We start from the raw sequence: 144,179 nt of genomic DNA, 5'->3' as shown, positions 1-144,179 counted from the left end.
TAACTAATACTAATTTTTGAAAGAGAACCGCAAACTTCACACCAAAGGTCAAATGTTTTCGGGAAAAACCAAAAATTTGTCTGCTTACTTGGCGTGATATTAACCTCACTTTTACAAATATTCGTACAACCTAGTTAAACAAAAGGGTCTTTCCAACAATGTCTACCAGTTCGTAATAAACAGTTATAGATGGTTTTTAAAGTGATCGATTAATTAGTGTTGTTCATTGGTTTAAAATCAGCTGCAGTTTTTGAAAATTCTTCATAGCTTTTAAACGTCTACAAATTGTTTAAACGTAACTCATAAGTCAACAAACATAATACTAGAATTGTAAATTTTTCAATTAAATCTTAGTAATATAAATTCAATATATTAACAGTTTTGGTGTGCAATGGTACATGGTTTTTTCTTAAATTCTAATGGATGCTAGGTACCAATTTCCGCCAAAATAATATTGACCGTTTTCGACGCAGCACTTTTTCACCAAACACGAAGAAGGTACGATTAACCATTCCGCCGAAAAAAGTTTGAAAACCTCTGATTTCAATTTTTAAGCAATATATGTAGTGGTATAACATAATATAGTAATGTAAGTAATGTAACATTGTAACACGTAATAACAATGACATTTTGTAAACGATTGCGAAGGCCAAAGACCATAGGTACAACAATATATACAGTGATAATCGTCGACAATAAAGTATGGTAAGTATGACTATTATATTTCGGAAAATTATATTAATGAAAATTCAAAATTTCTAGCAATAACAATCACTACAGAACGGACTTTAATGTAATAAAAAAATCATATGTACATTGTATATATATACATACGTAATTATTTTTGTCAAAATATGTAAAAAAATATTAATAATATGTAAATATCGAAAAATGCATTTAATTTAGCATTAAAAATTACAAAAAAAATATTTTATAAATAAAAGTAATACTAATAATGTAGGCTTGTAAAACTATGAGTATTATTCCAGAACAAAGCAATGAGAAACAACATATTGTTGAAGGTTTCAAATGCAAAATGACTACCTAACCTTTTAAATTGATATTTTGCATCAGTGAATTTGCTTTTTCAATAGCTACTGGCTGATTCAGTATCGAAATTTGAAATAACATTTTTTTTGTCACAGTGATCGCAATAGTATTAGACGGCTTCAAGTAAGCCACACACCCCATCTTGCTATAACAGGTTCAGGAGGTGAATTAAGATCTGTATACATTTCTTTAAATTTTGAAACACGGCTTGTCGGTTTTAAAAATATTTTTTTAATGGTCGCTATTAATTGATCAACTTCGGAATAATTATATCTTATTGTTTCTAAAACACGATGAAAGCCATGCATTAAACATGTCAAATGAACCAGTTTAGGAAAAAATACTGTCAAAATACTATCGGTATACATAATGTTAGTCGTCGAAAATCAATGAAAAAATGAAAAATTACTGAAATATGTAAAAATATTTATTTATACCAAAATATGTAAAAATATATAAATTTATTTCAATTAGAATGATCTAAATCGTACACATTTTTTATTAGACTTAAAATATCTTATTCCAATAAAAATATATATTTCTTATAAAATCCGTTCCCTAGTAATAACCAATAATAAATAATAATTTCTAATTTAAACGCCTATGACAGTATATACCTAGAAGTATCTTAAATTCCCATTTCCCGTAAAGAGGAAGCTATACACGGACATTTGTTGTTTCCTTTTTTCGAGTGCGTAACATAGAAACATTTTACGCTCAGTAGATCACGTTTACATTAGTTTAAAAATAAGGGTAAATTGACCTCTGATGAAATTTAAATGTAAAATTATTATCTAGGTCCTAGATTCCGGGGCATCTCGCATACTATTTTTGTATTAAATTTTAATTTTAAAACGATTTATGAATATTTTAAAATGTACAAATAATTTATAAATTTAAAATATTTATTTATTTACTCATATTATATATATATGTATGAGGAATATACATTTTCCACCCCTCCACTTATTTTGTACCCATGACTGTTTAAGCTGTATATAATGAGAACTATATGAATTATGAAAGGCATCCCTCCACTTATTTTGAGCCACTTCGGCCGCTGCTTACGACCTTAATATATTGTGAAAATTGAATAGGAACTTAAGTTCAAGGCGACGTATGGCAGGAATTATTAGATTTTAGATTCTTCAGTGACTACTCTAATTTGATAGAAATTACCACAGTTATTAAACCTGAAATAGGTACAACAGTGGTTACTAAAAATTCAGATGTAATAATTTATATACCTAATTGATAGGAAAAGAAAACCAATTTTAAATGGCATTTCTATTTTATAAACTGAATTACTTCTATTTAGATGTACTATTAATACTTGATACTTGAATAGACAAATTGTTTCTAAAACAAATACCTGCAGGCCGTAAAGCCACAGGTGGTGTACTTGCATACCCCGCACCACCTGAGCACGCGTCTATGCCGTGGTTTCGACAGACGACAGTCAATTGGGGCTGTACATAAGTTTTCATCAGTAAGTCTTGAAATTGTATAGGTATTTGTATAATATTTATAATTTTAATTGCATGGACATAAAATCAAATCGAGGAACAAAATGACAATTAAATACAAATTGACTAGATCTGCCGTGCGTATCGGGTGTGCGTCCTCCCTCGCGGACGGGGATAGTACCATGAAGCAAACGGTGGTTAATAAGTAATTAATAACCACTGCCCGATGGTTATGTTATCCGATTGCGTACGGCACGACGCAGAAAAGATCTTCTATCGCAAGTACGAGAACCACTGACATCTGAACACTATGACATTTACGTCACTGCGCATTGTGACGCACTTTTACATAATATATTATCATCTCGGTCTTATCACCGTGAGCGAATCGTGTTATCATTGTATCACTGTTTCTGAATAACCTTACGTCGCGGGCATTATTAAATAATGGCAATATCATTATCATTTATCACGAAAGCTTACTAAAAAAAAAAATCAACGAGCCCAACCGACTAAAAAACACCATTGTAGCATATTGCGGTTCGCCGGGAGGCCCGGGAATGGGTAGACTATTTTGCGTTCTAAGAATGTTTTTATTGCTCTTCATGTCGTCGTTCCCTGATAATGACGATTGTTCCGAGTCCACCGAACGTGCGCTTCGATTATTATTATAACGACCAATAATTACACCGACGTCCAATTACGCGTAGATTGCCTCACAGTGCTATGGAATATTAATATCCTCTTTATCTAATAATAATAACATATTATTATTGTAATATTATTTATCTGTGATAAAAATCTGGCCGCAGCTGATTTCTCAATAAATTTTGAATGTACCAAATAGTTGATAGTAATATTTGTTACTTGAGTAGTGCTGTAGTGGGTCCTACGCCTACCTACCTACCGGGGAGACGTTGCGAAACCATGGACAAGACTCAAAATAGTAAGTTGAACTTCCGTCATTGAACAATCTGTCGAATCGGAAACCCCGCTTCGAATGACACAACAGCCTGACAGGTGTCGGCTGGACGACAAGAGCACGAGTAAGGTCTGCATCATTGATTACTGAGATTTATCACAATATTATAAGTGTATGTTAAGAATACTATCTTTACTCTTTAGATTTATTGATGTTCAATGACCAACGTCTACAGCATGGACGATGAAGCAGATCTTGGAGAGTCGTTGACTTCAAACCAAGATTGTTCGCCAAACAGCTCATCCAGTTTGTCCAAATCTGATGTGATGTCTGGGAATCAAATGATTGATAATTGGTGTAAGTTTTATTTGTTGATTTCCCAGCAAAAAGTAACTATTGTCGTAAGCTAATAGCTGTAAATAATATACCTAACTATGCTAAATTGTATTTGCTTACACTAATGAAATAGGTATTTATAGAACTTTGTTTAATCCAACATTTAAATAATATATATTTTCAGTAGGTCTAAGTGTACATTGCACAACTTCTATTGAAGATTTTTGTGATGGAGATTTGGAACCACCTGACACAGATCCATCACCATCAACATCTGGACTGTCATATGATTTAACAGCATTTCCAAAAACAACATCAGCAATGACTATGTTTTATCCACACTTAAATGGTTATGACATTCATCCATTGCTTTTGAACCAAAGGAGACGGAATCAAATGGAATCGTCATTTATAGATCCATTGAATTTACCGCCACATCCTCTTATGCCAGATGTTCCACGTCAAATGATTAATAAAAATAAGGCTAGTATTTGTAAAAGTTATCTTTAAATTTTAATAAATATGAAATATGAATAAATAAAACATTAAATTAATATAAGTCATAAATTACCTAAGTATGTAGTTTTAAAATAAGTGAATCAACTTAATATTTATTTTTTATTATAAAGTATATTTCTGATGGTTTTGCTTTTAGAATTCATACATTTTCTGACTGAACTTTAGAAACAACTTTCACATCATCTATGCCAAAATTACTCCAATTCGGTGATGGTTGGCGCAATATCAATTTTATTTTGTACAAATCTGACCAATCTATTTCACTTTCTGACGATTTAATGCATACACAGTCTTGCGCTTGAAATTCTGTATGAGCATTATCCATTAATTTCTAAAATTTGTGAAAATGAAATAGAATTTTTCTTTTTTATGATTGCTAAATATGTGCACAACCTTTTGTCTTATAGCTATGTACCATTTTTTTAATCTTTTCGAATCAGTATTTGATATTTTCATAACTAAAATTGAAATTATATATGTATAGTAATTTTTAAAGTATATTTCACCAATATCTTGTGGGGTAGAACCAAAGTCTAATATCATCGCAGTACATTTAGGATTATAATCTGGATTTTTCTGGTCATTAATGTTTAAATAAATTGGTATTACAGTAGCTCCAAATTCAATAGAATTATGATTATTCTCTGCTGATGAACTCACTATACTCAAATTGGAATTTAGTTCATAAAAATAATTTTCCATGTTTTTAAATGTTTATTTCTATAAACACTAGACTGTTGTTTATACATTATGCATAGCAATAAGTATTAAATAATAATATTTTATTACTAATAGTATGTACCAGCATAAAACAGATTAATGAATTATTTTCTATTTATTAGGTACGTCCAAAAGTATCTCATAGACGATCAGATTTTACAAATACCCAGTCATCAAATTTTGAACAACCTTTAATTGTTGATACAGAAAAATATCATCGCAAGTCGTTCTATTGTGTGGCATGTAGTAAAACGTTTAAATTCCAAACATCGTTGTTGCGACACAATAACAAAGTGCACATTAGTAAGTACCAGTGTCAATCATGCCATCGTGTATTTTCAAGGCAGGCATATCTTGACGTGCACACATCTAAACAGGGAAGTTCATGTTACCTGGGTAATGGATATGCCATTGCAAAGTCAAAAAAATAATTGTTTTCTTTGAGGAAAAAGTTATAAAGTTTAACCAAAAATAATATAATACTTATATATATATATTTTACATAATATACAATAGGTACTTATAGGGTAGAGTAAGTTCAAATCTTCACTTGTGAAGTGTGCCACAGAAATAAATGAAATATTTCTTATGAGCACTGTTTATTATTTGTTATATTTATTGTTTATAGTTTATATTTATTTAAAAATTACATAATAATCACGAAACATTTATTCTAGTCAGAGAACAGCCCATTCTAGTCTGTTCAGTAGTTCATCCATGCTAGCATTAAAACATTTGTAACCATTTGTTATTACTCTGGTAATGATTGTATGTCAAGAAAAATAATATTTAGTCTAATAATTATAACTTAAAACAAAGTGCATGTTTCAGTCACTTAACATATTTATATATTATATAAAAATATAAAATATTTATAATTCATTAAATTGTGCTCTGTACGGAAATTTCAAACATATTGTATTGCAATATTTGTAAGATTCTAACTATACTATAGGGAAGTTTAGACTGAATATTTTTGAATTTACAAAAAAAAAACAAAAATTATCCACCTGTGTAGTGTGGTAATATATTTATTAATTATTTTGCACTACATACCTTACTTTTATATGTATAAAAATGGTAATAAACCAAAATTGATAAATCATTCATTCCTTCATACCAAAATAAGCCATTATTGATACCAAAAAAACATTCATAGACGAGCTTACTATAATTTCCTAAGAAAGTTAAAATTTTTACACTGTCAAAATAAAAAATTTATTTTTCTACTTTTTAATTATTTTTATTACTGCATATTGTTAATTAGTCATTAAGTGTTAAATACTAATCATAACCTGTGATTTAAAAAGAAATGTTTGTTATTCACCAATTGTTGAAAAACTGTAATTTGTATAACTTATTTATAGTTATTATTGAATACTACGAAAAGACATAATCAATTAATTTTTATATAAATTTAATTTTATTGTAATAATTTACAAACAAAAATCAATTTTTATGTATCCTATACATATAAACCATTATATTATGTTTAAAACTATTTTATAGTTTATCTAGAAATAAATGAAAATGAAATGTTTGATTGTTTTTATTTTGTTATTGACTTGGGAAAATTTTAAGATTAATATTTTTTTTTTGTTACTTTTTAACATAATGTTATAATACATGTTATTGTATAACTATTATTGTTTTATTATTATTATTATTATTATTATTATTATTATTATTATGTTATTAAATATTTAAATATTTAAATTTACGTAATACTCTATTTATTATTGCCTACTTATGGTTGGTTATAGCAGGCTTTAATTTGCAATTTGTTCATCATATTTTAATTTTTTTTAAATAATCCAAGTAAACATTTTTGAAGATGTAGCAAACAAATAACATACTGCAAATTGAATGTGGGAACTAAAATCTAATGGCAATTAATAATTCTGTGACAAATATTATACACTAACTAACCATTATTTTTTATTTGTGTTTAAGACAATTTATTATTAATAAACCAATTGTAATAGTTATTTATAAAGTAATATTCTTCTACATTGTAGATCAGGGGTAGCCAACCCAAATGATCTTGCGGGCCACATACAAAATTATAAAAGTATTTTGCCCCAATACAAAAAAAATGGAGTAAACATTATAAACAAAATTAATTATTATAAAATAAGTTTTGGTGTATTAGTTATTTAAAATAAACAGAATGAATTATTATTGTTTTTACTATGACTCATAATTTATTAACATGGATAATATATATTACATATAATAATTTCAATTTATTGATTTTACTATTTAGTGAGATATTTGTTTTTCAACTCATTCACTAAGCTTTTTTAAATCAACAGAAATGCTTGTATTTGCACACCGTAATTGATGTTGCAGGTTTTCATCTGTTAGGTTTGAGCATGATTTGTCTTTGGCAAATTTCATTTTCGAAAAAAACGATTCACAAGTGTAAGTCGATCCAAAAGCACTCACAACTTTTTATGCCAGATTTCTCTAATTGGGAAATTTTTCTTTTGTTATATTAATATTATAAAAATCTTTTTTTGATTTTGATGTTTCAAATATGTGTTTTAATTCATTATTGCATTATTGTTAATGAGTTCCATTTAAAGATATTCTGGGGCATAAAAAGGAGATGAATATTTTCAAATATTGTCTTGTGTTTGTCTAAATTAGTGAAACGACTTTCGGCGCAAAAACATAATTTTTTTTTTGTAAATATTTGATAAATGTTGCGGGCCGCAAAACTTTCCAAGCCGGGCCGCGGGTCGGCCATCCCTGTTGTAGATGCTAAACTGTTCATTATAATTTCTAACTATTTTAAAACTGCATTTATGGGTAGCAAATATTTAATAGCTAAGTGAAATTTGAAAAAAAAATAAAAGTTCATTGTAACATTTGAATCCAAACTTTGACCTATTTAAAAGCTTTTTAAAAATACTACATTAATATTAAATTACAATTATATTTTTAATACTTAATCATAATATAAATTAAACACTATAGTCGTATACATAATTGCATGACTTCTGAAATATTAAAAACAATGGTCTTATAATATTAATATAGAATTATTTAACAAGAATATTATTTTTAAATTCTAGATGCTAGTTTGATAAATAATGTTGATAGGTACAGGCTAGGTTAATATGGTATAGTTAATATAAAAATAAAAATATGTTTAATTTTAAACATTTAATAATAATAACAAACAATATTTAACTCAGTTCTAATGCATTTTTGGATCATAAAATTATCCACTAATCTTATCAAACATAGTAGTTATTATTATTATTAGCCTGGTGTGGTGAAGTGATGTGCCGCATTCAAGCATTGTACATTGTCGCCGGAGTTCTTGCAACGAATCTTTGCGCCTCATAAAAATACGTATCTCAACCACTTCCCCCCTCCCCCCAATGAGGCTTGGTTTACCAAAAAAAAAAACTATTAGTATTTCTGGTATACAATTTTTTACTTATCTCATATCTGATATTATAATATATTGACATGTGCATATTATAATAAACAAATTTGTTAATCAAGTTGGTTTACAGTTGTTCAATTGTAATGTAGTTAATTGGCGAAGAAAAACATAATGAAATGTACTAATTCTTAGTAGGTATCAAAGTGACTTAAAAATTATATATTGTTTCAATAAGCTGGTTGTTTTTTCATTCTTTTAAGTATACCAAAATAACCGAATATGTTTGCTAACAAACAAAATGTAAGTAATATCATTATGTCAAAATATAAATCACTGCTTACAAAACCGTATTTATTTAAAACTGCTTTTCCGTTGTCCAAACAATTAGCAGCATCAGTGCATGCTATAAAAATTAAAAATAAATTAAATATTTAAATAGCCTGATTTTAGTTTTCTACAGTGGCATATTTACATGAAAATTGGTAAATTCACATAGCCCCCCCCCCTCTTAATTATTGTAAAAGTTTATTAATGTTCCTACATCTAAAACTTTACAATTTTATTTAAAATAAAAATTGTTATCAAGATTAACTTAATAATGTTGAATAAAATGCTAAGCCTCGTAAGGCCTTTAAAGCCATAAAATACGCCACTAGATCTCTAATTTTATTAACAATTAAATATGCTTACGTAATGTTTTAATTCTCTCCCAAAACAGAGAAGAGACTGTTTCACAACCAAGGAAAAATAATGACAGATATCTTAGTGAGTATAACACTTTTGGTAATGACCTGATAACATACAAAGATATTTAGTAAAATAGTAACACTTTCAATAAAATATACCAGGGGCTGCTCCAGGAGTGCCTAGGGGCCACCCCCAAGTTTGTATTTCTAAAGAATTGTATATTGTTAAAAATAAAATCACAAAAAAAACATATAAGTATAGACGGTATAGTATCAAGTTTTCTGAAAATTATGTCTTAGAATCCCCCGCCCCCACCACCACCACAAACCAAGTATCTGGAGCAGCCCCTGAACTATGCTTTAACACAACTTACCTGAATGACAGATAAGCACCACTAAGAGGCAATGCTAAGTACTCATAAACTGTTGAAAATACAACAGCTTCTTCAACGCGGCTAAAGTATGCTGACAACAGACTTCCTGAAATAATAATAATATTGCTATTAATGTGTACACCTTACTTAATGTTAAATAATGATGGAATTATTAATTTAATTTAATTACCATATGAAACCGATGCAAATGTCACTATCATAAATACAAATAATTGCATATAAACCCAATTGACACCAACAATCCAAAACACAACAATGCAGAAGAGTATTGTCTTTATAAATACCCAAACATACTATAAAATAAACACAATTGTATCACTATTTAATGCAAGATATAAATTATTCATATTGCATACTAATATAATTAATTCAGACACAAAGTATGCACTCAAGGAGTATACTTTATTGCTTACTTCTCGGTGTACAACTGAAAACTTTATTTGATGTGTGGCGATGGCCGAATAACTGAATTGGAACACAGTGTTAATGACTAAGCATAACCAAAATCCTTGCCAATTTTGAACAGCTTTTGTATCGAATTGTAAGTTTGCATACGGACTAGAAGTAATAACACCTAAAAACTATAATGTAAACATCAATTGGTTTACATATTCTGTATTTATATAAGTAAGCAGTATACTATTAAATGTTAGTATTTAAATTTCACCATTAACGTTCCAAATTCCAATAACTTTTCCTTGTAATTTCTTATGAAACAAGTGATAGATCTATACAGCAGAAGCAATACTTGAATTATCCAGCTAAGCTTTTCTCTAAAATCCAAAAAAAAAACCTCAAAAACTTTCACTAAAATTTCAAAACAGAGACTTACGCTTGTAAATGATGTCCATATTCTGACTGAACCTAAAGTTGCAATTTCTATTATGAATTAAGTTTAATACCAAGGCTCAAAAGTTGATGAGACAAAAACATTGAATAATGTCCTAAAAAAACGTTCTTTACATATTATAGAACACACAAATATCCTTAAGTGGACGTTATACCAGCATGTGTTGTCTCCGTCTAACCTATCCATATTTTAAGCTCAGATGATCACGTTTAGCTTTGTCATTTTAAAAATTAGAATGCATTGATCTCTTATTTAAACTAAAGGCAGGATTATAATGGAGGGCACTTTGTGGGCTTTTTGTTATATTTTAATTTTATGTTATGAGTATTTTAAATTTGTAAATTGTTTGTGCATCTTAAAATACTCATAACTCGTTAAAAAATATTAAAATATAATAAAAAGTCCATGAGATGCCCTTCTGAACGTAAGATTTGATGTTACGCTCTTGTAAGATATAGACGATACATGCGGTTGTAACGTCCTCTTAAGGTTTGGGATACCGAAGTACCTACACATGAGTAAAGTTAGTATATAAGACTAAACATGTTTACTTATAGTTTTTCGAAGTATTGCATTTAATGAGTGATTTATAAATTCCTGATTTTTTTCTCAATAAGTGGAAAATAGATTAAAATTATCCGAAAATGCAAAAATTACCAAAAATACCTTAAAAATTACAAAACAATATAGTGAAATTTGCTATTCAGTGTTACAAGTTATTGAAAAAGATTTTTAGAAATTGTTTTGAACTAATAGATGTTCTAAAAGACAATAATTAATGTCATCAACTTCTGAGCTGTTTATTACAAATAACTAATCTAACATACATCCTTATTGAATGAATTAAACTTAATGTCCATTTGCGCCACATTTGAAGATAGTTCACACATTTTGTTGACATTGCTTCTGTCCAACACACTATCTGAATTCAAAACTGATACAATAAAATCAGCTTTGTTATAGGTGGCAGGGCAAATGTAACCATACCTAATAATTATTTAAAATAATTAATTCATCTAAAACTGATTGAATAAAAATTATATTAAGGTTATACTTCTGAAAAAAATTATTGACCAAAGATACTGATCCTTGATAAGCTAATTGACCATTTGTTAAAAGTATGACCTCTTGAAACTGATCAAACAAACCAGATGCAGGTTGGTGTATTGTGCAAATGACAATTTTTCCGCTATGTGCTACTCTTCTTAATGTGTTTACTATGTGTGCAGCAGAGTAACTATCTAATCCTGTAGTTATTTCATCACAAAATAGGATTGGTGGATCATTTATAAGTTGAACAGCTAGAGCTACTTTTTTTCGTTCCCCGCCAGATAGAAAACACAAGCGTGAGTTTAGAATTTTATTCAAACCTAAATGACCTGCAAGATAATCTATGCGGTCTTTGATTACTTTGTTAGATGTGGTCCGATCCATTTTTAATCTAGCCTGTGAAAATATATTACTTCAATAATGTATCTTATTGCATTTATTATTATTATTATAAGTTTGATAAGTACATAAAAATACCCACCATCAACTTAAGTTGTTCCAAAACAGTTAGTTGAACGAAACTTATATCTTCCTGAGCAACAAACCCAGATATTTTTATCATGACATCTTCAGATACTGGACGCCCATTCAATAAAAGTTCTCCATCAAAGTTTCCTTTAATAATAATATTTGCAATAGATGTTGTTTGTATAAATAACCAAGCTATTAGTGGCTTACATGTAAATGACTTATACTATACCATTACAATAATTGATTTTCAACATTTGAATTAAAAATATTATTTGATTAAAACCATCAAGTATTTTATGATAAAAAATAGTCTTTATTCTTTTGAAAGTATTTAATAGTTATTAGTTTATAAACAAACATTTGCATTCAGTGTAAAACATATTATTGGTAATTGGAAATACAATATATTAAAAAAAAATGAAATAATGTAAATATGTAACCTAACCTATATATAATAAAAAATCAGGCAAGTGGGTACCCATGTGCCGAACAGTAGGTGTTGAGTGTGTCACCATCATGTATGTGTTAAATTAGAATTCAATGATATATCTATCATTTTCTGAGAAAAATGATTCTGAATGGAGATGGTCTGTCAGCCTATGTCAAGCATATTTCATACCTTCGTGGCTTAGTGGTATGTATTTTGATATTGCCATTAAAGTGAATTTCAAAAGAGAACACTTCTCTACTGTTCTTATTCAACTATAAATTATACAGTAGATCATTTTTCTGACATTTTTTAAGAACCAAATCCAACATTTGAAGAGTAGTTTTTGAGTTATTTAACTTTGAGTTCTAAGGATAATATTTAAATAGTAATGAAGGTATAAGATATGAGGGGGGCTATGGTAATTTAAAAATTGTAGTCATTAATATTAATAATTTGTAAAAATTGCCCAAGTATAATAAATACTATAGATCCAATTTTATATCTATTTTATATTTATGTAAAACCAGTTTTAAGGACTATTATCCTTAATAACCGAAGAGAAAAGATACAATTTAGTTGAGAATTAAAGCATTATTTTGACTATGTATTGTGTAGACCATTATTTTGGAATTCTGGTTACAATTTACATTTTTGTGAACAATATCTACTCCACGGATTTTTAATTAATTCTTATTTTTCTCTTATGTGGACTACCAGTTAACCTTTTGTTCGATGACTTATTGTAGCCATTAGTGTAGTCTTTCCTGAACCGCTAGATTAAATAGAATAAAATAAAAACCCATGTTAATACAAGCTTAATGTTTAAAATTATTATTTATAATTACCAACCTTGGACCCATAATTCCTAAAAGAGTTCCACATTCGACATTACCTCTAACTGAAAATATGAATATTTCATTAATTATTAATATCATAAAATACTGAATAAGTAACCATGTTAAAATATTAACTGTAATATTTTAAAAATATACCTTTCAGAAATAAAGTATTTAAAATATGTTTGTTTACTCATGGATTAGATAATTGAACTGGTTTGAATATTATGTCAACCATTTAATTTTTAACTTTAATTATTTTAATTAGTAATATTGTAGTTGCTTAATTCAAATGGATTATTTATTGTGTTTTCTAGCAAGGCTGGGTAAGTTAACTATTTTTTTTAACTCATTGAGTTAAGTTAATATAGATTACAGAAAAATATTAGTTAAGTTAGTAAAGAGTTACTTTTATTTTTTTATAAACTTGTTAAAGTTACAAACTACCTAGAAAAGTTAAAACTCGGTTACTTTTTTTTCAAATACAATTAAAGGCTGTACCTTTTTGAAAGCTAAAAAATAACATGGTAATTTAATAGAGGACTTACAGTTGTAAGTAAATTTATATTAAAATTAATCAAAAACTTAAGTAAAATTATTTGTAAGTATTTGTTAACCGAATCCTAATGGTCCATAATAATAAGTAATAGCTATTAATTATATAGATTAATAAGTGTACAAAAGTGTATGTGATGCTGAGCAAATAGTTATATTTTTCTTTTCTCAATGACATAATTATCTATATCACTTCTTTGTTATAATATATTCTGTGAATATTCAATATTTTAACCATTATTATAAATTTGTATTTATGACATTTTATATTAATAAATAATGTTTGATATTTCTGATTATTATTTTTTTTTTATAAAATTAATTTTTACAAAATAAAATATACTTTAAATATATGATTTTAGGAAAAAAATTTACTTGACTTTTTAATACGTTAATGCCTAGTCTTTTGTTTTAGTATTAAATTATGCATTAAATTGCTTTGTTTTTATTATATTACAGGCTGATAACTAGTTTATTTGAATATTTTATCTATTAATAAATAATAATCATGAGGCAGTACCAAGTAGTTAGTATGAGAGTTAAAAGTTTAAGACTTTCCACAAACATTAAGGACAGGATAATAAAATCATCAAAAAAAAACTTGAATTGAATTTAAGGTTATTTTGAAGTTTTATTGTATGAATGAAGTTTTATCGATTACCAAAATCGCAATTATTATACAATAGACAATAATAATACATTTTTTTAAAGTTTTATTTCCTGGTCTTTTTTATTTAAAGATTTTTCATTAAAAAACAGAGGTCGGTAGTACTGTGCCTTCAGAAGATAAAAAGGTTTTACAATAGATTTAAATTTAACATTCATATAAATAGTTATATTTTTATCAGTAAATTTATGTCTGTAAAAAACAAAAATACAATTATGTTTGGTTAAGAATTCAACATAAACAATATTGTTGAATGTATGGCTAACTTACCATTATTCAAAATTTGTTTAGTTACCACCTCACTACTACCCAACAGTTTAGGAATTTTCCTCACAACTGTAACATTCAATTGTTTCCATGACAGTACCAAATCCCGTTTAAACAATGGTGAAGAATAATCATCCTCTTCTTCAGCTGTGTTATTCCAAGCCTTCCACATTTCATTGTACCTCAAATCCAATACTTTTTTCTATGAATGAGAAGATCACAAAAGTTTATTGAAGATAATAAATTAAAATGTACAATTAAAAATTAGCTACTCACAGTCGCCATGGTAAAGCAAATAGCATATACTAAACGCTATAAATTATAACATACTACAAGCACATTATGTTTATACTTTTAGGTATATCACTAAAAATTATCAGTCTGATGACCTCAGATTTGTATAGTGATCTATGGGCTCGTGGAGATAAACATTTCAAATTTTGAACTATTTTCATCTGCCCATAACTGCTTTAATAGAACTGTCTGTGTTAACAGCTCAACTTTTTTTTGAAAATGTATTAACCCAGATAGGTTTAACTTATTTAAGTCTTAAAAGTATAATCATACTTCTAGATTAAATAATACACTTCCTAACAAAGTACACACTCTACATCCGTTATGAACACAGTTGTACATAATGGAATTAGTAACTAAAGAATAACCTTTCACCTACAAAGATAACTCAGTATTTTGTACTAGTAATACATTATAATTAGTTATTTTATTATCACAGGCTTATATAGACATTAAACATTATATTATATTAATTATTAAAATGAACAGTTATACAAAACTCATAATATAAATAATTATAATGAAAACTCATAAACTTTAAGGTTTATACAACAGAAAATATGTAGTTACATAATAATTAATCAGTTATCAACAAGTTCACAGCCACGAGCCACGTGCCAACTATAGTCGACACGGGGACATTCGGTTCTCTTTAGATAAATCCAAGTCAAGTATAGTCACAGATTTCTATATTATGGGATGAAAATTATAAAATAGGTATAAGTATAAGTTTGTGAGTATAGTTGAAATGCCGGGGTCCGTTCAATTAGTATTGTTTTAACTGGTTTATTTTAACAATTATTATTATACTATGACAACAAGGTTTCAATGAACATGTCCTAAAGCTTGGTGTACTTGGTTTAAATTTGGCCACCAGATGGCGATAAATGTATTTTTAATTTTATTACGTGGTTTTTTTGATGGGTAAGTACCATACGGTGGCCGTGAACCATAGACCTATGAGCTAGGTAGTTCAAATACCCTAGTTTACCTATTTACAATATCAACAAATGTACAAAAATCAATAAACAATGTAAAAATTAGATACTAGGTGTCTAGAATAAACAGAACATGTTATAAATGTGCATATAAACAATGTAAAACGTTTCTATACTTTCTAGACTCTTGTATAGTAGATTAAATTTAATTTACCATATGAAAATTCATGAATAAATTATTATATATTATCCCTTAAAATAATTCACCTATACTACGTTGTTTTATTTGAAACCATATTAGTAGGTGATAGTTTTGAAGTTTGTTCTGTATCTCCAATTGATATAACTACAGAGTCTCTTCTTTCAGATTGAATGTTATCCGTTCTTGGTGTATCTTTAGTTGTATCAACTAATCGACTATTGAGAGCCTTTAAGGCTAACAATCTAAAATAAAACAAAGTATCAGTTATAAAATGATAAGCTAAAATTATTAAGTATACTACTAAAACAATTTAAGTACGAGAATCATTTATAAATCATAATATTACATCAGGTATACCATAATCAGGCCTTTCAGAACTTGGTGCATTATTATCATATTATGAGTCGATATTAATTCTAAGCAGCATATTTAAAATCTGGTTTGACACAAATTTTTCTTAAGAATATATTCATCTCAAATTCAAATATTTATTGTTGTTTATTCTTCCATATTTAACCAACATTTTAATGATTGAGTATATTAAGGGGACTGCTGTAACCTACACATAGGGGTATTTATTAGGGAGACAGGGACGGACATATTATTTTTTCAATTTTTTTTATAATTCTGTGGATTTCGATATTACTGGATATTACTATTATTTAATACATAATCAATAATTTATTTATTACATTAAGATTATACTCATATTGGGGAAAACATTTTTTAATAAATTGTACCTATATTGTAATTGTATTTGTGGTGTAAAAAAATTGTTATGGTCCTCCCAGATCTTTGCTCTGGATCTGTTCCTGGTTGGAGATAAGTAATGTGTTGAGCAAGCAACTGATCAGTGAAATTGCACTTGTATTGTAGTAGGAAGCCATTCTTGTAAATTGAAAAAAGAACAGTTTAACACATTGACTGCCATGTGACCACACAATATGTATTAATGAAACCCCAAACATATTTTGTATAGTTAAAATATTTTACTTAAAAAGATAATATGTTCATTACATTAAATAAACTGTAATTATTCCCACTACCCCATTGCACTATACTTAGTACATTATTATACCTCCATAGAAAAATTGATAATTTAAAACTATATTCATTCGTTTTAATATAAAGAATTTATTGAAAATTATATTGATGATGGTATATTATTAGTTATTACTGTTTGAAATGTATTTTAATTGCACATTATTACTACCTTAAAGTTTATGGATTTTTATTTTCAATTAGGTATCGATCAGTTATGCAACAAAAAAATCACTTAAAAATCACACAGAAATTTAAAATATCTGAAAAGAGTTTAATTAATTTATAAATACCTATAAAAATAATTATTTAATTTAAATTTTATTCATATGGTTACTTATACTAAATATTTTCTTAGTTTTATTTTTAGTTAAATTTAATAAGGTACCTATAGAAATAAATAATAATTAAGATTCACTTACTTTCTTCTGTCCATATCGAGTGATCGAATGCCAGGCAATGCAACAGTAATACCAGTTGGTGCACTGGCAATATCAACTCTACGCACAGTCTTTCTGCATATACCAGCTTTTACAAAAACACTGTATACTGAATTTGACAATACTGAAATCGGTGGCTGAACAATAACTGGGAAAAAACTTTTAAAAAAAACAAGTTAAAAATGCACATATTTAGGTAATATTTAGGTATTTTACCTTGCAAAAGTAAAATTGTCAGCCATATCACCTCTTGTTCCGTTTGTATGTATCTGATAAAACCTCAAATACGTCCAACTCATCAACACTCCACTGATGACCATTGTCGGTTTCGTGCCATCAACAAAACCAATAAACCAGAGAAGGAGTGCAATAAATATTGTGAACAAAGGTACATTGCGGTTGGTGATACGACCAGCCGGCGTGTCAAGCACGGTGCTATCGGGCATGATTTGTTTTACAGCAACAGTGACGCCAGCTAGATATCCTGCCAAGCCACGCACGTGCACTGAGAACAATAGTTCCGGGTCCCAGGTGCACATGTAAAGGATATAATAGAACACAGCGCACGCCAATGCCACTCCTACATTGACGACGGCAAAGAACACGAGCACTTGTAGTTCACCCCACAGGGGTTCGATGAGCTTGCTGCACACGGCCACCATTGCGATGTCGAGCAGTACTTGCCACAGGTGCGTTTCGAAGAAACAGAATGTGAATGGTGTCCATAACCAGAACGAAGGCGGAAATAAGTAACCGGGAGTCACACCGAACACCGTCGAGCTCTTGGACCAAAACGAGAAGAAATAGCACACAGACAGCACGCACGATATGATTTTAATACACAGCCCGGTGTTGTTGAATAGCAGTTCGGTGTTTTGCTTGATGTGAGGTAAATTTTTACGTACTTTGTTGAAAACGGACATGGTAATATTGGCTGTGACACGCGAAAACTCCAAAAACAAATATCAATTCACACAAGCACGTACGTTCATCGTATATTCGAATTATATTAATCGTACTCGGCTTTCCACAATTGCACATAAATACATAATAACTATAATACTATTTTTTTTTTTATAAAAAGATATAAGTAATAACTATTAATTAATATCACAGAAGTCATCAAAAAGACAAAAAATAATAATTAAATTGATAACAATATGTTTTTTCTTAGGGCACTGATAATATTTTGGTATTCTGTGTGGTTGTTTTTTAAAATCCCTTTATCAGTTAACTATATTTTGATATGACCACAGACATAAACTACTATATACATAGCTGACTGTATATTACATTCCCACAGGAACATTGAAGTCGTGCGGCCATAATATTATTATGTCAACAGGGCAATGTTTACAAAATAACTCAGTAGATAAAATACCTATACATATTTATATGATATATATATATATATTATAAATACATGTATATTATCAATCATGCAATTTTGCCCTGTTGGCATATGGCTGCCGACTTCAATATTATCCTGTAGTCGGCTATCTAGTTGTTTTATGTGACTACAGTGGATATGACGAAAGAAATAACTTGTGTTCTAACCAATATTTTGAATTTTTTTTTCCATACAACTTTAGATTATTGCTTATTATTACACGTTACAATAATTACGTGAACAGAAAAAAAAATTCATTAAATATTAAAGTGTTTAAAATATAGTAAATAAAATTATTATATATGTAAAATAACTAAAATGATTTAATTATTATGACTACATAAATATAGTTGTTTGTTATGGTAATGTTAACTATATTCTATAGTTACTAGTTTTTAATGTTTAAATTAAGAGGACGCCATACCCGCATGCTTTGTCTCGTCATACAAACACAATATAACATAGCACATAGTACGTTCTGATGAATTAATTAACTCCGTTGCGTTTAATCTTAGAGTGAATCGATCTATAATCAAATTTAATAGTAAAAATATTATCCAGTCGATGACAGGTTTTTTTTAAACTTCAACTGTCAAGCGAGTTATCAGTATTTTAAAATTGTAAACTCTTTGTACAACTTAAAATACTCATAAATCGTTTTAAAATTAAAACATAACAAAAAACCTGTATAATGCCCTAGATAATAATCATACCTTTGAGTTATATACGAGGTCAGTTCACTATAATATTTAAGCTAACGGAGCTAAATGTGATCTGCTGAGTGTCAAATTTGCAATGGTCCGCACTTGTAAGACGGAGACAACAAATGTGGGTATTATGTCCCCTGCTACTTCATACTATTAATTATGAGGAACATATAAAGTTTTCTTCCGAATTAAGTCATATGAAAATAAATGAATTAGAAAATATTTTTTCTGTTCACCATAAAAGTATTTCTAATGGATATTTATAAAAATGTTATTACAATCATGTAATATCTATTAAACTTGTAATTACTAACTAAACATCTATATGCATTTTGGTATCATATTAATATATTGTTAATTTACAAAGAGTAGGTACCTATATTTTTTCTTTTGAAATGTAACCCATACTTAATGTTTTTAAATAGAACTTTTTAAAATAAAACTGTGTTATTTTAATATAAGTACTTATATGCACAATTATAATGTATAAAATGTAATTAAGTTATCAATAAAAAAATGTAATGTGTAATAAGCGGTTTTTTAATGTTATTTTTTAATATATCTCACTTGTTATCAATCCTTCGATTGATTTACAATTTATTTATGTTGTATATTATAATAGTTATATAAAGGTAAACAAAAACCCAAACCAATTGTATTTGAATACAATAAATTACCTACTGTAAATAATAGTAAAAAGAAATATTAATTAGGAATGAGAACTATAATTTAGTTATTTCAAATTGTAGTTGAGTCAACTGTTATTAATAGTTAACACTTATTTGTATTTAGGTATTGTCAGTATGCTTATAATGTAGATAAATATAAGTCTTAGTTAACTTAACAAATAAATTTTGCTCAAGCAAACTAAATTAAAAAGTATTTAGCACTAGAAAAATAGAGTAAAACCGACTGCATGATTCAGTTCGAATAACTATAGTAACTTGACTATAATATCCCTATCACTAGAGCAATTATAAAATACCGGCAATCCTACTATTTTATTATATAACCATTTTGTTATTTCCGTGTATTAGTATTTATTAATTGGATGAAAAAAAAATTAAAAATATTAATTAGAACTCAAGTTGAAGAGAGACAAATCTAAGATGCATTATTTTATATGAATTTCCTTGTTTTCTTAACAAATTTACGTTAGGATATGGTGAATCAGTTTGGTGAAGTAGTTATATATATATATATACATGGGTGGATAGGCTCATAGGGAAATCGGGATTTTTCTGTTTAGGCCCCCATATCTAAAAATCATTTTCTCTTACATCAACATTAATAAACATAATAAAGTATAAAGTAAGCAAGTACAATAATACAATTTACCTATTCTTACTCTATGCCCTATGGTATTATTTAATATTTTATCAAGTGTTATTATTTTTGTTTTACTTTTCCTATTGGTTATTGTGACTGTGGTAATTGTGACTTTTTGCTAATTGTGTTTTAATTTTTTAAATAATATATGTATGGTAATTATTAATTACTATGTCTAAACGAAATTTTGAAAGCGGGGCTTCAAGAAGAAAAAGAATGGATCAATATTTGTTAAGTAAATGTGCCAACGATACAACTCAAAAGGAGTTACATTTTTCTTATATACAATAGGTTATATGTGACTCTAATAAATATATCCCTGTAAAAAAAGTACCTAATATCCGCCTATATATAACCTAAAGATTTTCAAACAGGAAGCTGCGACCACGGTCAGATAAAATGTTTTTATGTGAAGAAAAACTTCGTACAACGTCCACAAAAGTAACAGGGGCATATTTAAAATGAACCATATCATTTAAAGTTTAGTCTTCCGGGATACCATCTCTATACTAGTTGTATTTTCACCGTCCAGAATAGCAGATATATTTTTACAACTTTGAACCCTTTATTTTTCATCAAAACATCGTTCAGTTTATTTGATATTGTTTCTCCGATTTCATTAGGAACAAAGTACAATGTAGTCTCAATTTGTTTTATTTTATTAATAGATTCTGCTAATAATATTCCAGAAGCCTCCACATTTTTTATTTCCGAAGGAATGAAACCTAAATTAGATTAGGCTTTAAACTTGATTTAGACATAAATTCTTTTGCTTCTTTTATAGTAGTCGAATCATCATGATTTAATTCAAGCAAAACTTTATTTACATAAGAAAAATTCTCACATTAGTAATTTACAGCATTTAGCCCCATGGCGTGATTACGGGTTCGGGTGGCCATGGAATTCCTGGAGCAAGAGTTTTAAACATTTGTGTACGATATGGTGATTTTCAAAATATTTTTTTTACGTAACTTATAAGTTTATTGACATCTTGAAAATTTGATCTTATTTCTTCTGCAACTCTATGAATTGCATGCGCCACACAGCCACACAGGTAACATGCACCATTTTTGAATACAGAGTGCAAGTGTCTCTTTCTGCTTTCACCATATATGATGGGCAGCATCAGATACAAAAATGAGGACATTATGTTGTTTTCTTCCTTCAGGCCATAATGTTAACATGACTTTATCGAACGCTTTTGTAATGGTTGAATGATTTGTTTCTTCCAAGATATCAGAATATAACAAAAATATTTTTCCTGAATTTTCTGCTTCCAGGGTAGGTACCAATAACGATATTTACTACATAATAGCCTTCAACATCTGTTGTTTCATCTACACTAACCCAAATTTTTTTATCGCCAACAGTGTCTAATATTTCGTATTGCATTTAAATAGCATTTTTTCAACATAATTTTTACGCAATGTTGACTCGTCTGGGATTTTAAATTTTATATTTTTTTCTAAAAAATGTCTAAAATGTGTGTTATTTAATTTAGAAAGTGGAATACTAGCTGCTAATAATGTTTCACAAAGCTCTGACTCTGAATTAAATTGATCAATATTATTTGTTAAATTATATAATAGTACTTGATTATTTTGTTTCATTTCATTCAGTTTTCGATGAATTCCACAAGCATGCTTATCTCGACTGATGTGTTGTTGAATTGTAAATTTCTTTTCGGAGGCAACTGCAACATTACAAACTTTACAAAAAAGCATCATACCGTCCAAAGAAAAAATATCAGCACCAAACTCGCTTACAAAACTACATAAACAACTTCCTACTGTTGACTTAATTTTTGGCATTTTGTACAGTTAAGATCGGTAGAACCACATAGGTACGCGTCAAATTCACTACTAAAGCTACTATTGTATACCTAAATAGTTATGGGTTCGTTCGATATTTAATCTTATCGAATAAATCAACAATTAATTATATTACTTTTTCAATATAAATGACTGGAGTAGGTAATTGCTTATAGGTACTAATTGGGATTACCTTTACAACACATATTAAAAAAGCTTAAAATAAACAAAAATTAGTTGAAATACACAAAATAAACCTAATATATTTAGTTTTCGGTTAAAATTGTATAACACTCCGAGAAAAAAAATGCAAAAGTCACCAAAATCCTAGCTCTGGTTACAAGGTAATACAAATATTCAAAACGAATAAAATATTAAACAGATAACTTAAATGCTTTGAAAATTTAATACATAATTCCTCTTAGGTTTTTTTATATTTAACAAAAAAAAAAAATTGCAGGAAAGTCAAATACTTTATTCGAACTTTTGAAGTTGACGTTTTAATAATTACCAAATTCTCATACAACGATTTTTTTATTTGTTTTTTTTTCAAAAACTGATGATTATAGGTATACATGAAATTTTCATTAAATGTTTATTTCATCATTTTTTATACATGATTAAATTTTCAAAATATTTCATAACATTTTGAAGTTATTTTAGACATTTGAAATTTGAAATTTGAAATATTTTTAGTTTTTTATTCTATCAATTATATTGTATTTGTTGGGTCGAAAAAATTGAAAATTGTATACAAGGCTAATGATATATGATATACTCCTGATGTGTGACAATATCAGTTGAAAAATAATAATAATACATATAGGCACGATTTTTTTTATTAGCATTCAAAGTTTAAATTTTGACAACATTTATAAAATTCAAAATTTACCAATTATTTTGTAGTTAAAAATGTATGAAACAATTTTTATAACTTAAAATTAGTTTTAATCTGCACTAGGAAATCTACATTCAATAAAATGATGTATTTAAATAAAAATCTGTACCCTTATTTTAATGCCGTATCTAAAGGAAGTTATTAATCAATTACAAAGAAAGCGTCCAAAAATGTATCAAGAGACGCTGCAGCAAATTCTTTAAACATCAATACTAGTAATAATATTGCAGAAGTTGGCAATGAAACCGCAGTGAGCATTAAAGATAAAATTACATCTCAAATCCCAAAAGCAACTGAAAAGGAAAAAATCAAAAATCCGGAAGTAAATTTAAAAAAAACACAATGGAGTTTGGGAATTACAAGTTTAATCCATTTTTTATTTGCAAATGTGGTCCTAAAACTGTTTAACGAGAGGTTGGGTACGATTAAAATGGTTTACGTGATATTTATTGTATTAGTTGTTCGATATTCAACTAGGACAATTGGAAAAATACAATAAACAGAGCAGTATAATACGTATACTGTCCGAGAAACTTAATCTCGTCCAGATTAAAGTTAACAATAAAAACGGAATAACGTGGATAGATTTATTACTATTTCGTTGTTCTGGCTATTAGCTCAAAAAAATTCAATTTAACGAACTAATTAAGTGTACCTATATGGAAATAAAAATATTTTTATTAATTTATTAAGGTATAGATAGATTTTAAATGTTATTGAATTAGTAGCTTTAAGTCTTAGAATAATTATTAGCTACATTAAAATTAAAATTATGTAATACGATACTGGTCCATAGTTCAAACAAATGGCTTATTTAACAACTTAATATGAACAGATGATAATATACTGCTATGGCCTATTATAGACGATAGACCTATTACATAGGGCGACCATTATTCATTAGTCATGTAAGTACTAAGTATGTAACTACATAATATATTGCATATATTATAGTAGTACCTAGTAGTATAAATAATAAACCTAGTCTCGAATATTAAATAAAACAATTAAAAATCAATATAATAGCAGTCATATACTCATGTCATATTAACAATAATAATACAACTTTATTCTGGGATATAAATATACAACTATTAACTTACAATATTTACTATCAATAAATCATATTTTCTTAAAATGTATGTCTTTAATGTTTAAACGTTATAACATTTTTTAATATTTTAAATAATTTAATAGCTATAAACTATATATAAATAGAACTTTTAATTTCAAATAGCTTCTTAGAATGATGGTTTGATTATAATTATATGGATAGAACCTACTATATAGGTATAAGTCTATATTACATGAGTATATGAAATGTTAGTAGTTACAGTGTATTTAGTACACTTAACCTAAATTTATAAAAAGTTCATAAAGTATAATTTGTATGCATAATATAATAACGTGGGTGTTATAATAATATAGTATCGATAATAGCATATAGTTTAATTTATATTTTGCTTTTGGCACATATTTGTTGACGGAATTGTATAGTGCTCTGTACAGACATATAGGTACCTAGTACAATAATAATATAATAAAACAATGTTTATTCAATGTAATTTCAACCATTATTTTGTTGAAGTATGTAATTTATGAAAATGTAAATTTAGGGAAATGATTTTAAAGACTTTATAATAAATAGTAATAATAAATAATTAAACAAATAAATAATGGTTTTTCCTTTGCTCCTGATCTCGTTATTCTCAAGTATTGAATACTGTTGAAGCATGTAGTCAAGTACCTTGTACCTACCTACTTAAATCTTCTTAAATCGAATTCATTTAAAATACCAAAATACTGCTGATAGAAATGGGAATAACAATATACAAATTTTAAAGCCTCCATAATATATTAACCGTAGGTATATCATATATATGTATTTATGAAAAAGTATGGACCTCTATTTATGTTTATAGGCATAACGGTGACAGTCGTGGTCCTTAAAGTCTGCAACAATCCGGTCAATTAGATCTCTGCCTGGAGAGTTGACCTTGACCCGAGTGTTGTACCAGCAGCACGAGTACATGTAACAACCTTAGGGGCATAAGTATAATATAACGATTTTTGTTCTGTATTTTATTTGCACAGTCGGATCATGCAGGCTGCTATAAATGGCGAGGCGGCTAGCTGCGGCATATTGTATACTTCCCATTGCGTACCTATATACGTATAATATGGATATTAAATATTTATGATTGTATAGTGTGTATGCTCTCCAGTCGCCCTCGTGACGTTAAAATATGTTGTACTCATTACCTACTATAATATTAATGTAGTTATATTATATTACTAACGCATTTGTGATACATACTATACATATTATATAACTACCTAATAATAATAACATACCTACGTATTGCAGGGTCATCCAAATCTTGATATTTTATAAACAAAATATTTGAGGATTTCGATATCGTTTTATGAAATTCTCACCTCATAATATACTATATAGTATCATATTCTACAAAATGTATTAATACTCCTATATCCTGTTTATAATTTATATGGACATTATCAGTTATTCAACTATCCCGAAAATATGAACTTCAGATAAATAATGAATCGAATGTATATTGCCTTTTAAAGGCAGGCAATTTATAGTTGTATTGTATTTTGTAGTGGACGTTCGATACTGTTCAGATGTAGGCACTTAAAAGTTATGTTAGGATATGGTATAAGTTTTTTTGTTTATTCTTATATAGCATAATAGAACGTTTAAATAACGAGGGGTTCCGGAACTTTTGTTTACATGGAAGATGCTGATCATAAAGATCATTGTACTGCAGAATCATGATTCTTTTAAGCAATACATCAAAAGGTAATTAATAATTAAATAGTGCTAAGTGCATGTTAAAAAATCGGCCATACCCGAAGGGGGGAGGCACGACAAAATCATTTAACCATCACTGAGTGGATGATGATCATCATACTTTTGCCGCAGCAAGTATATATCTGAGCAGTCAGTTGCCCTATCTGCCCCCCCCCCCCCGTCCTTCAGCACCAATGAGTAGACCTATATCTAACACTATTATATAACTTTAAGTTTTTACATTATTAGAGTTTCTTATATTTTTTTACAGATACCTAATCAATAAAATAATATGCATCACATTTAAAATGTGCGGACAAGCGAAATATAAATGGCATTGTGTATAGAATTCTTAGCTAAAGTAACGGTTCACCGACAACTAATCCAAGCTGATCCAAATTTCGAATGATTAAGTATTTGTTTGGTATCCACTATCCGTTAAGATTAATAGCTAGTGTTTAGAAAAGTGTAATTCTGCACCAGGAAATGAAATCGAAAAAAAAATGAACTTGCAGAAAACCCCCAAAAACACTATCGTTAGGATCAGATTTTTTTAAATTTGAAAAACACGTACATTTACTTGACACTAGGAATGTTGCATAAAAACAAGAACTATAACCATGGAAATTTGATATATGGTCATAAACGAACCTGTACCAGGTACAATATATACAATACGAGCGCAATAAAGGTATATAACAGCTGCATGATGGTTTTCGGTATAAAAATATTATTATACCGTACAGTGTACACCGTACTTGCAGTATTGACTATATTGTGACTCGCGGGCCGAGCTTTTTAATTATACCTACCGTAATTATAAAATATGTACAAAGCTGTAATAACAGTCGGGACAGTCGTGGTGGGTCCAGCGAGCGGCGGCGGCGGCGGCGGCGGCGGCCGTATAATATAAGTACGGTAACAGCGGCGGCGGGCATCAGCCGCCTTACGGGACGCGCGCGCGCGCCGCCGCCGCCGGCCAATTAGCGCCGCCAGAGGTCGGTCCCTGTGTGTCGGCGGCGGGTAGAAAAATCAATTGCGGTCGCATGCCAGGAGTGCACGAAAGAGAGTGCGTGAGAGAGATGGAGAGAAAAGCGGCAAGCCGGATGGCGATCGGGACGGACGGAGAAGGAATGACGGAGAAACGGGAATGAAAACGGCGAAATAACCGCTCGCTCGAGCCGTAGGTAGTGTACGCGCGCGTTCGCTTTGCTGCAGTTTTATGTGCGGCGCCGAGTCAGGCCGAACTACGAGCGACCAGGGTTACCGGGTCACAGTGACGATAACGTAACGATTAATGCATATACAATTATTTGTAACGTTATAAGTACCAGTCGCATTACCTGACGCAATGTGATCGAGATACCCATAATAACATATCACTGTGGGCCATGTAGGTTTCCGTCTTGGTAAGTATAATATTGTACCCAAACGCAATTGTTACCACCGGCTGTGTAGAACGCGTGTGAGACTTGAATATTTGACATACGCCGTCCGGGCTTCACGACCGTTTTGCATTTCGATTTCTCTGTTTACACAAAATGCAATAACTATTTGATATATACTTACCGACAATCAATATTATGTTATATTATGATATATAGTACACGAATACACGATCAATCGTGTCTCGACCGCACGCGTGATGAGAGCCGTCTGCCGCAGTTCTCTCATCTTATCTCAACGTCTCGAAAGTTCTGCAACGATATGATTTCGAACTCAAACGTACGACGTCTTCTAATTGTTCCCCTTACCAGTTTGAAGGTAAGACTTCACAGATTCATTTTAATATACACGTGGCATATCGAACACGTGACTATTATTAATATAAATATGCGTATATTGCGTCACCGTATGGCGTACATCATGTCTTCGAAACTATATTATAATCTCGTCTGAAACCTACGAAATAATAATAATACGCATCTTACCGGGTATTAGGCATATGTACTTGTGTACTTACTACTTTATAGTTATTAGGCGCTTGTGCACCTAATACCTATAAAAGGTTGTTTTACTAAGTGATCTACAGCCCCATACGTTATTAATATTTTAGTCATATTATAGGTATACAATTATAAAGATATGCAGCCTGCGAATTTGCCACAAATGCATTTTTTTTAATGTTTGAGGTGGGACATAGGGTTTTCAAGAGTAGGTATCTACGGTCCAATCAAAATGTATCTTGAAATATAATTTTAAAATTTAGCATACCTATTGATACATCAATAAAAATAAATATAATAATAAAAATAAAAATTGATATTTTGTAGTTTTTCTTACTATTTGTAATTTGTTCACCTTAATAAATACTTTTTAAACAGCATTTTATCATAGCAAGCCAATCACTGTTTTTTTTTAATTTTTTGTTTAGTAACTCTGTGTAAATATGCGAAAAACAAATTTTTCCTATTAGATATAATAATCAATAGACTTATTTTGATATATTATTAGTTATTACATTTAATTAGAAATTAATTCATTTTTCGTTCGGTAATGCAACATTGAATAAATCATTTTTCAATAATTTTTTGAATCGATTCATTTTAAAATGTATTAAATGTTTAGTTATGTATGTATTTACTATTTAATAATAAGTTGTACAATATTTCTGATATATTTTACGTAAGACAACTTTTTAAGTATAAAATATGAATTTTTTTTTTTTTACATTCTCGATGCATGTTTTTAAGTTTATATTACGTTATTTTTTATTTTGAATGCATTTTTTCACCACTCTATAATCTATATTATTTATATATCATTATACAAATTATTGATTTATATTTACTTCTACTCTATAGTAGCCGGTAGGTAGTTTGCAACCCTCAATAAATTATTAGGAATACCTTATTCGTAGTTATAAATTATAATATGTATTCTCAATGTCTTCTCTCTAAGTTCTCAATGTATTCCCCAAATAATAAATACTACGATTGTCCGATTCCATTACACGTACATACCTATCACTAATATTACTCATTACATTTTTTAGGACCATCGTCTAGTGTTATTGATAATAGACTAGTTCATTTTTAGTAGAAGTAAAATAACATACATTCGTGAAATATTACTTATATAATAAGTTATAACTTCTAAGTATAAAAATGAAATTTTAAAATGTACTGTAATTATGTATTATTCATACAAATAGGCCGATAATAATTGGTCACATCCTCGGGAGAACTTAAAATTTTTACGTTATCCATTATCGTTAACATACATTTTCAGACACTTCGACCTTTTAGCTCGTGGCTAAACTTACTTTATACTAGCTATAGGCACCAAATATGTGTAGGTAATAGGAACATAAATAATTGAACTATGATAGCTACAATTTTGTTTTTTAATGTTATAAAAATATTGATTTGTGCAAATATAGTTTCATTTCTATCAATATATTTAGGTATACTTTTTCATATGTATAAAATTGAGGTGTTATTGATATTAAATATATCAAACACTCAAGCGATTATTGAACTAGTTAAAATTTAAAATTAATTCACATATTACACATAATATCAATGAAATGTTACGTCATTGCACATATACAACACCGTTGTAGTATACTGTAGGTACATAGGTACATCGTATATTCGTATTAATAATAAGCGTAATGGTTTGCTTTTGGAAAATATTTTACAGTTTAAAGCCACCCACCCCCTCGATATCCGCCTATGAATTTTGTACTTAAATGTAAAAATTGAATAAATCTTAAAGATTTTTTTGAATCACACAAACGTATACCTAACATGATATATTAATTACTTGTAGGTACACTAATTTAGACTGAAAACAGTACTTACTATAATCTAACTTAAGTAAAACGTTTATAAAGCTACTAATAAGTCCGAGCATGAATATTTTCCAACTAATGGCCTGTGTCTATTAAAAAAACTGATACCCAAACCTACCACAACGGAAAGATTGATTAAAAAAAATGTTCTCTAATATTGAAAAGCGAGGTGAAACCAACAAGTAAAGAAATATACATATAAATGATCCATGATGATAATTCATAAGTTCAAACCATTATAATAATTAATAACTAATAAATAATATAATTGATTTCATTATAATATAGCAAAATATTATTATAAAGTCAAATAATACCCAGTAATAAACACAACAGAAGTAGTGCAGTAGGTACTTACTACATATTTTGCTTATAAAAATTGTGTTTACATTAATTACCAATAAATAAAAAAAAGAACAAAAAAATAATAATAAAACAGAATACCGTCTGTTTGGGACAAGGGAAATTTAAAACTGGAACTACATATTATATTAACATGAGAGTAAATAATAAACTCTCAAATTTAATTGATCAAAGTTATAGAAATATTATTTTTTTAAAAACGCAGATAGGTCATTTAGGAATGGAAATGAAATGTTTAATCTGGGTATAGGTACTACATAATATACATACACCTATATTTGGACAGACTGACTCCAAATACAATTTCTAAGTGGTCGTGCAATAAATATTTGTTCATATATAATATTATTCCTATTGTTATTACCTTAAGTTTCAAACTTAATAGCAAATCCATACGTAATTGCAATTTTAACTAACAATAATTAAAAGCAGATTTTTTTGAAACAGAAATTATTTTTAAAAAAAATGGTTTTTTGGATTAGATTTAAAATTTGAATATAACATTTTTGTCAGTATGAAAGGTTACCTCAATAGTATTCGTATTCCGACACATCAGAAATGAAAATGACGTTGGTAATCCATATTTTTATTGACTTGTTGAATACTATTTAATGCAATTAATTAACAGACCTACTGTCGTTATTATAATGCAGATGCGTGGACTGTTTGGTGGATTGGGGTTTAATTAATTGAATCAGCTATACTCTCTTGTACGATTGGGTATAAAATGACAAATTTACAAAACGTGGGAACCGAATGAATTAATAATTACGTCTCTTGGGCATAACCTAACTAAACTTAAGTGACGACTTTATGGTTTTTTAGATACTTGAGTGATGAAGGTCGAAAACAGCGATGTGCCCACAATATTCAATCCGCGGAAGCCAAGACTTTCACAAAGTAATGCCGTGCTGACGTCAGACCACAGGCCTTATGGTCCTTTCTCGCACGTGCTGTCCAGAAGCGAATCTCGTATGTGTCTGGTTGTGCAGCGTTGTTCTAACAACGGGTGGATTTGATGGCCGAGGCGTGCAGAGCATATAAATAATTAATATGTGAAGAATTCGATTAATCCGCAGTGGAGAATAATCTTATAATTTGACTTATCTACATTATTCGTGCACTTGCGAATATACCTACCTATGTGTTTAATCGTTTTGAAGGGAGATGGCAAACATTTATACAGTATACTATAAGCCTCATCTCCAGGATTGAACATTTCTGCACGCCTCGAACTAAATACATCCCGTCGTCTGACATTTATCCTTGTGTTGTGTGTGCGTGTGCATGTGTTATGCTTATGACTTAAATTCTCGTTTCGTTTTCTTTCTAGTGTGTCAGCCTGAAGATGTGGAACAAGTGGAACAGTGCCAGCGAAGGCAGTTGGGCGTGTTCAAGAGGCTGAAGAACAAATGCTGTTCGAAACATGCGAGGAAGGTTTGTATAGTGCGCGAATTGTTAATTTTTTTCCAAATCCAGATAGAACAAAAATATTATTAGTAGAATAGGTAGGGTTAAAAAATCCATTTCCTGGCTTGTAGAAAAAAACTTACTCAACACATACCAATTTTCTCTTTACTTAGGATATTATTGTGTTGTGAATGTCCACAGGTATACTACGGTTTGTGCGTCACTTTTTTCGTCACAGCGTCTTGGGTTGGTGCCACTCACGCTATCAAGTACCTGTATATGTACCATCCAACCAAATATCCGGTGCTCACAGGCAGCGGGTTTAATTTTTCGTCCATACACCAACAAACGGTACGTATAAAAAAATTAATGTACAAAAATATTATCGATTTTCAGAAATTGGATAAACGTGTGCCTCGCACACACAATTATTTACATTGCCATGTAGGTAAGCGCAGACGAGGTGTTTATGAATCGGATTATGCTTGGACTGTATTGTTTGTATACGAGGTCAGAATTATTGCTCGTTGACGGTAGAAGAATAAAACTCAAAAATTACCATTTTACACGCCATTATATTATATATTATAATGTATTTTAAACGGGCGTATTACACGAGCGGTCGAAAACGAGGCTTTGTAAAATAATTTAACAGCGGCGTGCGTGTACTGTTCAACACACTTTATCTGCAAGTTCATCATTATCATTAACATATTATATAGGTATAGGAACATATTATATTTTTTTATATAAATGATTAATACGGATTTTATACAATTCTTTTCTGAAACGAAATATTCAAAATATATTATTATACTGTTGTTTCTACGGTTATTTTTATAAATGGATACCGATCAAAATAACCTTTAGTGAAAATCGCAGCTCTTTTAATTCGATAATTCCTATTGGCTATTATTATGTTGATAAAGATTAATCGCTTTTTCTGCCGGAGAATTTCAAAGGAAAGAGAATACGAATTGAGTGTATAGTATATTATATTAATTTTAAATCAAACCATCAGTAGGCTATTCGAGTGCTCGGGCTATTATGACTCGATCGAAATCAACTAGGTAGTAGGTACCTACCTGCAAAATCATCGATGGCCTCATTCAGTCATATGAACACACGCACATATAAATACTATTAGAAAAATAATTATTGTTTTTAATTATAAATATCATACGCATATTACATAATGCCGTTGTACCGGGTGGACGCGTTGCAGCTGATGACTTACAACGCGCCGTTCTTCACCACGTGGTTTTGCACGAACTGGACCGTGCTGTTCTTCCCACTGTACTTCTTCTGTCAGCTGGGCAGCCCCAACTACCAGACACCCACCGACATACTCGGAGAGAGCGTCCGAAACTTTCGGGACCGAGGGTTCACCGCCGCACACTTCCTGACTCGGTGTTGCATGTTCTGCATGCTCTGGGTGTTCACCAACTACCTGTACATACATGCGCTCAGCATACTCGTGGCCACCGACGCTCTGGCCTTGTTCGCCATCAACGTGTGCTGCGTGTACCTGCTCTCTTGGGTCATACTCCACGATCAGTTCGTCGGCGTCCGGGTGAGTGTGTCGTGGCTCCCTTCTCGACCTCCCCTCCCCGCCACCATCATTCGCAAAACCGAAAACCTTCAAGGCACGTGTGTCTGGGGTGTTGGGCTTCGGCGGAGGCGGCGGGGTGGGAGACGATAAGAGATGTTTTTCTGAGGGGTTGTAGTAGGAACGACCGTTGTCGTTACTTTGAGTGGTCCAAGAGGTGTATTTGAGGGGGTGTAGAGATTCTAGCGACAGAAACAACTGTAAAAGATGAATAAATAAATAGGGAGATTGTATAAGTTCCTATATTTTCACAAGGAGGCGTGACAGGTAAAAACAACTCAAGTATGAATTCCTACACGGGATTAAAACATGTTGAGTCTTCCACACATATTTTACAAAATGTTTAATTTACAACGATCCGTCCAGACCTATTGTCATTGTGCATACATAATAAGGAAAAGAGATGAAGTAATATTAATTATTAACAACACAAAAAAACAAACAAATTTAAACTGCACGGCACACCAACTATACTCAAATACTCTATGGGTACATAATAATTTAGTTACCAATAATAATTCTAATAATAATAAGAATGGAAAAAATACATAGGAGCTTAATATTTACTACCTAATTACTTTAATTATAATAATATGCATAGTATGTATTTAATTGTTTTTTTACTAAAAACTAGGAGTAAAAAAGTTCATCGGAACTCACATATTAACTCATTTTAATTCTTATATGACTTACATAGTTTTCTGTTTACCTATTAGGTATGGTGTTAGAACTCGAACTTTTCAAAAGAAAAATTCAGGAATACTATAAGCGGAAAACTCATTAAATTCATTGCTATACGTTGTAGGTACCTGTTATGTAATTACGAGTACAAGTATATAATATGTTTGTTACCCAAGCCGAACACTCAAATATGAAACTGTTCTAGGTTTGTGTAGGTATATGATAAAAATATTATAATTCAGTCAGTGCTGGAATGGCAGGAGGGGGCGCAGGGCGGCAGAGCTCCTCTTCAATTATTATTTCGTTAAGTTGGGCCTATTCAATAAGATATTAAAATTAAATTAATTATGTTTTTTTTCAAGTCCCGGAGTCCCCTTTCTTTTACTTAACTAATTCGAACACTGCATATAGTATACTCTATTCATAGTATATACTGCATAATATATTATAAAAACATTTTGATATAGTTTATAGAGCCATTATAAATGTTTGATTTTAAAATATAAAATCAATGCACTTACACGAAAGGACGTATTATATCTAATATCTATATCTATACACTCTGCTATGAGAGGTTTAAACTCCACGGCCACGTTTCCCAATATTATTATTGAATAACAGGAAATCCTGGTGACATATTCATAGGGGGGGGGGGGGGGTTGTGACCCCTACGTCCGCAAAAAAGGTGTAGTTGCGCCACCACCCAGTGGCCAGTGGCATAAACAGGTAGTTAAATCAATGATAGATTAACGCATTATAATATGAAAAAATTCACCATTTGGGCTAAGTTACTTCTAAAAAAGTTATAACTTATTAGTTATTAGTCATTATCAGTGAAACAGATTTTGACCACTATGGTAATATTATTACTGCCCATGTCATGATGCAAAACGATAAAAATATAATTTTTGTTGATTTATAATAATTTACTGAACAATATTAATTTTTTATTATTATTTCAAGTAGCTATAATATGTTTACTGTAGATCATAATTTATGCCATACATAATATACTATATAGTGTATATTTTACACTATACATTGACGTATATACTGTATATTCTACACATATACATGTTTTATGTTGTGATCATGTTGTTATACAATTTTTTTAGTAATGCGTGCACACATCCGCATGATTTAGATTAAATAGATTTACAATCTTCATGGATTATGAAAGGGGGAATTTCTCCCTGTACTCCAATTTATTTGCACCTACATGGACTTACTCTGTACCTAAACTCTAAAGTGTACACTGTACAGTAAATACCTAATAATAGACGACTATGTATAAAAATACAATCGTCTACCTAATAAAAATATATCATTATGCATGCGATCAATTGCGATGACGTAGATATATTACAATGCTTTTATTGATTGGAACGCTATATTAAAATATGTAGTGTTTAAAAAGTTCGGGGATTTTAGTAAATCGTATTAAGCGACGCACGTTGCGGGACCACGTCGATATTGTGCGACCCGTGCCGTTTTTAGCAATGCTCGTTTGCAGATCGTGGCTGTCATCCTATGCAGCACAGGGGTGGCTTTACTCGCCTACATGGACGCCGGTATTACGAACAAAAAGAAGACCATGACCGGGGTTCTGTTAGCGGCTTTAGCCGCTGCTGGGTCAGCAGTATATAAAGTGAGTACATCTCTCTGGCACAAACACTGCTATTTGAATGAACAAAATATTTGTATAGATTTATTTAAATATTTTATGTCTGTATTGTGTCTTACACAAATAATTGTATACTCGTATTAAAATATATAAAAAAAATAATTGAATTCTAAAAGGTACTTTTTTTATTTATTTAAGCTTCGACAACTGAGGCCATTAGCTATAGGTTGTGGTACTGTAGGGTTTTGGAACTGTAGGGTTTTTGGAATAAAAGGTACTTACTAATATAAACAAGTTACAGTTTTATAGTGTAATAAATTATCAGGTAGGTAAATAACACTTAACTACACAAGTAATAAAATATACATTATATTTAACTCCGTTCATACCATTTAAGTACATTTTATAAAAGTAATTTGCCATCTTCCTTGATTTCTGTTGTGAAAAATAGAAATTGGTGAATATTATAAAATACCTAATAATTAATTGTTTATGTTTAATTAATAATGACATAATACCAAATACCTAGGTAATAGGTGACAAAATAATATGATAAATTGATAAGGAGCGCAATTTGAAAAACTGCATAAAATAAATATTATTATTTTAATTTTAAAAACATTATTATATAAATATTTAATTTAAATTTTTATGCTAAATAATTATATAGGTCAGTAGCCAGTAGGCAATGCACTTTTTTATTTCCTGTCTAATTCGGCTATGACACAGATATTATATTCTGTATGACTTATGGTTTCAAATTATATTATCTAGGTACTTATAAGTTATATATAGTTTATAGATTATTTTTTGTGGTGTATGAAATATTAGACTACCTACAGGAGAATGTTATATTTAAGAATACATGAAAAAATTCTAGTATCCGTAATATAGTTATAATAAAGTTATTATAGTAATACTATAAAATATAGCTATTATCTATAACTATAGTTATAATTATTTTCTGAATAAAACTGTTATGGATTAAACGTTTGTCATTTAAGTAATACGTTGACTGATGAGCAAACTCTCAAAAATAATGTCGAAACGATGAAAATAATTGAGAAACTAGAATTAATATATTATTAACTGTAATATTTTTAATATTTTATCGTACTTTACAGGTCATGTTCAAAAAAATGATCGGCGATGCTACTTACGGTCAAGTGTCACTATTTTTTTCGCTCATAGGCCTGTTGAACGCCGCGCTCCTCTGGCCAGTGTGTTTAGTTTTGTACTTTTCTGAAGTTGAAATACTTCATTGGGACCGTTTGCCTTGGATGATACTATTATCGGCCAGCACTCTGTCTTTGGGTACTAAACAAATATCTGTATCTGCGTAACACTGTCTTATTATTTCATATACATTTCCATTTTCAGTAGCGAACTTACTGGGAAATTTGAGTGTTGCGTTCACTTACGACATTTTCATTACGTTCGGATTAATCACCGCGGTTCCCGTGTCTGCAGGTAAATTTTTCCATCGGACTAAATCACGAAATACTTATATTATGTTTGTACGAGTAATTACACCAAGTTTGACGTGTTTCGTGTTTATGAAACATAAATTGTGTATTAAAAAACATTTTATTATACTCATGAAATACAATAGGTAGTTGTCGCGATTTACTTATAATATATATATATTATAAGTTTATCGAAATTATTTTTAGTAAAAAAAAGTATATAGCGACCATTTTTTTGTTCACACGGCCTTTTGTACTTGGACTATTTTACTGTTTCAGCCATTGACATAACCATACACGATGTACAGTTTTATGGTATGAAACTTGCTGGCATCATACTTATATCGATCGGTTTCTTATTGGTCATGTTTCCTAACAACTGGCCAGAATACATTTTTCGATTGCTCAGGTAAATTGCACATAAATATAAGATTCAATGCGAGCGGTTTAGGCATTTCTTACTACAGCGCTGGCAAATAAATCGGACGAAACACTCACCTATTATGTTTTTAACAATTATTTTCAGGAATATAATACTACTGAGTCATAGCGCTAGGTGAGTGTAGCGTGAACCAAAAAAAAAAGCATGAATTTTTTTGTGGAAATTGTTGAAAGAGTGGACCAATATATACATAATATAATATATAATAATATAATAATAATAATAATCTAATAATAAGATGAATTGTAGCTTGGGGAAGGCCTTGTGATAGATGCTGCAGTAGTAGGGTTAAAAAAAAAAAGAAAAGAAGCGGTTGGCGAACAGCGTAAAAAATAGACGATATTACGTGTATTATTATATGCATACTTGGCCGACCTTTATTTGATTATATGCCTAAATTACACTGCAGAGGTCGGTGCGTGTTTCGTGTGTGTATGCGTGTGCGTGTGTGATACTTTAATATAACGACAACAATAATTTATATATTTAATATTATAATACAATAACAATAATAATTAATGTAGTAAAATATATTATATAGTAAAAATAATATATATTATAGATGTGTAATGACGATAGTTTTAATTATAATAATAATATATAATCACGAAATCGCTTCTATCCTGTTACGCGCAACCTCTTCTTTTTGAACCCCGTGTGGGCGTTATATATATATATTATATTATATACACTTTGCATGGCGATTTAGAACGGTAATTGCATGCGGTTTTTGGTGATGTAAAAAATAAATGTAAAAAAAATAAAATATATACCAAAGATTGTTTAGATCACTGGTGCGAGTGCAAAAGATCGATTGAAAATGTAATTAGAACCCTTTCGATTGCGCCGCCGGGAGTGTAACGTGTATGTACGTTCTGTCTGTTATTGTACCCGCAGGTGGAGCCGGAAGAACCGGGGACTGCCACCCAACCCACCCAAAGTGGAAATCGACTACCGGACCGGCTACATCCGGTCGCATTTGCGATCTCCGTCCGGTCGGGTCAGGTGACCGACTACTGCCATTGCCGCTCACTCACCGCGGACGTCGACATCGTTATTGCTGGCGATCGATAAATCGGCCGACAAACGCTGTAATAATAATAATAATAATAACAATTGTCGTCGTCGTATGTGACTGCAACAGTACTTATTGTGAATGTTCTGATTTAATTTCTTAGCCGTTTTACTTCTATATTTTATTATATGTAAATAATATTCCTTAGAGGCAGTGCTTGAATTAATATTGGAGGGGGGGCCAACTGCCTCTTAATTTTTTTCATAAGTCAATGGTCAATACACGAACCTTATAATTTGATTATGTGATAATCAGAATTTTTGGAATCAGAGAAATTATGAATGTATATTATTTTATACCTAGACTCGGAGGCCCTCTGGTCCTCGTGGGCGTTTTTGCGTGAAAACCAAAAAAGTCTACTACAAGATTACTTTTTCCTGAATTGGGTGTTTTATGGTACTAACTACTAATTCCTGATTTGATTGTATCATCAATAACTAATAAGATCATGTATATAATATAAGATTATGTGTTTGGTTATTATTATGTAACTAATGTATTTGGCGTGAAGTAGATATATTTTTTTGGAACACCCATTATTTAGACTTCATATACAATCAATAGATAAGACCCCCTTCAATTTTATTATTTTTCCAATTCAAGCACACCTTAGAGGCATAACGTTAACACATATCCGTAAATAATACTACTAGCCTGCTAGTAATATTATACATTTTAATATTACATGTTGTTCGTGAACATTTTTGTAAAATACGTTCGTGTTTCGAGTATACTGTATAATATGTACTATATTATTATATACAATTGTTATTATTATCATTATTATTAGGTATGTAGATAATGTTCTTTAAACAGAATTGAACATACATTTACACATTTCTCTTGTTTCTTGTTTAATATAAAAAAAACCCGTAATAAACTCGCGTATTCGTATTATATAGGTACATAATATTATAATTGACATAAAATTACGTTAATCACTCGAATTGTAATTTGTAATGTATTTCAAAATGTATACTTATCCCACGATGGCGCGAATTTATAACAGATTGCAGGAAACATCTTGTGGATTATAAAGACGACAATATATCCGTCCACGAGCAATACCATTACATTATAATATGTGTTTTTATTGGCAATACCTCATCCTTCACAGTTTACTCTAATAACTCTTTAAGGAATTACTGCTATAATAATTTATAATAGTCCTATAATCCTGTACGAAACAACGAAATGTATGATACCTATCCTACATTTTAAACGATTATTTGTTGAAGGTAATTCAAATCTATCGTTGTTTCAAAAATACCATAAAACCATATGTAAGTAATAAGTATGTAACTGAATTGTATAAAGAATATAAAATGTGAATCATAAAAAAAGACAAATGTTTAGGTAACATTTGGATTACTTAATTAATTCGTTTTGTATAGGTACCAACATACCTAGTAAGTAAATTAAATAGACATTTTATATTATGTTCGCCTAACAAAGACAAAACTTAGTTACCTAAAAAGTTTGAACCATTTGAAGCATCTACTGTTACTTGTATTATAAATATTAATATATTATAATAAACTGTAAACTATATGTTTAAGATCCATATTTAAGTAATCATTATGATTTATGACTATAAACTTCAATATTCCAACAATTAAAAAAAAATCAGTTAATTTTTTACATTTTATTCTCTTTTTTCAAAACGATTTCAATTCAAGAACTCAATAAAAATAAGTTTACCTATTGATCACTAGAGAACTCTTAAATCGGTTTAGAATAACTAAATTACTCATTCATTTTTAAATCACTCTCCTGAAAAAAGTAGGTACTGTGTTGTTACAGTTGTTGAAATCTTATTATCTTAAACCAAATAGTCGAATAGATGTCTATAATAGATCTTGCGTTTTTGAGTTATCTCGAGGCGGTTTTTCTCTTTAATAAAAATAAACAGGTAAATAAATATTGGTAGCTTACAAGTTAGTTAAGGTCAAAAATATGGTTCCAAAACCAAAACTGAAAACACACTAGGTATTAGAATAATTTATTATATACTATATAAATGAAACTTTCAATATGGTATATAAATATGAGGTGGTTTTTGTGATGCACTGAATACTGATGCCATAATCTAAATGCACTAATAGCTAACCAAAATAATATATTTTCGGAATTTGTTTAAATAAATGTATTCTTAAAGGATATACAAATTACAATTATTAAGGATTTGATGTCTAACTAATAAGTTACCAGTATGTTACTATTCAACACAATTTAAAAATTTGTGATCACACATCATTAAGTTATTAAGTTTAACAAAAAATAGTGTACATTGCCCTTAGTGTAAGTTAACTAAACAAAAAAACAACAAGGCTGTATTATGTTGACTCACAATTAAAATAGAATAAACATATAGAATATTTAGTGATGTTAAAATAATTTTGTTTACATCTTCTGAAACCTTAGATCCATCTTGATAAGAAAAACTTATTTTGAAGAATTTAATTAGAAAAATAATATATATTTCACTAGTTCAATAATTTATCACTTATGATAGGTATTGAGAGCTTGGGATGTGCATATGATAACTAATCATTTAAGTAAATTAAGAATAACTATAAATAAAATAATTTATTACATTTATATTAAAGTTACCATAGCATTCAAGTTCTGATGCCATTTTTAGAGAATTAAATGCATTAAATTTTGATAAGTTAGGTATTTTTAATATATTTATTATTAGTTACATGTACTAAACAGAGAAACATTATCCCAATATGTATGCATAATTTCAATACTAGATTAAAAAAATAATGTAACTATAATGTTTAAATGTCATCAATCTTTTGGTTTCAAAAGTTCATTGAATACCGCTATTGGCGCTATTATAATAGGTACCTATATAAAGATGATTTGTTTGTAAAAAAAAAAGAGAATTGAGAAATTATGATTTTCTTATTGAATAGGTATGCCAATAAATCTTTTGGTCAGTCTTTTGTAAATTTTTTGGCACCAATATTTTTCAATGATATGCGCCTATTGAACTAAAAAAAAAAATTAAGGTGATACTATGAATGTTAAATGCATAATATATAAATATTTATTTATAGAATTGAAAAAGAGTGTCAGTTAATGTTTAAAATGTCTGTTTTGGTTATTTTTTAGATGTCAAGTTATATTAAGTATATGTTATGTTCATCTATTGCTAATATTTATCTAATTATTTTAATATTTAATATTTAGTAATAATAATAACTCCCCATCTCACAAGCTGCGAAGCTGAAATGAGATAAGTCAATCCAAATTGTAATTAATGAATATCTAATAAGTAAATACAATGTGTTGATTTTCTGAAGAAAAAAGAATTATATGATAAAGTAGATGATTATTTTAAGATTAGCTATAGAATAGCAGACACAGCATCCCCTAAATATCTAATACTCAATAGTCAGTTACCTACTTGGGCATTAACATTAAATTATTACTATAGTTTAGTTCGCAGTTTTTATCTTAAAAGCTTATCTTTAACTATATTATTGAATTTATTTAACTACCTACTTTTAATATATTAATTAATAACTATAAAGCATAGTAAATATGAGTATCATAGAAAAAAAATTACAAGCTAACCATTTTCATATAATCAGTAGTTAGAACAACTAAATCACTTGTTCAAATATTACCTATATATATTACTATTAACTATTGTCTATTGATTTATGACTAATGCAAATAATGTTATTTGTTTCACTATGAAGTATAATTTCAATGTTATATGTAGCTACTAGCTACTAGCTATTTTATTATTATTATTTTTTTTTTTAAAAGTCATCATAATGTAAATAGTGAATGGATACAATGATCAGTTTTTGGTATTTAAATATTTAATTTATGATGTTACACTTAACTTAAATTAAGTAGGTATCATTATCTGTTTGAAATGTTCATAGAGTATCGACAGTACAGATAGGTAGTATAATAGGTAATAAAGATAGTACTAGAATTTAATTTATCATACCCTGCAATAATTAATTACAGAGATAGTAAATAAGTTTAAATAGATTGACCTCTTTAATATTCTTTATTTTTTTTTTTTTTGTCTTAAGCTCGGCAACTTAGGCCATTAGCTGTTTGTAGGGGAGGGTGGTTACTTTGTATATGTGTTTGTGTATGTGGCACTGCGTTACACCAAGACTAAGCCACTAATATTATTATACTAGCTGAGTATTAACTTACATTAAGTTTTCTACAATTGGTTTTACATTTTTTTAAATTTTATTTTTAAACATACCTAGTACCTATAATGAGTATTATTTTCAGTTTCATTGTCTTAGTAACTAATATTGTATATACTATATTACTTTATGAATAGAAACTACTTTTTAATGGCAGGTTTATTATCAAATAGGTACCTAATCAAAAATATCAACAAATTCTTGTGAATCTTAAAAAAGTACTTATAATATAACCGTTACAATTATTGAATACGTTAAAAACTTAACCCGGGTAATTATAATATTTCACAACTGTCTTTTATTTCAGCTTACCTTGTATTATTATTATTTCTAAAATAAAACTAAAAAAAATTGAATTACCTATAGGTATGTTTATAAAAAGTAGGTACCAATAATACCAATACAAAAAACCCTACCTATATAACAAGTCCATTACAAAACAATGAAAAACTCATACAAACATTATTATAATATTTTAGACTTATGTCTTACAATATAATTGTCAATTTTTTCAGCAAAACTATACAATAGATTTATAGGTACCTACCTACCTACTTATATTGTTACCTATTCAATTATTCATGTACAGCAATAATATTATGATAAACTAAACTAATGGACTATATATAAAAAATATTACTACATATTACATAATATCTTCTAAAAGTACTAGCGGTTAGTGGACGATCGTTGACCGCTGCTGATGCCGCCGTCAATACCGTCTCTGCCGCCACCAATACCGCTGCTTTCGTCACCACTATCATTGCCGCCGCTATCAACACCACCGCCGGTACCACGACCGCCTCTGGCCACGACCGATGACTTCACGGCCACCGCTGCCACCACGACGAATGCTGCCAGCACGATGAATGCTGCGACCACCGAGAACAGCTGTGTCTAAGATCATCCATCCTGCGTATCTTTATGTACAAATGTTCAAAAGTGTGAAGATGGATATCGTACACGAACTTCGAGCAACAGAACACAACGTTGCAGGACTGGCAGTAGAACTTACAGTCCGTGTTTAAACATAAGCAGCAGTCGTTGGTTGTGTCCGTGGGTGCTCTATAATAGTTTCTGCAGAGAACGCACGCGTACTTAAGGGTTCCACGGCCGTTATCCAGGTAATCTATAAATAGCTTACGCATAAGTCCCGGCATCGCCGGTAAGTTTACATCACTTTTTGAAGACATGTAACGGAAGCTGTCGGTGCATGTATATGCGTGTCTGATGATTCTGAACCACGGCGAGTACAACAACGTCTTACAAGTCTTGCAGAAATAAGACATGTATTGATCAAACCAGTTTTTCCTTACATTGTGGTGTTTCGAGGCCACGTGAACGTAGAAATTCGGTAACCAGCCCCGGATACTGCAACTATGGCAATCAAACCAACTATTATTTAGCTGTAATAGATGTGACGCTTGACATGTATTTGCCGTGAGTTGTTCACCAAACGGATTCAAAACGTCATACCTGGAGCAGAAGCGGATACCCTGCGATCCTTGTCTTACATATCCCATTAACATATCCGACCTTTGCACCTCATAATTTACCATGGTTAGCGGTGGCAGCGGTGGTAGCGGTGGTAGCGGTGGTAGCGGTGGCAGCGGTGGTAACTGGGGACGAACCGTCATGGAAGACATTAGAGGCAGGACCGATGACGATACTGCAGGTGTACTGTGCGAATCTGTCGACCTCGTAGACGTCGATGGTGTAGGACTATTATTCGTCCAAGTCGGCCACGTGGACGTCGATATCTTAGAAATATCATTCGTCCACGCGGACGTCGTTGGTATTCTAACAGTTTTCATCCATGTCAGAAACGTTGACGTCGATGATCCATTCACCGACATCTGGCAGATAGTAGATGGTCCATTTATTGACATCGCGCAGGTAGTAGATGGTATGATTTCTTCCCCGTTTCGTGTCATATCGTAAATATTTCTTATATTTCTAATCACTGTAGAGGATATTAGTGTATGTCGATCTCACCGGAACTTCAATCTGCAAATCGGATACAGTTAAACTCTTGTTATTATTTGATTCAGTATACATTGAAAATTGATATGCTTAGATGCACCACTGAAAATCGTAACCTAAGGGGGAGTTGATGGTTTTAGGCACCCCTTTCAAATATTTTCCAGTTATTACTGCATTGCGTGTATAATATGTGACTTAGGAAAATCCGTTCGAGAACATACAATATAGATATTTCAACTAACGGACTAACATAGTATTGTAGTATAATTATATATTAAATTAAACCTAGTATTAAAATCTAATACAGTGAAACTTCCATGTAACGAATTCGAATAAGCAGTAAATAAAATTCGTAATATGGAGGAATTCTTTACATAGAATTACGTATATTTTTGTTTAAAATTTGATAGTGACAACATTTACAAAAACCAGTTTTTATCGAATAATTATTTCGTTATATAGGAACATCAGATTCGTTGTATGGAGATAAATTAACAATGAAGGTCATGGTTCTCAAAAATAATTCGTTAAATAGAAAATTTCGTTAAATAGAAGTTCGTTATATGGAAGTTCCACTGTATTATTATAGTATAATTATAAAGTTCTATTGGTAAGACCTACTTTTTTTTTATACTTGGAGAGCGACTTACTCACTATCACGTAATTCCAGCAAAAGTGATAAATAACTTTACTCTGGAGCGTACCTAAGGGAAGGAGGTCTGGGTTTGGACCTCCCCCCCATGGATTGACAAAATTTAAAATGTATAAGGTGTAAACCTCTGATTGTATAATCATTTTACACGTTAAAAAAATTTTGACCCCCTCTTTGAAAAATTCCTGGGAACGCCCCAGGCTGGAATGACAGATTTGTTCTATAAGAGAAAATGTATCTTTGATTCTAAATTTGTAATTCATATTTTGTGTTTGTTTTTCAATAAATTAGTTCAGATAAAAAATATTAAAAAATTAAACATTACATTACTTAGAAAATAGAAATATCTTATACTGAAATAATATACTATAGCAAAAATTGTATTCTTTTAGATTATAAATCAAAAAACATTTTTTATAAGATTACGAAAATATGAAAAACAATAATTTTTAATAAATCTGCTATAAAAATATACCCCGACAGTGCCAAAATCACCCAATCCAGAAAATCTCTGTGATGATTTTCTAGGATTAGTTCGATCTACAATAATAATATAATATTGTTATTATAGTTACCGTTTATTATCTTTGAAATGAAGTGGAAATAATGAAACAACATTTCATATTTTAGTCTTCGTGTAATAATGTAGACATTTCACGTGTACACGCCAGCAGTTTACTCACACGTTAATGTGAATGTCTGTACACCTCTGTGTTGAAAAGACGACTGGTTCGGTGGACGTGAAACATATTGACTGCAGGGTATTAAGAATTTGGTGACCAAATTGTTTTGGGAACTATTATACGGACAAAAGAATGTTGATAGGCCTATGGCCGCAATGCCAACTACCTGTTCATAATATATTTTATGTGAAGGGTTCGAGTTAAATGTACAGCGGGGGTTGTTGTATTCAAAACATGTATGTGTGTCTATGTCCTGCCCCACACGAAATCAAACAATACAAAGATCATTTAAGTGGAACCGGTCATCGTAGAAGGAAAAAAATAATAAACCTATATTAAGTGTCCCTGCGATGTAAAAAAAAATAACATGTGTTTTATATACTCGACCACTCAAATATTAAGGAAAAACACAGAAATAATTCAAAGTCAACTTCTTTTACGTAAGTGCCAAAAGGGACTAGTATAATATACAAATATATAATTCATATACTCTTGTTTAAACATAGGAATAAACAACGAGCGACATGAGAAGTTTCCCGAGCCGCAGTGATAAATGCATTGAGAATAAAAGCGGTAGATTATACTGCCATCTTCTCAAATGAAATTATTTTTTAATTAATGTCTATTATAAAAATGAACGCATCGTTATTCGATGAAATTATGGGTGTCGAGTTTACTATTAAATAACAATAGATATAATTTTGTAAGAGACTATAATATAATCTATGAACTTTCGGTATGTTAGTTAAAATTATAGAAGAGTATTTCAATATACATAATATTTGTATTATTCATAAAAGTATTGTTTTCAACTATATCTTATTTGCATGGGCATATTCAATGTGGGATGTAGGGGATGGATCCTCTTCACGTGACCTTTTTTTTAGATAATAAAATATCAGGGTAATCGGTAAAAACGACATGGAAGAAAACCGGCGCAACCCATTTGCGTTCGAACCCATTTATCGTAGTCCATATGCACCCGATTCAGATCAGGTGAAAATCCAGCAACATTGCCACTTATTGAATATATTGGCGCGTAACTATAAAATCTAAAATAATATTTGATCGTTTTACATGCTAATCTAAAACCTTGTTTAGTTTTTCGTTATTTTAAATACCACGTGAGTAGAACCTTGTTTCTAATGATACACGTATACAATAAACATGTATCTAGCGTATGTTACATGGTGTTAGGTATAGTTGTTAATTATTTCAGTAATAATGTGTACCTAATATTTTCATATAATTTAATATTTTAATATATTGATGAATCTCAATCCGTTCTTATGCTATATAAGTAGGTAAGCTTAAAAATTCCTATAATCAAAATTTGAATATATTATGTAGTTTATACATAATATATAAAAATGCATTGATCATGTCTTAAAACTTCACCATGCAACTCGTAGTATTCGACATTATTATATACTGGGTGGCCGAATAGATTGTACATTTTTATATGGTCAAATTTATATGATTGTATCATATTTTTAAATAATGATCAAATCCGAAGGGTGAAGGCACTGGAATTTTAGTGTTGGTCATATTCGAATGTATACGCGCGGATAGTTATAGTTATTGTGGCGTGTAGTTATAACTTACTGTGTTTGATCAACCCTGATGCCCAAATTCTTGGAACATAAATTCTTAGGTCTTCTAAGCGTTCTACGTCGTTTCTTTTCTTTATTAGAAACATGTGTTGTATATAATAAAATATAATACTCCAATGGTTTATCGATGTCTTTTGTCGTTGACCATCATAAGGGTGGTGTGAGGGTCACACCGGCTACGTCTCATTGTTGGTGTGTTACAATAGTTAGGTAGAAGCGACGCTGTGACGCCAAATTATTTTGGCCACTGGGATCTGCGATCTTCGTATTTTGGAGTGAACGTTTTATAAGATTTTTTTTTTTATATTATCCAACCTACAGATGTAGTACATTTATGTAGATGGTATACAATATAAATTATGAAAATAGTTCACATCAGATCCTCCTCTGCTGTCGGTTTAAATGGAAAAAAAAGGATCATAATAGACCACACAAAATACTGATCATGTTCTTTGCATCTTCTTTAATATTATAAACCACCTAATGAACATCGTATCTTGGCTTAGTACAAATTATTTATTCACAGGAGAAAAACTATTTTCTTCATTTTAATTTTTGAATTTAAAATTGTAATATTCAAACTAATTAATTAGGTGCTAATATACTTCATACAGTTTCTTAAATCTAAAAGCAAAAAGTATAATTGAGTTAATTTTTACCATGGGATACGCCAAAGGCAATAGAAATCAAAGTTGTTTAAAAAAATGAATATATTTTATACATAATAAATATCCCAACTTAAACATTTCGGTTAAAATTAAGTATTAAATCTAGTATAATGAACAATCAGCTTATATACGAGTAAATTTGGGTTCCTATATGGACCTATCAGACCTAGCAGGTAGAAATAATACAAAATATGCAAAATTCTTACGAGTTAAAAAAAAAGGTACGAATGTTAGTTCCTAGTTTCCTACACGATTACAAAAATGAGACGTGTAAGTTCCTAGAAGGTAAAAAAAAGGTGCTTTAGTATCTAAGTTCTTACATGACAGAAAAATATATTATAACAAATAATTACATTTAATGTTCATTCATTTTATAATTCAAATAATTTAATATTTCATATAATATTATGGCTTGAAAATTTCTCTAAATAAAGTTGTAAGCACAATACAGTTATTATAACTTGTATTATTATACCTACTCCGCACTATTATACTCCAATATGGACAAAGAAACAATCGGTGTACTTACAGTGTAATCTAGATTAGTGTATAATTGGAGTACGATTGGTGAATTAATTAATATATTATATACAGCCCCATCAGTTTGACAACTTATAATATTATATCAAATAGTGTACACTATTTTTTTGTAACTAATATCGAATTATAAAATGTATATACAAAACATAAAATATAAATATTTTTTTTACATTTATGAAATATTCATCAAAATGTTTGAATATTAAATGCATCATGATATTTTTATACTATTATTTTCTTTAACAATTATCGAATTACAAAATGTATTGAGCTGAAATATAACTGCTCCCCTTTAGAAATGTTATGTATTTATATTTATATATTATAAATAATCCATGTGTCTTAAAAGTGAAATTTATCCTTATAAGTAGTCATTAGTCTACTAGATTTTATCCTCATATAAACATTTTAGTAACTGAATAACGACTCGATTGAATTTTGAATTTAGACCTACGTTAACATTCTCAGGAAAATTTACCAACAAATAATTTACAGTAAATAAAATGAGAAGAGTATAACACTACGTAAGATAATCCTTAGGTTAGTGGTACTCAACATGTGTTCCGCTAACTGCTTGTAGATGTGCCACGGTCACGACCCTATCATATTTAATAAAAATATACATTTCAAAGTTCTCAAAATTTTCATTATCAATAATGATTATTATACTTTATTACACTTGTCGGTTTGCGGCCAAGGTATAATATCATGAAAAACTATTAGTCGTTAGACATCAATGTTTTCTAAAAATCGTGATTTTAGTATACAACATTTTTAAATTAACATTATAATTTTTATATTCTATAATACTATACAATGTTCCGTCAAAATGTTATGTTATAAAAAATATGCTACGAATATAAAAAGATTGAGAACCACTACCTTAAGTTATTCAAACAATTTCAAGAATTAGAAAATATCGTATTTAAGAATATTTAAAAATTCCAAAAATTAGATTTTGAAAATGTATTTCATTACTGAAGAAAAAATAGGTGAGCATGCTTGGTGAATCACATAATTGTATTATGTTCTAAAATTATATAATTGTATTGTTTCTGAAAAAAAATGTAGCTTCCTCTCCCATTTCAGAATTTTAGATCCGTCCCTGTTATTTACTATACCCTGTCATGACGCTGGACCGATAAATACTCGAGGTCACTGCAGCGATGTGTTACCGAACAAATTTAGACCATGTGGGGTAGGTGAATCACACATAACATTTATCTTATTCTTAGCTACAATATGAATTCTGGGTGGCCTCCCCGTTGTGTCTCGGTGGCACAATATATCTACTATACAAATATTTTTTGCCATATTATACCCGAGTGTAAAATAAATATTCGAACATGTGTTCATGTCTTTCTGCTATTCTTGATATTTTTCCTATTTAATTGTTTTGTAGATTTTTATTTTACATTTACTTTCCTGAAATTGATATAAGATACATTTTGCTAATAATATTACTGTAATTTAGTAGTACTGGGCTACAGTCTGCATATTTAATAATAAATACATGAATACGTGTCTATGAACACTATTAAACCCAGAGTTCAGAGATTAGAAAATATGTACAAGAGCATATAAAATACAAAAGCAAATCGATAAAAACTATTATACATATCGTAAGTTTCATCCACGTGTGTAAGTTGTCAACAGAAACATTTCTGTCTTGTTAGTTTTAATGCTGCACATTAATTATCTCTAAACAAATTTGAATTTTAAAAAAATGGAGCAACGTAGGTGCTGTTCTGCTGTTCAGTAGGTGTCGAGTGTACCTTCGTAATTGAGTTAGAAGATCAGTATTATTCATGACGTAGTATATGTATTACACTTGAATGCAATGATTAATCTTTGCAAAACGAAAAACGATTCTGAACAATCCCAATCCGTGAATATGACGAGCACACAAATATAAGGTTTAAACGGTATAGGTAAACGAGTAAAAAATACGGTTTTAAAATAGTAATATAATACATTACATCACATTAATGTTAGTTCAATGATCAATAATTTTATTATCTTATTGTATAAGGTCTGCCGTCAGTAATTATTGGAGTCATTAGAGTAATATTTATATAAAAAAAAATAAAATATAAAATTATAATAGTACCACGAGGTGATTTTAAAAAGGTCGAAACGTGTCGCCACTGTAAACCCTCACGGCGCCGCGATAAACCTAGCATCACTTAATTTCGAAGCAATTGCGGGTGGCTTACAATATTGAACGGCAGGTACATGGATACAACTATACGAGTACATGTTATACTTAGTGACGCGCAGACTGTACACAATATTGAGCGCCATAAATAGTATTGTCATTTACACCGTTTTGTTGATCGAGATTTAATCAGATATTTGTCGTCACAAATACCCGTAGCCAGTGACGGATCTAGTGGCGACGGAGGGTCGGCGGAGCGGCGGCGGCGGGGACGACCGGTCGGTTCCGCAGTGGCGGCGCCGGAACAGCAACGTGGCGACGTCTCGGTCGTCTTGGTCGTCGTCGTTGTAACCGTCAACGCCGCCGCCGACACCATTGCCGAACCCACCGACGCTGCCGCCCCTGTGGCCGCGGCCGCGACGGCGCCGGTCGCCGACCGGTCTTGGGAACACATCCGACTGGGTCTCCCAGCACGGCGCCCGGGCCGCGGCCGGCGGCGGCACGATCCCCAACGGGAGGCAGCTGCCGTACGGTATGTACCCCTCTTCGGCGTGCGGCGTCTGCACGTACAGCCACTGCTCGTTCTTGAACACCGCGTTCACCACCATGCCTAGTGGTAGTGCCACCTCCGTCTGGTAGTGGTCGTCCAGCTGAGTCTGGTACAGCAGACATCCCGTGCATAGCACCATCGGTATGTTGCCCGGCCGACCAATCGACGACTGCGTGAAGATATCGAAACAATTATTAATAATATGGTATGATAAGTTATTAATACAATAATTTGAGAACAGACGCTAAATGGTATTCGGATATGCCCCCCCCCCCCCATTAGCTTCCGTGAAGACAGGTTGGAGTGCCGGGCGTCCAGCACCGGTCGGGGCTCGAAGTCCCCGTACTAGAAAATAAAATTCTGGTGCCGGCACCGATGCGGTCAGGACATTTGCGGTCGGCACCTTTTTTGTGCCATTTACGGTCAATTTATCTCTATTTACCTGACTATAAAATTTGGATGCTATTTATAATGTATATAAATGTATTGTAGTGAACTTAATTTGTGCCAATATGTATACGTTTACTATTTAATTATATTTTGACTTTCCTTCACACTTTTCGAGGCTTAGGACTGACAGTATTTTTTACTTTTAAAAGCTTATATTATTATTATAAATAATTCATAATAATATATTTAAACTTTTAATTTTTAATACGTTTAAATTTAAATTTTAACACTATACCACTGTAATACTGACAGATCGAACTGTACCAAATACTACCAATGCGTATACAATTTTAAGAATTGAGTAAATATTATCGACGATGTTTTCGAATAATAATAATAAAATGTACAGATCTAATAAATATATCAGACGTTATTACCTTATCGATTATGACATCGAATATGCATAATCAACCAAATGGCTGCATCACAAATCGGTTTATCCCGTATAAATAATAATAATAAACTTTTTAAACACATTTTCATGATATTAAAAATATGTATTTAGAATATAATATTATGTATAGCACCTTAAATTGCACAGTCAGGTAAATAGAAATAAATTTACTGCAAATGGTACGAAAAAAATCCGACCGCAAATGTCCCGGAACCGAAAATTCGGCTGCATACGAATTGCGTCCCGCGGCAAAAATTCATTCCGAATTGCGTCCCGGGTTCTTTTGGAGGTCATACTAATTGCGTCCCGGGTTTTTTTGGTGGTCGTACTAATTGCGTCCCGAATTTTTTTAACTTTTATAGGTACCGATTGAGTCTCGTGTATATTATAAAAACTAAACAATATTTCCCTTCCCATTTTTATACAGACTTAGGACTGTCTGTAGTAATAGTTACTAGTTAATACAAGTAGATTAAAAATATTGTTTTTGCTTAATATATTATTTTTGTTTTTGTATTTTGTCAAAAAATTGTAACTGTATAAAAAATATTATCGTTATTGGTGAAAAATGTATTGTTTTTTTTTTGTAATTTTAATTTTATAAAAATGTTATAGTAATATAATATAGTACCGGTAAAAATGTAAAAGATAACTTTTTTAGGAATTCAAACCAACTAATTTTTTTTTATTCAAAATCTGCCATTGCTTGTTTTAAAAATTGTTCTTTTTTAATTATAGAGGTTGTGCGGTTGTTTAAGTGAATACTACGTTGTTTTATATAAATATCTGTTTGTAACCCCTTCATAGTATATCAATAAATTGAAAAATATTTGGATGTGCATTATAAAACATTGCGTTGAGCTTAGAATGAAAAGCTTCACAACTATTTGTAGTTCTCATAGTAGTGATTCGTTTTCTTCGTCATGATTATGATTAATAATTTAGCTATTATTTTTTTTTAAGTACTTGTGGAAGCGAAATTTGTACGCACCAATCACAAATAAATCCCTTTGTTTTTCGCTAAACATAGTTTTAATTTCACTCGCCATAGTTATTGTTAAAAGTTAAAAACTTGGTTTAAAAAAAGTAACACGTGTGAATAAGTGAACCGTTTACACTGCACTGCGACAATAATTGTGTTTGTCTATACAGAGAGTAACTCACTATAAAATTATCAAAGTTTTAACGTAATCGTTTTTATTCAATCTATAATAAATTGATAATAAGTAATAAACTAATAACCAATAATTTCGACTTTAAAGATATCACAGGTAATGGGGACGCAATTCAGACGTGCTCAAGAAAAACCCGGGACGCAATTAGTATTATACCTTTTTATACCTTTTTATACGGGACGCAATTCGTAAGCAGCGGAAAATTCGCACCATGCAAATGTGCCTAAATTGATTTTTTATTTTATTTTAATTATATTCGTACATTTTACTGTACATATTACTATGGCGAACCATTATATTGGTTGACACTTAACATTATTGTATCGGTTGACTCAATCCTTTTCCATGGAATATGCTTAGATAAGGTAAACCTCAGGTGATATAGATCAGCGTGGTCCAACTGTTTGTGATTGGTGGACCAATTTACACATTTATAAACACCAGCGGGGGGAGGGAGGGGGGCACCAAAAGACAAAATTACAATTGTATTCGTATTTCATTATATAACAAACATATTAATATGATATAATATACATGTTACTACATTTAAGAATACTTATTATAGTTTAGAGTTAAACTCCTTGTTGCCAATGGCCATAGTTGCCGAGGCCTTAATTCAAATAAAAAAAATAAAAAAATACTTATTATTAGTCTGCGATAAGACCGATTTCCTCACTTCATCTCCACTATAGTTTTTTTTTTTTGATCCATTACATTTAAACACTAAAATTATTCAATATGTACTCTATATGGAGGACCAAAAAATGCTTTCAGGGCCAAGGGTTGGACTACTCTGACATAGATAATTAATCAGAACGCAGAGAACGGTATCGAATAATTGATTTACAACTTGAGTTACAAATTTAAATGAAACATTCAAATTTTAAGTAAAAATTTTAAACTACAGATTAAAATAAAAATATTATTCATGTATAATATGCTATGTTAATTTATTTACAAGTCATAAGTTATTGAATTTATACAGATCTAATCAATTTCATTTATATAAATAAAAAGTATTTGTGTATACTGTATATGATACGATGTATCCTTCTGCATATTCATTTATGCATTATTATTATTACATTTGTTATAGGATATTTATTAGATTAGTTTGTAATATAATATTATGTATGTAACAATAATACAGTAAACTTTGTTTATTTCTATTAGTGAATACTAATTGATTATTGCATTCGATTTAGATAATATATTGTTGTATAATATTTTGTATTCATTAGAAAGGAGGAAGTCCAACTCATCGTGAAGACGTAAACATGGTGAACATTCTAAACAATGATTATAGGGATCGTACTAGTCGTAAATCCGTCTCGTGTCAAATAATTCAGCTATTTATTAAAAATCAAATCGTTCAAAAATCAACATTGTAATCATCTACCACGATAAAACTATTACAATACTTAATACGTATTCAATTTTGAAATAATCAAGTCTAAGTGACGTGAAAATATTTCCTACATGTATTTTATGAATTTCAAACTAATGAGAAACTAAACTTGTTTTTGTAATCCAATACTTTTTTTAGGTATAGTACTGTCTACTCCGTTGTAGAAGTATTATTTTCTAGGCTACATTATTTTATATGGCAGAGGTCATTAATGCCGATATAACCATGTGCTTTACGTGGTCGATCGTTCGGTCTAATCGTTTTTTCTCGAACGCTAACGACTATCTAAATACTAAATATGAAATAAGATGTATACCTACTCAAACGCAATATGCAATTAACCGTCATTCCATAAACAAAACAAAAATACCTCAAATAATTAATTTCATCGCGAATCTTTGCCGATGTGAAGCATGAAAAATACATCCCCTGGAAACAGGCTGCAGTAACTTTAATGATATGTATATTATGTTTATTTAGTACGTACCTACACTGCATACTGCGTAAGTAGATATTAAAAACCAATTAAAAATGATTGATGAAACTCGACGAATGATTAGACGAGTTACACATCACCTATCGTTATTTGAAAAGAAGTGGGTGCCGCCAAATGGCAAATATACAGAATATAATATTTTATATTAAAATTGAAGTATACGTGTCATAAGAATACCTAAATCGGGCTAAATGTATATTGGAATTTGCTATATCCTATGTATAAACTAAATAGACAAAACACAAAAAACAGATTTTTTTATAGAAGAAATTAATTAAATAATATATGGCTTGTTGTTTTAAATATTTTATGATGGTCGACATTACAGTACAAGATAAACTCCCAATGAATAACGATTGGCATCTTAACAAATGTAATTGTATGTCAGGCAATATATGATTTTTTATATATATCATACACATATATCGTATGGTAAAAACCTAATACATTGTAAACATATAGGTATTGAAATTTTTAAAAAAAATCCAATGTGTCCCTTTTCTACGAAATAAAATAGTTACCTAGGTTCAATATTATATCTTATTAAAATAACTATGTGTACTTATTATTAAGCAAATAAATTAATCTCGATAGGTAACGCATTCCCATTTTCTGAGAGCTGACAGATTTAATTGTTTCTAACTTGAAAGATATTAAAATAGGATGTTATATTTTAACAAAAAAAATTTAATAGCTGTTTAATGTATAAATTAGGTATTATTTAACTGCATTATTTTATTGAGCATCGAATTTAGTATTACGCATTCTCACAGATCTTTTTTGAGCGTGTTGGACTGATTCAAGTATAATGTATATAGACGTATAAAGTTGAGATATAATATATATATTAAAAAATAATATATTGAAGACAATATTACAATATTTTGTAGTAAGGTATTATTTTAAGTTATTTTACTTTTGAGAGGAAATCGTCCAAATCAGATATTCCATAGCCGTACGTCTGTTCGGGCTTGCCATAGTCCAATATGTTTGAGTGCACGTGGTTTCTCCTTTTTCTCTGAACATGGTTGTTGTGTCTTCTTCCTCGATACTCAGACGATGTCGAACCGCCGTACGACTTCCTGACAAGTAACATATAACATAAATATTATTGTAATATTATATTATTATGTACCTATATAATATTTATTATAATATATTGTTTAGTCACCGCACTTTCATAAAAAATAGTGATAAAATAGAATAGTATCGAAATGCGCGTGATACAGTGATGTCATCAGTCGGGAGGAGAGAATGGAGGACATCTGCCTCTTTCTGATTTTGAATAAATGAAGAATTTATTCCAGGTCAACGTATGAAAAAACTATGAAAATGATGTAAATATATCGATAATATGTGAAAATTCACAAAAAAATTATTTCGTTTTGAATTATTCTAAAAAAATATTAATATTTAAAAATACATAAAATCTATAAATTTGGGAATGGAAGGACGCACACGTATTTTTATAGGTAGGTATATGTTATTTGCAACGATTTGCACATGGGCATGTTAGTACAATATGTCAACAGCATAAAATTCCCACTTATTATTTTTAAATTACTTTTATTTTTATGATTTTTGCATTCCAAAAAGCAACAGTAGTACTTGTTTCTACTGACAACAAAAACATTTTAAAAGCCAAACTGAAAAAACCACCCTAATATTCGTCCGTGATTATAGCTTGGTTTTTAAAGAACTGCCATGAGAGTATTTTATATTTTATGAGCTAGGTTATTCTGTATTGTGATAACATATTTCATAAACTTACGTTTCATGAGGATTCTGTTCGGGTTCTTGTTGACAAAGATCTTTTCTGTGCAACACCCATGTCAATGTATCGTCGTTTTTCTTGGCCAGCGATGAACTTCTAAGTCCCATCAGTTTCGTTTCCCATCAGGTGCCGCCTTTAATTCTTAAATTCCTGTAATATTTGGTACATGTAAAGAAACAGTAAATAAACTTAATAATGCATTACAGATCTACAGCATACAAATGTACATTACAATTTAAATAAACATTATATATATGTATATATATGCACTTCAGCTTTTAGAATAATCATGACAAAAAATATTGAACACTTGTTGCGTTTTGAGGGTATAAGAAACTAGTGAATGCAAAGTAAGAATAATGTTTATATTCACCACTTCCGGGATTCAATTTTTAGCGCAAGTCGAGAGTTTCAAAGAAACTAAAAAGTATATACCTAATCGTCCCCACCGTCGCTTAATAAATTCTGCGAAACCCATGAACGTGTCACGTAAAAAATGAAACAAAACCTTACCCGACATGCCACGCCGACGAAGATCCAAATACCTATTATACTGACGGACTCGGAGCTCGGCGACCAGCGGATGAGGAGATCGTCTGCATCGGCACGTCACCGGTGTAATAATATATGGTATAGGTATTATAATAAAAAAAACGTATTGGACGTACCGAGTTTCCTCGTTTGCGTTCGACTCGGACGTCGGCGGTGTCCGACGGTATTGCACGCGCGACCGTAATATTATCATCATGATAATTATTATTATTATATAATATAACATATTATAATGTGTGTACGTATATACGTTTTTTTTTTTTTTTTAAATGCATAAAAAACACGCCGTTTCCATCGCCGTTGTGTGTTATCGATGCGGCTTTAATTGTTTGGGGGCGTCTTTGGTCAGGCGCTCGTGCACACTCGCACACACAAACGCGTGCGCGGGCCCGACGACGGAGACGACGTCGAGTTTCCCGTACAGACCGGCCGGCGGAGAGGCGTGACTTGACCCAAGCTCCGCAGCGTGCCCGGCCCGGGCCGACCGTGGGAACGTGTTACAGATGACCCGAGTGCACCGCCGCCGTCCTCTCGCACAACTCATATAGACTCGAGCGCACACACGTACACGCGCGGCGCGCGCACACACACACACACACACACACACACACCGTATTAAACGTGATGTATGTGCTATGTACAGGATGATTTTTTTTGAAAACTCATCACCATAATTTTGAAAACTATTACCATTTTTCAAAAATAAATAAAAATACATATAGGTTTTGGAAAATCTCACTCTTTTAAATGACATCATACATTATATCTTTGATCTCACAGATTTTGAATATTTTTTTTTCGGAGTATTTATTGCTGTATAATATCATACAAATCAAATGTTGAACTCCTAGTTAATATACCTATTTAATTATACGTATTTTTAAGGTATAAGCTGTACAAGTATATAAAGCTTAGACAAGTGAGGTCGTAGTGAACCTTCGTTTTGCGTGGTACCCCTGTGCGGCCGCAACAGTTCTCATATTATAGCTACCTATAAATACGATTATTAGCTAAAAGTTTATTACTGATAATTAGCTAACTATTTAGCGATACCCTTTTTCCGTTCATCAAAGTTCTCCAAAAAATATTTTGCTTCGGACTACGAAATCAAAAATGTATGTTATGTTGTTATCTTTAAAAAATATAAGACAATTTTAAACGATAACGATTAAAGGTCGTTTTGTCATCAAATTATGTAAACAATTTATTTTTAAAAACGCATAGTTTTTGAAAGTATGAGGGTTTATTATCAAAATAATCACCCTATATATAATATCCTAACTCTGTGATGCGTTCTCCTCCTCATCTTACTTAAATAGGCGTTTGTTAATTATTATTATTATTATATAAACAGACCCATTACAAAAATCGAAATAACAAATCAGACGCAGGATACGAGACCGGGTGGATTTCGGCTTGTGTGAGACGTGTACAATGGTACAGGATATATTATAGTAGGTGGGCATATATAGGTATAGGTGTTGAGCCTTGATCAATCGCATGTCCATGACACACGGGCTAGTTAATTTCGGTATGTACCTTAATACCTGGCCGATCGACCGATCAAGTACATTTATTTTCATTCCACACTTCATGTTGTATGACGATGACGGAGTAGAACACACCTGAACACGTCATTTTAAAAGTTGAACTATCTGAGAAAGCACACAAAAAAAATGGCCTAACGGCAGTGGAAGATCGGGCCTCGAAATATGACGGAAATAAATTAAGCCACGGTAATAATATATCTAGTAATATGCTCGTATTGAGACGTCATCATGATCTCAAACAGAAGACCCAGTCGGCGTTTCAAGTGTTTTGAGTGCAAAACTCGAGGGACAATGCCGATATTATATTAGTATATTATAATGTACACAGTGCACTGTATAATATAATATATATATATATATAAATGCTCTGTGCGACTGTGTGTATTCTAATAACCGCTACGACTGCACGAAAAACGTGCCAGACGTTTATAATTATAAAAATATACAATAACGTACCTCCAAATCGCATCGTTTGTGATAATAATGGTCGGACGATTCAGCCCCGCCCGCGCGTTCGCTGTTGTGACTCGCGAACAGTGTCTACGTGCACTTAAGAGCACGTTACACATGCAATCGTCCATAGTGTTGTCTCTGTCTTGCACACACACACACACACACACACACACAAACAGGCATATATTTAGGGTTCTATGTGAACAAATCACCCAGGGAAGTACATTAGTATAAGCGTCACTTTTTTATACAGATAAATATTATAATAATAATATAATAATTAGTATAATTATTGTTTAAACATTATTACGATCCTGTTTAATTTTCCAATCGTAATAGAGATTAATTTTTACTTAAATAAAAACCTATTGAACCAAATTTTCTCAGATTTTTTTCTTTGTTGAATTTCTTTTATCTAAATCACGGATAAAATAATAAAATATATAAATATAACAATAGGATTATGATATTATGTATGAAAGAGAAAAACCTCTTTGCAGTATATACCTACATGTCCTACATGTATGCAATATTAGATATCCAACTATTTAGACATGTACAAGGTAATGTGCGCCTCAGTGCTAATTTTTTAAAAATACAAGGAACTAACATTTTTAAAGTAATAGTAAATATTTAATTTTTGATTCTGAATGGAGCAATGAGTACATTGATATTATTTACAACGATGTAAAAATTTAAAACAAGGATTCTCGTAAATAAGTCCTAATTATAACCAAAAAATCTAAAAATATATAAACACTATTATTTTTCACAATCATTTTAAGTTCAAATTTGTACGAAATTATATACTACAATCAAGAATAACGATGTAAGTTATTTTATTGTAATTTAAAAATATTATTCGTGGATATAGTTGAGATTTTTAGAATACATTATTATATTTTGTATAGAATACACAAAATTACATTTTCAAGTACAATTTAAAAAAAAAATGTATTTAACCTACTGTAGTATTCTAATGCTTAATAGTAAAATAAATTACTTTAATCACAATTATATCATACAATTTCAGCTGACAGACCTCGCTCAGAATCATTTTTCGTATACAATGGTTATTGGATTAAATTAAATTCATCCATTACAGTGACTCTCTGGACACCTAATGTCCAGCGATACCCAATTACCCGACTTCCCTTATATTTGGTTCTAAAGAGTAAGGACACTTTTTCTAGACACTTTTTCTAGTTGAGAAAATACTCGGATTGACAACTTTGATGGAGGTTTCTGGCAAAAAATATGATCTACTTGTACCTTTGAGGTTAAGATAGAAAATTCTCAGTACTTTTTAAAATAGGTAATCGAGGAAAACAAGAAAAACCCTAACATAATAATTAGAATATGTTAAAATTTTAATATAATTATTAAAATATTTATTAGTTAACCTCAGAATTTTGTCAATACCGAGAAAATTTGCAAATTATTTTGTATTTAAAAATTCCTAAATTTGTTGATATTGATATTTAAGATTTGAAAAATGTAATGCGGCATTCTTTATAAGCTGTTATTGCTGTATTAAAAAAAAGTTGACAGCAGTGATCTCGCACATTCAAATATTTTTAAAGAACAATCATTATATAAATAATTAAATCAACCTACCGCATCATAATTAAATTACTTTAATAGCAACATCAAAAAACATAGGTACTACGAAACATACTTGGTAATATTGATTGACGACCTTCGCTCAAAATCGTTTTTTTTTTTTTTAAAGCTGAAGTAATTTATCATTGAATATATTAATAACACATAATATATTACAGTGATTTACTCTATTATTATGGCGAGGTATACTCGACACCTATTATACTGTACGGCGGAGTGGTTATTTTTTTTCATTTTCAAATCGTTTATCGATATAATATTATGATTGCTTGGATTCCGTTTATGTATTTCTATGTATTATTTAATAAAGCCAAATCAGTCGGATTGTATAAAAACGACCCAGAACAATTAATAATTATCATTACTGTTTTGGAAATGCCGATCATATAACAAATTATCCACACGCCCAAAGATAGTAATTATTTAGGAAGACACCACAGCTAAACAAAACTTAATGGGCGGTCCACACATCTAACAAATGGTGCAAAATGCGTCCAGAGTAGTTGGAAGTCGGTTAAGAACTAAGCATAATTTTACCCCCAGTTTTATTTTTATCATAATATGCCTTTTATCATATTATTCTGAATGGCCGTTATACGAGCTAAACTTTTAGACACATCAAACGGCGTGCTTGTGGAAAAGGGCTTTATCTAAGGCACGTGTTACTAGTGAATAACCGCATTCATGGCCTATTTAAATTTTAAAGTTAATAGTTCATTATTAATTATTTATTATTTAATTTGTACCTATGTGACTTTATTTTTTCAATTAACATTGCATAGTACTATATACAATATATAAATGTATTTACCTATAAGCCAATTCATACTTATTCGCCCAAAAACAGACTACATTTTCGGTCGATTCTCTCGAACGACTCGAACAGTCTACGCTACCTGCGATATGGAACATCTAATTAAAAAAAAATAAAACGCTATAAACGATAAAATCACGTCTTATCATTCACTCGATTTGCGTTTAAGTTGTCGCAGACGAGCATGCACTTACATATAGTTCCTTCCATTCATATTAACTACAGTACTTGGGTTTTAATTATAAATAAATAATCCAACAATATATTTTCATAATTCAAATAACAGCTAAAACCACGAAGTTATTTTCAAGTGAGTCGACGCCCCCCCGGTGACACCGCCACTAAAGCACACACTCGTCGGAGCTGTCTTCGTGGCAAATATTGTCGTCGGGCGATGTCACAACAACAATATGCCCGCCTGTACTACTCAACGAGCGTTTCCAAACCGCTGTTCTTTTGTACGGCTCTCGCACCACAAAGGATAGCTTATTATTATGATTATTATTATTGTCATGAGCGCTTAGGGGTCAATAATGTCAAAAGGGCTAAATTTTTTGTTATCCTGCGTCGTCGGTGGTCTTTCACTCTTTCAAATCCGCACGTGTGTGCGGCAAACTTACACAATACGTTTCTCTGTATGTTTATAATAATATGTATAATATATTTGACATTAGTGGAAATAATGTTCATTATTTGAAAGCAATCAGCTGTCCCGGCGACGAAGGGGATTCGCCGTAAAATGTGATGTGATGTTATACAACATACAACATTTTATAATAGCAAACTCGGAAGTTTATACCTATTCAAAGTCCACCTCAACATTGAGTTGGTATGTCACTGTGATATGGGCGGAGACTCGTTTGCGCACATATTAAAATATTTTTAAAATTTACGACAACTCGTTTGCGCACAAACTAGTGAACAATGAAAACCAGATTGTAGGTATAGTTTTTGGTGTACTGGGTGCTTTAAGCTACCCATACTCGATCGATTATGACCGTATAGTCTTAAACCATAACGTGGTTTCCTATCAGTTTTTATCTATCAAAAACGGCATTAACGCTAGCCAAGTACACGACTCATGAGTATACGAGCTTAAATATTTCTAATTTTCCACTATTTTTGTTAAATGTTTCCGGCGATAACTGATAAACCTTATTAGTTATTACAAATCTCTTTTATACATTTTAGTTTAGTCTCCGATTGCGATTTGCGGTGTTATAACAATGGACGCTATTTGTTTAATACGGAGAGAAAAACGTTGTAAAATATTGGAAAATTTCAAATTTCGAGAGTATAGGCAATTAAAAAATGGAAATTTCAATTATCGGTGAACTAATAAATTTTGCAATGCTAGTATTGTTGTAAACAATAATGACCAAATTTTCGATGAATCTAACGCGGAGCATAAACATGAATACATGATGCATATTCAGATCAGGTTATATCAAGAGAAATTGTAAGGAGCTCACTGAAAAGAAAGGCGGAAATTGATCTGTATACCCGTCCAAAAAAATTAATACGTCAAGAGCTAAAAAACACCGATGTTGCTGATAATATGGAACATCCGAACATGGTGACAATTTGAAGGAAAATGTTGTTTGAGTTTAATAATTTTACATCAGTAATGAGTAATGACCAATTAAAAAATTGTGAGGTGCGCAGATAATGTACACTCTATACATGGATATATTTTTTTGAAAAAAGGTTTCTGTTGTTCGTAAATTGTGCGCAAAATGAGTTACGTTTTTGTGCGCAAATGAGTTGTAAAAAAGGTAAATGTGCGCAAATGAGTTGTAGCCGTGATATGCGTACCTATTAAATTGTAATCCTTTTATAAATCAATAATCATTAATCATTGCTGACGAAAACCTATTTTGATTGGGGATCCTGACAGCATCTATTCTAAGAATATTCAATTGTACTTAGATTAATATTAATTTGAAATTTGAATCAACTATTGTGTTATAATTTAAATTATTTATTTAAAGTGTTGTGCTCACTACTGCTTGATTGATCAATACGATAATAATAATTACTATCAGTCATTTATTTTTGTATCAGTTATATATATGGTGGATTAGATTTAACTGTAATAAGTAATTTTTGACAAAAACATCGGTTTCGTTATCTGTATAATATTGTTTTTGAGTAAATAATTTAATGTTTTGTTGATTTTATAACAAAACGTTATATCAAAGATTTTGTATCAATTTTGTAGGATATATTGTATGATATGATTTAGTCGTTAAAAATAACTCTAGTGTCTAATGCCATAACATCAAATCAAACAAATGATACACGCACACCCTTTTAGTAAGGAGCTATTTAGCTATTAACATGAAAGGAAAATGTACAAATACAATTCTCATTTCGTATACAGCAAATTCATTGTACTTTGTCAAATAATCAACAATAGGTATTTAATGTAAGCACAACTGAGTATAGTGATTAGAAATTACTAATTAATATTGTAATAATAAAATCAACATTATTGCAATAATGATATTCTAACAATAGGTATAGGTATGATTATTTAAAACTGAATATTGACCAAGTTTGTATGATCTACACATCTATATATTCATAACAGTCATAAAACTTATATATGGTTATTATTTATAACAATCCAATAAACAAAACCAATAGTAAGTTTAATAAATTGTTTATTTAAAATTAATATCTGCTCACATCAACATAACAATACTTAAATTGTAGTGTGTCAACTACTACTTCTACTTTACAATCTAATAAAAATTATCATTTTGGTGAGATAATTGGACAATACAGATCACAACCCAATACATATGAAGGTAAAACATTCAAAAACATTGACATTTATTGAATAGATTATTGACCGAATTTTGTAAAGGAGAAAATAAAAAGGAGTAAAATAATGAAAAATAAAAACAAAGAAAAAGAAAAAGACTGAAAGATAGAAAAGAAGAAAGAGAAAAAGTCAAATTTTCGGAGCTCAAAACATACTCTACAAAGCAATAAATTATACTTTAAAAAATAAAAAAATAATAATGAAATAAAGGTAAAGAAAATACTAAAAAGGAAAATAATTCTACAAAAAAAAAAACAGTCTCATTGTGTCGCGTACGACGTTTCTGCGCTTCATCATTACCGCAAAGTACTTATACACAGAACAAATGAAACACGGGTAAAAATTTATTAGTGGAAGCTTCTGCGTCCCAAAAAAGAAGGCAAACAACATATTATATAGTTTTTTTTATACAACCTACTTGATCTACGACTTAAACATAATATACATATATAATATAATATAATATCAATATATTCTTTGACTAGAAATAATAGGTAGTTTGTTTGCACTATATAAGTTCAAAACGTTAAAATGATTAGTGTTTATTTTCTAACTTATTAATATACTATAATTAATTATTAAACTAAAACGGTTCAAACGGGTAGCCCTCGAATGTCGTGATATTGTTTATTAAGTATTGCATAACATATATAACATATGGACGGCTGTATGATTTTTGATTAGTATCGAGAAACTGTTTTTTACCTCAGTTGTTTTTGTAAGTAGAATAAATAACGTACCTATTTTTTGGTATTAGTACTATGGTACAATGTACACAAATACCCACTGAGCGGTATCTATTGTCTACTGAAACAACAGGTATTCGATTTTTCAAATATGTCATAATAGTTTAGAATCATGTGATGAGGTTATGCCCGAAAATCTGCAATGCAAGTCTGCCCAACGAAATCATATTATTTACATTATCACAGAAAAATAAAAACAAAACAAAAATGAAAAATAATACCATTGTACTGTCACAAATGTTTTTTCTTTTTTTTAATGGCACTGAGAAATTAAAAATAATGAACGTTTGATTTAAGTACATTTCTAAACAAATTAGAATATTGTAGAATAACGTATGTGCGTATAAATATTCACCATTAATGTGTGACTTTAGTTTAGTATAATATTTTATATAATTATTTGTGATTAGGCATTGCTTAAATATATTTTAATATCTGTGGTAACTGTTCAGTTTAAGGGGGCAATTCATTATGGAATACCATTATTGTTTTTTTTTTAAAACTACATACATAACATATAAATGTACAAGTTACAATTGTTGAACTATTCATTAAAATATTAAAAGTAGTATTTGATATTAAAAGGTATTGAAAAACATTGTTAAATATGAATAATATGTACAAAAGTATATAAAATAAAGTTGCAAGCAATAATTGGTATCAAACTAAATAATTAAAAATAATCAACAATATTAAATTTAACAAAAATGTTTACATTAATGATAATATTGATCTAAAAGGGAAATGGCTTAAACAATATTATCAAAATAGTGATACAATAAATTAGGAACATTCAGAGAAACACGTGTAGAGCGAAATTGGAAACTTAATTATTATTAACAGCGGCAATAATTGTCGTACATAATATAAAAAATAGGAAATAACGAAGGTATCATTTAGCACAGATTTAACACAACTTATCTATTCTTATTTTCATTTTTTTTCTCACTGTAATATTATTGCAATTCCAATATTTTTAACAATAATTTAGGTTAAGGAACTTATGTTTTTGTATAAACTTACTATATAAACTATAAACAAGCTTGTTGGAATAGGTAGGTACATATCATTATATAGTCTAAAAGTTAATTTTTTTTTCATTATGTAAGTCCGAGAAATAAATCTTAAGCAGATAGAGAGAACATCAATATTTATGATTATATTTTGTATATAAATTTAAATAAATTAAGTTTAATTTAGAAAGAAATTTCAGAAGATACATTTAGCAAAGGCTAATAATGTATCGACTATAGATATCGTGTTTATATAGGTAATAATTATAATAATAATAATTTTAGGGGTCATTAGGTACCGTCTGTGTCCAACAACCCGAAACAACCTAAGTTAAAATTTTTATTGTAGAAATTTGGGTTACAAATTTACAATGTACCTCACAACCGTAAAAGCGTGAGAACAGTTATCATTGTTGTCTTTTTAAATATAATACTGAAGCTGAAATTTATACTTTTTTGGTGTCAACTACAATAGAGCGTACCTATGTATAATATTATATATGGGTGTATATAGTTTATACAGCGACAACCTTTGAATTAATTGACTTTTTGTGTGCGACAGTAAGATGTAGAGACAGAATTAGTGAGAGGACCGGGAGCGAGAATGGGCTAAGGCGAATGGGCCGGGTGCAGGTGTTCACTGCGGTGGTGTGAGCGCGTGTATGGTTACTGGTTACTGGTAACAAGGGAAGGGTGCGAAACGACACGGTCATGCGGTTTTAAACGAAGTATCAAGCGTTTGACTCCTTTAGGTTGTCGAAGTACTCCATCAGCTGTTTGTAGTCCATGCCAAGGTTGAGGTCGTCGAGTTTGATCGTGTCACTGGCGCCTGCGTTCTGGTGTTTCTGGTCGGCGGACGCGGGGTCGAAGGCGAACATCGGGTTCCCAATGATTGCCGCCCGTTTCACGTCCATCGATCTCCGGTTACAGGTCTCTACGAACAGCGGGTCGGAGTTCCTTTCCGGCAGTTTAGGGTTGTTATGGTTGCCAGCGATCGACGAAGATCTGCCACCACCTGAACGAAAAAAAAAATTAAAAATTAAAGGACACCGATCTCGACTATATAGGATATTTATCAAGTCACAGAGGCCTCGACGCTTTACACACCTTGACTGCGGTTGCGGTGATGGTGATGGTGGTGATGGTGTTGCCGTTTTGGGGGTGGCGGAGCTTGTTCGTCATTGTCGCCTTCGCCGATCATCATATTGTCCGCGTTGTTCAACTGCGTCCTGTGAGGAGGCACCGGTGGCCTATAGTCAGCCGGTTTCTCCAGGTTCTGGTCGTTCGGTGTTGGAAGTCTGGCGGGAGATTAAAACAAATAAATAAATATAATACAAAAACAGTATACTCCGCATCATGGGTAAAAAACGATTATTTTCTGAGACTTGATCTCCCAGGATGCTATAATAGTGAGTATTTTTCATTATAATAGTTATAATAGTATAATAGTTATACTATTTACAATAGTTGTACAAATATATATGTATGTAAATTGATTGTACAAAAGTTACCCCCTCATAATATAGTGGTGTATACACCATATCACCTAACTGTTATAGGGATACCCAAATTTGTATTAATTATTTAGTTCACACTGATTGGAGGAAACACAATCGTTAAAAAAGTACGAAGTGTTACTTCATACGTAAAACTGTAAAAGGATTAAAGTATGTAATGTATAGTATATGGCTTTTACTTGTTTTAGACATAATAATGAAATCCTCAATATTTTAGTAGTAGGTACCTACAGGACGTATGCATGCTTGAATAAATGCAACTAAGGTAAACACATGAATTTGAAAAAAAAAATTGTAAAATTGTTCACTATTTTCATACAAATATAGGTAATGTATTTTTATTGCCAATGTTCTACACCGTTAAATTCCAAAGCGCCGGATGTTTGTGCATCAATATTTTATTATTATTACAGTTTTTTTTTGTTTTTAGTAAAGAACTTAACAACATTTCAACTTTCAAGTTGTAAGCGAAGGAATTGAAAATGTTTTATAAATAAAATATTGTATTAGTCAATAGAATGCATCGAACGATGGATGTTATTTATTCACCATTATACTTTAATTTAAACAAACACTGAAATGTTAAATCGAGGAAACAAAAATAAATAGCTTTCGCTCAGCTAAATGTCAAGACTGTTTATTAGAAAATACCCGCATTACTTAAACTTTAGGTATACTTTGTAGTTCGTAATTATTGGAAATATATTTCAATGAAATGTTGAAATGAAAACCATAATAAGCTTTCTCATGAGTCATTAATAATAATATTCAGATATCTTTGCAATGCGCAAAAGGATAGCTAAGGTATTCATGTACATATAAAAACATACGAAATACGCATGTATATTTATATTTCAACTCTTTGAATCGACACGTATAAACGCATGATTATGAAATGATATAATCTGTATGCCATATCACAAAACAACAATAACTTAAGAGTACCTACTTAGAAAGATTATGAGAGGGTTATTTACAAAATGCAAAGTGTTCCAGAACAAAAGTAATAACTTTATATAGTGCTCTTTAGGGAAACTTTTGATGATCATTATAACCACAAGCAAGTTTTAGATATTTTGTCCAACGTTTTTGTTGGTAAAATCTAAAGAAAAATAATTTTAGAAGATGGGCTCTCGATACTTAACTGGAAATAATAGTACCCTTAAAAAATGTAACCAACTTAATTGAGTTAAATATTTTACGACATTCGTGTGGTTTTAAGCATAATGGTTATATTGTTATATTATAATAAACTATGGTTACATTGTAATATTAACTATATTATAATATATATAATATAAATATAGTTATATTTTATTATTTTAGAAAAATAAATCGATAATTTTCTCAACTTACACTATGTATTATGTATACGTATTACGTGTACAGAATAATGGTGATAGAGCATAGTTGGATGTAGTGAAAAATGTAATGGTGAAAATAAAATATAATTAGTCTGATTAGTCGGGGAGAATAGAGGTATAATAATCAGACGAGTTTGTGGAAGCTGTAACGCAGCCGAAATATTAGTGAGTAAAATTCAGATACCAAATATGGACTTGTAATTTATAAATAATAACGATGAAACAGCATTAACAAAATACCACCAAAAATGGGCTTGTCCGATATTTCAGATAGTTCATAAGTCATAACAGAATTACATACGAAAGGTGTTTCTATGCGGTGTGGCGAGGGCAACCTTATTGAGCGCTTCTGTCTATGTTAATTGTATCTAAGCGTAATCATCATGCAGGTTGGCAATAACGACGTATTAATAAATGTTGAGGTAACAAAATGTTCAAGTAATAAATTATGAATGTCCAAATAACAATAGAAATATAGAATATTTATCGATAAAGTGTCCGATCACCACATATCTGACTCCTTGCTTCTCTGTACTGTTAATATTATATTTATAGTTTACTGTTAGCAAGAGAAAACTTTACTTTAGTAATCGATCAGGACCAAGTTCTGACGCTCTGGGAATGTAGACGTTTTTGTGTAAATGAGATACATCATATTAATATAATAATAAGAGCAGACCACGGTATATCTAATGCTTTTGACCGGGAATATGTCACGTTCCGATCAAAAACCTAATGGGAAGCAGCAAGTGGTCCAAACGTTTTCGAATCCCTCAAAAATCACCCTTCCCCCTCCCAACCGTTGACACTGTAAAGGAGAAACCAACGAAAATATAATCTCTATGTCGCTAAAACTACTACTTACACTTTCCATAGTTTATTGAAAACGATATTGCCGTTGGACAGCCGGTCCTTAACGCTGTAAGTGGAAGTATTGATCTGCGGAGGAGGATTTCTACTGCAAGCCTGCTGCTGGTGGTTACCGATGTTACCACTACCGCTGTTGTCCACTCCATAAATGGGGTTTGACATGATTCTCATATTTTGCTCGTTGATTTGGTCGTCATTATTATTGTTGTTATTGTTATTGTTGTTGTTGTGCGATTTGTTGCCCATAGACGGTACCAGCATGCCGGACGAACGTTCCAACGTAGATCTGCCCAACCACACCCAATCGTGGGCGTTCATAGTCGGTTCATCTGACAAAGGTTTGGCACTGCCAACACCTCCACCAATACCTCCACCACCGTCCTTAGCCCCGTTCATGTTACCCATGAACGATTTTGCTGAAAAACACAACAATAATATTATTTAGGTATAATTATAAAATAAAAATAAATTACAACGTGAAAACAGATTGGAATTCACCGCAAAATCCATATTTGAGAGTTGAGAATAACTAGCAAATTTTTCAATTTCATTAAAACGTCATTCTTAAGCAGATTTCTCGGTTAATTCGCATCAGTGTATTTGATAAATCATAATACGACCGAATAGGCGATTCTTACTCATCAGTGTGGTAGTAGGCATTTCCAACGAGTTCTGCTTGTATTTGGATGCGTAGACGACACATGATATGACGAACGCCACAATGGCGAAGCACAGAGCCGCCAACAGGGTATACATGCCGAGTTCAAACGGGCTCACTTGAGCTGGTACTTTGTGGGCATGTACAGTTGTGCTCCCAATACCGCTGTTGCTGTGGTTGATAATGTTGTTTTGATTATTGTTGTTATTGTTGTGTTGTCGAGCTTGCACTGTGGGTTCATCGTTGTTTTCGTCTATAATTCCGGCCATTCCTGAACGATGGATAAAAAAAAAATCGTATTAGCTAGGCACGTCTGCTGCATTGCAGAGCGATTACGATTTATTTGAATCCCGTTGTCATAAAATCTAACAGGGAAACGTGCAATTTGAAATTCACATTAGAAAAGCCCCTCGTGTATATTATAATATTCCCTTTAAATCGCCACGAATACTATGCAAAATTGTTGACAAAACTTCTTTTAATTAAAATTGTAAACGTATTATGGAATTTGAATAACTATTCTACAAGCGAAATAGCGAACGTATACGGTTTAGAACAATAAACTGTATTAATCCAATTCCGGGGTGTGCGAGCGGCGTTAAATTCAATTTAGCACCACTTATATTGTGTTCTAATGTGAAAGTTAGTAATTTGAAAAGTAGTCACGGCTTGACGATAAAGTAATTTAGAGTGCTTTTATTGGATTTATTATGTCATAATAATAATCGAGAACAATAATCAAATATGTAACAAAAGAACAATCCACTGTAAAATTAAAAATATCACTGACGATTTTGTTATGTAAAAGTAAGAATAGCCCTTAATAAATTTCATAAGAAATAACATTATGTGTACACACTGTCTATCTGCAGGTAATTGTATACTAATGTAGCAATGAATATGGAAACTGAATCTAAACTACATCAGTGAATTTTTAAACGCCTATTTACGCCCTTATAACGTAAAACTGTAAAAGGTAAAACTTGAAAATCGACCTCAATACGAAAAATCTTCGTGAACGAATACTAGAAATAAATGAAAATCTGTTTGCGTGTTGAGAACCAAAGTACATTTTATTATTTATATTTTATGCGACCCGATTTCATATTTTTGTGGACATTTTAAGTTCAGTAGCTACTGCGCACAGTAGCAATCGTGTTAAATTTAATACTCCAGACGTGACTCGAAATATACAAGAGAAAAAGTTCTTCGTGAGGTTAAACAAAAAATAAATAAAAACGTGGGCGAAATGAGAATGGTGATTCGGTCTTTGTGGTTGTAATACTGTAATAGTAATAAAGGATGGAGTGATAGAAACGTAGAGCACACTATAACTTATTCCATAATATGATCGTTACAAAACGAAAAAGTGGACGATAAAAGTAAAAATAAAAACTATGTGGCGGACAACAACTATAAATGCGCGTTACCAATTTCACTTTCTTAGAAATGTCGTCGTGAACTTTCCGCCTTTACAGTGCGCTCTCGGATAAAGTGTTTTATAATATAACGGTTTCGCGTTCGCCAGGACGACATAATACAATATTATTCTACAAAAGTCTAGTTACGTATTATTGTTATTACATTGTTCACACATTATATTATATTAAGTAGACCGCGACTTACCCGCCGAGTCCTTGTTGTGATCCTTTTTGTCACGGGGCGGTCCTACGTTCAGCACTCCACTGCCGCCGCCACCACCACCGTCGTTCTGAACGAACTGTTCGACAGAGTACGGGGACGAAGAAAAGTCCACCTGGACGTCAGCAGCCGTCTCGCTGAGCGTCGTCGGCAGCACGGTTTTCCGGCCCCCGCTGACCGCTACCGGTTCGTGTTTGCCGCAAGCGTCGGGCGGGCCGAACGAAACACGCAACAGCTGCCCCTTACCGGGACCGACGGCTATGACCCGAGGGTGCGGAGAGGCGGCCATAGGGGCGAACGCCACCACGTCGGGGTTGGTGGACTCGACGCGGAGCGCGTAGTCGGACATGGCCACCGACCGCAGGGGTGTGCGCGTGTCGTCTGTGAACCACAGGTCGATGTCCAGCAGGCCCTCCTGGTACTTGGCCGTCAGCTTCCTGGTCACGGACGTCTCGGCGATGTAGTTGTTGTCCACGGCCGCGTCCGGCCGGATGTTCAGCTGCAGCCCGGACACGACGTTCACTGCCAGACGGGCCACGCTCACCTTGTCGCTGACCACCCGGATCTCCTTCGACACGAGCACGTGGCCGGACAGCGCAGAGATCACCTGCACCTCGGTCCGACCAGCGTTGTGCCCGCGCACGATCTGCCCCGTGATGGACGCGACCCGCGGGTCCGACGACCGCAGGTAGTGTAGCAGCAGATCGGTCACCTTTAGCCACGTCCGACGGTTCACGAAGTAGCTCACTCGGCCAGAATCGTGGTCCGTCGCCTTGAACCTGGCGTATATCTGCAAGCGACACAAGAATACGAGCATGAGGTCAGTACATGACACACTTTATCAGTTAGGCTTGATCAAAGAACTATATAGAATATATCCAACATTAATTTTAAAGATTTGTGTCGGTCAATCGTAATATCTATAGACAACCACGCTTATCCAATAATATGTGATCCGAACATTACTAAATGTTTTAAATTTAAATACCTTATAAGAATAAGAAGCAAAAAAAATTACGTTTATTTTACCTAAGTTAGAAAAATGATTATTTCTTATACCTAGGTATTCATTTTTTTTTCTACTGCTCAATTATAGGTATAAAATGTACACATTAATCGTATTATAACAACAGTGAATATGCATAAGATTGGTTTCTTTGTAAATATTTTTTATTTAATTTTATTCTATTCAATAGAAATTTGGCGAATTTAGGTCTATTTTGAATTATATTGAACACCAATTTTTATTGTAATTGAACCTTGTTTCCTTATGAATTATAAATAAATACAATATAAATACATGCGTTATAATTTATTTAACAGTATTCAAATCGCTCCAGGATATTTGGTGGGTCACGGATGTATATGATGGTTTTGTTGGGATTAATTCGAATCATAAATAATTTTTTAATCAAAAATAAAAATCAAAGACATTTTGAAACACGAGTATTCATACCTTGTAGTAATAAACATCCAAATTTTGTTTCCCAAAGTAGTAAAATTGTCATATTTTGAAATTAAAAACAATTACTTTATAAATGCGGGAAGCGTACGGTAATATACACCATTAACTCGAAGCACGTGATTTTCGAAAAGGACATTATATCAAGTCATATTATTATGGTATTACCATTGGGTATAAATACTAAATAGTACCATACACACTCAATGCTATTGCATTGTATACAAATTAATGTAAGTAACCCGATATAGGAGCGAATGTATACTACACCTGAGTATATCGAGAGCCCAGAAAATGTACTTACCTACATGACGGTGGAGGGTGTGAGAGAGAAATACCGCGGTGATTCTACCTCGTTTCACTCTGATTCGAGTGCGCATTGTAACTGTTCATTAGTTTTTATTATATGATTATTTCTTTTTTTTTCTTCGGTAGACGTGTGTGGTTTGAAATGTTTGAATAGGATACTTTTCAGAGATAAAACCGTACATAATAATACGCCTCTTTCCGGGATTATACAACTACATATTATGCGAGCTTTCCCTCGACGACTTTATTTACGATGGTCATTGTCCAATTAATCCCGAGTTAGGATTTAATTTATATTAATTCATTAAAATCCCTGTTTTTATATAATCCCACGTTTTTAATACTGTATTAAGGATTTTTTTTTTTTTTTTGATAAATCGTTTTTAAATTGTTAATTTAAAATGAATATTACATTATATTACTCACGTATAGGTATTTATATTTTGTAAGGTGTACATTTTATCAAAATTCGTATAAAAACTAAACTAATTCGATAACCATAGTGGGTTATATTTTTATTTTTATCACAGACTATAATTAATACATTTTCGTATTTTCCTCGTGATGGAGATTAGAGTTTCTTAGATAATGAAATAAATTCTTGTAATTCAATGATAAAGGTCAATTAGCCGTTGTATAAGTTGGCTAATGAACGGAAAAAATAAAAAAAACTTTCACTTTTATCGAACATTGTGTTCATAAAATGAAAGCACTGAAAAGTCGTTTTACAAAAGACTATTATTCTTTTCTACTGTTCTTGATTATTTAGTACGGTTGCTTAAGTTTTTTTTCCACAAACTTTTTACGAGTTTGGAGTTTTCATTAACCGAGAATAATACAAGCTAATAAAATTGTATTATGGCCTAATGAACAATTATTGTTTAAGTAATTTTTATTTTGTAAAGAATCGAAAAATTTATTTTCACGGTAATCGTTTATTTAAGTTAAAGTATATAAGTGATGAATAATTTTATTTTGTGTGTTTTTTTCTCACAACTCGAACTTTATTGTGCATAATATGAATAATCAAAATATTAGCCACTAGGTCTTACATCATACTCTAATACTAACGTAATTAAGGTTTTGGGATTTAATTACAATACCGACCTATGTATTTTCTTCTGTGTGCTCATAAAAAACATTGCTTTCAAGCACGAAATTCGTTTCATATATCTAAAAATGTGTCAATGAAACTTTAACTATGGTTTTTTTTCTAAGGAAATTTACTAATATTTGATGATGTCATTTTTTATGTATAAAAAAATAAATATAAGATATTATGTGGCATTGTGTGTTTTATTCACGGTTTTTAAATATATTTTTACTGAAGAAAAGTGTGTCCTTCTAGTATAGTAGGTATTTATGATATATTTTAATCAATTTATCTTATCATTATAGTATATTATGTGTAACTTTAGCCTTCAGGGCTTCAGATGAAACTATGAGGTTGTTTTGCATCGCAATACGTATACCCAGGATAACAATTTTATAATATCTTACCTCAACCGACGTCTGTTGAAATCTCAACTGGCAGCTGGTCTTCCTGTCGTATGCGTCGGAAACCATATCCTCAGTGATCATTTCGTTCAACCGGAAGTCGCCGTCCGGCATCGGTGATTTCATGTGAGCGCCACCTTTGCCCTCGGCGGACCTTTTCAGCTTGTTGACGTAACTGTAACACCGTGAACATTGGATAATTTATAATATTATACTTTGTGCGAATGTTTTTCCAAACACAAATTTGGCATACGATTAGGTGAAACTGTATTGTTAAACTTGACAGTGAATAGGTAGTAAAAAATCAAATCAAAACTCACTCGTCCATGTCGTCATCGGCTTCTAGACTCACCGGCACCCGCCAGCCTTTGATCTGGTTCAGCTTCTGGTCGGCAATGGTTAAGTCCATTTCATTGATTTCTGGTACCCACACGATGAAATGTGCCGTGCCCGTATACGTTTCTTACTTGACAATTACCGTAGCATTGGACGATCCCCGGATTTCCGATCCGTCCACATATACCGAACTGCATGACGACGTGACCTGTACGGGAACGAGTCAAATGTATAAATATCATACTCAAATGAGACCGGTTGGTTAGCCGACGTCATATATTATAATGTTAAACATTTAGAGCATTTATGGAACTCACCTTAAGCACGCTGTCGTCCTCTATCTGTCACACAGACTGCCGGGTGACATCGGATATTTTGCCAGCGTAACTGACCACGAACACCTTCATAGCGTGCGATATCTGCTTTCCGGTCAATACGGCCGTGTTGATTATTTCCCAGTTCTGTGTAAATAAAATATGCATGTGTATAATACTCGATTGTCATCTATGTACTCTAAAAAACTTAAGATGTATACAGTTTATTATTATTATTGTTGTTGTATCAATTATAAAATAAACGTTTCGAGGTCATAAAATGGGCACCGCAGCGACGACCCCCGCAGGCCATTGAAATATTAATTTTCCATAATGACACCGCGGTGCGTTCCGTGAGTTATTTCAACTCGAATACGTAATTCCCTGCGCAAATCAGTTAGGTACTCCACGAAATACTCGGGGGATTTAAATAATTTTACAGCGCAGCGACCTAAATACACACACACACACACACACACACACACACACACACACACACACACCTAACACATCAGATGCACGTTACACAGATGCAACACGGCACCTGCACCCTGTCCCACAACTCGACGGTTCGACGATGACAAATTTTGCTCTCCTATGTTCGTCCCCGGAAGCGAATCGATCTGTCATTGCCATTCACTACGCGCGCGCACGCTGTATATCATTATATACCTTCCTAGTTACGATATAGTGCGATGGTGATATTTATGGCGCACATATTTCATATAGGTAGATAGTGTAGGTAGGTACAATACACCGACCAACCCTTTGAGCGGTGATTCATGATGCCGTAAACGGGCCGTGTTCACTGTTCGCATACTCGCTGGGGATTCGAAAATCGGTCGTATTGTATATACGTACAGTACGAGCCTGCAAAACGGTCGGGACCTCAGACCGCGATAACACGAAATCCCTATTAATTGACTCGCCGCATGTGTTGTACTACACACTCCGAGAGAAAATCGAAATACAAAGGTCGTGTGTGTACAAAAATAACACAATGTTATAGCCTATATACTATGTACAGGTACCCAGCAGTATATTATACGCGAAAATATTATTCCTTTACCGCCGCATTATATATTACCGGGCGGGCTTTGTCGGACAACAAACTCTTGCAAAAACGCCATAACCGTTGGATTTACGAGGTTCCCCGAAATAATTATTATTAACCCACTCGAACATGCCAGGTTTTCGGTTGGTTTTTATAAACGCGCCCGGCGGCACGGGTCTCGTCCTTTGTGTTGCCGTATGCACGTGTAGTCGTGGGAAACTCACCGACAATACGCTGTACACGACTGCAGCTGCTGACAGTTACAAAACAAACGTTGCGAAGACGTAACAAGACGTATTTAATTCGATTTTAAGCTTACAAAAACATATTATACGATTACACGTTCCTATTTTTCCAAGTAAAAGAGTGGAGTAAGAAGTACTAAGTATACAGGGTAAATTACATAAAGTAGTACCTACTAAATTACTACTACATTACATTTATTTACTTTACTTAGAAGTAATAGTTTTTCCATTTTCTTTAAAGGATTTATATATGTGCAGTGAAAAATGTAAAAGAAGAATTAGAAATCTTTTTCAAGGCAACAATTTTTCGTCGTTTTAAAATTTTTCACACCACATAAATCTAAATCTAAATTATTGTACAATTTGTATTTATTATATAATATATTACACACTGGAACATTAATATGATGGGCATACCTATTTACCTCTACTCAAACGGTATAGAGTAGGTAATTAAATTGTACGATAATCATTACAAAGTATCAAAATACATATAAACAAATAACATAATATCTCGAGTAAAAATGCATTGTTTATATACTGTATAGATATAAGATATAACCATGATGATCAATTTGATTAATACACAGACATGCAATTTATTAAATAAGCAAATTTACGGATCATATTATTATTAAAATATTGATGAAATATTATAGCTATCTACAACATAATGCTTATAGGATATAGTATGAATTAATTTGGTATAAAACACATTTTAAGTTAGGTATAATAAAAATTAGACCACAACCTCCAACAAATAAGTAAACACATCTTGATAAAACGTAAAATTATAAATTTTAATAATTCTAATTGAATAGAATTGAAAAATTGCTAAAAAATTTGTTATAGAAATTAAAACCAGAATATTGTGGTATTTAAAAATGTCCAAAAAGTCTATTTAAATATGGTTGGAAGGTTTTTGAACAGTTTTTAATAAAATTGTAATGCTAGGTGCTTAGGCATGAAGTTGGCCGTACAAAGTTTAAAGTGGATGGTTAAAAAGGGGGCTCCGACGAATTCCAATAATGCCTTACAAGTATATTTGAATGTTGTTGGATATATTTTGAAAAGTTCAACTAACAGTGAAATGCCAACTACACACCCCTCGTTACAGCATATCATTACGTGGGTACATGAATAGTTTTACAACACCAAAACAAACAAATTAATATATTCAGTAATTTAAAATTATGAATACGAAATCTGCAATACTATTCGTAATTAAAAACTCATCTCATTTCAAAGTAATCAAATAGATTTTACTAATATTATAATGATCATAGAGATTATGATTTGCCTGTTAAATATAGTAAAAAATATTTTGTTCAATCTTTATGTCAATTACATAGGTCCAAACTTTTTGAATCAAATGTTTATTACCCCAAAGAAAAAGATTTTTACCAAAAGATTTTCTAGTGAACTGAGAAAAATACAATGATATAGGATACAGTAAAGTATATTTTTATATTTGTTCAGTTTTTCTCGGGCGATGTTGGAATACCCAACGAGGTAGTTATTTATAGAACATATTAGTACGTTACGTGAATAAATTAAAATCAACCAAACGTTAGTTTATTAACTTGCCCAACTTTGCCGAAATGTATAAAAAAAAGTCATAGCATTGCTAGTCGATATTTTTCCTCTATAAGAAAAATCTACGAATCATACATATATTTTTGCTTATAAGTAACCATGACAACGAAAACCTTACGAAAAATAGGCCAGTAACATTTTATTGCGTTTCCAGCCCTTATTTAGGTATGTTAAAAAAGCATATTTCGTTTATACGCATAAAATACAAATAATTATTAAGTGACAAGTCACGTCCATAGAGTTTGGATACCATCCCTTTTATAAACTTGGGACGTACGTCGTATATTATACTTCAGTCACACTCATATATTATTTAGAAGTGTGCAGTTCATCGTATACACAACTTCACTATAGTCGCAGTGTTAACGCATCACCGTTCGCATAAAAGGCGGGTTTCCTCGTGCCATGTCCACGAAAAATGTCCAACTATGTGTCCAACAACAAGGGCGCGGGGTTAAAGGTGTGGTAACCTAATCCAACCAACCAATTATAGCAAAAGATTTAAGCGAACGTGTTCAGTGGAAACCCGAACCAACAATATTATTTTATAATACTCAATATACCACCCCAAAACTTCGGACGGACTTACCTTGGATATGGGCAGAACAGCTTCGGTGTCGTCCTTGTGTATCTCGAACCGGGCGGAAATCTTGCGCTTGACGCCGTCCAACACGCCGTTGACGCCGTCCAGGTAGAGCATCTTGGTGGTTGCCCCGGATAGCCTGGCCGTCCTCCGCCGTCCAGCCAGCACGGCCGCCTGCCGCCGGTGATGTTTGTAAGCGGCCCGGTGACGATCAACCTTGGGCTGGTTTCCCTGGACGGCTGCGGCCGACGTCCAGTTGGTCACGTTACCCGCCGCCTCCATGACGTATTGCACTGTCCAAACTACCCGGCCCTCCTCCCACACGTCCTCGGCCTCCGAGTCCACCTGCAGCAACCACTGCAATACTTCCTCGTACCGGGAGTTCGGCCACGCAGCCCCGGCGGCTGCGGGCAGCCCCTTGTGAACGGCCGTCACCGTGATCTGAGTGCCCCTCGGGTTCGACGTGTAGTTGATGGTCCATCGTTCCGGGTCGCTGTTCTCGGCGCTCAACACCCGCAGCCCGTTCTTCACTTTGGCCCTGAGTATAAACCCTTTGATGTTCTGCTCCTTGGGTCCGGCGTCGAAGAACACGGGCACGTACGTGAACGACTTGGGATAGAGCGGCACGGACGGCACGAGAGTCAACAGGTATGCGTCCGTCTTGAGCTCCTTATACGGGCGCTGGGCGTGCTCTAGGGCCGCCTGTCCGATGTATGTGAACGGCTGGAGCTGCACGTCCGACTGACTGCACCGATGGTCGGACTCGAGCAGCGCGTACGAGATCTGCACGTACCGCTGCGGTGTTTTGACCGGCTTGGCGTCCGGTGGGTTCAGCGGGGGCCACCACTTGGCCGGCAACACCAGCCGAGCGGTGCAAACGCCGTCCTTGGGGTCGGGTTTGCACGCGGCAGTGACCGGCCGCTCGGCTCCCTCGAACGTGGCCTTGGCCACCGCGCACAGTTTACCGTACGACGAAGAGCCGGAGGCCGACCGCGCGGAACCACCGCCGACCGCGTCCGCGGCAGACAGCGGCATCGGGGGCGGAGGACCGGAACCGGAAGACTGTGACCTGACCACACTGTAGCCGACGTGGAACAGCGTCCGGACCACCGGGTTCTCGCGGTACACTCGCTTCTGTACCAGGTGTGCGGATACGTCCATCGACGATATGTCTACTGCCGACGAGTAGCCGACAGGTGAACCGGAACCATTAATGCCGCCGGACATTCCGGCCGAGTTCGGATCTGGTATCAGGTAACGTGACGGTACCGTTTGCTTGGTAGAGAACGGCCCATAACTGGCCCTGATGGATGTTTGCGGTACGTCTTGCAACACGGTGAACCTGTCCACGCTGAGCACGGCCCCGCCGCTGTCGTCGTCGTCGTCATCCTCGCTGCCGCCGCCCATTAGCTGTTGGTGCTGTCGGTTATTTCCGGGACCGCCACCAATCGGGTGCCGGACGAAAAATCCTCCGTCCGGGTTGTCGAAATGCACCTCGACCGGAGTCACGAAACCTGTTAACATCGATTTATTAATTGTAAACAAATGGTGTGATAGCAAACATTTTGTACATATTATAGAAGATTAACATCGGGGGTGCGGATAAAGCGCACAATACTTATGACTTAAGAGTTAAGATTCCTTTGTTTGGTTAAAATTTGATAGCGCGTGAGCTCTCGGAAGGGACGATATCATACAAAATGTCTCGAAAATTATGTTCAATTTGTGTCTGTGAATGTATTCCATTACATGATTATTTATCATCCATCAAATACATACAAAAAAATAATAAAGTTAGCTATATACACGTTCAAATGTTCAATAAAGACGTTAAACAATTTTATGCCCCATAGCTGAAGGCGCCAAACGACTCGGCGAGGCTCAGACTTGAATTGTTATAAAATCCATTACTCAATACATATATACGAACAAGTACATTTATATTTTATATAAGTATATAATATATATATTATATATAGGAGTATGGGTTTATTGTTTATTATTATATTCGATGAGCATTTTGTCTTATAGTGTCGTCATAACGTGGTCGTCTAACGACTTTAGGCTTGCGAAATTTATATCCGTCGAATTGATCTGATTTGATGAGCAACATAAAAACCCGAAGGATCAATATTCATCGAAGTACATTTGTACGCGCGATTAATATTTAAACTCGACACGCGCAATGGTACTGATATCAAAGTTGTTTCATATATTATTGAATTGTTAATGAAATTCATAAGGGGTCTCATAATATTATAACAGCTATAATAACAATTTCGATTGTTGCGACACCATACGAAAACGAACTTGGTTAAAACAACAAGTTTTTGTTTGTTATCGGTTGTGGGGTGGAATAATTATAATAAATTAGTTTCTATTGAAGAGTGTAGTTCTTTCAAGTGAAGAACACTTTACTCGTGAAGATTTTTTCTTAGTTCCAACGTACGTTTCTTACATATTTTATTAAGTAGCGAAAAAATTATGTATTTTCAAACGCAAATAAAAAAAAAAGTTCAGAGCTTATCGAAATAAAAAATAATTTACTGTCATACGACCATTTTATTCGTCAACAATCATGATAATATATTATATTGACACCACGATTTAGCGAGTTTAGCAGTTTCTAAAAAATAACGAAATTACGTTTAACGACGAGACTACGATAAACTAAACTATCGAATAGTTTTTCGAAAACTTCTACGAAATAAACTGCAAACATTTAAGTGAGCAGCGCGTGTCATATTACTCCGAAAGACCCACGACGACGACGGAAGACTGAAAACTTGCGGTTTTATTCAATATTTAATTTTCTCGTTTCGTGTACTATGACATCTGTCATCTATCGTCACAACAAATATAAATGAAATAAACGTTTTCATACGATACGAATAATAAATTTCGACTGCTGCACAGTTAAGTCGTCGGCAAAATAGCGTGTTGCTAAAATTTGAAAACTATGCACGTCCGTCGACCACCACTTCACCCTCCCCCCACCCAACGCGATGAGCAGAATTCAATAAAGTTTCGGGGCCAAAAAGTTCTGACACAAATCGCCCGCTCCACTTTCACTATATATACTAAGCCGTATACACACACACACACACACACACACACATACATATATATTAGGTGCACAGAATTGGCTGTATATAAATGTATGTATAGGGTTTATTAACTATATGTTATGTATATAAATATATATATATATGCCGATGCAAGATGTATTCCGAACGAAAGGCACGTCCGGATGTATATTGTGTATATAATACATAATACCGACGAAACTATACATTCGTACTGTTAATAAACATTCGATATAATATGTTGAAAACGAAACAAACAAAAAAAGTATCTGTATACATATTATACACCTACGAGTGTACTATGTCCCTTACTCCCTTCCATGTACTCGTATATAGAAACACTTGAAGCGGATATATTAACAAAACGGCGAAAATTCACTGCGGGTTGAGTTTCAATACACATAATATTATATTAATATATAGTTGCAATTTAACTCGTACGCGGGCTGCAAGTGATAGGTATATAATATATGATATATTATGTTTATTGTACCCGCCACACGGTGTGATTAATTTAAGGCATTCGTTATTTCAGAAAACATTAACTTTTTATTATTCTTCAATGTTATCATTTTTATTTTTTTTGAAGTTTTTATCGAGGTTTCTTTTGAAAGACAACATACATTTTGTATTCCATATTATTCCAAAGAAGAGTATTATCCGAAGTATTTCGATGTATAAAAATCAAATTTTGAACAAGTTGTTTATATGAGCTGCAATAGTATCTTGTATAGTTGTGCCCCCGTTATCTGTAACACTCCATTCCACTTATTCAAGCTTTCAAATATACTAATAACTCTAAGCTATTTGTCCAAAATTCGATTTTTATACACCAAAGTACTCTAAAAAATAATATTCTACTTTCAAATGAGGAATAAAAATGCATGTTGACTTTTAACATTAAAAAAAGATAAAATATAGTAAAAACAATATTTTTTAAAACGTTAGCATAGTTTTGAAGTTATGAGTAATACGTTAAATGAACCACACTGTATATATACAGCCGCGCAGTGTCGCAGAAGGAAATGGGGGATGTTTTGGGGTTACGACAACCCCGGCAACGACGTTTCACATTTTTTTTTTTGTCTAAAACCGTATTGATTTGGATCAGTATCTTTGGTAGGAAAAAAAAATAATAAAAATAACAACAACCTCTACGCTAAATAAAATCATTCATAAGCTCTCATCCCTTAGTTTACAACGCAGTACGCAATAATTCTTGTTCGAAAAACTAGCTGAACAAGAGCTAATGTGAGGTACGGAGTTATATATGGCCCCTAACACATGTCGAACCCGGTAGATTTTATTCCAAAACTTTTCAACTCAAAAAAGATAATAATAATAATAAACACTAATCCACTTATAGAATCGTATACCTATATATATATATGATTGTACACGTATAGGCGTGTATAATATAGTTTTCGTCCGAATTACCTGTCAGTACCACTGGCGCAGAATATACGCGGGGAAACGTGGTACATATACGTATTTATTATTTCGGTCGGACGTTATTAATCACAACTTGCGTGGGTATACGCGACTGTAATACCTATGCTCTGGTACGCAATATACGTATATATCCGTCCACGTGAGCATGAAATAGCTGCGGTATAGAGCAGGTAGACATCCCTAGCTAGACGGCGGCGGGCCGGTTAAATAATAATATAATTATTTAAGTTTGTTTTCAGTGTAATGCGCATCGGCGAAACCGTCGGACCGTTAATTTATTTCAGAACGCTGCGGAGATCATACCCACGATTTTACGTAATGATAATATCGTGTGTGCATTCGGTTAATAATCATATCAGACTACAAACAGATTTTAAATTGAAATTATGGAAAACTTTTGCTGCGCCGTTTAATTTATTTCGGCGGCGGGCTTTATTAATGTAAGCACCGCACGTGTAGGTGCGCGTGCGAGTGTGTGTGTTACACGATGTACGAGATACGACCTAATCGCGACTAATTAAAATTGCAATCGCTATAACATGTACCTATAATATATGAATATGTATTCCGTTTGAGTTTGCCGGCGCAACCGCAAAAACTATTATTTTCATCGTAGTACCTATACAGTAGTAGACTGAACGTAAAAATAAAATGTATTAAGCCTGTACGGACGTATTATATAATTTATAAAATATAGTAATATGTGGTAGAATCGCGGGGGGTAATGCCTATACGGTGTGCATATTACATAATACACGTCACAATATGCGGACAATTAATACACGCGGTAATTAAAATCGGATTTAAATCCTCCGAGTAAGTCCCGATAACAACTTAAAATCAAACATTGTCATAGGTATTATAATAGCAATGTGGCAGTATAATGTCTGATCGGACTAATCCATATATGACTGTACGTAATTTATTATAAAACACGTGTTATTAATGTATTTTTCCGACTCTTGCACCCACTTAAAGCGTCACATTTGTCGCTCATTGTTTTGACTTGGGGGAACGGTGTGTAGGTAAATAGTTTATAATTTCATTTTCACTTCATACATAATACATCACGTCCTACGGGCAACTACGTTTCGGCTTATTTATCACCGACAACTGCGTAACGTAATATAATAATAATATATATTTAATATTTGTACACATACCTATGTATTATATGTATACGACGTATTTACATTTATCACACTATACGGTTTGATATTCCGCCTTAAAGTCGATATCGTGTAATATATTACGAGTGTGTGTACACGAACACGTGAAATAAACTTTACTCCGCGGGACTATAATTGCGTTATTTATACGTCCTATAATAATGTTTTGTTATTTAAATCATTTAATCGAACAACATAATTATACGAATTTAAAACAAGTTATATTCATAATAGTTTAATGTTATGTAATTAATTTAACATCAATGTTAATAATATGTTAAAAATCAGGTTTTCGTGAAAACATGATTTACGCTACGAAAAAAACTGGTTTCGAATAAAAAAATTGTATGCGTATCACATATTAGTATTATATTAAGCTATAGGCCCTGAGATTTTGTTTTATGTTTTTCGCACACAAAATAATGTCTTAACCGCGCGCTGCGTTCTGTCGTGTATAAATTATTATTACCATTGAGACACACAAAGTGCCGTATAATAGTCATTTGTATGTCCGTTGATATCGCATATAATCTATGTATATGTATATATGTATATATAATATACATTCACGTGTGTATAATAAATGCATTAGGCACTCGGAAACGAACGTCGACGGAGAATATACCGCGCTATTTGGTCAGGCGCAGCACCAGCTGTACTGTACGCACCTATTATCATATATATATATATATCTACAATAATTTTAGTACAAATATATGTGTATACTACCAATCATGTTCTGTGTGTGTTACGCGAACGCCTGAATGAGAACACGAACGTATTTTTATGAAACTAGATTTTATTTTATTCCGATTCTCGCGTATGCAGCAGCAGCTGACACGGGACGGTTTTAGAAATTACCAAATTATACGGGTTTAATACGCTGTGGATTTTTTTCGAGATTACCCGGGTATATATAGTTTATTATACACCTCCACTCGGCACAAAAACGTACGACGACGACGACGACGGTACGTGCGACGAATACGATTTTTGTTCGATCCGATGGAGTTTTCGTGTATTCGTGAGATGGATGTTCGGAACGCGTTAATGCATCAATACGCGTTAAGGCGACGGCGATGCGAGAAAAAAATTACCTCGGGAGATTTTTATCAATTTTTGCACGTGCTTGCCAATCCTATCGCCGACGGGACACAGTCATCACACCGCGGTTGCGAAGTAAATCCCGCGACGTCCGAGGCGGCTAAAATTTGTGGTAGCGTCGTTTTTATTTCGACGGATTTTCGCGAAAAAAATAAAACACGATCTTAACAGAACAATGGCACGAGAGAAAAGTTGTAATTTATACGGTTAAACTTTTTTAATAACACGTTTATACTGGAGAGAAGAGAAACGTTGTCACGCGGACATATATACAAAACAAAAAACAAAATATGAAAAGTATTTATTTATTTATGCCCCGTCGGATGTACATATATACATATTATATTATCTACTTACGAAAATTTAAATTCAAGCCTCTCTCGTCCGGCGAAATTTTCATGTTTATACCGCAGTGAAAACGTGATCGTGCCGTATAATATTGTGTATACATCGTATACCAGAGACCGCTGCGTCTCCCACCTCGGCTGTACGGAAAATGAGATGATAATGAATGCATGCATGCATGGAAAAAAAAAGGTTTTCGGTGGAAAGAAAATATGAAAAACGGAACGTATTATCGTCCGCAAAGCCCCATCTTCGCCGAACAAAATCGAATACCACGTATACACGAACAAAATAAATATTAATATACTGTAAACCTATATTATGTATGTCGCAGCCTTGTGATGTTTCATGTGTGCGTAGAGAAAATTCGTCGAATGTTAGTGTATAATATACACACCGTGAGAGAGAGACGGGGAGGGACAGCGAGAGAAGATGGATACAAATACGAAAGATGAAGAACAAACAGCCGCAGGCCGATTAGCGTCATTACGTTATGTCTACTCTTCACGATTGTTTTTCGTTTTAAAAAATTTCGCTGCCGCGAGGGCGGTTAGACGAAAATAAAATAACATTTGCATATTGCATTAAAAAATACTACCTAGGGAAAAAACGAACGTATAAATAAATCCATCGGATCATATAAAAAAAAAACATATCTATAATCTATATACACCTATGAGTATAATAATATATGGACGAAAAATAAAGAAATGCACTATACGACCGTCTGAGAGCAGGTAGAACGGAAGGGTTACACACACCTGCCGGAGGGGCGGCGCAAACAGGTGTTGTCCGACGAGGATTGTGGTGCTTATATTCGTCGTGCTTTAAACACCGGTTTCCAATTTCGGGATTTAATTAATCGATAACTACGACAGTGGCAGCGGCGGATACAGTGTATCGATATATATATATAATATTATTCGGTACCACGGTACATATATATATATCTACGTATGGAGCACTCCGTGTCGCCTAGTCTCGGCCAAGGTGGTATAAGTACTCACTATACTTACAATATATTGTTATAACCAAGTCCGTTACCACGAGCGTATAACCGCGGTATACATATTATGACATGTACCAATTCAAATATAGTGGTATATTAGGATGTAGTGGATGGATGCAAAACCTCACACGCGCGGGGTCCGATGGCGCCTCAGCCTCACTACTAGAGACTCGTGTCGATGGAGGCCAAAATTCACATTCGGAGTTGTAAATTTCCAAACAGAGACGTCGAGGTATTTTATCGTATATAATATTATATGTGCGTTGCACGCCACATGACGACGACGACGACTACAACAATAATAATATACACGACGAGGGGACGAAAAATAGACAAAAAAGAAAATAAAATGAATAGAACGCACAACAATAGTGGCGAGAACGAAAAAAGAAATAAAAACGACACGCATTCCACCGAAGGCAGCTCGTACACGAATACGTGTATGGATATATATATATATATATATATATATTATGCGTATTATATACACACATGTACGCAGACCGTGCAGTTCTGTTTTGGAATATTATGGACTACCCTGCGGTGAGTACAATGGCGATGGCGTGCGCACATTGAATATAATATATATAATATATAATAGTAATATTTTAATACATATTTATATGTATATACATACATCGAGCGTGTATATTATTATACGAGGAGTACAGTGTAATTGCAAGTATATATATGGACTCCGTCGAGATGCAGTGTGCCGCGGCAGTCTGGACTTAACGGGGGCGCGTTTTATGGTCACGTTTTTATTTCGACGAATCATCCCCTTTGCGGGAGACCGTGTCCGAGATAATGCGAGACCACCGAGCGAAACGAACGTTTTACGATTTATTATAAATACCGTAACATATTGTTATACGCTGCACCAAATATTTTCCGTCCACTCAAATCATGTCAGCCGTTTGTTCAGTGGCGTCATTTGAGGGGGGCAAAGTTGACGCTTGGCCCTGTTTGATTTTACGAGCAGTCCAATGGGCTGGTTGTCGGCGAAAAATTATGATCACATTTTTATAATTTTCGAGGAAATGGAATAAGTATTGTGTATAGGTACTAGAAAATTGCTGCAACAATAATGTATATATGTATAATGTAATAATAAGTTCGAATATGTCTAGCCGCTGGGGCAGTTGTGTGTGTTTTATAAGAGTGGTATGTGTGAATTTATTCTCCATACTAACATAGTATTAAATCTGCAAGTTGAAATATGCCTACATTATATTTATTTTTAAGGTGAGCTACTATTATGTTTTTTTTCTTCTGTCGAACGGGACGATGCTTATATTATACAGGTAAATATTTACAACGATTTGTACCCGAAAAAAAGGGCATATACAACAATTATATTAGAATCATTTACAATTTTATTAGTAAATATCCTCTTTTCCAGTACCATTTTAGCAGTCATGTATTGTAATTTTAGTTTGTTCGACCTCGCATGTATATAGAAAAATCCTAAATGACGCCACTAATGTGGGTTTTATATTTGTTTAGCTCTCCATGTGTTCTTTAAAATATAATTAGGATATTGTAGCTTATAATAATACATGGAGTAAAATTATTTTAGAAATGAATTATATTGAAATAAAAAAAAATGAGCTTGCAAGCGAAACAATAGGTTTTTTTAACTTATATGGGTGAATTAATCTTTTGCTTCCTCTATTGAAAACTGTAATGACGCCATTAAGGTTTGTTGTTTTTCGTTCAATTTAATACGCTTTGATGGCCGATTTAAAGTACACGAACAACTTATACAAAAAATTATTAAAAACCCAGAATTCTAACATCACTATGGTAAAAATACTATTGTTAAACAGATTTGATAAAAATATACTTTGTGGGAACAAATGAACTAGGAGATAATGCGATCAAAAGACTTCGATAAAAACAACTTCATATTATTTTTAATTTATGTTGTATAGTACAATGCACCTAATGTATATTATATTTAGAGTGACATGCTAAAATACAATTTGTATTTTTTTTTCTTCGCCGAGATCGAATATTTCCTCGGAATAATTTACAACACGGCGGTGCACGTTTCGTATATTATACATTTTCGGCAAAATAATATCAAATTGTCTGGTATACTTACTTTTTTTTTATTATACCCTCTAGTGTTTGGTTATTTACAACGAGCTATGCTCTAGCGTTATTACATAATTTTTTAATAAAAGGAACGATTTCCGTTGTTTTTAATAATCATTTTCTGCAATCTACATGTACTTTCTTGGCGCTGTATACGTTATCAGCAACATTCAGGAGATTTAACGAATTTTCGCGACTTAACATTTATTGCGGAAGGAATGAAAAAAAAAGTAAGTAATGACTAAAAAACTATAATAAACTAATAACATGTTCTCCAATAAAATATACAGCTTAATAACTTGCATCACAGAATATTATACATAAAATATCTATATAAGTACTCTATAATCGTGTATTACTAAGTCTCCTTTCACGGTCGTATAGCTTTTTTCTTTATCGTTCAGCAGAATGTGACTAACGAGCTTTATTTTAATAAGTGTAATTTTTCTAAAGGAATATAATTTAGAGTGCCATTCATTATTTAAACTGTTCGTCTCGTACAATAATTACCAACTTGGGAACACCGGCAATAAACGCGGCGCATCGAGCGTAAAAACTGGCTACATTACAGTATGTACATAAATATTTTTGGACGCCGTTCAAGCGGCAGAATTTAATATTATACAAAACGAGATGAAACGCGTGCCACTGCGATGGGTAAGTCTAAATCCACAAAACGAATGGAACAATAAGATGAAAAAAAACATTAAAAATATAACGAAACTATCGTCGGAAAACCCGAATAACAATTATAATAATCCATCTATTGACGTATATTCAATCATAATATGGTATAGGGGTACTACAAACTTAACCTTTACACAATTTCGGTTCTTCCGGCGAGACGACGACGCGCACGACCGAGCAATACGAGTACATAATATTGTCAATTGTCATATTATAACAGTTGCCGCATAATAGTTTTGAAAAAAAAGGAAAAAAGAGTAAAGACTTACGCACGTGTTTGTCAATAATCATTACGCGCCACCCCATCTTTACTCTTTACACGATACGTAATATTATAGACTATAGTATAATATAACATCAAATAATACTTGCATATTATGATAAATCTTGTATCGACGTAGGTACGACATTATTATATGTTATTTAGAAAATATACAGTTTGGACAATTATACGAGTCAGTGAAGTATACCGCAGCAAGAGTGTATACATGTATAAAATATATGAGCTAGGTAGGTACTAAACCGCGTTTTTACGTCCACCGATATTTTACGTCTGTTTCAGTCTTTCACCTTTATTATTTTTTTTACGTCCCGAAAACGCCGCCTATGCCGATGACGACATGCAGAGCGTGTAACGACGACGACGACGACGACGTTGGTGGTGGTGGTTCGGAGACCGTCGTCGGCGCCGCCGCTGGCGTCTACCCTCGGCGAAAATCAATACGCCGACGTATATATATATATTATATTTTAGTACACACACACACCCACACACAGTGTACACAATGTGGCACACAAATCTCGTAGACGTTCTGTACGTGGCCAAAAGTATACACATTTACCTTTTTTTTACCTTACCACTGCTCCACCGCCGGAGCGCAACCCACCCCTACCTACGAGTAGAAAGGCAAAAAGGCCCAGGTCGCACAAAATCTGACAACCCATATGAATACAGTATTTAATACTATTATAATTTTATAAACATAAATACTCATAGGTATTCTCCACTTGCGTCCATTGACGACTTCAATGTAAATATATTATATACCGAAAAAAAACGATAACTGTGTGTGTGTGTGTGTGTGTGTGTGTGTGTGTGTGTGTGTGTGTGTGTAAATGTATACGAAGTCGTTTCGAGGCGGTATATAATATGGACAGTCGGTCTCGTAGAATATGTATGTGTCAATTACCGAAAGGCAGACTTTCCAGGAGTGTATGCGATTGCGTTGTGTATTTATTATTATTTTTTTTTTTTTAATTACAAGCATAATATATTATTAATGTGCGTGTGACAAAAATGTAATTTGATGACAAACGGCCAAAAAAAAAAAGTATGTATATAATATATATAATAATAATAATAAAATAAACAAATACGACGCATTTATCGCATATATTATAATTATAATGGTCTCTCATCCGAACGAATTAAAATAACGAACCAACGCCACGACGCGATTGTTTTTCTTCGTTTTTTTTTTCACACAATGTACGGAATATTATTAATTTTTTTATTTTGCATCGCGGTCATGTCTCGCGGAACGGCTTTCAAGACATCACAAAATATTAGTGGTCGGTGTTGTTGTGCTTTAAGAAGTAGAAAAAATAACCTGACGACCTGACGCTATTGCATTTTTCTACAGCAGCCGACGACGTGACAGTTCGTTTCATTTCGACGGCATTATAATTTGCCACCATATAATCCACGACCGTATTTCATTGGTCAATTTTTTTTTCTTATCTATTAAGATCTCCGACATTATTTTCGTCACTTTGAAAATCCAGATCCACTTGCGTGTCGGGTCTAAATTTTTTTTTTAATACATAATTTCAAGACCGTCCTACGGTTATCTTTTAGTATAACGACTGTATAAAAATACGATTTTATTCACTGATAAGAAAAGGAATCTTCGTCATAAAGAAAATAAACTAGTTTCTTAACTAGTTTTATTATTATTATTATTATTTTTTAACAACATAAAATTCCTCTGAAGATATCAGATGTCCGATATTATTTGTTCGCTACATATGGGAACGCATACTTCCGAGAAAATATTTGACGGAAAAAATAACGAACATTACATTATAATAATTATAGGTAGCATCACTAGCATCTATCTGGTACAGCACAATATATTATACATATATACAGAACACTGAGGTATATATTTATAAATGTAATATGCAGGGTGATTCACCAAACATGCTCGCCCCCATTTATTCCCTTTGTAATGAATTTATTAAAATTTTGATTTATAGAATTTTTAACTACCTATAATATAAAGACCACACATTATACCAGACGGAAAATAAAGTTTGTCAAACTAGAACCAATCATTTTTACTATGTATTTATTAGACATTTTTTTTGTTGAAAATGTTGGAGTACCTTAATCAAATTTATAACAAGTAGTTTTTGAGTTATTAAAATATATGTACTGATAATAAACCTTAAAAATGGTTTAAAAAAATATAAAATGTTGATATATTAATATGAATTACTATATAGTATTTGCAAATCCCCATATCTTATAAGTATTAGTATCATGTATATTACGTCATATTATTTTATATTTGATTTTTAAGATTATCACTTTTAAAAAATCACAACGAAATTCATAGAACACCTGAATCTACCTATAGTCTGTAGATCAGAAGACGACACTTGTAGTTATTTTTTGAATTAAATAACAGCTGTTGATAAAACCATAGAAAAGCACATCAAAACAATCCTTATTTTTCTACAAAATGATTAAGGTCCTTTTTTGGTCAGACAAACTAGGCTTACAGTTATATTTTTCACCTACACATACGTATATTTCATTTGAAACCCATAGATTCTATTAATTTAAAATTGTATAGGACAATAGAAATCTATTATATCCTCGAACATCTCAATCTATATACAATAGAGATATTGTATGTTCAGCCCTTATAACAAGTCGAAACCAAAATAACTTAAGGACTTGTGTCATCTGCGCATGTGTGACTACTTATCAATCTGTTTTTCCTTCGTTATCAGTGTTATCACATTTATTTTATTAAAAAATAATTATTTATAATAATAATATATACTTTGCTAAAAAAAAATGCGTACATCACTGCATACTGTATAGTAGTGCAGTGGTATATAGTTACGTTGGTTTCACAGATTTATTGAATGACTGTCCATTGTATATGATCTAAAGTTATTCATAATATACAAACAAAAAAAATAGCTGCTGCAGGAATGTTGTCGATTCCCATCACGACTTCGAATAACGTCGAGGGGTCTACTACCGAAGCGTTCTTAATCTGGGCTTGTAATTCTTACTTACCTTAACCTAAACGATAAAACACGATGGTTGACGTATGCGGATTCAACCGACTGTACGAACGTTTTTAACGATATAATTAACCGTCTACGGGCATAGTCCATTAATGTTGCAGAGTTTTAAACTTCACGTTAGAGTGGGCACGAAAAGTTGGCTCATACAATGTTTTATACAGTGTTTAGCCGGTTTCATATTATACGCGCGGTGTGCGTGCCATACGGCTTGGCGTCACATTAACGTTGCCTAGCAACGCACCCCCTCCCAAGATGTATCATACTTAGGTCGTTTTGGCTCCGCGAATCGGCAGCGGTTCGAGCTTTTAAGAGGATCCATGAGGCACGAGTGTGTATACGATTTACACGCCTGTACGACGTATACACACATAATATATACAAATTATATATAATATTACCTATATATAGGTAGTCAATAACCCGTTTAACGACTATATAATATATATGTTTATAATAAATTTACATACACTGATAGCAGAAACCCCCTGTCTCCCTCCCGAAACTATTCCGCCCCATCGTCCGCCGTCAAATGTTTTTGGCATAGTTTTCACGTTCGAGCTCTTTTTTATACTTCACATTATTTCATGTTACCGTGGCATTAAGGGCATTATATTATTATGAAACACTAACGATATACACACTCCAACAGAAATACAGTCATGGAACGTTATAATAATATAGTTTACTGACGTCTTACATGGTCGTTTCTTTGGTTAAAAGGATTTACTGCAAAGCTTTAACGTTGGTATAATATTATTACATTCAAGTTACATAAGTATATGTTCTATGTGAGGGTGTTATTTTTGTGGTTATTATTATCTCTACAACGAAAATCGCTGTAATATTTCAAAGTTTGAAAACTATTATACGTCTTGTCAACGGAGAAAACGATGTGACCACAATTTATTTACAGGTACATACAGGTACACATGAAATAAAACCATCAGTCGAAAGCAAATACGATATTTAAGGCTTATATCGAGATTCGGCGATATATATTATATAATATTTTTTAAGACGCAATACCCGTTCAATAGCCGCAGTGTTCAAAGTAATATATTTTTAACGAGACGTTTAGTGGAGACTTGTCAAATTTTGAGGGTGGAGACAACCGTTTACACCGTATGAACGTCATTTTTATTTCTGACGCTTCTTCGCTGACTATCACATTCGCCGCGCCTTTATAATAGCTGTTGTACCTCTATGTATGTACCGTGAATTATCTCGAAATGTGCCGCGTCGACTAATATTCCAGTGCGACACAAATTATCTGCGTCCAACCGTGTATACATATTTCTATAATATGATATTATACGAACAATATTTTATACAGGCACCATGCAGGGCATATATATATATATATATATACATAGATACGACTATATTATACATATATATATATATATATCTACGATGATAGGACGTTCCACACTTCAAACAAAATAATATGTCAGACATCCGTGCGACACCTAACCTTCTGTGCGTAGGTAATTGGTTCTAAAGAATAATATTGCAAGTCGTCACATTTCACAGTTACACACATATTTTCACTATCACACTTTATGCAATATACATAATAATAATAATAATAATAATATGTACCTTTACGTTTTAGATTACAATTCCCAACTGACGGAGCATCTCCATAATAATAACGCATAATAATATTGAAATTACAACGCTCGTAATCGTTGTTATAGCGTCGTCCACGAACGTCGTTTACAGATAACAATATATCATTATTATATTATGTACGTAGCCAATTTTTTTTTATGCACATACTTTTAGCCACGCGTGACACCGACAATGGTAAACGCAAATTGTGCGAACAAACGGATGTAGCGTGGATGCACAGGAGATCACAGATGAGATGACATACAATTTTACTCGGACACGAACAATATTATTTATCTGTTATCGGTTAACTCTCATTATTACTTAAGCTATGCGCGGTCGGGAACAATTAAAAGCACTCGGAATAGTCGAAACGTGTATATATTATCATACCGAAGAAAATATGTCTTGATTATATTATTTTATACACACAGGGACAAGTGTACGCATTATACGTATATTTTGATCGTCTTGCAGTAATTCACACTAAACTATATGATTACAACAATAATATTAACGCTTTGATCAAACCGACTATTATTCTACATAACACAACGGACTTCCTTTAAAACCCAAAGATTGGATTTTTAAAAGAACATCATATATTATATTAACTGAATCGTGCGTCCCGAAGTAGAAAGGCAAATATAATGGAAATAAAATAAATTGATGGGCAATGAATGAAAACAAATTTTAAACATGGCTATAATTTCATATTTTAAAATAATATAACATGATATAAATAGTTATTTTATACGACACAGGTTTCACAAGGGAATCGGTTTAGACCAATCAAAAAAATAAAAAAATATACTACCTTTTTAGATTAATTTTGGGGATCCGATTAGGTCAAATAAAATTACGCAATATTTTTCTCGTAATAATTGAACTTGTGAGAAATATAATAATATTATCCACCAACGGTGAATAACATAATTTAGATTATACATATTGTATATAATTTTAAACATTATGACTTTATGAAGTATCATTCTGAATCATATTATTCATATTATGTAATTATTTTATAATGATTAATCGTATGTACACCAGATGTTTATTAAATACAATGGGAAGGGGGATTTTTTCAGCATACTTACCCTATTTTTATGCTTATATTTTTCTAATAGAAATTCACCTTTTTCACTTTAAATTATTAAGTAGATAATTTTTTGAGAATTGTTTTACCTAAATCAAAATTCGAACAAGTAGTTATGAGATATAGAACTTTCTGTATTAAATTACTAAGGATTATATGTCTATGGTTATAGGTGAATGGCTTGAGTAGATAAAAGGGCTTACATAATTTGAAAATGTTACTAATTTGTAATTAGTAATTACCATTGATCTGTATTAATAATTTGTAAAAATGATCTAAGTATAATGAATACTACATCTAATATTACATATTATAATTCATATTTTTATAAAACCATTTTTAAGGATTAATATCTTTATAATAAATATTTTATTAACTCAAAAACTACATAATAGAATTTTGATTTAGATACATCAACATTTTCAAGAAAATTGCCTACTAAATAATTTTCAGTAAAAAATGAGGATTCTCGTTTGACAAAAAGAAGTTTGTATCACCACAGGACTCTATCCTAAGAAGTAGGTAGTATAAAAAATATCAGGAATTAAAAAAAATATGGTCTTCATAAATATACTATTATAACTAATAACTATACTTAAATATCTAAAAATTTGAATTTGAATGAAGGGAAAAATGTAAGTGAGCATGTTTAAAAAATCACCCTGTATATCATAAATATCTGGTGTATATACTTATCATATACCTAAGTAGTCAGTAAGTAATATGTGCAAATATTTGTTTATCTTTTTGATGTACTGTGTTACAAGGTTATTCGGGTTCCGCGAATTCGAATGCCCTGTAGTACAAAACTATCATCATAAATACTCGAAAATCGTTTGATATTTGTTAAAATACGACGAACGTTAAGATAAGCTGCATTGCAAACCGATTGATGTAACATCTGGTACAGTAATGCTACGATGTTACACCAAGGTCCAAAACATGCGTATATGTGTTTCCAAACCAACCCATATTATAATATGCAAATACAATAAATTCTAATTTCTGAAATATAACGATTGTTGAGGGGTATGCAAATTGACTGTCCCTACGAGAAACTTGTGAATAATATAAGTTGACCTTATAAGTGTCACTTGAAGCGTCACTTGGCACGTGAATCTCGGGAAATGGACGGCATGGATGGAGGTGATCAAGATTCGTTACATCACCACGTAACATCACTATAAAAATATGTAATATACACTCACATACAGCGATGCTATAACGGTCGATGATTATAAATCGAGATTTGAGGCCAAAATTCCATAGCATTGCACAACACCATACGTAGGAACTTGAGGACCCGAAAAAAATTATAAACATGGTAAGATCAAGAATCGGACGGTTGAGACTAGAAAGCCAATAAAGTAAATACAATAATGATAATGCAGAGAGCGTTTGATAGTTATCTGTTGGTTGGCTGTTATCACTGATTTACAGACTCCATTACATATTATATCCTCAAAATAAATTAAGTACATAGGTACCTACCTCCCAATAGCATGCAAAATTGCGAAATAATATCAAAAAAACTGTTTTGCTGTTACAATACTTTTGTTTTAGAAAGATATATTTGGTTAGAGTTTATACTTTAATAACCTATGAGTTATAGAGTAGTATTATGTTTGGTCCATCAAGAAAAAAATTATAAAGTACAAAATACAAATGATAAGTATAATCAAAGTTACGAAATAATTGACTGTTATAGTGCAGTACTTAATACAGTACACAATAGTTGAGGGTATCGGTGCCAGCTCGAACATATCACAAAATATCTGATATAATATTATAAGAAATAAGCATCTGTTGTAAGATTTAATACAGAATTTTAATATATGTAATAAAACAAACATGATTATAGTAAAAAAAAAATATGTGTAGAAAAATGTGAAAAGTGTCTTTCATCTTTTTTTGAGGAAATAAAATGAACAATGGAGAAGAACGGCGGTATCTCATTTTTGAAAGAAAACCGTCCCACCCATGAAAAAGTGTCCTGAATATTGGTTATTTAAGATAACGGAGTATCACTATTGTATACTTAGACCTTTTTTTGTAAGACAGTTGCACATCCTTCGATTTTTGGGTTGTGCATCGTTTGCACGCCAGTAGATATACTATTTAACAATAGAACAGGAAGAGTTTAGGACTACCCAAAAAAGCAAATTGTTTACTAACTTCTAGCTTAAAAATTGACGCTCGTTATATTCAATTTTAAAATATTGTGTGGGTATTCTCTTTTAAAAATATAGTATAATATTACGATTTACCACAAGATTAAACAACAGTTGAAGTGTGCTGGTGACTACTGACTCGAAACCACGAGATAAAGTTCTTTTAATATATACGTGATGTACAACTTATGCACTTTTCAATATTTTTATACCATTATATTGTGTTGATGCGCAAATGATGTACGATATTATTTTTAACGCTGCGGGTACCTAAAAAAACTGACCCAGCGGGTAGGGTGATAGAGGCGACGTCATAGGCGTTATATTAGTGGCCGCAGTACTATAGTAGTTTTATTATTTAAATAAAAAATTATATTACAGTGAAATCTATATTTAGAGAATAGTCATAAGGAATTACAAAATGTATACTAAAAAGAGTTTTCCACTATTGAGAAAATCTTTATAAAGTGGATATTTGGTTATGTTGATATTTTTCTTTCTCTAAAGAAGTATGTATGAAATACTGATGCATGTACACATATTATCATATAGTGTAGACACGTGTACTATGTACGGTTATTAGGATATAATATATGTATAAAAATAGTATAAGACTCCACAGTAATCTATACGTATTTTTTTCCTACTCAGTCCACGTGGACATCATAATAATATTATACCTAACTTATAATATATCAATGAAAAACAATTTAGTAATTTTGATTTTACTATACACATTTCACAAGAAGGTTATTTGTTAGACCAGAATAGATATATAATATTATATAGTATATTACACTTATGAACATTTATAATTATTTATACCTATATGTATTGTATATTATACAGCTACTTACAAGTTTATTCTTGAGAGAATTCAACCGGAACATCTTTTTACAATAAACGCGGTATAAAACCCGACTGAGCATATATATTATGCTAATTCAGAATTGTCGTAAATGTCACTCTTGAACCGATACAATTAGGAAGTTGTATTTTTTTTATTTTTACTGTCCATTGTTTAACTTAATTTTAATAAGTTTAATGGGCTTCCAGATAGATTTACAACTCTACTGGGCACAGAGTACCAATTTGTGTAAGGTAAGATTGATCAATGTACACACAAAGAGATGTACGAAATGTAATGCATTGTTCTTATAGTACAAAAATATATTCATAGCCTATGCCCAATATAAGTTCATGTTTCAAGTTTTAATATGTAAATGTGTAATTGAATATTTGTAAAAATAATTTTATAAATTAAGTTTTCAGAAGGTTTGGTAATTACAAATAAGAAAAATGTTAGGAAAATATTAAACATATGTTATAAAGAAGTACATTGTGTACATATAAAACATACTAAATAATTATTATATTGTTATACTATATATTTATGAATATACAATTAATAACTATGCATGCACGATGAACATATTATTATGATTTATATTTTTAACTGTATAATAATTACCACCTATATTAATATATTATAATGTCGAAAGACAACTGTTTTAATAATATCATAGTTACACCTGTAGTTGTATATTTATTATTATTATATTGTTCTACACGTCTCTAGTCTTTTATTATAATAACTAATATTATTCACTGTTGAGATTTCAGACTACAGAATAAAAGAAAATTACGAAGAGTCGATTAAACTGGTACAACTGTATTCAATTTGTGATTTTACGATTATTATGCACGCTAATCAATAGCATTAACTGATTATTAAATCATTGAAACAATAGACTTAATATTTTTTGAAAGGAATTCATTTTAGTATTGATTACATGGGACTATTTGATAAAAATAAATCAATATATACAATTTTGTTATGTATTATATTTATCAGAATATTATTCACACAGGCAATCATAGGTAATATTACCATGTAATGGTCCAATGGTTCCCGTTAAAAATAAATAAGTACAATTAAATAGTGAGGAACCATGCCGACTAACACCTAACTTGTGTCAACGTACCACCTGTGTAAGATGGTTGATCTACGGTTCAACATCGACGTATGAGTCACCAGGTTTTCTCATTGAGATAGACAATTGTGTTATATTATTATCATTTATCTTTATATCTAGATTTTTTATACTTTAAGTATATTTAATATTTTAATCTGTATCTAGATTCTAGATACATTATAATATATACGATTATGTTTTATCTTTATCAAGAAAAATGTGTAGTTACAGTTACAAACATTACCTGGTTAGTAGTTGTATCAAGGAATATAAAATAGCTGTACGTTATTAAATTATAATAATACGCATTAATAGTCGAGAGCCATACTATAGCTCAAGAAGAACGGCTTGTTCGTTTAAAAATATTTTCTTGGTTTTAGAATGAAAGCAGAAAGATGCTATTTTATTAAGATCATAAATCTATACGAGTTTATATACACTTGTGTTTATATACATTTCTTTTTCCTCTATGAAAAGAAAAACACGTTTGTTGGAGCATGATCCCATTTTGTAATAAACAAGTAAAATAAATAATCTCGAGCGGGTTGTCTGGGGTACGACGGCGAGCAAGACGATATAGGGCCGAAGACAATTTATTTATTCTCCAAAGCACATTGTTGTGTATGGCAAATAATTACTGTACCAGTAGCACTTAGAGGGTCGTGTTTTCGTTAACTCCAACACTTTAAAAGGTTCTAGTAGGTATATAGTATAATAGGTACTATAATAGTAATTGCATACGGTAGACAATTAAGGGAAACACGACCAAGCGTTTAGCTTAATAGTTTTTAATTTTAATTATTAATAAATATAATTTGTATTTGAACTGTTTTTGTACTATATAGTCGGAAATACTAGACAATTGTTTATAGAAATGCTGGGAAATAAACATATGCGGTTAAATGGGATATTCGATATAGTAATTGTGTAGGTATAATGTACAATACCTGATGATATGGTAATGTAATAATAATAGTAATTTGTGTTTTTGAAACGCTGGTGTTTAAAATCTCGATGTTATTTTACATTTCTATAGAGGAATTTCAATTGTTTTAATTCCAAAATAAAACATGAAAATATAATAAATTATTTTCCTACCTAATTTAAATTTAATCCTACAAAATAAATAGGAAGTATAATATATGATTTTCAAACAGAGTATTCACCAAATTCTAAATTCTATTAAGAAATATGAAGTATTGACCAATCACTGTCATTGCGTACGTCTGTTTGACGAGGACATAGCGGTCGAATAATTTAAATTTGGGTTTAAATTCCTGCTTTTCTCCCTTTGTATAATACATCATTTTAAATTGAATTACACATTTTAGTTGTTATATTATTATTTGAATATACAATAATTAATAATTATTATGTACGAAGCATTACAGAACAATGGTACAGTAATCTAATTTATATTTTAATTATTTTGTTGCCCAATAATCACACGCCCCTTCGTTACAAGACCACTTACAAAGGGATGGATATTTCTCTATGAACGAAGTTATTTTAAATAACAAAAATGAACCGTTCCAGGCATAAAATTATAAATGCATTATTAATTATTAAAACATGTTGGCATATGCAAATGTTTAATACTTGACATGTAATTTAAGGGGGAAAAGGGAATTTAAAATATACAATTCCTAGTCGTTATTTGAATACATATTACAATATATTTACACTCGTATTTACATAAACTATTATATTAATATATATATTGATAACCCAACCTAACCTGAATATTTATAGGCACATAAACCTATTTTAATCATATGATGTTAGACGGAAGTTTAAAATTATTTATACTCTAGATCAGCGATTCCCGAACTGTGAGACTCCAAATATTGTGTTTGTCGAAATAATTAAATAAATCATTTTACTAATTAACACTTAATAATTACTTAATTGAGTATTTATTTTATATTTTATAATATCTTTGTGTTTATATTTAAAAAAATAATATATATGCTTGTAAGTGATGATACCCATAAAAAAACGTGTGTGCCTTAATGCGAAGTACTAACTACAATGTAATTTGAAGAGTACACGCAAGATTAGAAGGAATAGTTGATATTTTTTGTTTTTTAATAATTTGCAAGTGATTTTTTGTGTTTTTCACTAAAAAAATGGGATAATAGTTTATAATACATAATTATACTAAAAATGGGTCATTCGAGGATTGCATTTATAACGTTCAATAATAAATTATTACAGGTATCGTTTAAAAAATAATAACTCACAAAACTCCGATATTTCCAATTTGCATGTTAAAAAACACCCGTATTTAAATTTTAAATAACATTCATAAATATTATTTTTATACATATAAATAGTAGTCCGGACTTTCAGTTTTGCCATTATGAATTATTTTTCAAAAAAACACCATTAGTTGGTATCAATGTTTATAATATAATGGCGGTGGGTAGTCTTTGGTTAACAATAAATAACAATATACCATAAACAATATACAATATACAATATACATACATACATACATATTATATTATATTTCAGATACAATATCGAAAGCTTTATGATAAAAATATTATTGGTAGTAATACTAGTAGTAGGAGCTCTTCGACGCATTAGAAATACTAATAAATTCAAAATAAATTACTAGAAATGAAAACAAAGTCAATTCCTTTGAAAAGAATAATAAAATAATGAATGATTTATTTTTTAAGTTTGTATAACGACGTGCAAAACAAAAGTATATCATTCAAAAATAACAAAAGTTATTATTATTATCATTATCTTTGGTACCTAATTTATCATTATGATAAAACAAAAATGCCAGTGCCCATTTCTAGTTTGAAAATTTAAAACGCCGAGATGGAAAAGTCAAAACTCCATGTGGGATTATTATACATTTTGTTAATTACCGGTAGTGCAAGGGTATACCTATATAATATATATTTATATAAAAGTTTCAATGAACAATACGAAATTAATTTCACTGGGCATTGTGCCAGTCACAATTTTATAAATATAAACAATTAAACAAAATAACTGCAAAATCGTTTCTCAGTATATGCACACAATTCCCCGCAGCGTTTAATATTCATATTTGATCGCACTAAGCTACTGCAGTCGGCACAGCAGGCCCCGCAAGCAGTGTCGAATATTCATTTAAATTTTCAACAAATGTGATTTTCAAGCTTTCCAGATTGTCGTCATCCTCGTGGTGTACCATATATACATATATATATTCGTATATAAATATATATGTATGGTAGATCGGTTTGCCTCGACTATCCAAACAAATATTCCTTAAGCGGATTTATGATGTATACATTTATATTATAACATATATATATATAATGTATATACATAATACAAACAATGCGTATATTGTACATTTATACTCGGTAGTGCGTATATTTAATGTATTAAAGGCAACGATTAAATACAACTAGGAAATCATCACTACCGATAAGAAGGCTTTTCGTGGGTTCGATAAATATACAAATATACAACCCGAATGGAATATTATACATGTATAATATATAAATCCGCGAATAAAACATTTGTAGCACCCGGTCCGAGAGAAATGTCCCTAACCGCCATCGCCAATCGAATTTTCAAAATCAAAATTTATCGTCAGATTATAATCTAATATATTGTAATGCAACAATCGGATAATTTTTCGACGCCAAATACACACCGGGGGACACTGGACTGGACCACAGTCAAGCGGGTATTATTATTGTGTATACGTTTCCACGAGGGAATTCACCGACGTAGCGTTTTCATATTTAATGAAAAAACCTGCTCAAACACCCTTTCGACTCTCTCCCCCTCTTTCTATATATACTTGTACGCGCACGACCAATTGCGACTGGTCATCATTAATGAACGCATTTCCCCGAGTCGACCACCTCTGTGGCAATACGAAGTCGGTGTAAAAAATACGCCCTGAATATTCAATTACTGTATACCTACCTGACCATAATTATTTGGTTTTCAAATAAAATACGTCCGTTTGAATAACGATACAAAGTATAAAACAAATACTCGGTGTAGTATACCTACCTATAATTAGACTCTTTCGCTTCAATATTGTTACATGCGTTTCTGCGTTACATAATATTAATTATATATTACAAGTGTAACGCAGACACCCATGTGACAATATTGAAGGGAAATAGTCGTCGATAAACCACACACGCCACGCCGAATACCTGACCTCGTTTATAAAGCATCCAATCTATATTATATATGGTATATAGAACATCGTCCTTGTCAAATACCGAAATATCGGTATAATGAATGGTTCTGCAGGAATAGGTACGTTTGTGATTGTGCAGAAAAAAATTGTAAACGATTGCCGATGCTTAAAAAAAAAAATACATATATGTACCTATGTTTAAAAAAAAACACTATACCTTTTTTGCCCCTGGCGACCTTAGAATAATATACGTATATGTATGTAGCTCTGACACATAATAACGTTCCTATATATACGCTCTACGGGGACACGACACAAGACATATGGATCGTTTATGCGACCAAACGATCAGGTCGTTTTTTCGCCGCCCGTTATGTAGAACGGAAAACGATTTTTCAAAATGACAAAAAAATTGCTTGGCCCGTTTTTTACAGTTGGCCATGTATAGTTCATATACCCGGGTATGTTCTATCCATTGCATTTATTCGGTGTGACAGTGATCAAAACGAAATTTACAACGAGACGACTTCAAGATAAATTACTTTTTAATCAATTATTCCTATATACGGCCAATTATCTATAGGTATATTCGTAAAGCGTATTCTTTTGACATGTTCATTTGTTGTACCATATTACCCGTTTATTTATTTTACATAAAAAAATTGGAGGCTCAATCAATTTCACAAATACACGCCCAAGTGATGCATTTTAAATCATTTTCTACACACGTTGTACGACACTCTTATTGCTTCAATGCATAATATATTTTATATGAATAATCAATGAAAAAACTGAAGTAATATAGCAGGTAATAGGTAATATCAAATTTGTAAAATTCATTATAATTTAGAAAAATATTTTATCTAATATACATGATAATTAATATGTACAAAAATCATATTTGTCGTCTTTCTGGAAAAAATGTAGCACCCTTTTTAGATTTCATCACATCTGAGAGGTAGATACCCATCTAATGTACCTGTTCCCACTTGGAAACACTTGAAAAATCAAAAACGCTTTAAAAGCATTCCGTTAAAGGTGAAACAGGGGTAGGTGCTATACAAAAATGTAGGTTTTGCAAACATACACAGATATATAAATACCTATGTTATATAAGTCGGTTTGGCTTTGGATTACTCGGAGACGGAGTAGAAGCATTTTATTATATGCGCGCTGTACTATAAATATATCCAGCCTACATCTTCGATGTACATTCTACCGTTGGAAAACACAATTACCGTCTATATACACAAAATAAACCGCTACCCACGCGAATGGTTCGTTTTTCAATTACTTATATACGTGTACACACTCAAACGCTAAGCCGCTGTATACACTTCAGAATATAAGCAAAAATGAGCGTTACAAAAAAAAAATGAGTGTGAATTTCACCCAGAATCGTACCTCGCGAAAAAAACACCGTTCGATCGCTCATTTTGTAACGGCAAGACAAAATTAAGGTGATTCGCTGGCTCGTATAAAATACATAATATTATGCACCAAGACGAAATGTTTAATAAAACTTAAAGAAACATTGTGAGATTTGTTGGAGTGGTTTTTTCTCGATATTTTAACATTAAAATCAAAAAAATACAGGGAATGTTGTGGTCAGTTATCACCTTTTTAAGTTGGGTATAGGTACACCAAAACTGATTAAATTAAACATAACATTACGTTGCATTGCTGAACGTAAATCACGTGGTATGTTACGCAGTTGCAGTGTCCTCTGCAGGAAATCAAACATACGCCGTACGAAATACACGAAGTCCTTAACGTTTTCGAACCGCGGAAAAATGTAACCTCAGGGGCAGGACGATCGTTTTCGGCGGCACGAGGACACTTGTCTCCCGGCTTTCAATTAATCTCTCTCCGTCGTTATACTTTTCCCCTCTTGCACACGGCCACCGCCGCGTGTGTGTATACTGTATACACATGTAATCGGATAAAACGTTCAAGAATAGAACACACACGCGCAGCATACGGCGGCGGCGGCAACCCGATGGACAGTAAAGATTTTTCATTATTATTTTCGACTTGGCAGAGAAACCATATACATAAACTGTGTGTGCGCGCTGGGTATTTATGTTTGTACGACTCGCGCCCGGTCGGTTCGTGTGATCATCATCATCGCCATCATCTGCGACGGCGGTGGTTCAAGTTTCTCTCTGTTTAACAATGCATGCCCACGCATATAATGATGTCTGTCAAGTGACTCGAACCCCACATAACGCGATTTGATGAATTATTATAATAATAAACGTCTGTACGCACATTATTATAATATTGTATATTATATACTAGATATATGTACGTTATAATAAACTACCACAACCCTCCTCCCCCGCCCACCGCCACTACCCCCACTGGGAGTGGATTCTATTTAGACGACGACGTGTATCCGCTTGTGCGTGCGCGCGTACCCCGTTGATAATTTAATTTTAATTAGCGCAGCATCCCTTCTCGGTGTGTGAGCGAGTGTAATTAATTCTCCCCGGGACGATTATGTGGATAAGAAGATTGTCGGAGATATTATAATATTATAGGAAGATCCACGTAATATTGTATAATATACATCTATATTATACATATATAATAATATGTATGTATATATATATATATATATATTATATGTATGTATATATATATACTTTTCTAAACGTTTTGTTATGTACACATGTACACAGAGACCGTCTTCGGTGAGGTCCCACGTCGAATAACACAATAATGCGGTCCGGAGAAATCGTTAAAAATACAATACAACTCTTAATGGCCCACGGGCGTTTTGTCTCTTTTTCTTCTTCTCCGGCCAGTTATCTTCATGTGTCTCACTCTCTTGATTTTTCTCTCGCTCACACTCTCTACGGTACTCACACCGCGAAGAGAAGCTCTTAATCGAAAAACTATTACAGTCTCGTTTCGATACGGACAGAAGGAGAGAGACGCATGCCCATTGATGACTCTGTTCCGGGCCAACGATTAAAATCTATATATGTTCGTTTATCGCACTCGCCGTACTTGGGCGTCGACGATGGTATTTTTTCCCCCTTTATCTGTTTATCAGCCTCGTGTACGTATACGCACCACAATAATATATACGCGTAGGTTTCACGGCCCAGCGGTTTGCGCCGACAAGACTTTTGCACGTTGTATTTTCAGTGTCAGGTTAGAGCAAATACGGTTTCCAGAGTGAAATCGTGCCGTTTTCATGTATGCATATTATATAGGTATAGGTACACTGTACCGATGCTTCCCCGACTGCGGGTATTTCCGTACGCTCGCGTAGTCACGTGTTTAATGGAAATTTTAATCCTTACGAGAACGCTGCGACGACCAAAAAAAAAAAAATACAGCAGTTTGCGTTTTTTCAATTCGAAACGACCGTCCCGAGAATAAACAGTCCGTCGACGGATTACGGTAAGCCTGAAATCCTCAAACGAGTTTCTCGTCCACACGGACGACGACATCGGAACTCAATATTCAGACGACATATAATTTATCGTATATTCATATGTTTCTGATTTCAGAAATCTTATTTTCATCATTCCTCCGACGCGCAAAAGCTCGTCTCAGCGTACACCGAAACGATACACGTTCGAAGGCGAAACCCAGAATATTATTACTACTATACTTGTTTGCACATTCGTTGTACTTCGACCGTACAGCGGAGTCGAGATGATGTGTGTAGTGTGTTTCTCCGCATTCAAAATAATCGAGTTTACTAAACTATCCAACTTTTAACCAGCTAAAGGAGGATATCCGATTTGTGGTATATAGACCACGTAGTTTAATTAATTCCGACACTAGACCGCAGGTGTGCACGTTCGTGTTTACTGTTTAGCGTTTGGTTGCAATATTAATATTTAAATACTGTCCCATTGTCAATCGAAACCGGATTAGACAGACATTATATTATTATGCGAAACGAAGCGATTATTCAAAAGCATTGAGAAATTCTAGAAACCGATTGAGACTTGATAAAGAAACGTTTCAAGTAAATAGCTCCGAGCCGTATAAAAGTAACTATATTAATAAAACTTCAGTTTTCAAATATTTACTTTCTCCATGCGTTTGGTCCAATGAAGCGAGCTAATGGTCTGACGTTAAGAACTTTTTGCTTTAGTGACACAGAACTAACAATATTGATATTGTGAGTATAAAAATGTAATTCGTAAATCATTAGTTTTCCAGTTTAATATATGTACATTTAAATTAATTATAGATGTTAAATCATTTCAATATTTCATACAAATGTAACAATATAATTATTACCACAGAAATTATTGGTTTTTAAACAAAAATAACTTCACACTAACAACTGAAGCACGAGTGAAGCGTTGATGGTGTGAAATAAAAAAAATCGTTTGGACGTAGTTCCCACATTTAAGGATACTCATAAAAGTATATTGAGTGCCAATTGACACTAAAAAGTGGAAAATGGAATATTATTTTTTAGTTAATTTGTATAATATATTATTTAACTATGTATTTCACTCATTGCACCAAATCAGCCCTTCTCATAGTTACTAACGCTTCTAAAAGTAATATCGGAGCACTTGAGAAAAAGGTATTCATTGTCAAACGAGTCATCAACGTCAACCGTTATCTTTGGATTGTTTCATCTAACATCAATATCGTAGTCTACACCTTTGTTCTATTCTTTATTTCATATTATTCTTTTGTTCTTAAAATCAATTTAACGACTAACTATTGTTGACTTTTGAGAAACATCATTCTTGTCACGTTCTGTCGGTATAATTATACAGACCAGGAATGATAAATAACTCACTAATAGAAAATCTTATAGATTTTTTTTTTTAATTATCTTTATATGAAAGACACACAGAAGTAGATACATATATAGTAAAGTAATAAATTATAAAAGCAGTACGTTTTTTTATCGTATGCAGTAAGACCACTGGAAAGATGTTTTAAAAATGAGAACATATCATTAATAATTCAACGTCTATTAAAATATTTTAAAATTAACTAGATACCTACTACATTTTAGAATTCTTTGAAATATTAAGACCTTAGACTCAAATAACAACCAATACAATTGTAAATATTATTCTAGATTACAATAGGCTAAATACTTTTGTAAATTGTTAAACCAACATAATTGCATTGGGTATTATTGTATTTTCGATTCATTAAAAATGTATACATAAGCCTCGGCAGATTATGCAACATCATAATCGGAGATAATGTAAACACAGATTAGTTTCTCACAACATATTTTCTAGTGCCTAATTTTTCGTGAATTATCAAATACGAATATTTACTATGTCCATATACAAGTGGTATTTTAACAACGAACAGCTAGAAATACAATTAATTCACTTGTTATAATTTTTTAAGCTACTGGCTATGCAGTCAAGATATTTTCTGCTCGATGATCGTTAAAGGCTGACTGACAAATAAAATAATAAATTGGTCCTTGAAATACTATTGGATAAGATTTAATACGAATCACAAAAACGGTGTGTCTGAGCAGTCTTTTAAATGACACTGAAGATCGACATAATATATCGATTACTAAAATTTGGAGATTCCAACGAGGTATAAAATAAACAATACTTCATGCTTATACTTTAAACGTATTTAATATTTGTATAATTAATTTAAACTTTTAATTTTATCACATGATTAGTTAAAATATTTTGAACCGAAGGTTTAGAGATGAAATGTGTCGAGTGGAGAGTATTCTTTCTCATAATATTACAAGCTCTTATACGATGATGGTCAAATAATACGTTCAGGTTTTGAACAAAATCGATTTCTAGCGAACTGCTTTACGACCCCAAATGTTAGGTAGGCACTTAAATCGCAGGTAGATTTCAAACAAAATTAATAATAACTGTAAAAATGAGAAAAATGACAATACCTTCCTAATGATTTATCGTTTTTCTAATAAAGATTACATTTTTGATTTGATTTTTTTATGAGTTCATTTTTTAAAAATAAAAAACTGATAGAAACTAAAAATATATTTGCATTTAAATAAAACAAATACATCAATGTTATAAAATACAATTTGCTTAATCCTTTAAAAACATGTATGGCCATTGGCCATGTATAGATATGCGAAAACGGTGGTTAATAATTCAATAGATACTGATATTACCTGGATTGTTTCCCATTGCTATTGCATTCTGACTAAGGTTTAGAAAACGTCATTGATTATTAATGAACTTATGGTAGCATACAAAACCCGTCGAATTACTATAGGTATAGACGTATAATTGTACATAAACAACTTGCACAAATGTATATATAGTGTACTATATGTTATTAAATTATAATAACAAAAAATAGTATCAACGTAAATATTATAACAATGACAAAAATATAAAAAAAAATTACTATATAAAAGCAGTAAGCATCAGTTTTATAATAACCTTGTCCTCAATAATGTAGGTACAAAAAAACATAAACGATCTCTAGACATTGAATTAAAAATAAGTTTTCTAGTAATTTTTTTTAATAATATTGATACCAAAAAAGTCGTTAACATCTTCAAGGAAAAGACGGATGAGTAAGGATGGATTTATGATATGCCAAAAACGAGTTTTTTCAATCGGATATATCAAGTCGGCGCCACATAAAATATTATGACAGTACTCATTATGTCAGGTTTCGTTGTGTATATAATATATTCTCTACAATTCTAGAACATAACGCGTGCAGTTAAATTAATTAAAAATTGACAAAACATTTTTCAAATTAAAAAAAAATCACACCAACGGACATCGATTACTATAAAAAAAAAAAACACTATTGATATAATTAAGTAGGTACGTACGCTGCGTGGGTATAGCAATGTAGCGTACTAAAATAGACGACCTATCAAACCTTTTCATTTATGTATTAGGTAAAGTATAGAATAATATTCAATTTCAAATAGAATTTTATTATTTGATTCAATAATAGACAATATAGTAAATAATTATACAATAAATAAAGAAATATTATACTGGACGTCTGGACATGACTGCAGTGACATTTATAACTGATCGATATAAAATGTCAAGTTCGTATACTGTATATGAAAAAGAGAACACATATTATGTCAAACTGTATAATACAAAAACTGATCTGATGACAATCCTGCACAGTCACATGGATATAACTTTACGAAAAAGTGTATTGAAAACATATACTACATTAGTCAGTCTGGCTCACAACTTTTTTCGTGTGCGTATTTATGTTAGAATTTAAATTTTTGTTATGTATTGTTCGTTTTATTAATTTCACAGTTAACTGTAGTTATAGACAGCACAAAATATAGAGGGGTAACAAACTGGTATACGTGTTAGTCATAAAGGTTTGCAAATTTCAAATTATATGAAACAAAAAATAAATTAATGAACAATTATAGGACGTTAACAAACGCATTATTCAGTAAGTATTTTTTCTAAACAAATTTAATTCTTTATTGATACCATCACATGCATTAATAAAATGATGAGGCATTTAAGTATAATAATAGACAACAAAATTATAGAACTGTGGACTTTTTAAAAAAAATATAAAATTGTACAAAATACAATGGAGAAACCACATTTCCATAAGAAATACAAAGACATGTGTCTTTATAAAGTGAAATATTGAATAATACCTATAATTTTACCTATATATTTCCAGTATAAAACATGTCATTATTGTGGGTTGAAATGACATTAGTAAAATGTTATAAATCATATTTAAAATAAATATTAATTACAGTTCTTGTAACGACTATAAGCCTATGCGGCTATACTGTTTCATTGACCAGAGGAAGGAAGAAATCTTTCAAGAAACATGTCAAGTTATAAATACATCAATAATAATCGACATGATGAAGACAACTATATAAAGTGAGAATTGTTCTTAGAACGACAAGCGAGAGTTGAGATCAAACGAAGCCACGAAGGAGATAAAAAAAACAATCATTACGAGATTGCTTTTGTACATTAATTTTGGTCACCTTTATAGTACTGAGTTGCACTCAAATCCATTTGCATCCAAATTCCAATACCATTTTATCTTCTCTTTCCAGGCATGAAAATACAATCCTTAAAAGTAACGATCGATTCATAGTCAACGATATAACATTAAATATTATAAAAATAATAAATTATGTTTAGTGAAAGAGCATGATACGTATTTTTCAACTGAAATGTCAATAAATTTTACGATTGCCTTCTTTTTCTCTTAATCGAATTAATAATACAAAATAATTCACAATAGAAAAAGCATACTTTGTACATATATGCTTTAAATCCCTTTTGCTTGATAATATATTTCTAAGTTATTTATGATTTTTTCATATAAATGAAATACAATTCCATTTTATAACAACAAAAAAGTAAATGGCGTTACTATTTTTTTCCTACTTAATTTAGAAATTTAGAATTATAAATACAATATGTAAATATGTTATAAAAAAATATATTTAATAACTATAATAGATATGAGAAAGTAATGTTCGTGAACCAAAATTGAATTACATCACAGGCAGTTTAAAAAGGCTGTGTAATTATTTTCTAAATTTAAAATGTATCCCTAATGAAAACCAAAATTAGAAAGAAAAGTAAAATGTAGTTGAGTCCTGACGACCTAACCATTGTGAGTACCTAGCATTTTAGTTACGAAAAATAATGTGTTGACACAGGTTGATCGTGGGAGGGAGGGAGTGGAATTATTTTTTCATGAAAATTATATAAAAATGTTTGTCCCGGTTTAAGTAAAATAAAATATTGATTGAGCCTAGATATACATCGGAGGTGAAGTCTAAGAGTTATCAAAAGTTAACATTTAATACTAAAGAAAGTAAAGATGCAAGATACGTCCATGCACATAAAATGATTTGTTTATCTTTATTTTAGTTCTAGAAGACCTAATATCGACCTAATATACGTAGATAATTAATTTTATAAAGACAGGTGGCAGACAAATCACGATCTTATCGACATAAATAACCAATATTATATCAGTAGTACGTATATATGAATGTCGAATATAATATAATATTATCTTCAGTAAACTAATAGGAACTTTCAATAAATCATGTTCATTGTCTACGGTCTAGTACACTAAACGTCTAAACATAGGTCTAAACTAATAAGTAATAACGTAAGTAGGTACATACCAACAAACTATTAAAACAAGTAACTATATTATGAGATAACAATATAATAAACGGTGTAAAATACCAATAAATAGAAAGACATGGATGAGTTGCCGTATACAATACTAGATCATTCGAAATAAATGCGTCTATATATGTGTTGATTATATCAATAATGTTCAAAATAACTTTATACTTGTTATATAGACACCAGCGGTTTCATTTGAATTATTTTTCTTCAGTCAGTTATATTTAATAAATTTCACAAATTATGTTTCGAAATAAACTCTTTACAACTTTTTTTTATTAAGATTAAGGTTTTCGAAGGTTTTTTAGGCTTCCGTGTTGTCTGACCATTACATTATTACAATAATTATCTTCATGATCACGACTGTCATACATTTTTTCTACAACTCCCACAACGTAATTTAGTACTTACATTAGGTACCCCCTTCTTCAAATTACCATTATAAAATATTTTACTTTATAACATTATACTATTCTCAATTTCTTCGTTATTATATAGTTTTGAAATTATATGAATATTGTATAAAATATAACCAATTATAAAATGAGCTTAAACTAGGGAGGGTCCATGATAGATTCGATTGGAACGTCCTAATAATAATTCTATGGTTTTAAAAATATATTATAGGCAGGTATTATAACTTTGAATTTTGTACGGACTATCAGATAATGTATGTATTAGTTATTAATTATTATTTTTCCATACGCCGCGTATAAATTTTATTTTGTTATTATGCATGTATTTTTTCAATTCATTCTAAACTTCTTCAATATCTTCATTACCGTGAGCAAAATTTGTCCAATACATTTGACTTGGTCATATTTATTTCATTTTAGCGATTTGTTTTATGAAAACATTGGAGACGGCAATTTTTTTAAGACATTATTGCATTTAGGACGAATGTCGTGTCTAACACGATCAGTGTTTTTAAGTACTGGAGACGACGCTATTTTTATGCAATGCAACATTTATGGTGTTTAAGATGGTCAATATTTTTGGGTTTAAAAGACGAGCACCGAGTTTTTAATCTAAGTTGTATTTATATTTGATTATAAAATGTTGTGTGTGATTTTACACATATTAGGTAAATATAGTGGGTTGGAACGAAAGACGTACCTGTCACCAATTAGAATTCAACTGCAATCATACGATGTTCTGCTTCAATTTACTGGCAAAATAGTAAATACACCACCCACACCGCCCCACACAAGTTAGCGTTAAGCATATATGTCACAATTGAATATTGATTATATACTACGACGTACTACTTGGTACAGTGAATAATAGCACGTACATATTATTATTGTGTTTAACATAATGGTCGTTTGTACACAAATATCCCAAACAATATTAGGTGATGTCAATTTTTATATATTGCGATTTTCTACCTATCGGCATATCCGGATTACGATGACGGAATGACGGTTCTCCAAAACTAGCCGAAGTATTTCACGGGTGCCATTCAATATCGGTCCACGTTTTTGGAACTCAAAACAATAACAAACGCGCCCTATACCTCAACCACAAACCATCCCAAATTCATATGACAACCATGGTTCGACTTTGATGTAAGCGTAAATGAGTAATATAGTTACTATTATACTAAAAATTAAAAAATTAAAAAATATAATGTAGTTGTAGTAAATGTTCGTTGTCTTCACAGAATTTTAAATCATCCCTCTATTCCTACGAAATTACGGCTGAATCGTAATCGTCGATCCGGTGCTATTCATCGTAGTATACGTACATAATATATCACACACGAGACCGCCGTAGGATAAAACACATTATTATTATGATGGACAAGAGGCGGCACGAGGAGCGTCTCTCAACGCATAGCATGAATAACGGGAGTACATCTCATAATATGTACAGGGTGAGCGTATTTTGGTGTTTTCCCTTTTCGGCTGCACCACACGGGTGAAAGTCGAAAACCCCAAGGCCCACACACACAACACACCCACCCCGTATACAAAATACCTAGCCTCCTATTAAACTGCCCTCGTCGGTTATATTAATGTGCGGGAAGCAACCACCGCCTCTGGTGTGATAAATTACGGTTATTCCCTAAACACATGACGGCAGACTTTCTGTAATTGACCGGCGCGGTGCGGGGATTGGAATATAGTAAAGGCTTTTGCGAGAGATGAAATAATAATAGTGAAACGCTAGGCTTTGACACTATACCTATACCACACAGGAACAATGAATTCCTATTTTCATTCTTCTTTATATAATAATACAATAAAATATTTCATATAAAATCTGGATATCGATATTAAATAATATGAACCCACAACTCATGCAACCCCCACCGGAGCACGCCACCACCTGTCACTCGAGTGTTAATACTTATTATATTATTATGGTCTTATACGTATAATGTCGAAAATCGAAATCCTCATAGCAGAAACAACACGAACAGACATTGCCACCGCAGCTGCATCAGGCAGCTACATGTCATAAGAAGAGAAATAATAATAATGCCGGTGAGTGTGTAATATGTATAATGTATATGCATTGTAATTAATAAGCAGTCGTGGCAATAGGATATAGGTGTAGTCGGGTGTAGTGTAGGCGACGTGCAGCGCATTTGCCTGTTTCGAAATGATAACCGAGATCATACACAATATGGATTTCCGGCCACCATCCGATAGAGAATTCCGGAAGCTTTAAACCACCGACACTAGCTGCTGCTGCCTACAGTTCGTGCAGACCTACGACGAATAAATACTGTAAATTCATGATTTCGCTTCTATTTCGTGCTGTTTGACCGCACCACAATATGATATTAATATTATATTAAGTATACTGTTAGTATAATAAATTTTTATATTAATTTGACTACGTTGGCGTCGGACGATACGTTACTCATGTTATTATTTGCCAGATTGTCAAGAGACGTCAACGTCCACATACTCCCGCAGTCAGCTCCTATATCGGATTATTTCAATGTAGTACTGTCGTTTCTAATTATTTTTATTATACTAATATACGCCTAATAATAATAATTATTACTATTGTTTGAATGGAAATGTGTTGGTCCTCGGTCGGTTGTAAAGGAGATTCACTTTTTTATTACCGCAATATTCGAATTTAATTAAACGAAAAAATGCAAAAAGACAATGGCGCTCAAATAAATTTTCTAAACAATCAAACATTTATTTCTAAAGGATTTATTTTTCATTAAGATTTTATTAAACTGATATACATTTTGTCTAAACAATAGTAAATAATGTAATGGTATAATAGCAATAATTATCAACCATATTTCAGTACTATTATTTCGGTAGTCTGTTTCGTGTCGTTAACTTCTTTTAATTGGCTGTATAATTAAATCGAAACATTCGGAAAGTGAAGAGGTGTAGTCTCTGGGTTTTATTTAGATATACTTAACACACAATGATTAATATCCCTCGGCGAACACTAGCCATATGTCTGTGAGTATGATTCTAAACGAACGACAGTAAGACACTTTAATATATTAATATAAAAATAATATGATGTCCTATACTCCTGTTACAACAACCCTTGGGCAAAGGTCAGTCATTAAATCTAATGGACGCGGTGCGTTGGTTTATGCTTTATGGCAAGTCTCGTTTGATATAAATACCACTATAATTCAAAATATTAACTTTTAAATAGACGCAATAACGCAACGTAACAACGTACAAGACGTATACATAATATATTCGTCTCAACGCGGCGTCTGCATTATAATATATTTTAGTAGAATTCTTCCGCACACGCAAGATGAAAATAAATCCAAGACGATTAATTTACATTTATCAATAAACTATAATCGAGTTACCATACCTAACAACCAAACGAGTGGTAGTCGGTGGGTATAAACAATTATTTAACGTTCGCAATTAAAAACGTTACATTTCTTCGATAAAAAATATGTAAACACAATAAAATATCGCCCATACACTTGGAGAGAAGGCAATGGTCTATTATATAGTTACGCGGAGTACAATATCTCGAATGTCCCTGTTTCGTATACACACATATATATATATAATATATTATATTTAACCATAGGGTCCAAAAGAATTCGGCGGGAAAAGACTTAATTAGATATCTTTGTTTTGAGCAGACCCTATATTTCACATTGATTGATTATAGCAAAAAATGTTCGTCTACACAAATACAGGCGTTTGCTTTCAGATGCGGCAGCTGCACCGAGTAGAGCTGTAGATTAAAATGGACTGAGGACTAACAGTTATTAATGTTTTTTTAGAGACGGCGACATTTTAAAGACAACCGATTGTGGTTTCATCCGACTCGTGAAAGGTTAATTGAAGATAAAAGAATCAGACATGCGTTATTTTTATGTGTCAACCCGAGAGACATTAAACACATGCTTGGCCAATGACCGTCCGTCGAATGTCTAATGATTCATGATTGTATCGTTTTCTCATTCAATAGCAGAATATTCTATTCTAATACAATATTATGAATTATGGTCCCACCCATCTGAATTTCCATAAGCATACAATTATATTAAATAAAAATAAAATCGTAATTTAAGTGTTACTACTATATATATATTACATAACACATTAGTAATGGAAATATTCGATATAATGAATAAAATATATTAAAGAAAAGTAATGAGTAGTGACTAATGAAAAATTACCAACATTTAAATGTGTTCAAACATATACCGGCCTACATTTTAAAAGTCTAAATATACCTTCAATTCAAGCTTCAATTACATGCCTCAAAATGTATAAAATATTTTTCAACAATAATACTTAAAAACTATAAACCTATAAATAAAAAAAACTGGTTAAAAATGAATTATTTAAAAGTATTTTAAAATTAATTTAAAATTTCACAACTAAGAAAGTGCACAAAAAAAAAAAATCAAAAAAAAAAATGTTTTAACAGTTGTCTTGGCATAATAATAATAAATAGGTTAATTTCATTTAAATTAAGTATTTTAAAATCACTAATATTTTGCTGATGTTAGATCGTAAAGACCTTCAACGATCTCATAATATGATCTTATAAATTGAAAAATATTATTCTACGTTAACCGAGTAGCTTCATACATTTAAATAGACTATGTCGTATTGTATATTTATATCTCATAAATATGGTAACACTAGAAATAATCATTATATGCTAATATGTGCTCAAAAATATCAAATTTACAAAATAAATTCACTGCAGATTTGAAATTTAGAATTAATGAATCAAATTCATACCATACTTTGATATCATTCTGTTGCGTTAAAAGTGTGCAAAATGATCAACATACGAGTTCTAGCTATAAATATATTGTTTAGTTTTTTATCATTCAGTGTTAGTCATAGATCCCACATAGGTATAGATGGTTTAATCAAGTATGATTCAAATAAAACTAATAAATATTAGTTCTAAACAAAATATTATTATATTTCTAAAAAAAATAAATATAAAACTAAAATTCAATCTATGAGAAAATCTGTTTTAAGACTATTCAGGGGGAAAAAATTTTCTCACGCGAACGCATGCTCAATGTTATGGTGTCGTCAGTGGATGTTGTTTGCAACAACTGAAAATGACCATGTTTGGTTTCTGTGATAGACCGCCTCGACTGCGATGTTTATAACTGTTGAACGCGAGATGTGTATAAATTTAACAAACGACATTTTGTTTACATCTAATTAACCGACAATGTATGAAGATAAAGCTAAGAGTAAAACAGCAATAAGGAAGTTTAATATAAGATGTCTCAGTAGCAAATCATTGTTTAATTAAATGCTAATTGCCAAGTATTTTTCCGGGCAGTTTTGAATTTATAGTACACCGATAACGGATGTCTTAATCAAAAAATTAGAAGGTAGATATAAATAAAAGCAATCATTTCAATCGAATGCAATAACAATACTAATTAACCGTGTTCAGATATGCAGATTAACAACAGTTATTCATTTTTAAAAACAAGATTCGATACATAATACATTCAAACTTAAACTATTTTTAAAAATACCTGTATTTATAGCCTACAGGAGTATAATAAAATATAATATAATCTGATGCAATTATATGGTTTTAAAAAATATCATGAAAAATATAATGACTTGTATAATTTTAACGTTTTTATAGTTACTTTTGAATATGATTACATCAATATACATTATTAACTAGTATAAGTACATTTATAATTTATAAAGCACATATAAACTTTATAAGTATTTTGCAAGTTTATGATATACAATGGTATACAATGTATTCTACAATATGCCAGTATTGTCCGGAGATAATGTATAAGCAGCCGTGAATTAATTGATGCTTATAATATACCAGCTATATTATACAGCAATTTTCTCCAACTTACAATGTCCACAATAAATTTGATGGTTGAACCACATTATTAAAAATGTGCAATAAATAATTTATTTCGGCCATTTATTATGTATTTCATTAGTAGTTTATTTTATTAATTATGTCCGTATAGGATTTGTTGCTTTGGAAATTGAAAATTAATGACTAACGAAATGTTGGTCTATTATTTTATCGAATAACAATTCTTAAACGTAATTTGTTATTAAGCCCCGATAACTTCATAATTGATAGTTAGGTACTACTGCACTAGAAAATTGAATACTAGTAGAAGTGTTTTGTGTGGTGTTTTGCTAGTATTTATGTCTCAATTAAGTGCAATTATATAAAATGTGTTATATAGGTGAGAGAATAATATATAGAATGCTTACAACTATGTCAAAGATGAAATTAATATACTTTTTTAGAGTTTTACTAAAACTTTTGCAAAGAAAGTTAAAAAGAGTAAAATTAAAGCCATTTCATTAGGAGTTTCCAGAAGAGTTTCTGTAAGATTACAAAATTAAAAAATTCTCCTTAACAATACTTCAGCGTTCTATACAGCCCATTATTAGAACAATAAGGATTAAAAAAATTTCGTTTCATTTTGAACTTTGAGTAGAATAATGATAATAATAATTAATAATATAACGTTATGTTGTAACGACGATGTTTAGGTACTTGACATTTTAAAAACTTATTTAATATTAGAATTTTAACTTAAACCATGTTATGAATTATGTATGAAATAGTTAAGTCAAAACTTAAAAAAAATAATTATGAATGAAATTTTCTCGGAAATTTTAAACTGAATATTTCATAATGTTTACAGAGATAAAAAAATACCATTTTCATATGATGTATAGTATGTCTGGGGATATTGAAGCACAAAGGGTAGCATCACATTAGAACTCCATAAGTACCTAATCTAAATGATAAAAAATATAGGTTTTTTTCGAATCTCTGCAGTTATAAAGTAAAGAACTTTAATAGCTGGGCGGTTCTCGAGACATTTAAAGTATACACCGGGGTATACACTGATAAATTATATTTTTAAACGACGTGACCTATCTATGTATAATGTATATACTATAATATATACTAAAAAAATACATAAAATATAAATTACATAATATTCATATTATTATATATCATTACGTTTTCGAAGTGTTGGTAAGGCAGTAGCAGCTATTAATAATTTCGTCTTTTAGGCGCATTTTTTAAAGATGCCACATTTTATTATGGGTTGTTCTCTCGTTTTTACTCCCATAGAATATGAACAAGATACATATATAACATTATATATACATTATATATATATGTATATACCTGAATTTGAAAGTACTATAATATGTATACGTTCAATTCATTCGGTGTTTTACCCCCTGGGTTGCATGGCGGGTTACAAATTGGATGATGACATTTTGGCCTGAACTAGCTCTGTATTAAACACGTGATGTTATTTTTCAAAGTCGTGGATCGCGGCTATCAGTTTCAAGGATGACTAACAAACCAAACAATATGTATTTACAATACATATTTTGGATATACTCACATATTTATGATACAATAATGTTGAATTTACCCCCCAAATAATTTTTTGTAATACTCGAATGTATTAATAATATTGAATAATATTCTTAAGTTTATTGTATATTTTTACCAACAGTACTATGCTACTTGGAACATATTAAAAAAACATTAGGTATAATTATCGGGTTGTGGTTAATTTATTGGCAATTGTTTCAATTATTTATTTTTTACTTCTGACAAAACTACCTACAGGTTATGCGTATAATATAAAATTAACGCCATTATTGCCATCATTATTATAATAATGTGCCATACATCAATTACATAGCAAATAGTCTTAGTTTTAAAATGTATTTACTATATTATTAAGAGACGATACTCAACATTTAAAACCCTGAGCTCGTTAATACATAATAAGAGTTATAATCGGATTCACATAGCAAATTAACATTTCATAATGAACACATAATGAACACATAATGAACCCAATAATAAGTAATAACATATTCTATCTAAGGTATTTGAAGTAGAATAATATAACTTTTCAATGGTTTCCAATGCTTGTGTTTAAAACGAGTATAATAATATTTAAAAATTATTTTGGGTTTGGGGGTGACCTAACACATAACACTTACCCACCGAGTTGCACTACCTGCCTGGCTGCCTATCAATGAAAATATATTTGAAGCATTTGATGTTGATTAGATTACAATGATAACAATACCTAAAAGGCTAGGTATATATTTTCCTCGAACAGGCCTTAGACATTAGTTCTATAGCAGTAAACATTTTTAGAGCTTCCTCCCTCGGGATTTAAAAATATATTATGTAACGATAAAAGTAAAAAAATTCAGCCAAGAAAGTAATTGTATTTTAGAAGTATTTTTTCAATTCCACAAATTGTGTTTTTCTTTTTTAAATAATTACAACTGTTTTAATTAACGGTTTTTGATTAAAGACCTTAAAAAGTTTTGAGCACTAATGAACAATGATCTAAAAAAAACTAGACAATAATAACAGTGTGCTATACTTATACAGTTATAAATTTTGTTAATATTCGAAATTGGTTTTACTAAATCACAAATTTAATGTATACTTTATAACATAATAATATCATGTTATTTAAAAATGTATTATAATATAAATGTACCTATTACGAATAGCTATCACAAAATGTTTTAATGTATTTCAATTTTATTTATTATTCCTACATAAAATAGAATAGATAACCGAAAACAAAAATCAGGCGTCTGATTAATGTTTTAGTTCATAGAGAACTGGTAGACACGCTTATATGTATATATAAATTAATACGACGAAAATACAAAAAATGCATAACTTCATTTTATATACGAAATAAAAATATGTAAAGTCTAACAACCTTTCTTTTTTTGAATAACGTAAAGGAGCATAATATTTTAAACAGGATATACGCGATGATATCCTGATTAGATCCATAACGAATAACGATTATTACGTGGGTTTTTTAAAGAAACCAATTCAATATGTGTAGGCTTCGTCTAAAGACATACCGAGACATACTAAATATAATACTGTTATCAATCAAACAGAAGCCGTAGTTAAAATGTTAAATATAGGTACTATTAAAATGACACGATATCCTTGAAAGTTTAAATGTTAGTTTCCATGGCAGTACTGTTTTGAAATGTAATTTGTAATTTCTCGAATCGAATTATTAGTTTGCCAAATTCAGAAGAAATAATTTTTACTTTATATAATGTATCTAAGTAATTAAACAACTGAAACTTGAAATAAAAGTTAAAAATATTTTTCGATAATATTAATTATTATAGACTTAAAGATCGATAGATTAATATTGTTATACATTAATATACACTGTATATTATAAAGACATGATAGGTGGATTTTTTTTAGGATTTTAGCTTAGTTAATGGATTTGCATAATATTTAATTGATACATTATAATGATAATGATCTATAAATAAAAACGAAGGTCATTGTTACTGAATTTACAAAAAATGACGGATTCAAATTTTAAAAAGAATGTTTTTTCAGAAATTCCAATATAACGGGCAGAATACTTATGGATATTTTTATTATTGCATGCAATAAATAATAATTGAGTACATTGTAAATAAACTTTTGATTAAACTCAATCGAATAGGAGTGATTAGCGCGAAAATAAAGTTATACCATACATTAATAATATTTAATCGGACGTGTAAAGACTTAATCTCATATTGTGTACAGACATGTCATGACAAGGACCGCAAGTAAAAGCAAAACACCTGGTGGTCGATTTGACAAGCACCGCAAACATTATTAAACCATAATATTATAATGACAACTGTCTTCCAGGTTATCTCAGAATTGGTTTCCATCAATGGTGTACCGCGACTTTTATTCGTATGGGAAATACCAGTTTCAAAAAAGATTTGATAAGAACAATGAAGCAAGTCCGGGAGAGGACTTCATTGAAAAACATAAGAAATACGAATATGGGATAACATCGTAGAAATAAAAATGATAAAATCATGCTTGTGAGTTGTGGTGTGGTGTGTCAGAAAAGGGCGTTAAGTTTGTACCTAATAATATAATTGCTATTATGTATATGATTTATCTAGCTCTTTAAAGTAGCTGAGGAAGTTCCGAATGGACCGAATGAGCCCGTTCATAACATTTTTTTCGGAGAGTAAAGTTGACGGATTGTCGTCAGTGAAGGTGATGGGAGGGAAAGGCTGCCTTATATATGGGTATAGACAAGATGCTATGTGCCCTGGATAATTGGCCATCCTCTTTGGTCCGTTGATTGACACACGCGCGCGCGCCCCCTCGACCACGAGTGGCGTCCCGCACGTCAACATGGTATATTATAGCATTATATTATAGTAGTCATATATAATATTGTATACACTGTATTATATAGTAGTAGACCACTCTAATAAAAAAATAATAATAATAATATTACACACCGCCGCCGCGCCGCTTACAACCGTGAAAACGTTTCTGTCGAGTGTTTACTGAACACTATAACTATTACGACGACTCCTACTCTGCCCACCCATTCAGTCAGTGTATAGGCTATAGGAAGACCTATTGGGCGAAATCCAACGGAAATACAACACAAAAATACACACACATACAGAGAGTGATATTCGAAATTCCGACGAATGTTGGTTTTTTTTTGTTAGATAAACAGGAGGTTCGAAAAATACAGTGACGAAGACCCTCAGCCTTCAGGACCGCTCAAGACATTGTTAGTCCTGCACTCCTGCTCAAATATTATCGATGAATTAATCAGTTTCCCACCATACTTGGAAAATGTATAGCATAATAACCATATAGGTGGTAGCTGGTTTTATGTTTGCCATCGGAAGGTCGCCGTTAAAAAAAAAAACTTCTTATGTATTATTATGTATATTATAATAATTTTACTGCCGCATCGACCACGCTAACAAAATATTGTAATTTTAAATAATTTTTAAGTGGACACCTATGAATAAATTCTAAAAAAAAAGACAATAGCGAAGTGCAGAGGCACTAGACTTCAAAAAAGTGGGTCACGATTTTCAGCTTTTTTATTACTGCTATATTATTCCACGTCTGTACATTTTATTATAACTTATAACCCTCCTACATAATGTACCAGCTCTGTTTTATTCTGACGATATTTTTAGAAATGCAATTACTTCCGATGGGATTTCGATTTCAGATTTAAATTGTACGCACATTATACACCCTATAACAGAAGGGTCGTCGGTATAAAACAGCTGTTTTACACATTTAGCCGTCGTTCGAAATTTGAAACGAACGGAATTTTAATCATTTGAAATTCAAATCGTTTTATTATGTAGGTACACAACAACGTGCGTTTTTATAACAATAATAATATTATAAATTATATTATATTACATCGTTTACATAATATGATATACATTATCATAACTAATAGCATATATACGTATTAAGGATAGGGTTGAGCACGTAAAAAATCGAGTTTGGTGAATTATGTCAACTCTTTTTTCGTATTGAAAACACAAAAACGGAATTATGCGTTATTGCGACAAGTAATACACATACTAACGTCGGTAAAAGGAAAAACGAAAGAATAAAAACATAGTGAGCGATGTTGATAATTTTCAGAAGAAAAGCGTTTTTCCGTGCTTTGAGGGTTGAATTTGAAATATGACTTTATTAATTATGGTCGACAAGTCTGCGGCGCAGTGTATGCGTTCTAGATTGCGAAGGGATATGATGGAATAAAAAAGGGGGAGTCGAGGAAAAACAGGAAAATCTCCGAGAAAACCCCGTTTAGTGAGCGGAATCGATATTTTCGGGCCGCGAGCACATTATCTGCACATCACGTCGCGCCCCACCCGCGCACCCATAAGTCACCGTTAATCAGTAGAGTAATTAGGAATTTGTTGTGGGAAGGATAAACATTTTTTTACACACAAAGTACTAAAATTTCAAGTACAGTGAGTAGTAGCAGCCTATTTAAATATATATTATAAGGCTCTGAGGGGGGATCGCCCCCCTTGATCGCCGGCATACAAAATCCCATTTAATACAATATATACGGATACGGGAAATGAGACAAGTGGACTTACCGATCGTGGCCGAGTGCAGAAGCAGCACCGAAATCGCCACCGCCGTCGCCGTGTTCATCGTGTGTGGGTAACTCTGCTAAGATTTCTTTTCACCCGACTTGGTCCCACGGTGCGTGGGTGGTGGGTTGGAGTGACTCGACTTTGGCGAAACTCCCGTTCCGGCTTTACGCCGGCGGTTTGCGTGGCGCCGGCGGCCGAACGGCCATCATCCAACGATATACAACGATCAACGATCTGCGACGATTTATCGGGATCGAAAAGAAATACAGAACGATCAACGGTCGACGACAACAGCAACAGCAATAATAATAATGATATTACTAATGCGTTATGATCGGGCGGCGAGATGATAAGAGGCGGTACAAAAAAAAAAAAATTAAACCGATCACCTTTGATTTTTATACAACCATAATATGATATTATAATTTAATCGATAATAATTAATACCTAGTAGGTAATAAGTAATAACGATGACGACGACGATACGCGTACCTACGATAAGATAAGAGTGAAATCAAACGCGCCGCTGACGCAAACGCCACACGCGGGTCGTGTCTCCCGATATCAGCGAAGTCAATTATTCGATTTTGAAAATTGGTTATTTTTTGCCGCTCGACGAATCGCACGCGCGGACACGCACACACCGGCCGACTTACGGTAGTAGACTGATCTGCGGCAGGCCGGTTACCGGCAGCACTATATAGTTATAATATGGTAGTGGTAGTAACAGTTGTTGTTATTGTTGTAGTAGTACTAGTAGTAGTAGTAGTAGTAATAGTCGTGGTAGTGGTGTGCGCGTGAAGAGCACAACTACGTAGTCACGCGGGGGAAACGCGCTCGCTAGTCGTCGCGGGGCGAATTACACACTGCCGCGACTGCCGCCCGCCACCGTCGCCGCCGCCGCCGCCGCCGTCGTCGTCGTCGTCGTCATCGTCGGCACTCGGCGGCCGATACCGCCACGCCGCCGACGTACAGCGCGACGGCGGCGGCGGCCGGTGTGTGTGCGAGTGTGTGTGCGTGTGCGTGTCGGACCAGCCGCCGCCGTCGCTCCCTTCGGAATCACAAGTATTGACCCGAGAGAGTGCGTACGCGACCGACGTACACACGCAAACGAGGCCCGCGGCGCTCTTTTTTCCATTTCACCCCCCCAGCCCCCCGCCCAACAGCTCGCCGCAAACCGCTCGCGATATACGTACGTGGTGTATGATGTATTTTCATTTTTATTTTTTTTTTTTTTTTTGTTACCTTTGAGGGTTTCGCTTTTTTTCTACACACCCCCAAACCGCGCCCACCCCCGCGAGAAGGCCGTGGTCAAGTCACCGGGCGGCGGCCGCCCCTCATTCACCTCATCCCGGTTTCGTTCGCGCTCGTCCTGTCCTATATTTATAACTAAACGCCATTCCGACCGGTTAAATTATATGCCAAACGTCCTACGCGCGAGATCAAACGGTTTTCTAGAATATTTCTTTCAATAATATAATATATAAAAATTTTCGAGCTCGTAATGTTACCTGTTTAAAGCGGATTATTGTTTGGTCGAGGCAGAGGAGGAGAATGATCGTTACTGCAAAAGTTTTACCGACAAACGAGAGTTGACTTTGAGGGTCTGTGATTTTGATGTATTATTATATCGTCGTGAGCTTATTAAATTATAATATTATACAGTGCCACAGTGGCATGAAAATCGAGAGCGATACCTCATAACCTCGCTCAAATCGCTAGTAATATTACATCGACAGGCACGCATGTGATGTACTTACGATGTTTATATTATTATTATCGAAGAGTAAACGAACAAGACCTATCATACGATGAATCATTTTTTTTTCAATAGCGGAATGTTGTTTCAAGAAATATTTGGGATAACGTTTGTACCCTCATAACACACAAGCAATGAATGATGATGATGATACTGCACGAGATGCCAGAATGAGAGTGTCTTGCTATATAACGTGTATTATATACGTACTTAAAAATGATCAGAGTTAACGTTCTAGACTGCTAGAAATTGTGTATACTGTATTGTGTATACCTAATATACTGTGTGTAGTCATTACACAGATTCAAATCGATAGATTACTATCCGTGCATCCAATAATATTTTTTTCACGACGACCTCAGCGTACTAAAGTTTACTCAAATACCATATTTTGAAAATTATTTGTAAATTTTTAAACCGAAAGTACATACTTGAAAAAAGCTATCACGCGTTTATTTCGTGTAGAAAAATAAATAAATAATTTACATACCGACAATATTTTATCTTTATGCGCATTAGTATTAATGTCTTATATATAAGTAAACAACTTGTTCCGAAAAAATGAAAAATATAAATTACTTTTTTCTATTAAGAACGCAGTAGAAACCATTGTTACATTTATAAAACGATTCATAAATAATATTTTAGAAAAAAGCATCCGGTTTACTAGCTTGGTAACGACTTAAAATGTAAAATACCATTCTGTAGATCTTGTTATAATTAGAATATAGAATATGGTATAACAATATAAAATGTATAAAAACAATAATTAGTAGGATAGTATTGAAAAATTATCAGGTGTACATTAGTGATACAAATTAATATTCTTTTCTGATTTTTGAGATTTCGAAAAATATGAAAAATTCTAACTGTTCAAAATGATTATTTGTGAAAAAAATTATCAACATTACAAACATTTACTCAAAGTTTGAGTATAACAAGTTAAAAAGATCTCTGTACATTTAGCACTTAAATAATTCAAGTGATGCATTTAGAAAATTATAAGTACCTATTCAATATTGCATACATAATACTATGATAATTATAAAATATTGTCACTGCTCGCGCCTCGCATCCAGTTTGTCATCTTGTAATAATATGTATTCGTATGATTTACGTATAGCTTAGTAGTTATATTTATACTTGTCATAGTTGTTATTACTTAATGGTTACCCTAGCTGATAGTGGAAACCACGAGGTGCGCACATTTTATATACGTTACTTTATAAATATTAATTCTTAAGATATCATAATTGTGTTAGCTTACAAATTACAATGGGATAAAGACAAAATGCACTATATGCAGATATTAATGCAAATAATGTATTTATTGGCACATAATATTGAGACGTATTAGTCGCGTGAATACATTTTGTTCGATTAGTCCACAGTATACATTAGTCATGGCAACATATATAGCAAACAAATATTTAATACACATCTGTAATTGTTTTCATTACTTACAGTACTATATAGATACAATATACATTAAACAATACTTATTAAATTACAGCTTATCAGAGGATAAAACAGAAAAGTAACATAATGTATACCTATCGGCTATCACTAACATTGTTGTGACACGAAAGGAAAATTGTATAACTTATTTTTTAAATTAATTGTTTATTATAGTTGTTATCTGCAGCCTTAAAAAAATGAGCCGGGGGGCCGCGTGTAATACATGTTTTGTAAACATGATGCATACCAATAGGTAATAGGTACCTGTATAGGTACACTGACAAGTGTTATATGATAACATTGATAACACATGATTTTAATTTCATTTTGAACGACTTTTTTTTTGCAGCATTAATAATAAATTATTATTATACAATACATGAGTAGAAAAGTGCGATTAAATGTTAATATTTATAATTCGTTACCACCTATCTCAGTAGGTAGTACAACTGTAATAAAATATGTACCTCCAAGCAGTGTTGAGAATAGATAACGAAAATTTCATCTAGATAAGATACAGATAATTTTATAAAAAATTATCTAGATACAGATAAAGATAAATATATTTTACATTTATCTAGATAAGATAAAGATAATCTAACCTTTATCTAGATAATATTATAGATAAAATTATTTTTTTAGTATGTATTTTTAAATTGCAAATGTTCTTACTTCTTTACCTATGTGAACATAAAATAAATTATAAGTTAGCTGGGATTTATATGTAATAAAAAACCAAAAATATGTACATATATATGTAATTAAAATTGCCAAAATATGTAGTATAAAATAAAAATTATGTACTAAGACAAATTTAAAAAATACCTATGTTAAAGTTTTAAATAAAAATACAATTCCAAATAATTTTTGATCATAATTGAAATACAATAAATTGATGTTTAATCAATTGTAAGGGAAATAATGACAAACCATATATTGTTTTAAACATTCAAAATTAAATGTACAGCAATTTGGTCTTAAACTCTTAACACTGATTTATACCTACTAAAGGAGCGTTCCACATCACAATATGTTATTGGTGCATACTTCATGGCTGTTATTTCACTAGGTGAAAGATTGAGCTCCATCGTGTCTTCATCCGCAATACCACAAATAATGTTTCTTATACATTTAATGGTCTTCAGTCAGTCCCGAATTTTTGTTTAAAACGACGTTCATTTTATTCTTTAATAATTCTGCTGTTGGGCCCTCTGATTCATTAATTTTTGAAATTGATAAATCAATAATTTGTATGCTTTCACTCAACGGAATCTTGGTGTTTTCTAATTTTGAAATTGATCCACCCAAAAAACTAAAATTAGACACAATTTATGATAGAGCAGACTTTATATTAGATCTCTCAAAAATTTATTTTCCCTTGGAAATTGATGCTGCTAAATGTAAAATATTACTAAACCTCTGAAATTGTCAAAAATTACGAAGTATGTAAATAAAAACGAAAATTTTACAAAGTATGTAAAAATATGTATTTATGACGAAATAAGTAAAAATATGTAAAATAAAATATGTCTTATTTTATTGCAAATCACATGAAACGAATTTATCATTTGCAATAATTAATTTATCGTGTTTCACTAAAAATATGTATTTACATACAAATCCCAGCCCTACTTATAATTAATATTAAGCACCTGGCGGCTGGCACATACAGTTATAAAATGTGTACAAATGTGTAGCCTATACGCTAATTATTGTTGATATCGTCAACCGTTATTACCAACATTCATTATAAATAGGTGCTAGTATTTATAATCAATAATACTGTCGCCACAATACCACGAATTACATTTCGATAATTGTATGATAATATTTTATATTATTATTATTTTGAGTGGCGATTGATCGCGCGGGTCCCTCTATCTTCAGAAACGCGGCGATAAATCGCGCAAAATAAAATTCATTTAAATTCGGTGATTAATCACCTAATGTGTAAGCCACTAGGTTAAGACACGTTTATACCCTCACTTTGAATAATAAATTACATAATATTATACATTTCATATTATCTCTTATCTATACCAAGGTATACAATTTATTTTGTCGAAAAATGTTGTAAAATAATGTCTCAATCCTCAAAGTAGGTATGTATCAACTTAAAATTTGCTAGTAAAACATGGGAATATGGTAATATTATATAAATAACATGTACTGATTGGATAGTGTTCTGAAAGAACAAGTTTTAGTAAAAAAGAAAATGAATAATGTTTGAATAATTCGTGAAAAATGAATATTATGCTTTAAATAAATGTATCTAGATAAATTTATCTAGATAAATCTCAACACTGCCTCCAAGTCCCTACGCATTATGTTGAGAAATATATTATTTTTAAATTATTTCTGCGACTGACCATGGATTATGGTACTATGTTGTAATAGTTCCAAAAAAATTACAAACAGTTCATATATATTTTTTTAAATTAATTATTTTAATTCGGGCTCCAGCTAATCGATCAATGGTATCCGGTCAACATATAACATCAAAAGCCCAAATAACTAATACAGGCAATATAAATACATCGAAAATTGACGGAATGGAGACAAAAAGCAGAGACATAAATTATTAAAATCAATAAACAATACGTAGTTTTGTTGAATTATAAAATATATCATGTCAAATTTTTATGTATAGTAGATAAAACGACAACAGCTTTAATTTTGAACCGATTCCATTTTAGATTTAAATTCACCTAGTATCACACCATTGAAGTACTTAAACAATATGAAATTATTAAATAGTTTTAACTTGTATTATACAATTACATAAACAAAATACGTATTCATGTTTAATGTCAGATGCTCAATGAACGTAGGTACACAATAGAGGACACAAGGATGTTTTAATGTTTCCCAAATGTAAATGTCAATAAAATATCAAATAGGCAATACTATAGAATAATTGAATATAAACAATAGATACACGAATTATTAAGATATAGTATATTATATAGATATAAGCTTATATAATGTGTATCATATTATCTTAAACTGTGGATAGACCTACCTCGGTTAATGGACTTTCTGTATTTTAGTTTTCCTTTTTTAACCGAGAAGCGCTATCAACCATACAAAGCTTATTATTGATTATGTGCCAATTTCATGCATAATATAATATTGAATTCATTTCATAACGATTGTGATTTATTAAGCTGTATTGTTAATAATATACAGACTATATTATTATACATATAATATAAATATTTATAAGCTGATATGGCCGAATTGTTTTTTCTGAATTAAACGCTAATAAAAGTTAATGTAAGGATTAAAAAAATAATAGTTGTGAATATTTTTAGATATTAAAATGTGTAAGATATTTCTAACGGACAAGAATTTGATTACCTCACAATAAAGAACAACAACCTTAGGTATCAGCTATCACTATACATATAGTATTATTTTTTTATTCTAAAAGTAAAATTAGGTTTAAAAACTGAAAAATATTTGGTTTGCATATCATCTAACTTATTAATTTAACCTGATAACACATATTTTATTTTCTAGCAAATGAAGAATTAAGTAATCCATTATTTAAATTACATTTTTTCTAGTTTTCATACCAAAAAAAACGACCAATAAAGCAATAAATAATAACCTAACATCCTAACCTATCATTAATTTTGTTGAAACTTTATAGGTTCTATGTAATATGTTATATGTATAATATAATAAGATCCACTATGTTAATGTGATATTATTTAATTTGTCTACAATTATTAAGTTACACTTTTACATAATACCTTTAGAGTTTAGGTCGTACACTTACACCAAAATATTAAAATACTTTTATCTAAGCTGAAAACATTCACATTAAAACTTTAAGAAATTTAAAGTTATTTAAAATTTGGATTATACTACCAGTCACACTAACTTTTAACTATATTTATACATAATTTTCGCCAAGTTTGTTTAAGTCGAGTATTAGTTAATTTCCATCCTTAATATAATTACAGTAAACCAACTATCTTGTTTTGTGAGATTAAAACTTTGAAATGCAAAATTGCATTTTTCGTTTCATGATTATATTAATTAATATTTCAAAGACCCTTATACGTATGAAGTTTAAAGTTTAAATTGATATCCTCTTTAGATTTTCTGATTTTCAAATGTAAGTTCAGCGTAAAACTAAAATCAAACAAAAAAATTGATTTTCTTCATTTCATAGCGGTTTTTCTTTTAGACGATTTTACGACGTTGAAGCTTGTACCAATAATTATAAAAACTGTCTTAACTATTCGTTTTGAAAGTATGTTATAAAGATTTATACGCGAAAATAAATTTACGGTATTTCTATATGTATATCTAAAATAAATTTTTGTCATTTTCTTTTCAAATATTCATTTAAATAAGAGTTTTAATAACTCTTATTTAAATGAACATTTATTAATCTTGTTAATCTGCATTGCTCTAAAACATTTCGCGATGCCCGCCGAAGATATTCTAATAAATTATATCTCATGGGACATCTTTTTTTATGAAACATTTGAAAGGTAACGAGACACCTCCATTTAAAACGTTTATACGTGGGAAAAGTGAAAAATATATATGCACAGCACTAATATTTTGTAATATCAAGGGACCACCCATAACAATATTATAAAGTATTTTATTATTTTCTCGTGATTTATTTTATTTTTGTTTTAATTAATATACTTAAATTATTGTATATATTGTGATTTACCAAGCATGCTCGCCCCCATGCATTCTTTTAATAATGAATTTATTCAAGTTCTGGTTTTTGGAATATTTAAATGTACTTAAGACCACATTTTAATATTCTTAATATTGTGTTTAAAACTTAAAGAGTATTCTGTGGCGATACACACTAAAGTTTTTCAAACGAGAATCCCTCTTTTTAAAGTAAATTAATTAGTGGATATTTTTTTTAAATGTTGATCTACTTGGTTCAAAATGTTAACGAGTAGTTTCTCAGTTATTAATGTCCATAATAAGAAATATAATAAAAAAATCATTTTTCAAAAATAAAAATAGATGATTTATTGGATCTAGTATTTATTATTTATTATACTTGAGCCATTTTTTTTACAAATTATAATTTGTAATAGATAAATAATAATTACTACATTTTTCAAATCACCTTAGGTTTCTATTTCTTCCAAACCCTATGATTTATTATATTATTTATTTATTTATTTTTATTTGACTGTTATCTTTAGTACACATAGTTATATAACAAGTTATATATTTAAGCAAAAAAATAAAAATTTTAGTTATATATTGCAGTAATTTAAAATGTATATTTGTGAGTACTTGAAACTTTTAAAGTAGATTTATTATTATATTGTATAAATACAATGGCATTTTCAAATTCAATGTTTTGTCAAAACTAATTTAATCTACTTTTTTAATAGTAAAATAAATAAGTTCAATAGCAATAATATCGGTCCTAACTCAGAATCAATATTCGTATTCAATTTTTTTATATCATTAAATTCCAATCCAACACATCCAATAGATGAGTGACTTGTTCACTCGACACCTACCGTACAGAAGAGCGGTCCCACTTTTTTATTGGTTTTATCATATTATATACATAGATGAAAATGATATTTTTTATTGCGTAATAATTACTAACACATTAAATTAAAACAAAATCATTGTAACTTTATATTTCCGGACACTACACAATTAAAAAAATAGATATTTCACTAACATACTGTACAAATATATATATATATATATATATATATATACATAAAATATAATTATACACAAGGTCGGCCAAAGTATTTAAAAGCTTTTTAAGTGATAAACGAAAGGTCTGAAAGGGCCATGGCTCTGTAATATGCAGTCTGTAACTGTTGTCTGTTGTACACCTGAACATAAATAATAAATATATGTTTCATTAACTAATTAGTAATACCCACGATACGGATACTTACGATACACAGAAAGATACCAACTTTTGTATAAACAATTTCTATTAAAAATACAAATTAACTAACTTAACTTAAATTTGAATACCTTACTCATATTAATATATAACTTTCTGACATTTTTGGAAAAATGTTCAATACTATATCTGAAATTACACTGATATATTGCATACCTATATCTATACCAAGTCACAAAATACTTTATCGATTGCAACTCAAATCCAGTTGTCTGCAAGCCTATTTATAGGGACTACTAGCCAACATAATTTATATAGATATTGGTCAACCTCAAACAATAAGTATGGACATGCTATATTTTTGCACAATCATACAACACTAATGATGTCCATCGCTAAAAGTTATACATTTTTATTAAATTAATCACTATATTATATTATAACAACCATAAGTGCAATTATACACGACAATAAATATAATTTAGAAGATACCGGTAGTCGACAATAATAAGATAACAATCAATTTATGAGATAATATACAATTATAAAAATATGGGTATGGTACCTTTAGCAATAACAAATAATAAATTGTATCTATAACTGGAACCGGTTGTCAATGCCCAAAACCAAAGTATCAACAATTTTATTTATTTACTTATTTATTATAATGGCAACATACCCACCCATTCAGCATCGTCTATTTCCAATTAGAAATAAAGAATTTTTCATTGTAATAAAATGTAGGTACTTATGGGTACATTTTTAAAATAATAATATTCCAATAAATACGGAATATACAAGACGACATTATCTCAGTTATTATTTTATACTTATAAGTTTTATTAACATAAAATTTATAATATTATGATTGAATAAGATCAAATATATCGTGCTATTTAAACTTTTTAATCAGTTAACGAAATAAAAAATAGATCTCTACGTCGACAGCCGAGGTTACTACAATAAAGAACGTACTTCTTTTGAACAACACTGATAAGTGACAACTCTTACGAGTTTCAACGACAAGTACCTAACTATAGTTACTATAAAAATAAATACGAGTACCTTTACTTGCGCTCATAAAGTGTATTGTTAATTTGTATTGTCATAAACTAGACCACAGTGTTTCACAAATTGTTACCATTAAATAATAGGTATGTTTATTATAAAATATGGTTAACGAAAAGAATTCTAAGAAAAAAATTACTTTTTATTTATTATTTTAAGTCATACAATAATAAAAAATAATAATAGTTTAGTCATTATTATTAGTTACCTAAATATTTATATATTATTGCTATTTATTATTATTGCTTATTAGGTATTAGTGTATTAAATTATTTCCTAGGACCCTAGGTACACATTTATTTGTATCTTTCATACAATTCTGTTCTGCTTTAGATTTTCATCCAATTTGATTTTTGCAATTATTTCAGCATTTAATAATTTTAATCTACCAACTTCCATGTCATAGGAATTAGGATTTCTGTTCCCCACCGGCCACCACATCCTTGAATGCGTCATTCTAGGTCCCACAAATATAATTTGTTCGATGTCCCCCGTTTCATGTTACTTCATATATTGTTTATACCTTACTGTAATCTTAGTACAAAACAAGTAAACAAGTACTCTAGTAATTCATTAATTTCTGATGGAACTGCTGTTTTCAAATAGTTCATACTTTCATAAATTTCGTTTTGTGTAAATGTGAAAAAGCTACAACATAGGCTTAAAATAGTAAAAAATGATTAAAATTGTATTATTTGTACAACATAGGTATGAAAATACTTAATGATAGGTTCTTACACGATAACATTTTGATGGGCTGTCTCTATAGTGAGTTGATTTAAAAGTAAACAGTGTGATTAAGACTTATTCGATGAATTGGACCATCCGAACTTTTGCTCAAATATACGTAGGTAATAGTTTAGGTACTGTGTATATTATCAGATAAAAAAAACTTGTTATACAAGGTCTCGCCCGGCACCTGGTGTCAGTGAATAATGGTATCTATGTAAAACAATATTACAAAAATGTTACAACGAAAATACCAAGGTAGGTACTACCTATGTCGTGCGTAGGAAGAGAGAAGACGAATGCGACTTCTATTAAAGCGAATGTTCACCCCTTTATTGTACACTAAGTTTGAATATTTTTTGGAATTTTGATTAAATAAATTCTTTTAGTGTTTTAATTGCATTTATGAAATTAATTTAAATCTGAAAACTAAAACATTTATTATTTTTGAATATTACTCTTAAGTATGAGCAACATAATCGAAATCAGAAATCCAATATTGAAAGCTATGAATAATAATAATAATAATAGAATTGGAATTATGAGCTGCATACTAATCAGTTACCTAACTACTACATATATATAATAAAATAAGAACACCAAATAGAAAGATGAAAGCATCAACTTTTATTCGATTTCATCTTACAATATTATATTAGACGGGTAAAAAAAATTGGGTTTCACGGAGTTTTATACACTAACCATTATTGCAACTGCCATTGAGTTAGTGAGTTTAAAAAATCATAATTCAGTATCCTAATAAATTAAAGCCTACCCGCTCCTCGTGCAACAGACAACAGTACCTACCTATAATATAGGTACGGTTAATAAAAAAATAAAAAAATGAATGCCGCAGACGTTTATACGATCTTGCCAAGAGGAAAAAAAGATTTCTATAAAAAATGAGGAGACGGAACACGCATTGAAATGAATAAGTCGAGACTCGACAAGTTTTCTACCGCCATAAAAATCGAAAACGGAGCGTATAATAATAAAATGTTGTAAATAATTTTAAATAAACCTCAGCAGCAATTGCCATTGGTAGAAATGTACACAGATATATTATATTACTTAAAAGTGGATTCGTGGTTAATAAATACACATATGACAAGATAATATTATTTAATGAACAGTTATAAAAGATAGGTGGTATATAATTTGTTGAATAAATTGACCGGCACGATAGAGTTGGAGTCCTAAGTTATCGATTCAATGATTCTGGAAGCTTCAAATTTTCTCTCTCCTCGTTAATGTACAGTGTAGAATTCGGTAAAAGTATGTTTGATGTTCATATGAACCCCGCGGGAGGTGCATAAACTTTCTGGATTACTCTAGAGGAAGGCCGAAGGACCAATGATCGACCTTTTGTTAGATTTCGTGAATTTTAGTGGCATGATTCGACCATTGTTAGTTTCCATTTATATTTTTTTGTTAGTATACCTTTGAGTGTGACTATTTGACAAAAGGATGATAGTGTCACTACTGAAAAGAATTCACCTTTGACACCTTGGTTGCGCTGACCAAAAACTGTTAGAGTAACCAGAAATCCAGAATATTAAAATTTTGAAGATATTCAAACTAAAAACGTATGACCGACGACGGCCATGTGATATTAGCTAGGTATACTAGCTGTTATCGGTAGGTGTATATTAAAATATTTGTAGAGAAAATAAATGCAACTATATTTTTTTTATTGTAGTAATATCTATATAAGTTAACTATACATTTGTATGGGTATACGATAAAAGTGATTGAGAATTTTTCTTTTATTGGTGGGAGGGGGGGGGGTTGATCTTCCCCTGGGAAATATAACTTTTCCTTGAACTGAATTCTGGATCACCCCCTTCCAACTGGACACACGGGGAAAAAATCTCCTGACGTTGGGCCTGCTCCGCGGAGACGAACACATTGCTCCTTTATATTATTATAATAATGCTTTGTGTAATGTGATTCGCTGTACTGCTAAAAAAATTTACAGAGCCGTAGAAAATAAAAAAAATCTCGTTATTTTGACGATATTATCATATTCAACCAGTGACAGACTCCCGGGGGTAGTGTAGACGAGGAACGCGTCTGCAACACCGTCTGCCCCGCACCCTGAAAATACCGATCCCGTTTTTTAGTTGGCTGTATTTTTTTTTCTCAAACGAATAGATGTTGTTTTATTCAGAACTAAAGTTTTGAAAAAAAATCTCAAAAACTGCACTGCTGTCGGATAATTTCTTTTGAATGTAAAAAGTTGATGCCGTTTCCAACGTCACAGTGCGGGCGTACTTCCCATGTATATTATATTTTATTTTATATTTTACTGCAACGTGGAAGGAATGAGCGAAAAAATACGAATAGGTACTATCTCCGAAAAAAAAAATGTAAGTTTCGAGTGCTTACATTATTATTATATTACTGTAGCCGCAATCTGATTTTCATGCGTTGCCCACACGCGTATACCTATATAATATATACCGGTGGTTACCGCGGTAACCGGTTTTTATATACCTGACGACCGGTTGCCTATATTTATTTTTACCCGATAGTATACCATTATACTATACAATAGCCGATACATAAAAACATCGCCTATCCGTTGCCACATCGAAGTTAAACCCATTCAAGATTAATAATATCAAAAATAATTCTTGGCGGCGGCGGCGGTGGCGGCGATATTATCATTATACTCAGGTACACGTGTACATCAACCGGAGACGAAAGTCGTGTCGATTTTTTTTTGCAAGCCAAACAATTATGACAATAATAATATACCTTAGTATATACTATTTGTACCTTTATCATTGTAACAAGACAAATTCCGTCCACCGACCGGCTGTTTTTTTTTCGTCTGCACACTCGATTTTATTCGTTTTCTTTTTTTTTTAACTCGTACCGCCGTCGCCGTCTCGAGTAATCGAGTTATACACACGATAATAATATTATGATATTGTATAGTTGTATTATATTATATTATATATTATTAGTTTATTTTACTACGTGAAAACGTTCAATACTCCGAAGGAAAAATACGTGTCGTGCGAGTACGTGTGAATGCGTTCTATTTCTATATCTATTTTTGCTGTCCAGACGATAATAACCGATCGTGCGGAATGTCGACGTCGCGTCGTGTTTACTGTTTATCGTCGGGCGATAGGGACTTGTAATGCGCTGTAAGTATTCAAGTGTATCTATATATTATTATAATTATTGTGTACTTGGACGGGTTTGCGATCTGCGGTTGCTGTCGACTTCTCGTGAAGCAGTTTTAAAAAATACAACTTAAAAAAAAAATATTAAGTAATTTTAAAATATTAACGAAAAACCCTAAAATTCTCAATGCACTTGGCCGTGGCGTCCTCTTAATTTCTCAAAGAGGTAAAAGCGCAGTGATCTAAAATCTGCATAACACGGTCGCAGTTTTTGACTTGATTTAAAATATCGAAAATTATTTATTGTTTAGTCTAGTATATTTTTACAGTGAATTCAATACATAGCGGACACTATCATTTATCAATTAAGTTTTTAAACTTGATGTTTACATTGTTTTCCACAGCTAAAATTAAAAAAATAATGATAAAAATTGAATCCAATTGATTTACGTAATTATAAAATGTGTCAGATGGCAATGTGGCATTCAAAGATTTCCAAAAGTCAGTTTTTTCTCGGGTAAAAATCATATTTTTGAATATAATCAATGCATCACAGGGCGTTTATGTTAATTTACCATATTAATATATTTAATTGTGCAGTAAATCAAATTAAATAGTAACCAAAATCAATATATTTGTATGTTATTATATCTGTGAAATTATTGAGAAGACAAAGCAACATTTTTTCCATTCACCGCGAAAACGGATTTTACCCCGCGAGGATAATTATTGTCATTAAACCCGACGCACTCCCACCGACTATAGCTCACCGCTAGGCCATGAGTTTTCCTGCAACACGGCTATAATATGATGCATTATAATTCTACAATTCCCAGTGGTGATAATGAGCAAAAAGACGGGAAACCTACAGTAGCAGCGCATGTCATATCCTATAATATGTATGCGATGACGCGGGGTGTCTCTCGAGACTTTGCCGATTTAAAGTGGTACGGTAATGGAGCTTTCATTACTCCAGCCACTATTTAAAGTGGTAAATGCTTGTGAGAGGTCCTGAATATAATCTATCCCCCCACATTTCAACCCAAAAACCAAAAAATCGAACTCATGGTCATAATAATATAATATACATATTACCGATTAGTGTTAAAAACTTATATTACTAGTTACATATTATATATTACTCACTGTAATACCATTACTAGAGATCTAGATCTAAGCATATACTTTAAATATTATAACGTGAAGGTAGTTTAATAGGTAATAATAAGCCTTAAATCTTAATTAATTTAAAATATTAAGATGTATGACGCCTAATAGTAGCAGTGTAAAGTAGTGTACTCACAGGAAATGGTGGTGCGAGCACTATATAAAAACTTCAAAATGATGTTTTTATAAAACATGTAATATTGTAAAATAATCCCTTCCCCTCGAGTAAGAAGCTTTAAACACTCACCATCTTCCGAGTCTCAAATAATCTATTAATATAACTTTTATTGAAATCGGTCCTGTAGTTTCTGAGGTTACCCGTGAGTAAAAAACCAATTTTACATTTTCATAATACATATACCTAGATTATCAAATACCTACTTCTGTTTTTTAAAATAATACATGAGTATTAAATAAAAGTACTTAAATACTCAAAAACTTTGCATTATACAACATTTAAAATGTTTGGATTTAGATTCCTGAGGTGACCTACCTTATGTATAAGTATATTGAATGGGACTTGCATTTTCATACAATACACATTATTCCTGTTTTTATTTTGTTGTATTCTGTATTGAAAGAATTGATAATAATTACTCTTATAGTCATATTGTGTTTTTGTAAATACCTAACTAATATAGCCATATAGGTAATAACAATATAAAAAACCGGTAAAATCCCTCTGCTGTATAGTAGATGTCAAATCTACCTTGTAATTAAGTAGGTATATAGGCCACTGTAACGGGTGTCATAAATTTGAATTCGATGATAAATCATTGTATATACAAAAAATAATTCTCAGCGGTTCGAAAAAGTTTGTGGTATGTCAAGTTGTCAACTTATAATTCTAAAGAATATTTTATTACATTATTTTAATCGTATTTTTATACTATAGTAATACGGTAGGCTTAACTAATTTTTCCAAACTGCAGGTAGAATGCACTATGCATTTGTAAAATAATTTTACTGTCATAAAAGTATTATTTACATTTATATTATTATATAATATAATAATTTGAACATTTTTGTTAATATCAATATGACAAATGTTTTCAATGTTTAAACTTCAAACGCTCATAATAATGATGTGTAATCACTAATCATAATACATTTAATATTTTTTAATTTATTATCTAATATCTTATCATGTCCAAGAAATTGGTAAGTAATATAAATATTTGTTGAAAAATTCCAGTCTCTCCATAAAGTTATTACTTATTTATTTTAATACAATATAAAAAATAAAACCTATTTTGTTAAAAACTATAGTTATAACTTATGAGTTATGCTTAAAAATTCCTGTTTTATTAAATTTTTTTTGTTTTTCCTAATAATATTTAAAAGTACCTACTGGGAAATTTTTACTTTTACTTCACCTTACCTCCAT

At 31.5% G+C, this 144,179-nt stretch overlaps 7 protein-coding genes across 14 annotated transcripts; 2 read left to right on the top strand and 5 right to left on the bottom strand.

Annotated features, from left to right (window-relative positions):
• The first annotated feature begins 3,013 nt into the window (after window positions 1-3,013).
• Window positions 3,014-6,172, top strand: LOC111033013. 3 transcript variants are annotated; one of them, XM_022313556.1, is made up of 4 exons: window positions 3,014-3,567; window positions 3,642-3,795; window positions 3,962-4,257; window positions 5,136-6,172. In XM_022313556.1, the coding sequence occupies exons 2-4, from the start codon at window positions 3,657-3,659 to the stop codon at window positions 5,442-5,444; spliced, it is 744 nt and encodes a 247-aa protein (XP_022169248.1). In that variant the 5' UTR covers window positions 3,014-3,567; window positions 3,642-3,656; the 3' UTR covers window positions 5,445-6,172. The 3 variants fall into 3 exon arrangements, with proteins under 3 accessions (XP_022169248.1, XP_022169247.1, XP_022169246.1); XM_022313555.1 differs by having other exon boundaries at window positions 3,015-3,562; window positions 3,959-4,257; XM_022313554.1 differs by having other exon boundaries at window positions 3,016-3,567; window positions 3,959-4,257.
• Window positions 4,320-4,726, bottom strand: LOC111033015 (nicolin-1-like). The gene has a single exon (XM_022313557.1). It carries the CDS (start codon window positions 4,616-4,618, stop codon window positions 4,433-4,435), a length of 186 nt encoding a protein of 61 aa, XP_022169249.1. The 5' UTR covers window positions 4,619-4,726; the 3' UTR covers window positions 4,320-4,432.
• Window positions 6,173-8,442: 2,270 nt separating the features above from the next.
• Window positions 8,443-15,323, bottom strand: LOC111033004 (protein scarlet-like). Its single transcript, XM_022313535.1, has 14 exons — window positions 14,897-15,323; window positions 14,624-14,822; window positions 13,145-13,193; window positions 13,018-13,067; window positions 11,876-12,009; window positions 11,399-11,790; window positions 11,172-11,331; window positions 10,327-10,358; window positions 10,162-10,267; window positions 9,851-10,075; window positions 9,664-9,787; window positions 9,474-9,579; window positions 9,104-9,204; window positions 8,443-8,816 (listed from the first exon to the last, which is right to left on the bottom strand). The coding sequence occupies exons 1-14, from the start codon at window positions 14,903-14,905 to the stop codon at window positions 8,641-8,643; spliced, it is 1,863 nt and encodes a 620-aa protein (XP_022169227.1). The 5' UTR covers window positions 14,906-15,323; the 3' UTR covers window positions 8,443-8,640.
• Window positions 15,324-15,703: 380 nt separating this feature from the next.
• Window positions 15,704-18,664, bottom strand: LOC111033005 (transmembrane protein 115). The gene is made up of 3 exons (XM_022313536.1): window positions 17,752-18,664; window positions 17,518-17,694; window positions 15,704-16,296 (listed from the first exon to the last, which is right to left on the bottom strand). Exons 1-3 carry the CDS (start codon window positions 18,456-18,458, stop codon window positions 16,125-16,127), a joined length of 1,056 nt encoding a protein of 351 aa, XP_022169228.1. The 5' UTR covers window positions 18,459-18,664; the 3' UTR covers window positions 15,704-16,124.
• An 8,929-nt stretch (window positions 18,665-27,593) lies between these two features.
• On the top strand, window positions 27,594-40,029 carry LOC111033003 (putative thiamine transporter SLC35F3). Of its 5 annotated transcripts, none has more exons than XM_022313533.1 (12): window positions 27,594-27,894; window positions 28,090-28,249; window positions 31,470-31,616; window positions 31,978-32,081; window positions 32,256-32,405; window positions 33,280-33,627; window positions 35,858-35,992; window positions 37,093-37,282; window positions 37,349-37,438; window positions 37,714-37,843; window positions 37,961-37,990; window positions 38,655-40,029. In XM_022313533.1, exons 3-12 carry the CDS (start codon window positions 31,481-31,483, stop codon window positions 38,692-38,694), a joined length of 1,353 nt encoding a protein of 450 aa, XP_022169225.1. In that variant the 5' UTR covers window positions 27,594-27,894; window positions 28,090-28,249; window positions 31,470-31,480; the 3' UTR covers window positions 38,695-40,029. The 5 variants fall into 5 exon arrangements, with proteins under 5 accessions (XP_022169225.1, XP_022169223.1, XP_022169222.1 ...); XM_022313529.1 differs by having other exon boundaries at window positions 27,596-27,894; window positions 38,774-40,029; XM_022313531.1 differs by lacking the exon at window positions 37,961-37,990 and having other exon boundaries at window positions 38,774-40,029.
• Window positions 40,030-50,603: 10,574 nt separating this feature from the next.
• On the bottom strand, window positions 50,604-58,599 carry LOC111033012. 2 transcript variants are annotated; one of them, XM_022313552.1, is made up of 4 exons: window positions 58,202-58,599; window positions 57,686-57,838; window positions 56,831-56,996; window positions 50,604-52,160 (listed from the first exon to the last, which is right to left on the bottom strand). In XM_022313552.1, the coding sequence occupies exons 2-4, from the start codon at window positions 57,793-57,795 to the stop codon at window positions 51,645-51,647; spliced, it is 792 nt and encodes a 263-aa protein (XP_022169244.1). In that variant the 5' UTR covers window positions 57,796-57,838; window positions 58,202-58,599; the 3' UTR covers window positions 50,604-51,644. The 2 variants fall into 2 exon arrangements, with proteins under 2 accessions (XP_022169244.1, XP_022169245.1); XM_022313553.1 differs by lacking the exon at window positions 58,202-58,599 and adding an exon at window positions 57,921-58,165.
• Window positions 58,600-67,123: 8,524 nt separating this feature from the next.
• LOC111033001 (transmembrane protein 132E) lies at window positions 67,124-128,482 on the bottom strand. Its single transcript, XM_022313527.1, is given in 10 exon segments — window positions 67,124-68,284; window positions 68,377-68,567; window positions 71,016-71,436; window positions 71,659-71,949; window positions 73,305-74,109; window positions 76,591-76,762; window positions 76,908-77,131; window positions 77,241-77,384; window positions 80,722-82,229; window positions 127,603-128,482. Coding segments are annotated over 10 exon segments (4,098 nt in total). The 5' UTR covers window positions 127,661-128,482; the 3' UTR covers window positions 67,124-68,000.
• Between the last annotated feature and the right edge of the window lie 15,697 nt (window positions 128,483-144,179).

Source organism: Myzus persicae, unplaced genomic scaffold (genome assembly GCF_001856785.1).
Source record: "Myzus persicae strain clone G006 unplaced genomic scaffold, MPER_G0061.0, whole genome shotgun sequence".
NCBI classification, from domain to species: domain Eukaryota; kingdom Metazoa; phylum Arthropoda; class Insecta; order Hemiptera; family Aphididae; genus Myzus; species Myzus persicae.
The sequence above is the reverse complement of the archived record's forward strand: the minus strand, read 5'-3'. Positions and strand labels throughout refer to the sequence as shown.

What these genes read in the sequence shown, in the direction of transcription:
- LOC111033013 (XM_022313555.1), top strand. Translation starts at nt 3,657, where the DNA reads ATGACCAACGTCTACAGCATGGACGATGAAGCAGATCTTGGAGAGTCG. An exon ending in TCAAATGATTGATAATTGGT is followed by an intron (nt 3,796 to 3,958) that starts GTAAGTTTTATT and finishes ATATATTTTCAG; the next exon opens with TAGGTCTAAGTGTACATTGC. An exon ending in AAATGATTAATAAAAATAAG is followed by an intron (nt 4,258 to 5,135) that starts GCTAGTATTTGT and finishes TCTATTTATTAG; the next exon opens with GTACGTCCAAAAGTATCTCA.
- LOC111033004 (XM_022313535.1), bottom strand. An exon ending in TTAGGAATTATGGGTCCAAG is followed by an intron (nt 13,068 to 13,144) that starts GTTGGTAATTAT and finishes TATTTAATCTAG; the next exon opens with CGGTTCAGGAAAGACTACAC. An exon ending in GGTGCTTATCTGTCATTCAG is followed by an intron (nt 9,205 to 9,473) that starts GTAAGTTGTGTT and finishes GTATGTTATCAG; the next exon opens with GTCATTACCAAAAGTGTTAT.
- LOC111033005 (XM_022313536.1), bottom strand. Translation starts at nt 18,458, where the DNA reads ATGTCCGTTTTCAACAAAGTACGTAAAAATTTACCTCACATCAAGCAA. An exon ending in GACAATTTTACTTTTGCAAG is followed by an intron (nt 17,695 to 17,751) that starts GTAAAATACCTA and finishes TTTTTTTAAAAG; the next exon opens with TTTTTTCCCAGTTATTGTTC. An exon ending in CTCGATATGGACAGAAGAAA is followed by an intron (nt 16,297 to 17,517) that starts GTAAGTGAATCT and finishes GTTTTATTTTAG; the next exon opens with ATTGTTAGCCTTAAAGGCTC.
- LOC111033003 (XM_022313530.1), top strand. Translation starts at nt 31,481, where the DNA reads ATGAAGGTCGAAAACAGCGATGTGCCCACAATATTCAATCCGCGGAAG. An exon ending in CGCGGTTCCCGTGTCTGCAG is followed by an intron (nt 37,439 to 37,713) that starts GTAAATTTTTCC and finishes TTACTGTTTCAG; the next exon opens with CCATTGACATAACCATACAC. An exon ending in CTACTGAGTCATAGCGCTAG is followed by an intron (nt 37,991 to 38,773) that starts GTGAGTGTAGCG and finishes TTGTACCCGCAG; the next exon opens with GTGGAGCCGGAAGAACCGGG.
- LOC111033015 (XM_022313557.1), bottom strand. Translation starts at nt 4,618, where the DNA reads ATGGATAATGCTCATACAGAATTTCAAGCGCAAGACTGTGTATGCATT.
- LOC111033012 (XM_022313552.1), bottom strand. Translation starts at nt 57,795, where the DNA reads ATGGGACTTAGAAGTTCATCGCTGGCCAAGAAAAACGACGATACATTG. An exon ending in GAACAGAATCCTCATGAAAC is followed by an intron (nt 56,997 to 57,685) that starts GTAAGTTTATGA and finishes GTTACTTGTCAG; the next exon opens with GAAGTCGTACGGCGGTTCGA. An exon ending in TGGACGATTTCCTCTCAAAA is followed by an intron (nt 52,161 to 56,830) that starts GTAAAATAACTT and finishes ATCTTCACGCAG; the next exon opens with TCGTCGATTGGTCGGCCGGG.